Source organism: Puntigrus tetrazona, chromosome 9 (assembly GCF_018831695.1).
Source record: "Puntigrus tetrazona isolate hp1 chromosome 9, ASM1883169v1, whole genome shotgun sequence".
In the NCBI taxonomy this organism is placed as follows: Eukaryota; Metazoa; Chordata; class Actinopteri; order Cypriniformes; family Cyprinidae; genus Puntigrus; species Puntigrus tetrazona.
In genome coordinates, this window is record NC_056707.1 from 10,880,169 (window position 1) to 11,017,885 (window position 137,717).

Consider the following 137,717-nt stretch of genomic DNA (forward strand, 5'->3'; position numbering starts at 1 on the left):
TCATTCATATTCAGTTGGCAGGTAAATTGACAGGTTTAGCACACCTCCCTCGGTCAATGTCTATTAGCATGCTCTTGAAACCACACTATAGCTCACGTTTGTCTTGTCTGATCCATTCTTGACCTGATTCAAGTCCTTCTCTACTGCCTCATCAGTTCCATCCTATCCTAATGTCTGTGCTGCATCCTGGACCAGATGTGCCTTAATGTGGTTATTGCCATAACAACGCCTAGAGCGTACCAGCTCTGCCCAATGTCAACAGTCGATATACTCTTCTCCGTATCCTCGTTATTGCCTCTCAGAGGCCCATCTTCCTGACCCAGCCCGTAACACAATTAAAAAACCCACATTAGGCTGAACGAAGAGAAGTCTGATTCGATTAGAAGGGAGCTGATGAAGGCCAAAGCCTTTCAGCAAGAATATGCTCCTCCTTTTGTCACCTTTATAAGGTTTGGGGTCGGAATGGATTTGGAATTTAGAAAAAAGCCATGCTGTTTTTGAATAGAAAATATTTTTATTTGAGATTGACTTTGAATCTAGTGGTAAATAGATGACAAGAGGCATGAAGAAGATGGTTGGGAAAATTTTGTACTGACTTCCTTTCAATTCTTAAGTGTAATTTGAGCTGAACTGGCTACACCAGTAGAATTGCATTGGAATGAAAATTTGAAAGAAATTCAACATAGGTAATGCATTCTGGGATGAGTTGTTTTTCTATAGGGCTATTTAAAACCTCAAACCTCATGGGATTTTTTGTACATTATTTTTAAAACCTTCAAACAATGAAATCTCAATTTAAATTCATTTCAAACTGAGGCGTTAAATTGGACTTTACAGCACATTTTCAATTCAGTTCACGATGCGCAAGGACAAAGTGGGAAGTTGCAGAATAGCCAGCTGCTGGTCAAAGGTCAAGGGCAGAGGGATTATGTGGCACCTCTTGGGAAGTTGTAAAGGAGGGATTTATTGGCAGGGGCACTCTCAGACTAATCCTTAAGGCTGAAAAGTTACCTTTGATCAATAAATTTCTGCAGAGCATCAGAACAATGGAGCTCATGAGAGTAGGTCTTCGTTCACCCCCTCTCGACCGCCATTTTCCCCTAGTTCACCTGTGAAGGGGGAATAAAATAAGATTCTGGATATTGGTAAATGGAAAAAGAAAATCCATTTATTTGCAGTAGCCTGAAGGCTAGTAGCACAACTACACTGTCTCTCTCCGGCTGGACAGAAAAAAAAACTCACATCCCCCCAGCGTGATCACGCTACCAACTGTGGACCTCGGCGCCATCACCAGACTCATGAGAACACACACATACACCTTAACCCTTCGCTTTCCATCTCTCTCATCCCTGAAAGCAGCTTTCTAAATCCATCTCTCCGCACCATGACTAAATCCAGGGGCCAGGGATCAGGGTTTTCACCCACCGTGAACGAATTCACCTGTCAAGGTGCCTTTATACCAGCTCATTCTAAGCCTCGGGGCACCAGCACATTTACGGCACTGTCACAGTTTCATCTTTTATTATAGTAGCATGACCCAGTGGTACGCCTGTCCGTACCCCTCACCTCCTGGGAGACGTCGGGCACTCTGATCCCTATACGAACCACGTGGAGGATCGGGAACAGTGACGATTTGTGCCTCTCTATTATCTGTCCCTGCCAAAGAGGTGCAGGAGCTTTTCTCAACCTCAGTCCACCCGAGGGGAATGACTGTCTTGTCGGAGAGTTGACTTCCATTTCCCTTTCTTTATCGCACCAGTGCTCAGCTGATTGAGATGATCTCTCTTGCTCGCTCGCTCTCTATTTCTCCCTTAAATCCCCCTCCAGAGGGAGCCACCACAGAGTTAGGGCTTAACAGCTCCCCCAACTCGCATGCCCTTCTCTCCCTCCTCCTCCATCTCTCTCCTGGGGACAGGAGCTTGGAGGTACGAAGTATAATTCTGGCATCCTGACCAAATAAGATAAGGGAGTCAGCACACATGCTCATCAACAGCAAGGCTCCATCAAATATTCATAGGCCTTGACGGACCCTACAGTAAAATGGCCAATTTGCCAGACTACGAATGGCACACTGAAACCGGCGGATATGCTCCAGCCTACTGGATGTCCACAAGGGAAAGGGCAGTCGACCTCAGGACAAAATTTACAGTTTTGGGTGCTTTTGTATGATGTTGCTGGCACGGACATGATTAGAGGACAGAGGAAGAGATGCAGAGATGATTTGGCGATAGTGAAAGGGGAAAAAAGAGAGAGAGATAGAGAAAGCAAAGGGGAATAAATGCTGGCGAGAGTGCTGTGGCAGCCGATACAGAAGGATTAGAGGAAGGAATGGTCAGCGGCAGCAGGCTTAAGCAATAGGCTGATACTTCCAGGCAGGACTTATAGCCCCCAGTCTGTACCAGTACACAAACACCAATTCAGATTCTATCCATTCAAAAGAATGTTATTTTAGTCATAGTAAGTTATTTTAGTTTAGTGCATTCAGAATCATATGTTGGTAATATACTCTACAAGATATGCTGGGTAAACTGTTTAAGGCTTATGAACTGTTTATAATGGAATTAGAAGTAGTTTTTTTTTTTTTTTTTTGTTTCAACTGAAGTAGAACTACTATCTTAGAAATACTGATTTTTAACAAGAAAGTTTTTAAAAGGCTTTAACAATCTAGAAGTTTCAAGTCATAGGCTGATGATACAGTGGGCAACTTTTTGAGCAATTTTACCAGGAATTGTTTTATGAGCAATGCTGCTTGAGCACTTTTCAATTGAGAAAGGGTAACTAATTTCTATCTGTAAAATGTAGCTAAGTTTTGGGACTTGTGTCCCAAACAACATTGCTCAAAAAGCTGCCGAGTGCATCATCAGCCTTAAAGGCAGAATTATGGATGAGAGTAGAAGAACACAATTTCCAAGAATACAACTCCCACAAATTGTCTTTTTGTCATTGCAATCCAAATTCCATTACAGGTTCCTGTATGGTGTGGCCAACTCAAATTAAAAGGTTAAATCTAAATGTATGTTCATTAAAAAAAGAAAGAAAAAAAAAGAACTTCTAGAGAATTTTAGTTGTGTATCCATATTGCTCAAAATCCCTTTGTGAAGAGAAGGTTTTGTGATGACAGTTATTCAATTTTTTCAGAGAGATAGCAAGAAATTGCAATGCCAAAATGATCAAGTTTGGGGTTTAAAAAATGTACCCTGTAGTAAAATAACTTTAGCTAAAAAAATTGTACAAGAGAGGCCTGTAGTGTCATTTTGTCTTACTACATACACAGGAATATGTACTTTCACATTATTAATAAATTGCATACGTTTAGTGTGTAGCAGAAATATATGTGACTTCCTGGTCTCAAAACTTACTCCTTAGTAGAAGCACACAGCCAAAAACGTCTACCTCTACCCTTTTATACAGGTTTATATCTAATTCAAAAGATGAAGCAAAACACAAATCATCCATCATCTCTCTTTTTATCACATGGTTGTCCGGTTCAGTGCCAATATAATCTGTGAGGTATAGAAGTCCATTTGTGACACAGTAAGGATGATTGAGACATAAACAGTCCTTGCTCTTAAACCACAACCATCTATACGTAGAGCTGGAGAATTATCTGCATAGAAGCACAGCAGGCCCATCGGTATAACTCAGTCTGGTGCTCTGGAGTCACTGCAGCAGAGCCTTCAGCAGTTTCATTCCCCAAACACAGGTGCACATCATGGCCAAAACAGCCTCAGTGGTGCCGGCTAAAATTGATAAATTGTCGCTGGGTTTTTTTTTTTCTTACTTTATTGATGCAATATATATTCCAGGAGCTACATTGTAGTCTTTAAGATTCTTTGCCTTGCCTGGGGAGAAAATAGGATAGAAAGAGAGAGAGGCTTGTGTTAATACATTACAAGACTGAAGTAATTCACCAGAGTGTTCATAAAATAAGTGCTCGTAAACCACACCTCTGTCAGGCTGGAGCAACCCCTTACAGAGGCGCCAAGAACTAAAGGCAGTACAGCCAGGGCAACGGGTGCAACAATCTCAAACACACACACACAAACCACACACAATACTCTTTCAAAAACCATCTCATTCACACACATTGTTTAAAATCAATGGCTGATGAAATAAGAAAACCTAATACAATTTTTTTTTTCTATAAAATACATTTTAAAAGATTATATATACACACAAGTTTGGGGTCAATAAAACCTTTTTTTATTTTTAAACAATGCTCTCCAAAAGGAGAATTTAATATAGATGCATGGAGCAACCAGCCAGGTAACAATTTAGTCTCTTATTTTTCTACCTGAATTAATTGATTACTTGAAAGTGTAAGAATTTGACATGAAAGATGACACATACATTTAATAAGGTTAGGAAAAAATACCCCATACTATAGAAAATGTGATTTGTTTTGTTATTCTGTATCTTTTCTACTTCTATCTCTAGCTCCAACTTTATTTTGAGAGTTGTTTTAGTTGTTTAACATTCTGTAACTTTCTTCTATAAGGAAAATAAAATTAGCATTATAAGTAGAATTTTTGTTTATGCTGTCAATTAGTTCTTAGAAAGAAAATCATAATCACCAGGTCACACAATCTGAATGAGATTGATGATTCTTTTCTGAGACTTTTCATAAAACTGAAAAAAAGTGATTAACATTCAGCTTTTCAGACACAGGAAAAAATGATAATATACATATATTAAAATAGATTTCTACTCAATTAGTTTAAACAATTTTACCAAATAAATAAAGCCTTGGTAAGAATAAAAAAATGTTAATAAATAAATAAAAGAAATACTTAATATATTTAATATTAGTACTTTAAATTATAAGTTTTAGGTTTGAAACCAAGTGTTATATTATGGTTTGTAAATAAAGTTACCAGGAGCTTAGAGCTTAGCAACAGTTAATTCTGGACCCTGTGCACATATCACATTTACTCAAGTCATACTAGCTTAAACACACACACCTCACACATGGCTACAACATCAGTGACCAGACTGGGAAAATTAGGTCACCTCGATAGAGAATAATTGGCAATACCAGAGGAGACAACAAGCCGTCAGACAAACTGCAGCGCAGCGGGAGATCGGCAGAGGGGGAACTTTAGAGTAAATCTCTCCCTTGCGCACACACGCACACACACACACACACACACACACACACACACACACACAGTGAGGTGCTGAATTCTCCCCTGGGTCAGGAAGCCACACAGAAAAAGAGGAGAGAGAAAGATAGGAATGAGAAAAGAATATAAATTATGACACTGGAAAAATGAAATGACTTGGTACAAAAGAATAGACAGTCAGATCAGAGAAACAAGAGAAGAACTGATAAAGACAGAGACAATTGTGGACAGAGAGAAGAAATTATGATATCAGCTTGGTAAAAGTAGAAGTGTGTGTGTGTGTGTGTGTGTGTGTGTGAGAGAGAGAGAGAGAGATTGGCTATAGAAACGTAAAGTACAATTTAATCACTTTCACTGCATACAAGACAAAAAGTGATGTGCCCTGAACCATGTGGCCTTTAATAGATCTATATGACATATTACAGCTTTATTTCTGTTAAAGACTGAACACACCAAATGAGCAGAAGTGTATGATTTATGAATATGGCCCCTTGGCATGTGTGTGTGTACATGAGAATATATGCTTCATGCAGTGAGACAAGATTTAGATGATACTAGCCACAGCTGTGAACTGCATTTTAATTAGCTCAAATAACATTAGCAAATCTAAACAGAAGCTTCCATCCACACAATGCAAACAAAATTCTTTCTTTAATGGTCCTGCAAAAAATGCTGGTTTTATTCACTATAAAAGGTGAAGGGAATATTATTTTGGTTATTGTAAAAAAGCGCATAATTAACACAGTGTTATTTTAATATTATCCATATTTATAATATTTTGACCTTGCTTTTTATACTTTTACGTTTTATTTTTAACTTTGGTTTAAGTTGTAGTAAATCTTATTACTTTTTTGTCATTTTATTTTGATATTATTATTTTTTTTTATACAGTATAGTTAGAATTTATCTATCTGTCTGTTCGTCCTGTGCAGGAATGCATTTTAGTGAAGAAAAAGATCTCACAGGTTGGACGGCCAATCGATCTTATAGTCCATACAGTCAGAGATTCGGGAACCATTTTTGGCTATGAGTCACTGGCGGACAATCCATTACCCATAAATGTTTGCGTGGGCAATTGTGCACACATCACACCTACAGCCGCTTTACAGCAGACCAGCCGGCATTAATTGAGGTATTGAGAGAGCGTCATTACTATGGTAATAACTCAAAGGCGTAAATGATTGCGGCAAAAATGGCCACGCCTCATTAGACCCATATCTCATTGCTTAACAAACATATAATTGAGTGCAAATGTATTTGCCTATTGATGGGTCCATTTCCAGCTCAGAGAGATCTCGTCAGCTTGATAAAGAAAAAACTAAATGACACTAAGGAAAAATGGTGACAGTATATTTTTCAAACTTAAAATGTGTCACTTGATTTCCTCTACAGTCTTACGTCTTTATCACATTTATCAGTAATGAATTTATAATCATCTTATTAGGCAACATATCAGTCTGCATGTAAATGCATGGTAATAACTATTACATTTTAAGGGTGTCTGCTCCAATTAGCTTCAAATAGAGCCATGAATCCAGCAGAACTGCTGCCAAATGGCCCAACAGCCCTGGCAGATGCAGCCCATTTAAAAGCACATTTCTGTCTGTCTGTAAGGGCACAGCGACTACCGGGTTGGACCCGGCTCACCGTCTTCAGTGTTTATTTGGTCTCCATTATCTTTTATTTGCAGGCTGATGCTTTCACTTGGCAAGAGATCAGCTGTAATTCAGCCTCACGGAGGCAGTGAGGGAATGTAGGACCGGTAGAAGAGCCTGTTGTGGCCCAAAGAGAGACACGGTGGAATGGATGAAACATAAACAGGTCTGTCAGGCTAAATAAACTCTGTGGTTTTGTTTCTGATGATCCTCTTATTCAATCCAGATTGACCCGCTAACACCACACTGTAATTCATAAACACTTCATGCTGCTCTTTTTTCATTCCTCTTTTAGCCCACTCAACTGAAGTTTTTCCAGAGAGGAACAATGACGACATAAAGTAGATTCTAAAATTTCATGCTCTAACGTTTATAAATATTGGTTTGCATTTTACCATTAGTAATGATTAAAATAAGATATTTATTTGTGTTTAAGAACTGCAGGTGAAAAAAGCTTTCAAGAGAGCTAACATACATTACTATCAGTCAACATACTAATGCTTTATTTCCACCATCTAGTCAAACCGATAACATTTACTTTTTGACATCATAGAGATCTGCAAAAAATTATTTTCTAGAAAAATATGAATTATTCATAATGTAAAAACATCTGCACAAACATAAATTAGAAGCATTATATCCAAACAACACAGAACTACTGCAGCAATGTGACATGAGAACCTTAAAGAACCTTGTTTCTTCAAAAACCAACCACAGAGAACTTCACAAAGCCAATATCCATAAAAGAACTTTAATCAGAGATGCCAATGCTAAAATGCAAAAAAGATGGTGTGATGATCATAAAGAGCTGGACAGTTGCAGCACTAAGATGAAATTCGACATCTGCCCTGGCTATTTCAGTCTGACTTCAAACCACTTTGGGCAGTTTTGGAAGAGAAGAATGAGAAGCATATTCCCTCCTCAAAATATCTCTGAATATATATATATATATATATATATATATATATATATATATACAACATTTAACCGGAGACTAAAAATGTTGAAAGCTGTATAAAAAGTAAATGGTGGTGCAACCTGTTTTCAGGCCTTCACATTATTTTGTCCAACCCCTGTAACACATACTGTTTATACATATACATACATATAGCAAAAGTCATGTACATTAACATAACAGCGTAGGAGATTGTGTTTCAAAACACACAACATACAGGCATGTAAGACGTACATGATTTAGTTTGCTTTCCAGACATCCCACACATCCAGATATGACATTTAACACACATTCAGTGAGGATAAAATGCAAATGGGATGACCAGAGAGGAGGGATGAACGATAAAGAGTGAGCAAAAGAGAAACATTAATGGATAGCAGTCAGTATCTCAGCAGCTCCCCAAAAACATATTTAAGATATGCAAATGACTGTCATAGCGAGGCACTTGACAACATGTTATTATGTCTCAATATACAAACAGAACAAGACACAGAGAAAAGAGGGCGAAGAAAATGAAGGGGAGAGACAGAGAAAAGAACAAACAGAGACAGAAAAAGTAGCTGTTTGCTCTCAGCATTACAGATACTGACCGAGCCACATGGTCCAGATACTATGAAAGCTTGTTTTCAACACAGAATGAAAAAATAAATAAAGGAAATTGTGTTTTTTATCTTACAGTTCAGATGTGTTTTTTTTTCTGGGATTTGTGCGATATAAACTCAGGACTCGAACTTTTCTTTGTGGAATTGTCCCTTTGTAAAGACCCTCCCCTTTTCATTACTGTTGCTATGTCTGATAGCACTAATGCCACACATCATGTTCTCACACAGTGAAAAATACATTGTGGAGAGGAGACTGACAACGTGCTGATGGACAAGACAGAACAGTTAGCTTAGGTATAAAACAAAGTCTCTTTGTGGCTCTTTTATATGTTGCAACAGATCAGTTCAAGCAGCATGTGAACCGTTCATATCTTATAGATATAGCAAGAAATAAACATGGATGAACATCAAAAGGTAGGCCTAACCAGCGTTAATCTATTTTTCTGTCTTGTTTGTTTGACAAGAGAGGCAGATTCAGCATTGTGATTGGTCAGATCGCCTGTCAATCAAACTTCCTGCAAAGGGTCAATTCACAATTCTGAGTTTACATTTTGCAATTTTTTGCAGTCCTCTAAATTTTAGTAATACATCTCACATGTTAAACTGATTTCTTTTTGCTTATTATTTGGCACTATTATGAAAAATAATAACAAATCTCCACTCAATATTAATATACTTTGAGGTGTAATTCATGTCTATATCATACACAGCATAGAACCTTTTACAGTACATGCCAGTTTGCATGAACAATAATAAATATGAAGTACAAGTATGCCAGTACAGCACAGCATGAGTTGATCAGAATGGAGTGCACTGAGACACAGAAATAGAAATAGATCAAGAGGGAAGGGGACAATTGTGTTAAATTATGGGTATAATGCATGCAGATTCCATGATAGAGAAAGACATGAAAAAAATACAATAACCAAAAAACATGGCACTCCTATGCTGGGCAGCTCAATGCCTAGTGGGTCGACCAGTTGCCTGGGAGACAAGCATCCAAGGGGGACAGTAGGGGGGACGGAGCAGCACCAATAATGAAGCTCCAGCACCTGCCAAAAGCTTAAATTAGAAGGAAACGCTGCAGCCAAATCCAGCCATGGGGAAAGGTCACAGGGAAAACGTTCCAAAGCGAATGCAGAAAATGCTGCAACCCAGGAGTGCCTTAGATCTCCCTAACCTGATAATGTTGAAATGGATGGGACAGCACAGACAAAAGGACAATCTGCTGTACCATACCGCTTTCTTTAAGCCCTGTGTTTAACCCCTCTCAGTAAAGCAGACGCTAGGCGGAGCTGCTCAAAATGTCAAATGGTAATAGATGGAAGAAATTTGCTCCAGAAAGGAAATGAATGTGCCTCAGATTTGCTGGTCATTCTCAAAAGGTCACTAGAAAATATTAAATACAGAGTGATCAAAAAGCTACCGGTAAAGACTGGAGATGGTGTAATTAGTACTGTGGAACATCTTCGTCTTAAATGAACGTTTGACGTTTATTAGGCGCTAAATGAATCAGATAATTAATTGATGCATCTTAATGGCTATTGGAATTACAAATAAGATTTTACGGCAGAATAAATGCCATGCTGCTGTTTGTTGGATTCTGACTAATGCTGGTGAGAGAGCTGAATTTAATTTCCATGCATGCAAGCATTAGAAAGCTACTGCATTCCCCTGTTGTTTTGCATCATAATACATACAAAAGCATGTCAACAAACAATCTTATGTTTATCTGTACATACATGCATTGAAATTTAAGGGCTTATTGTAATGTTAAAACATAGTGTGTCCTCAAAATCCTAGACCTAAAAGATAAAAACAACTAATTTCTAAACTATATCAAGGAAATCAAGGTCTTTATTTTCAGTAGTCAGATCAGTTTCAGTATAAAGATATTCTGTATAAAGATAAATTACATTACATTATAATAGGGGAACATGCACATTAATACAGTTAAGCCCTGCACGGCAAGGTAAACTGGAGAAAGTAGCAGAGATACTGTGATTATTAAAAGCCAGTAGAACTAATATAATGTGGAAAATCCATCAAATATTGTGCTTTCCTGGCTATACATTACACCTGCCCTCTGCACATCTTTCCAAACATTCAAAAAACAGAGCTAAAGTTCATTTTCACAAGGTCCCTGACCATTTCAAGCTAATCTTAACAGTTTTGTGCAGCTCATGTTAATGTTTTGTGAACCTGTCACAATGTGATGCAGGCATAGCAAAGAGCCTGCTGCTAAAAAGATTGTCCAGATATGTCCATATATCATACCTAGACCTGCTTTGACCCAAACACAAAACAAAGTGGATCAAAGTCAGTTTGTCGAAACTGTTCAACAAATCATTTCACATACAATATATATATAAGTCTTAAAGGCACAGTACCAAAAAATGTCTGCATTATTTCTAAAGGTCAGAGAAGGGGTGGAAGATAAGACAAAAGTATGATATGATTCTTTTAATTTATTGTGATGCCAAATAAAAATAATTTCACACTAAAGATTTCCTGCAATATAATTTGGTTTAAGACCTTAAATGTGGCTGGGACATTTAGCCAGGGCAGGGGTGGTCCGGCAGCACTGTTTGTTTTGGTTCCTTGAGGAAGCGTGTTGTGCTGATTAAACTCATTATTGTAGTTGTAAACTGCCAGACCTGAATGTTCTCAGTATTGATCGTCTGCTGAGTGAAAGTTTGCTCTAACACCCTCAGGGCTTTAGTCCAAGATTACTATTGTCCACAAACACTCTCTGTCTCAGTTTCTCTCTTATCCTCTTGTGAGTGTTTAACTGACCATCACACCAGCAAAAAAAAATTAGCCACTGACCTTCATTGCCATCTCTCTCACATCAGAGTTTGTTAAAGATGACCGGCTCTACATCACTCAGGGTTACAGGGCTGTCCTCGAGCAACTCCGCATGAGCGTGACATGGGTGATCTGGGTCTTCGCGGACAATTAGCAACAGGCTGTTTGATGAGCTGTCTCCGGCGAATGTCAGGGCCTCCTTTAACAGGGCGGCAGAAGATCTGGCTGCGGCTTCGCGGTGTGCTCAAAACTGCAAAGGAGGTGTGAAGACAGAATAAGACAACGTGCTGAGGTGAGCACAGCAGGAAAACTAAAAACAAGTCACTTGCATCACCATGGGTCTGGGCCTAATATTAGTCCTTGAGTCACGCCTGTACTGCAAAGCAATCCTGATTTAAAAGCAATTCTAAACCTATGCTACTCATTAAGAAGGAATCAGTGATGCTGATCATCTTTCTTGAGCATTCAAAATTACGTTCACCTGGCATCCAGCTGAGAGCAGCTCTATCAGGGCAAGACTCTGGCAATGCTCCGGCTCTCATGGGCTGTGTTGCCGCATGGTTCTGCCAAAAATAGCAACCTGAAGATTTTTCATTAATTTTAACTTAGTTGTATTGCGCGTGACCTGAATTAACACACCTAGCATTAAAGCACACTCGCTATGATGAGTTATCACATAAAAAAAAAAAAAAAAAAAACACCTTAAAGGCATAGTTCCCCCTCAAAATGAATAGTCTTTCATCATTTACTCTATAACTTGAATCATGTTCTCCTTTTATAAGTCCAGTGATTTTCTACAACCTTTTGAAAGCAGTGTAAGTCAATTCTCAAACTAAGCATCAACATTATCTCCGTTGTTTGTCTTAAAATGCATTAGAAACAAAAAGGCAGACTCGAATGAGACAATTCTTGACACATTAAAGAGATATTTCAGCCAAAAGTGAAAATTCTGTCATCTTTTATTTACCCTCATGTTGTTCCAAACCTGTATAAACACAAAAGACAATATTTTTGCGAAATGTCATTGTTTTTAGCTATAAAATAAAAATTATTCAGATCCAGCCACACTGCATAAGTTCTGCATAAGAAAGAAAGTCAAGCAAGTTGGAATAGCATAAAAATGAGCAAATGATCACAGATTTTTTCATTTTTGGTGAACTATACCTTTAAAGATCTTGTCTGCTCCAATTTGGGTTGTCTGACGGCCATCAAAAGTAACATTTCACCTTCTAGGTTCAGAGATATGTCCCCTTACCATGCTTTTATGATAGAACCAATGTTGATGTCAGAGGAAATAAACGTTATATGTTTGAGGTGAGTTTTGTGAGCTTCTACACCTCCAGCTCCCAGAGGACCCCAATCTTCTCAAAATGCCCCTTATGGGACTGCACCTTGAGTCTACGCTTGGGCAGCTTCGGTGACTTTCGCTGCAGTCTAGCCCACATGGCGCCACCAGTCTCAAGCCTAACAAGGTCCCACAGGTCATAAAACATACGGGCCGTGAAAATGATGGGGGTGGTTGAGGGAGTAAGAACAATTCTAGTTGTAAATCTGAACTACAGCATAAAACAGATCAAAGAGAATGGTTGTTTAATTATTAGTTAACACTGAATTTTGCTGTTTGTAGGGTGCCTTGAGCTGCGCATCACACAAAAGGAACAGAGTAAGACCTTCATTTGCAATTTGCACTTAAGCAATAAAAAGACTGTATCGCAAAATAATGCATGCCTTTCTTTCCAGTCGTCCTCAAGGGCTGCACACAATAACATAAAGCCTGACAAGTGTAGTCTGATTCAACAACAAATGGCTCTTTAAACCCTTTCTTTTCAGTAAATCTGAAAGATCCAACATAACCAGTGTAGCTACATGATATTCACAAACAAAATACTCTTATAAGCCAATTCAAAAGGATTCACAAACACAGGAACATACAATATTTTTTTGAAGTTGCATTTAAACTCCACTTGACCCTGAGTTTGAAATGACATGAAGCTTCTGTCTGTTATTCCAGCCATCAACCATTCAAACTATCGCTCACCTCTTCAACTAAATGACCACTGCCACAGTAAAATGGATAAGCCAAGAGCTCTCCTGTCTGCTCTTGTCTTGGATGATTACTGCATCCAGTGTGGTTAAAAAACAGCCATCTGTTTTGTGTAGAACAAAAAGATGAAGCAAACCAGTGACCTTCTTACTGCTAATGTGCAATAATGTTTATCCTGACTATTACAAAAAACCAGGCCATTTACAGGGCAAGATTTAAAAAAATAAATAAATCTTTTTCATAAATGATCCCTAGCTTTACATTTTACGTAGATTCACCTTGGCACCCGGATAGACGTATGAAAGCAATGAACAAATGTCACATGCTCATAAAAAGATGGTAAAATACCTGTCACAATAAAAAAGGCAATGAACTGAGCCCCCATTTTCTGGTCACTGTCTGGAAAAGGTCAAGAGCCATTTAAAATACCCAGAAAACTACAGAACCCTAGCACATGTAATAAACATTATTGACCATCGCAGTTTTGGTATGGCTGGATGCGCAAGTGTCATTACAGCTGTCAAACACTATAAAGTCTGGTGTAATATGGTGTCTATATAAAAATATATTGCCCTCAGGCCTTCGGCGGTATTGGCATTAAAAGGCCATTTTCTCAAAGATACTATTAAGGATTAAATATTTTCTCAACTTAGCTCTGATACTTATTAACATATTCATTAGGCAAATGCCATAAAGACAGTAAAATTGAAAGATGTGGTTCAGAAGGTAATATGACTTGTACCTGCTAGTATCTAAAAGGGCCTTTTGAGTCTTTAGATTTAAAGTTATCCTCCACATCCTCATGTGACAGTAATGTGATTTATGACAACTCTCAAGGGTTGTGCACCATTTATAATTCATCAGCAAATGCTAATTCACATTCAATTAACACACAGAGTGTAGAATTTAAATTGTAAAAAGAATAGAATTAAATGATAGAACAATAGATGATCTGATATACCAAGTCATGTAATTGTGCTGAATTGTGACTGTGTAAAATTACAATACAGTAAATAGTTTTTCTTGTCTTTCCCATTAAATGTGGAAGTAAACTTCTTATGGGCCAAACAAATAAAAAAATAAAATAAAATGAAAACCAATTCTTAATTAAAAAAAAACTTCACTAAAAGAAGGTATAAACAGGAAGTTAGAACAATATATTTTTGAAAATTGTAAAGATTCTTATCACTCAAATAGCATTTTAACATCTTTTTATATATATATATATATATATATATATATATATATATATATATATATATATATATATATATATATATATATATATATATATAAAGCCACACATACTACACACACACACACACACACACACACACACACACAAATCCAACAGCATTTATCTAAAAAAAGATATCCTGGTATCAATTCTCATAGTCCATTTGCTCACCTGCACTTAGCCAGATCAGAAAGTTCAGCTCCATTAGAAACTGAATGTTGCTTGTTAATGTGAAACTCAGTTAGTGGAAACAGACTGCGGGTCTCAGCAGAGTTGCCACTTCCACAAACACTAAATCACCTCATTGAAACCTTGCCAGTTGTTCAGCGGTGAGAGACATCAGGGAGAGCAGCAAAAGAAAGAGGAGTAAAACAAGTTGCCATGTTTTCTGATTTACGTGTTGATGTGATTGCCCATTGCTGTCTCTGGTCGTGAGCAGAAAACAGAGAGTAACAGTATACTAATAGTGTGTGTGTGTGAGAGAGAGAGAGAGAGAAAGAGAGGGAGAATGCAGGTGGGTGGATAAATAGAGTCTATACAGCATAACCTGCAAGGGCGATTGATGGTCATAGCAATTAAGATGCTATAACACTCAACAATTATGTCCCTTTAATGCATAAAAGCATAAATAAAGAAACAGAGATAGGTGTGCAAACATATAATCCTCTGTAATTTCCATTCAAGAGAATCAAAGTGATATCAAATAGGGAAGAATACAGCTGAGGGAAAACAAAGACAGAGGAAAAAGAAAAGTGATATGAATAGACACAGCATGAAATGGAGTGATTCGGCATGACAAATTCACCTCTTGGATCCCATCACCTCTTGTCTCTGTTTTAAATTTAAAAACACATCATTTTTATACAGATTTAGTTAACTCTGCCATAACCCTTGCAGTAGTTACCAAATGAGAAGGAAAAGCACTTCTCAAATGAAGAACATTGACTCTAAACGTTTAGCAGGTACGTAAATAATCAGATGTCCATTTTCCATACTTTTCAGTACTGAATGAAACACATTATTTATCAATATATTTGTAATGTATTAACTAACATGAAAAATGAACATTACATTTATCGCAAAATTTTACTTTATTATTAATGTTAATTAAAATACAGCTGTTCATTGTTAGGTCATGTTAATTCACGGTGCATTAACTAATGTTAGCAAACACAATTTTTGATTTTAATAATGCGGTAGTAAATGCTGAAAATGACATTAATTATCCTTTTTTTTGGTGATCAACAGGTTTGAAAAAGGTTTTGTGTGAACTATCCCTTTAAGAGTAGGCTTCTGAGGACCATGAAACACACCCACAAACACATATTCAGCACCAAGGACAGCGAAAACGTGCGACTGAAAAGTAGAAACTAGTCAGGCACAAGTCTTGACAAACAACTCAATCCGCATGGAGTTCATCAGCTACAGCTAAATAAGACATTCAGGCAGCCTTGCATAGTATACTGGCTCAAGGTAGAAAGGCTAATGTTGTTTTTCTGTTTGCTGTCATACAGACTTAGATTAGCCTGGGCCGCTGACATACTGTGGCTGCTCGCAAACTAATTCTTTTCTCATGCTGTAGCTCAACACGACCCGGAGTGACCCCACACGCACACCTGCACCTACATATATGGAGTTCTTTTTTATGACACAGCTCCCACGCACTGCCGTCGCCCCAGCAATTGCATCTTGCTTCACTTTAATGCAATTAAAACAGCAAAAAGCATATTAACCATTATGCACACCAAACACTTTGGTTCAATTTAATTTTCAAGGACATTATAAGCAAATCGTTTGCTAGTAAAAAAATACTAGAGGTTAATACACACACAAACACGTGCCAAACTGAATATTACATGCACAAACAGAAGCGCAAATATGCATATTAATGTTTTCTCACCCCTGCATGCGCACACACACACACACACACAAAACACAAACAATACGAAAGCCATAATTATTCAGAAATACACTCTCCTCTCTAATTATGGGATTTTTCCCCAGTCAAAATTCCTCACAATTTGAAAAGCCAGAGTTGTGAATTGAATCTCCAACTGCTGTCAGGAGCTGAGGAAGGAGCTGTTCACAAGAACAAGCTGCAGTTGGCATCCATCATTCATCTCTCCACAGGTGCACATTTATGATGGTGTATCCACAAGCTGAAAATCTGATCTGATATGATTGCATTACAACCATCTCCTCAAACGAGGGTATAGCCACAGAGGTCAAGCACAGAATGTCGTAGTCTATCAGTGTTTACGTGGTGACAGCACACAGAAATGGTTATAAGACAAACTGTACTATTGATCCTCTGTTGCCAACAAACACTGGACTGGTAGACCATGACTAATGACTCACTCAAATATAATGTAATGATTGCATGCTCAATAATTAGATGTTTATAAATCACTACCACAGCTGGTCGGTAAATACGGGCATTTACAAACCAGTAAAGGAAACCGAAAAACAAAGAGGCCTCATATATCACAGTGTAATTGAATATTTGCTGTCCACGTGACATTTGGAGCCGAGCAACATATAATCAATTGTGAATTGTGGTAAATGATGTAAAATAACAATAAAAAACTTTACACTTATGTTTATGGCAACCTAATATTGTGGTACAGTAATCTGATAGGCCATAGGTTAAATCGGTAGAATCGAATGGGTGAGTTACAGATAAATGTCTTCCTCTGAAGGTCTCTCGTCATGAAATATTACAGCACTGCTGATTTGATTCTAGAATTTGTATTCAATAAGGAGAAATAATAATGAGTTTTAGATGCCTTTAAAACTAAGGTGAAATAATGAAATAAGCCATTTTACAGTGATTTTACTCAGATGTAAAGATGCATTTAGACACAATACGAGCAAGAATGTTTAAGGCTGCCTTAACTATATTAAAATCACTGTCACGCACAGCCAAATGTCTCATAAACACCAGCTAGAGCAATATGACTAAACTATAGAAGCCACATGAAAAATAACTAAAGAGTAATTGTAAATGTAAAATAAGGTTTGTAGTTTAATGTCTGATTTTGAGATATAGAACAGCATAAAATGTCAATAATGATAATAATAATGTTGTTAGTGCAGTAATTTAACTGATGAGCTGTCAGAGTATGTGAACATTCATTTTATACATATCAGATAAAGGGAATAACTTTATTTAATTATTGCCGTGCACAGAAACTGCTCTGCATGTTGAAATTGTGGTGGCAAATGCTGTGGCCATATTTCTTAATCAAGTTTCAGTCTAACTCCCATAGGCTATGAGCTCCCAGTTTCCTCTGTACTGGTGCATTGAGAGAGAGAGAGAAAGAGCAGGGGAGGAACACTACATGATGAATGGAGAGAAGATGACTGATCGGATGACACAAGGCTTTAGGGTATATCTCCCCCCTCACTCTGGTGGACAACTGAGCTCTTATTATCCATCCAGCTCCCAATCTACACACACACACACACACACACCACCGCAAGCGGTCCAGATTACAGACACAAGTATGCAGAAGTGTCACGCACCTATTTATTTTGAGGTGGCACCAGAGGCAGTTCCAACTCACTTGGCAACATGGTTGAGATTAGACCTGACCTAAAGGGGAAAACACTTTTTAACAACTTAGTAGTTTGTTATGTAATATAAGATAGTAAAGTCTACTGGATTTGTTTAAGGCGAATGGAAACTCAGGTGCAGATCTAATCATAGCGTATCTATTTTTTGTTTTTAATTAACCAAGCAAGCTAACCAAATCTGACAGCCAGTGATCATCACTTTTTTTCTTTGTATGGAAAAGATTGGTTTTGACATTATGTTGAACTTGAGTTTTTGAAGGTGTGACTTGACTGGACAGATCACATTTTTGCATGCTGAATGTGTGATGTCTAACACACAAACACCTAACAGAAACATAATTACATTTGAAGACGAACTGAACCACGGTTTTATGTCTCTGGTTTCTCATTTCAGCGTGTGTCCAGCTCTGCCTAAATCTTCAATGCTCTTGTCTGTTCCCGAACACATTTTTCCCTCTTTCCCCCCCGTGTCTCCACATCTGTCTTTGTCAAAATTGAAAGTTGATTCATCTCCTCCAGATCATTCATTCCCCTCGCTCTTCAACCCCTAGGCTGCTCTGCAAAGACGAGAGAGCTGGAGAAGCAGAGAACGGGAGAAGTGACAGCTTCAGAGGAGAGATCAGAGGCCGGGGCGTCTTCACATTCAGACGGGCAGCAATGCAATATCTTACCCATACAACCTCTCTGTCACCGTCCGCCCCAAATAGCACATAAAACCACTCAGCTGAGGAGAAATAAACTAACAACGGATGCAGCAAAAACAAGGTGTCAAGGGAAATGGTTTCATCAAGTCTAGCTCATAAAAATGGAATTTATGGACGCAAGGGCTTTTTTTGCACCGCAAGCGGTCTCGCCCTGATCATATGGACCCCCTGTACTGACCAGTCGGCCTGTTTGTGATATCACTGGGGTTGTAATCAAGGCCAGGGTCATAACTCACAGGGCAGCACAAAGAGAAAATAAAGCTGAATCCAGTAAAATATATATATATAGAGAGAGAGAGAGAGTATTGTATAGTTCACTGGCAAATCATTTTTACAATGTGAGGTTTGAGTCTTATTAAAAATTAATGTCTACTTTTCTTTTTCGGTAGTCTTTGGTGTTGTCTAAATAACAATTTTTAGCCTTTAAAAGTTTATTCATTCAAAAAAAGTAAAAATATCATATAATTGCTTTGTTCTGGCAAAAATTCTGCCAGTCTGTTTTTTTTTAAGCACAATAATGTGATTGCAGTTCAGCCTTGTTCCCTTAACATTAATCAGACTGAAATTGTCGTTGTGCACGTATTCTAAAAAACTTTAACCTGGAACGGTGGGAATGTGTCTGTCACTTTCTCTGCTAACATTCTTCCATCAAATATTTAATTATGCATTGTGTCATATATATTTTACGGAGCTCACACATTCTGTGGGAAATGAATTGGATAACTTGGTCACAATGTGCTTATTTTTTTTACCTCATTTTATTTAAATTGTAAAATTAAATAAGAAAATTATGGAATAAATTTATACAAAAGGACTAAGGCTTTCCTAAAATAAGGAAATTAATTAATCGTACAAAATTAAAAATTGTGGACACAAATAAAGAATTCGCTCATATATTTTTAAAGTAGTATTTACATTTTTCCATGTCACATCAAGAACTCCTTAATACAGTATTATGTAATAAAGTAGCTGTACAATCTATAGATTAAACTATAAAATCCTGCTGTGGTTTGACTAGAACTATGAATGTAAATGTAAGGTTTGGAATAGTTTACAGCATACTGGACAGTATATACTGAAAAAAAAGTAAACTCCTGTATACAGCCATTAAAAAAATATGCATACTAAATGTCCTTATTATTAGCAAATCCAATATTTTCTATTTATTTATTTACCACATTTTACCTTTAAACTAAATAGAAAGCCAAATTCGAGCACATTGCATTATGTTCCACACTATAATGTGGCCGTAAAGCACACATTTCAGAAAACACAGAAGAAATGTGCATACTGTACAAATACATACATACTGCAAAAAAAGTACAAATACTAGTAGTAACACTGGTAGTATGCTATTCTGAACACAGCCCAGGTTTCTGAGCCCACATTTTGATAAGCCTCAAAGTGAGAGCTGCCAGTACACAGGAAATCCCACCTCTGTCGTCTTCACACCTCTAGTGAGGAACACACACATGCTCCAAAACGCCTGCGACTTTTGCGTGCAGGGTCACATCCAATCAAATCAGAGGGTATTTGAATCTCAACTCCACACACCCTCCAGTCCTAATATGTTGCTTCTTATTGATTGGACATCTCACCCAGTCAGACGGCCACAACATGGAGAAAACACATCACTCTCTGCTGGTTATCAGTTGGTCAGGAGCAGCTGGGTCTGCTTGGGATTATTTGACACCCCTGTTGTTAAAAAAATATATATATACATACACTAATATGATAAAATGCACTGCACAAGGAAATCTGCCTTTTTATAAAACCCTCGCTCTCACGGGCATTGTATCACTTGGAAAGCCAGCCTTCCCAGCATGTCAGTTAGTTATTAATACCTCATTGCTGGCTTTTTCTTGAAAGAACCAAAGGAAGGAGATAAGAGGCATGCATTCGCTCAACACTCCCGAGCGAGAGGGGGGTGCATTAGCTCGTACTTCTGTCAAACCCCCAACCCCGCATGCCCCGATTTGACATGCAAATAAGAGCCACATTTGCATCTACCTGACTAAACAAACAGGAATTAGGAGAGACAATCAGCACACATAAGGAGTGAGAAATTAGATCTGAAAACACCTCTCCCCAGGCTTATAAATAATGCAGCATTGTGTGTTTTAAGAACTAGTGTGCTCATTTTAAGAAGCGCTCAGATTTGTGCTGACACGATGAGATCCCTACCGTAGTTTGCCTGCGGCATTATGGTAGTTGAGATTAACTCTGAAGGAAATCACTACCTGCTAAGGTCAAGGTTGGTGACCCCTCGCGATGATTTGAGATCTTTCCATTCAATGAATTTGCTGCAGTCTGGTCGTATGTATACATAATATGAGTCTGATCAGATGTTTTGTGCATGGAGAAAGACGTTGACCTGAAAACTGAGGTCCTGGACTGACACAGCTGGCTGACAGCCCTCTTGCTCTTAATTAGAAATCAGCATCCGTACGCCCGGTCTACCTTGGCCATGCCACAGTGGACTTTATGCAAATGCATCTCAGCTTTAATGGAGCCGCTAACCCTCTCTTTGACAGAAAGCACATCCTGAAATGAAAAATCAGCAACAAGCAAAAGAAACTCACCTCTGTGAAACTTCAAATAGGGCAACTATTTTCAAACGAATGACACCACTGGGTTGGAGTGAAAGGTCAAAGACAGCTCCAGCGCATAAGAAACAAGGAGTGCAGACCAAATGTCTTGTTGATGACTACACAGGGGACTCGAAAAAGAAAGTAGTGACAACATTTTTAAAGGAGAGTTTTTGTATGCTCACTTTCCTTGCCAAAAGTCTTTGTGCTGTATAAATGCAATTCTACATGGTTGACAGCAAATGTCTAATAGATTTTCAGAGAGAAACAGAGGGCATAACTGACTGTGCCATTTGCAAAGCTCAAAAATCTACCACTTTTTTGCATTGCGGAAGATAAAAGACCGGCTGTGTATTAAGGATCAATCAAAAGCCAATCAAATGCCATTTAGCTTTAATATGGTAAAAAAAAAAAACAACATGAAAGATGATCAATTGCTGAACTCTATCACACATTTTATGGAGAAATAAACACCTTTCTGTTTAGTTAATATTTTAGCTGTATTCGCTATCATTTGCAAGCAACATACAACATAATATTTACAGTAATCACTTCATTTAGAGACGCAGCATGCTTTTGCTTGCTATCATTAAGCTGAAGCAGTAGCAGGCATTATTGTGTTTACTGGTGTGTTATGCATCGCCTGTACACAAAGGCGGCAAGATCACACACACACAAGAAAGCTTACTGCATAAAATGCCCTTAAGACCTTGTGCATAAACGATGGACATGGTTTGCCAGGTGTAACGTAAGATATTAAATAAGCATACACGGGGACAGCATACACTGCTCACTCATACTGAGAGTCTTTTAAAAACGTTACATTCAATCGTAACCTATCAAGCTAACATATAATGGATATGTATTAAACCACCTAACCTTTACCAGTAAACCTGCTCTAAGGTTTACATTATTTTCAAATCTCTTAATTTGAACTGAGAAGCCTAAGCACAGTCACTTCACCGTCATTTCGTCTCTTTCTATTACAGCAGGCGCCTTCACTTCATGACAGCAAATCAATAGATTAGTTACCACAATGTAGGAACAGGAAAGAGAAAGAGATAAGTTAAAGAGTTTACAGAAAAAGAGTGTTCATTCCCCAATGAAGATGTTTTCCCTTCCGTCTCACCACCTCATATTTGATGCTCCAGGCAGCGCTCGGAAACAAAACAGTCATTAAGAAGAGGAACTAGTCTCACGAAACTATGAGAATCCATCATATGGTGCATCTCAGTTGTACGCCAGTCTGCTGTCTCACACTTTCTTTCTCTTTTTTTAGTGTGAACTTCATAAACATAATTTGCTACATCAGTGCATTTTTGCATAGGTCCAAACGACTGAAAGGAAAATCTGGTTAGAAATATATATAGAAAATTATGATTTTTCAAGCATTTACTTAATCATTTACATACTCCCTCTAAACCTGAACGGCTTTCTTTCTGTGGAACATGAAGATTTTCAAGACACACAGGCAGAGAGAAAGACAGATGGATGGACAGACAGACCAACGGACAGAGACAGACGGACCGACAGAAAGGCTGATCGACCGACATACATACATACATACTGTACATACAGACAGACAGACAGAAAGAAATACCGACAGATGAACGGAGAGAAAAAGACCAAAAGAGAAACAGACAGAATGGCAGATGAACAGAACAACAGACCAACGGACAGAGAGACAGAACGGCAGAAAGAGAAAGTGACAAAAAGACCCCAGAAACAGACAGACAGACCAACGGACATAGAGCCAGACTGACTGACTGACAGACAGATAGATACACAGACAGAAAGATTGACAGACCGACCGAAAGAAAGACTAACTGACAGGCTGACATACAGTACAGACAGACAGACTGGCAGACAGAAATACTGACTGACAGACAGACAGATCGAATGAAGGGAATGACCGACAGACATACAGACAAAGACCCACAGAAATACAAACACACAGAAAGAACAACAGACAGAGACAGAGAGAGAAAGATGGACAGACAGATGTACATACATACAGACAGATATACTAGGGAAAATATTATATAGAACTACAGTTATATATATTATTCATATATGGCCATTCTGAAGAGATTTCTTTAAATCCTGCTGTTCCTTGAAAGAGATTATCTGTCAGCATCTCGGAGCATTTGCCATTCCTCTCAGAGGAAAAAGTTCAGCCACCTTTAGATTGCTAAATCACGTCCTGACTGCCTAAAATCTCCTGTTCGCTTTTCTTTCCACTTGGTGGCTTTAAAGCCTCCTCCGCCTGCCAGAAACGGCAGATGGGAACGTGGAGCTGCAAATTCTTGCCATCCCATCTTTCCCCATCTTGTGGAACAGTTGCACAGTCCAACCTCATGAAATTTTTCCTTGGCTCATTTTGTCTTCTGCACTTGAGGATGTTCCAGCCTGCAGTGTGTGAGGACACGGGCCAGATGTTGTGTGATGTTTGAACACAACCTCGTCGCTCCAACAGTGGAGCAGACAGTGTGCTACCCATCCTCTTCAACAGGGCATTTTTTTCTCTCACAGAAACAACTGACCTCCATTCACACACCATCTGTCCTCAACTACGACAGCATGCGCTATAATTCACTAAAGGCTGTTTTCCTCTTCAAATATGTACTCAGTGATTGGAGGCATTATGAATTCAATTTAGGAGACGATGTTTGCTCAGGCATACACAATGCAATTCAAAGCTGTGACTTGTTTTCCCCCTGAGGTTTCACAGTGGGTTACATCAGGTTGGGAAATTCCTAAAATACCATTGGTCAGCTGGTATTCAGATATTGTGAAACGACAGTTGCATGTGCTTCTCAACAAGTTTTTACCTGGTTCCCAGGACAACTTTTTTGTATTCCTTGGAAGAAAAAAAGTCATGCACGCAAGATGTCATAATAAGAGTTTTTGAGGAAATAAAAACTGCTGGATCTGCCTGGCAAGAACCACAAATGGCCAGTCTTTCTGAAATAGTCACAAATGGACATAAATAGATGTGGAAATTCTAACCACGAGGTTTCTGCTTATTTCTTCAGCATAGAACCGACAAATCAGCAAATGACTTAAGCTTCCACTCCGTTGCAAATTATCCTAAAATATGCTCCATATGTTGTGGCAACAGTCAAAATTTATTAGCCTGCTAAGATTATATGTGAAATATGAAATGGGCCATGTTGCAAAACACAACTGATGATAACTAGAACTACTGCATGAGTTTTAACAGATAATTGTATGAAAAAAGGGAAGTTGATACCACAACTATAATAATAACAACACAGAGAATGAAACTTCCACTGATGAAAGATAAAAACATGAACACCTAATTAACATCTACCTGACTTTAAAGAGTTTGAGTATATAAAGCGGTAAATGACAACTGCAGATTTTTGAATTAAGTGTGGATTATTAAACAGTTATAGCTATCGATGACAATTTATGTAATTATCAGTTATCTGTCTTAAATGGGCCTTAACTCTAGAATCCTATCTTATCTACTTAGTAACTATGATAGTTTTTTTATGTTGTATGTGATGAAATGAAGGTGAGTAAATAATAACAAAATTTCCATTTTTGTGTGAACTATCCCTTTAAGACTTTACAATAGCAAATTTCTGTAATATGACCGCATTGTAGCACTGCATAATGTTACCTGACATATAGTTTAAGGATACACCTCAGCACTATTCACCCAGAAAGCAGACAGCCACACTGAAAGCAAAAAGAAACAGATACGCTGGCACACATAACCAACTGCAGTCATTTTGTGCCCCCCTCCCCACACTAGTCAAAACAAAACTAAGAAACAGCTTGAAAGCCACAGAGGACTTTTTAAATTTTTTCCCCCTTTGCTGCACTCCTTTCAACTGTAAGAAACCAGCCATCCCGGCATATTTGCTACTTGACAGTGACAGAGTATTTCTTCAGTTTACAAACACACACTACTGGGAGAGTTTCAAAGCGCACGCCGCCGTCGACAGCATTGTTAGTGCCGAGCTCACATTATTCTGTGCATCTCCAGCTCTCTGCAACACTGCTGTCAATCTATCTCCTCTGCCTATGCTTTATTTATGACACCGGTTGGGGATGCTACGCGTGGGGCTCAAGGGGACACCGTTATCCCAACAATACACTGCATTATTTGCCTGATCAAACATTTGGGAGGCGCCTTCATGCAATATGTAGCATAACTCATGTGCAACTTTGAAAACAAATGTGGCACTTGTTTCATCTGTTGCAACGCATGTGTATGTCAGGACACGGTGTGTGTCAATGTCATCGACAGAGCTCTAAATGGAGGTGTTAAAGTCGCTTCAGATGCGAAACTGACAGAGACACCCACACCCCTCCTCTTTAATTTCCAAACAAGAGGCATCACAGCTGAGGGCGATGTCTAACCTTTTAAGTGACCACTTAAAGTTATAATTACAACATCCAAACTTCATACTTAGCTCACATCATTGCAACATGTTTTTGCATGTCCTCAGCATTTTTAACTGAGACTGTAATCGCAGCTCGTTGTTGCTATATATAAAGTGCATTAGCGCCCGCACATTTTTACAGCACCGTTGATCCAGGATACAGTTTTTTTTTTTTTTATAGGGATTGTTTAAAAAGTCTTTATTAAAGCATTATAGGCCATTGACCAAACCAAACAGCTACAAAGTCAATCACAACTAGTGCTCATGATTAAAAATAAAGGTTTTTGTTAATGCGTGTAGAGTATATTTGTATTTATATTTACACGCAGCATATATTTTAGAAATGTTTACAGGTATTTATATTATACATAAATATATTTAATATAAATACATGTACAATGGTACTGTATTGTTAAAGACAAAGAAAAGTTTAAATAATGTAAAAAAATAGCTTCAGCTAAACCTTTATGGACTTTATGTCACATTATCACATCATGTTTTTTGATTGGATCAGCAAAATGCTTAACATTGCATTGGACGTACTTAAGCAATGCTTTACTTCACGTACGCCATCCCTCCCTAACAGAAGACATATCTACATGTTGTTGCACAAGTCTGTCTTAACTTGAGTAACGTTCAGGTAAGTTACACCTGGATGACGGTGTTTGCTGAAGGTGGCTGTGTCACGCAAGACTTTGCTCAAGAGCACAGGCAGATGGGTAATAATATATAAGTCTTTGTTTACGCAACGTGTGTCAGCCGTGTTTTCAGTTTGCTCCCTTTAATTAAAGGGGCTTTCTGATGGACTGTGCAATATTGCTCAGACGTGGGAGGGTTTGAGTGTGAAAACATGAGTCACTGAGGTGGGTGTTGAGGATTTATAAGTGGAGGTATAAAGTATGTATACATACTGTATATGTAAAGCCTTGCATGCAAGCAAGCGTAATGTGTGTTTAGGTTTACTCAAAAGCATGATTATCATTGCAGAATAACTGGTTTACAACAACAGAGTAAATCCAGTTAGAATACTTATAAATAGATAGTTCTGGTCCTGGTGCTCATGGCTTTCAGGAATTATTAATGATATGGATCACCATAAAAAAGTACAAATTCCATGATTGCCTGTATGAATCTTCACAAAAGATGTTCAATGTTGTGCTGTCAATGCAGTTATAGTAAAAGTGGTTCAAAATATTTCTTTTTTGTTTGTTTGTTTGCCACAACATGAGAATGATCAAATTCTGACAATTTGCATTTTTGGGTGAATTACTCTTTTAAATATAAGTAGAGCATATATGTCTATTATAAAGTCTATGGGCCAATCATACAATACTGCAGTACATGTTTAAAATACTTACAAATAACATACACGTTACCATTCAAAAACGTGGGGTCAGTAAGATTTGGAAAGAAGTGTTTTAAGCTCAGCCAAGCTTTATTTATTGGACCAAACTAAATTAAAAAAGTAATACTGTGAAAGATGTTTTACAAATTTTTGTTTTATTTTTCATGTGGACGTTTCTATTTAAATATACTTGTAGCACTTTCAGCATCCTTACGAGCTTGTACACAAACTATTCTGCTTATGGATCCCTGCCAAGCAGTTGCATAAAATCAATGAGAACTTAGTCAATAGCCCTTTAGACTGATGGTAACAGAATGCGTTCCTTATTTTCTGATTATTCTTGATTAATCTATCCACTCTATTTCTCCAGCTTGTTCATCACAGAGAATAGCAATGCAGTATAAGTGGAAAGATTTGGAAGAATGTTTGAAAATGACATTCTTAGTAATTCAAGACTCGTGTCGTGGTCTCATAAAATTCAGCCCTGAGGCCCAGTTATCTTCTCATAATGGTAAAGCCTGAAGACTACAGCATTCAGTTTTGTTCTTGCTGGAGCTTCATTATTGAATATGCGCCTGACATCAAACAGCTCTGATCTAGGCGGTTGGTATTGCCATCTGGAGTTCTGAATCCATGTAGCGCTGCTCTGAAATCTTGCTGAAGAGGCAAGTAAGCCCAAAGACCAGCCTTACCATCTAGCTAAATCCAGCTACTACCAGCTATCTTCTCAGTTCCCTGACATCAAATGGTCTAATCAATTTAAATTGGCAGTAATGAGAGTATCTTGTACAGCCAGTACAGTGTGAAGTATAGTGTATCTAGTAGGTACATGGTGCAACCGGTTGACTTCTAAAGCCACTATGAAACGCAGAGCCATGAAAGAGTGTCAACAGCTTGTTTCAACATCATGTGCAATAGAGCAGGAAGTCTGACAGTGTCTTTAGAGGGGCAGAATGATGGAATTCTAGGAAGGTTTATGGCTTCACCTCACCCTAGGCTGACACTTACACGCCTCACCCGCATTTCTGATTCAGCCCTCAGGGTGTGTGTGTGTGTGTGTGTGTGTGTGTGTTTGAGTGAGTGTTTGCATGCTTGACTGTATTTGTGTGTATGTGTGTGTATGTGTGTGAAAGCGGGTACAGATTTGTCACAGAACAAACTTTGCCCTACCCTAAACTTGTACCCTCTGCGCCAGATGTCAAGAGAGGATGCATTCAGAGCACAAACCCACATGCCCGTACACTACTACTCCTACTCACTAAACAGAGAAAGGACATGTCCGTACTCACCAATATGACGGTATGAGGAAAGTTCCCAGAAAAGCCATGGACGTTATATGTTAGTCAGCATATTGAATTTTTCACAAATGAGAACAAGGCTGCAAGAGATAAATGTATCATTAAAAACTATACATAATATGATAAATGTTTCATTAAGAAAAAATGTAATTTCAATACTAATCACCAAATAAATAATGTTAATAATTTTTAATAACATGACTATTTTATACAAGATTTCCCACAGTGTACTTACATAAGAAAGTACTGTAGCACAATGTAACTATATGAGATTAAGGTTAGGTTTAGGGGCAGGCTCAGGGTTAGTACCTAGTTATAGTTATTCTGTTTACTAAAATAAATACATAGCTTGTACATAAGAAACAGGACTTTAAACTTTTGAACTTTGTATTCACCACTGCTTTCAATATTGATAATAAACATTTCCTGAGCAGCAAATCGCCCCATTAGAATGATTTTGTACAGATCATATGACACTTAAGACCGGTGTAATGGATAATAAAATTCAGGAATAAACTGCATTCAAAATATGCTAAAATAGAAGCTGGTTCATTTAAATTTTAATAGTATTTCATAATATTACTGTTTTACTGTACAGATCTTTGTAAGAAAAGTGAAAAAGAAAACACAGACTTTACAAAACGCAAACTCTTGAAAGAGAAATAAAATATAAAGGAGACAATTTAAAAAAAGGTTCAAAGTAATATCATGAGGACATTCTTCTAAAACTCTGAATAAGAAATCTGACAATAAACTGATGGGACGTCACTTTAATCTCATAATTCTGTCACTTTATTCTAGTAATTTTCACATTATTCACAAAATATTTTTAATGTTAAAAATCCCTCCTTGAGGTCTCTATCAGGCCTCTATTAAATCCTCATAAATAGAAAAAGCATAAAAAGGCATTTTAATCAGGATCATCATGTGAATATTTTATAAGTGTTAGTCTAAATTTTCTGGTTCCAAGCCTTCACGGTTCAATAGTTATTCTGTTGCCAGAAGAGCACTGGCATGGTGTATCATCACCAACACATACCAGCCTCCTCAGCTGGCATCCCGCCCAGCACTGAAGTGTTTCGAGGAATGGATGGTGGGGGTGTGATGAAATGGGATGGGTACACATTTTCCCCTTCACTTGCCAAAGTGGGGTTAATGCCCACGAAGGACAGAGTTGTGTTTTTTGTGTATAAATGCATGCGTGTGTGTGTGTGTGTGTGTGTGTGTGTGTGTGTGTGTGTGTGGATGTGAGCAATGCTAGTGCATTGTAGGGAAACTAGGTCAGCAGTGAGGGCTCTCTGGATGAGGATGTGAACTTGTCACCTCTGATTCCATTAGAGGGGCTGAACTTGGTGGAAGAAGATGGGAGAGGGAGAGGATATAAGGTCAAGAGATTGTTTGGTCACCCTACCATTTCACAAACAGGAAAACAAACACTGGACTCAAACAGAATGCACAACCTCAGGCAAACCTTAATGGGCAAGAGACAGCAAAGATCATTTAGCGATGATTCATGACCATAAATTTCAAAACAGATGTTGACACAGGTTAAAACGTTAAAAGGTTGGGTCTTTTCTTAGTGCACAACCTTTGTAGCAAATACTGAGTATTTTGAAGAGTTTAAAGTAGCCTATATGGGTGCTACTTCAACTTTGTGCACTTACTGTACACCTAAAAGGATTAGATTTTTTTTTTATTAAAACAGATACTTTGATATTTTTGTATTTATATATTGAATCATTTAATTAAAAAAATGCCATTTAGGAATAAATTTATAAACCGGTTATGATGTCCTAAGCATAAAAATTTCTGTTACATATTTCAATATTTTTTTAGATATTATATATTATTATTATTATTTACTCAGAAAGTCCACCTAGTTGAAGAAACACTCACATTTTTAATTGGCATCTATAGGATTTCTTCTAAGTTTTGTGGCCTCATAAACCAACCGTACGCCAGCAAGTGAAGCATCACTGACTGGTTATCTATTAGCTATAATACTGACAAAGATTAAAGGGGGCTTTGGAACATGACAAATCCATTTCCATAAAGGTCACTGGACGCCCAAGATAATGGATTTGTTATGTATGTAACCCAACCCGGCCCTTCATCTCACTGCATCGACAGGATACCGTGGAGACACAGCGAACCACAACACACAGCGTTCCCGCTAAGCGGCTAACACTTCATCAGCTGCCATAATTTCATACGACAAGCCCTGCTGACAGCTTATGGAAGTGCAGGAATGGTGTGGTAAAAGTACACTTTTTAAAGCTTTCCGATCGGTTTGTGGCTACTGTCGCCACACACACACCTTTCGACTAATGGAAGGCTAGCACAGACGCTGCGATGGCTCTCAGCCCATTGACGCAACCGTCCGCGCTGTGAGCCCCTTGCTGGGCCAAGGACAAGCTCTGACTCCACTTCTGCCAATAGCGATGAGTCTGAGAGTATACCTTCTGTGAGAAGGAGACTAGAGCTGGGGATTAGACAGCATCAGAACTTTCCGGAGCGATATCTAAAATTTGGAGTTGTGAGCTCAGACTTTGAGGGAAGCACAAATCCACGGCTGCTCGCTAGAGGATTAGCCCCCTTGCGCTCAAACTTAATGAGGACGAGTAAGCCCATTCCAGCAGCTCCACGCAAGAGAAACGATCATGAAGTGCGCTGAGGAATGACAGAGACAAAGAGAGAGAGACTGGAAGAAAGGACAAGACAGAGAGCGCAAAAGTAAGAGCGGTTGTCTGCCAAAGGGGGACTCTTTAATTCGGTCTCCGTTGAGGAGCGGGTCGAGTGGAACGCTGGCCTGTCTGTCACCGCGAGGCTCCAGTGACCGCCTGACAGATCACAGCACAGCGCCGCATCAGGGGGGCCAGTAAATTGGCCCGGGGGGCCTCCCTCGCCTGTTTTCTCCAGCTGAATCTGCAGCGCTTTATGGCAAGGCTGATGGGTAGTGTGGTACACAGGAGGCTATTTATGAGACGTATTTGTCCACGGCAGCATTTTCAGCAAAAGCGGTTTACATGTGTTTGGGGGTTGTCAGGGGAGCGAGTCGCCCTGGGAGGAATACAGGTAGAGTGCTTTATTCAAAAACAACGTAACGTTATAGCCGCAGCAAACCGTCCGATACAGGACACGTGATGAAGCGAGCTATTTTCAGCCGGACTGAACTCTGCGATCTGCAATAGCGCCGCTTCAAAGGAAGCTATTTGCCAAAGCCCTGGTCCTGGAATTGATTCCTGTTCATGGATGAAGAAACTAATTAGACACTGGCCGGTTTACTGTCCACTGACACAATGAATAAAGCCCCCCAGGACCCTCCTGCGCCAGACTCGGAGAACTGAGCTTTAAAATGCAATCATATTATCAAAACTAGATTTTTACATTTTATGAAGAAAGCGCTAGGGTGGTGTGGGTGGATTCTTACTGGGCCAAGTCAAACAAAAACCCCCACCCACATGTATCTATCATATTCTTGCCCCTAGACATGGCAATAAGTATTATGTTACTTCTCTTCAACAAGCCAACATTCACATGCTGAAGTTTGAAGCCACCATCAAATAATAATTCATTTAGTTCATAAATGCGTGCTATAGATAAAAAATTCTCACCAAAATGTCCACAGGCCACTTTTACTTGAAATGGGGTGGGCATTTTGATAACAGCAAATCTCTCAAGTTGTACTTAATATCAAGAAGTGAAAACATAAAATCAAAACATGTTACAGAAAATTGACCCTACAAGAGCTCATTTGCTGGAAAAGCAAAGCCTAATGGTGTTCATTTAAAGTTCTCCCACACAGATTATTAGACTGATGCCTGCTTTTATCACTAGTGCGCTGGATGTAAAAATCTGATTTATTTATTTGCCTATATGACTCAAATCTTTTTTTTTTTGATAGTCTGAACAGGAAAGAAACACATGAAAATCAATCACAAGTGGTTTGAAATCTGATTAAACACGGCTTTTAATGCATTTCAGCCTAAATGGTCAGATCGGATTTCATGTGGTTTCTCCCTCATTCGCTGTGCAGAAGGATGTTTCGTCAGGTGTTGCAACAAGAAGACTTAAAGACATTACAACATCGCATGAATCATCCTTGCCTTGTTTTCTTAAATGAATGCAATCCATTTCTAAAGTGTCCCACATGCTGAATCTACGCAGGTTTGAATACCCACAAACTATTTAAATAAAGTGACTGCAGTCCAAACAGGGGGGAAAAAATCTGATCTGGCCGCATATAACTTGTTGCAGTTGGGCCGAAAAAGATTTCCCAGCAATATGAACAAAACCTTTTCAAGGGCTTCACACTCCTGTAAAGTCCTGAATAAAAATTTGACACATGACATTGAAATTCAAAAGGTGATATTCCACAAATTCTCAGGCTGTAAAAGGAAGGTAACAAAGTGAGACATTAGTCATCAGTCATTAGGTTAAAACTCTAGAAGAGCACTACATCGCAATGCTTAACAAACTAGGATAAAAGTCCTCATAAGTGCTCTTTATATGTAGTGAAGAACTCACTTCTGCCGTGTCATTTCCACAGAATGAGGCAGACGTCCTGCTGAACGCTGCATGTGTGCACAATCAAGCCAAGAGCGATGGGGATTCAATTCCAAGCAAAGCAACCTTTCCTGGAGTGTAACCATTCATTACAGACATCCCGAGGCAGGGCATGGAAGTGCATCTCTACCCGCTAAGACTCAATTTAAACAGTGGGGGATCTGAAACAGAGCCGGGACATATGGCTGAGTCACCGCTCTCCTGAGCTCCGTAACCTACAGCCGTGCAGTCTATCATAGCAGGTAGAGTGGCAGGCCGCTTCCACACGATTAAGTTGCGCCTTTCTATGCGCAAGGCTATAAAAAAGACACAGAATAACTGTAATCCACGTGATAGAGCTCAAAATAGCAGTTATAACGTTTATCACCTCAAGTGGTCCCTGCCTGCATACAGGAGACGCTGAGATGAAGAAAGGCGGAGTATTGGGCGAGCTGCAAAACAAGACAGAGAGAAAGAAAATCTGTGACAAACGGGATGAGAAATCCTGACTGACAGGCAGTTTACTGTAGAAGAGAGGGGAAAAAAATTCACACACTCTGCCACTGCTAAACTGGAAAAAACAGGTGACTGAAGTGTTTGAATCTGTCCAAACGGTAAACAGAGAAACTCTCAAATCCCACACATAGAGTTGATCTGAAACGACTGGCTAAGTTTTGTGATTTTGAGTCGGTGTGAAAGTGGGTGAGAACGCGACAGCGTCTTTGAGGATATATGCTCTTCAAATTCTGCCTTCCGTCAAGGACAGTGACTATTATATTCCACTGGGATGACAGAGTCAGCAGGGGTAGCACCTTTGCGAAGGGGAGAAGTGTCAGAGGGATTGGCCGGTGCCGGTGAAGGGGACGGGTGCCGTGGTGACAAGCTGTCAGTGTGTCTCACAGTAAGGTGAGCAAAGGGAGAGATGGGTAACCACAGGTAGCCAAATTTCTCTTGAGTGACGGACAGGAGATAGGCACAAAGTTCAAAGAATCTGAATCTAGAGGGATTTAGTTCCATAAAATGTGTGGACTAGGGATCTACTGATATTAAAATGTCATTTTTAGTTTCATATTATACAAAATAACCAATAAATGTCAGATATTAACATTATAAATAAATAATTGTTCTTAAGTAAATTTAGAATTTTGAACATAATCATAAATGGATATTAATATATAGAATATTCAACAATTTTAATTAATCAGTGTTTTTATAGAATCAAAGTTAGAATTAGATGATGGCTAATCTAGACATTAAAAAAACATTGAAAACTTTCAGTAAATGGAGAAATACATCCAATATCAGTTAATACAACATTCTTACAATGGCTGCTGTTCAAAAGTAAAGAAATTTAAGAAATACTTTTCAGCAAAGATGCACTAAATTGAATATATTGCCAATACATAATCAATATATTGTAGATTCCACAGATATACAAATAATTTACATTTAAAATATACTAAACCAGAAAACTCGATTTTAATCTATAGCAATATTGCTGTTATTTTACCGTATTTTTTGATTACATAAATGCAACTTTGGTGAGAAAAAACCCCCACAAATCTTAGCCAAAACAAATAACAACTTACCAATCCCAAGCTTCTGCACAGTAGTGTAAACTGATTATTTTAACACTTGTAAAACACTCTACACTAAATGGAAATTGAGTAAGATGATTACCCTGAATAGGAGGAATAAAAAGTCATGCACCAAAGCATCGCAGACAAAAAGTGCATCCATTATGCAATCACTGTGCACTTTAGTTTTATCACCCCACCATTAAGGGGACGGCAAACACCACCTGAAATGAAAGAGTTGGCTCGTGCCAGCCATATGCGTTTGTTATTAACAAAGCAACACTGTAACCGTCCACCGTTTGATCCTGACCCCACAACAGATTTCAAGCACTTCACAGTCCACGGCCTTAACTCCCACAGACACTAAACACACACTCACACACTATTCAAATTACTGTCCAAACAGTCAGACTAGTGGTAATTGTGTTCAGCACACAGGGAGCTGAAAAGTAGGTAGCTAAATGCAGACATGTGCAATACAATAATGCAAACTATTTACACAGTAATGGCTGAGAAGAAAGCAGTGCAAAAAGCTGAATAATAATAGAGGATAATGTGACACTACAATCAGTGTAGCCCACTAAAGCAGGAAAACATCATATGGCACAGAAAAGAGTTACTCAGTACAAGACTATTATCATATTATGTGCCACAACACCAATAAAAACCATACTGAATTATAGAGAAAAAGGATTTTAGTTTTCATACTTGCAGTTAATAGTGGAAGGGGTCATTTTGGTATCATGAGCCACCACTGGCTATGTTTTTGTTCTTTAATATGATGTAAAAATAACCTAAATTACAATCTTAAATGGTCAATCAACTGTGGTGGTTAGCTAGGGAAATAAAAAACAAGTGCGTAACAAAACGGGAATCCATTAAATAGTGACACAATAGCAAAAACTAAATTAGTATCACATACAGTAAAGCAGTTGCTACATACTGCCTCAAACAAAACATCTGTGAATGACTAAACCTGAGTGCTTCAGTCAACACTGCTGCTGAGTCATAAATGCCCAGGAGATGCCAGAGTGATCTTACAATTTACTGGTAAATGTAGCAGCTATGGCACATTTACCGTATTGCACATTTTGTTGTATTGCAGTATGCTGTGATCGTAATTTGGTATTCTAATGCATAATGCATTTTCTGATAATGTATTGGGTGTCATCACAGGCTAATGAAACAATCTGTGGTATAAGAAATGACAAGTAAAACTAATAGTGAATAAAAACAAAACATAAAACCATGGGAGAAATCTATTTATGTTCAGTTTGGATGCACCACCAATGATAAAATAGTCTTAGTTTTCCCTGTACACCTGTATGTAAATGGTGAATGGCAATAACCTTAAACCTTCTTTTAAACAAACCAAAATTACAATAAACCTGAGATATACTGAAAAAACAATATAACAAACACACACACACACACAAAGACACAAAGACATAATATATGTGTGTTGTGTATTTAGAAGACTATAGAAGACTAGACATTCAAAGCCAAAGACATGAGAAAGCTGCCATAAAGTTGCATATAAATAAGTCTTTTACTTATTTATTTACCTCTGTTTTTGCATTACAACTAATTTCTGTTTTTTATGTCACTATTAAAGTTGATAACTTGAACTTTGTTGAGCTTTGCAATAATGTAATTGCGCTTCAATAGTTCATTTTAACTGCACTCTGACAGAAAAGTGCTTTTTAAATGCCTGAGTTCTTATGTGGTCAGGAAACAAAATCATAATAAATTTATAAATGCCGGCTATGCTTTTCTAATGACAAAACAGATAGCACTTTCCAATATGCATTTCCGGCACTATAGATAGAAAAATGGGAAAAAAGAAAGCAAAATAATTTACAATACAGTTTGTGTTAACAGTAAAGCACAGTCCTGACAAAACCTGAGAATCTAGCTTCAAGGACGTAAAGCTCCACAAAATGTTTGAGAAAAAACTGCTACCTATAAAAATATAATGGTTAGGGTCTAGGCTATAATCTCACATAGCAAATAATCGTTTAAAATTGCTAATAATTATTATCATTTATAATAATGAATTGGTTTAATAGGGTACTCTTGTAAGAATGTATCAACTATTGCCAAGGCAGACGTCTGATTTCACCTTAACTTATGAAGACACAATATATGGTAAATAAACCTGCTCTTGAACAGGTTGGAGCATATGGACCTGTTGCTATGGCGACAGCTCAAAAACAAACCTCAAAAATGAAATCATAAACAAACTGAGCAAGTCCAGGTGCGAAATCCACGCACGTTCATCTAATTGCATTTTAATAAGCTGCAAATGTTTACATGAGGGACATCCACAGATCGCGCCCCCAGCTCTCTCCACTTGGCTGGCAGGCAAAGACTGGTGTGATGGAGAAGCGTGCTTCATTGTACCACTCATTAGTGTATAATTACCCTCACTTACGGGGAAGAAAAAAAACATAAAAATGTGAGTCGAATGCATTATGGGTTTCCTCTGTCTATATATGGAAGAAAGTAAGAATATTCAAAAACAGAAGAGAGAGAAACGGCAAGAAAGTAGCTTTCTCTTCTATTTCTCAGACTGCTCTGTCGGACTAGACCGGGGCAAATGTGGAAATCCATCGCTCTGACAGGAGCCTGTCACATTCCATCGCTCCAGGCCGACAGATCCCTCTGTCTGATTCTGAAGGGTTGTTATGTATGAAAGCGCCGGCTGACTCCTCAGCCCCAGTGCCAACACTCTGATAAGCAGGATGACATCTGCGCTACATTATTCCACAGCGCTTCTTTGTGCATGCTAGAGATTGGGAGATCGACTCAGAATAAAGGGGAAGGAGGAAGGTGCAGGATGTGTTGGGGAGGAAAGCAATTACCCACATTTGAGGGGAAGCCTTCGTCGGGGACCCGGTGGAAGGGTTTGATGTGATGGTCTCGCTCTCACTTCCTTTGCTCTCATCAACTTCACTAGCTGCATCTTCCACAGCAAGAGGCTCCAGAGTGGCTCAAAGCCTCCCAGTCCTCCCACAAGACCTTCACTGTCGCCTCCAGCTCACAGCACACATATAGGTGCAACCTTGTAAAGCTGAAGAAATTGAGTTCCCTCCAAGTGCCTCTCATTATTCATGTTGCCATATATGAAGCCTTGCAAACATCTGGGAGCTGGGTAGTTGCTTCCTATTTCATGGCACTGAAATTTATGGTGCCTGGTAAAAGCTACCACTCCATCTTCTCCTTGCACCACCATACGGTCTAGGTACTCCTGAATCTCCTTAGCTGTAATGCTGAGAAGAAACCAGTGCAGCCGGAGGCAGCAATAGTGGTGTTTGGATGCAGAATAGCCCTGATGACGATCTCAGCCAGAGGAAAAAAAAGCTTTAGAGTTGTTAAGCATGAGACAGGCAGGAGAAGATTGCAAGTATAATAATACATTTAAGATGTAAGGTTTCTATTTCAAATAAGTATTGCTGCTTTTAAGCTAGCTTTTCATCAGAGATGACGTGATTCCACAAAAATATTGGCAACACAATGTTTTCAACACTGCACCTGACTGGAAATTTTTCTTGAGCACAAAATCAGCTTTCTCTGTATTAAAAAAAAAGAGTATAGAAGTATGTCGTACAAAGTAATTGCAAAATTACTCACTGTTTATGTGTAATGAAATGTATATATAAAAATATTAGTGTGAATGCATACATAAATTCATTGCCCAGAACTAAAAACATATGTATAATTATATTATTATATTAGAATAAAATTACTAATATATACAATACTTTTTTTAATATACGCAAAAAATCATCTAAACATGTTATTTGTATGGGGTTCAGTTTTTCTGCACTCTTTATTATGTGCATCACAGTTTTACATAGAGAAAGTGTTACAAAAGCCACATTAGCTGATTTCTGAATTAATGTGTGTTTGCACGTGTGTGCACCACCGGTCAATTTCCGTCAGAGAGCTTTTTAAACATGCACAGACACCAACAAATTAAACATACAGCTGTGCTTATCAGGGATTTTAAGGCCGCTGGGTTCATGAGCTCAGCTCCTGTTTAACTGTCAATTTTTATGCATTTCTGGCATTTCAGGCATTAATTTACAGCACAGTCATCAGAGGTAATCAGGCCTTATTACGGCCGGAAAGAGGTTTATCTCCTCAGCCCTTAATCCTGATTCACTTCAGCTGCCTCCACAATTCTTAGTTTTTTTACAACAAAGGCATTAACTTTACCCCATTTAAATAACTTCCCCATATTGCTTTACACGCATATGACTATCTGAGTGCTTTTAAGCTGCATTTCACGCCATCACAGTCTTCAAAAGGGCCAGCACCGAGGCCATTGCGATGAGATGAGATGCGAGGGTGGGTTGCTGAGCCGCTTGATTTGATTTGGGGAGATGATACTACACCCAGGAAGTGCAGGGGAAGGGTTGAATCAATATGCATGTAGTAATTAGGCCCCATTAAAAAAAAGAACTTCAGAGGGAGGAAGGTTATAAAATGTTAATGAGACTTCAACCCCGGCTCTCTCTGAGCATGTGCATCTCTGTATGTGCGTAGCATCCGGGTCAGTGCAAATGGAGCCAGCCGTGCACGTCACACAAGACTCTAAAAAACTAAAAAACTCATCCTCATTCATTTCTGAAGCATTTCACACAACGTAAACCTGAAGGGGCTTTTGAGATGAAACCGCTGCAGGTAAAGTTGTTCAGTATGTGCTTTGATACACTGTTCCTGTATGGTAATTTATTGGCAGTGATAGCTCCCTACAGACAGTCTGCCTCCTTCAGGGGGCAGGCAGGGGCACTAATGGAGGCGGGTGCAGGCCCGATCAATACGAGGATGGCAAACGGCCCAGCCTCACAGCTGTTGCCAGGCGAAAAGGCTCCAGTAATGGAGCACTGTTAGACAACGCTAACGGAAGGTGCGGGATCGTCTTTATATCCTGATGCTCTCCACTGTCCCGCTTCGTGACCTGAAACGGAGGAATATAAAAACCGTTGGAGCAGAATGCCACTGTGTCTCCACGCTTCTACCATCAGCGTCCGATTACGTCCAACTAGGCTACACCAACCTCCTACATCCAAACCTCTGACCCTAATCATGCTCCTCTCTAAAGGTTCTGGAGAAACAGTGTCCCTTCACGGTAAAAAAAAAATTGCACAAAGATTGTACCTTTATAGTTTGTCAATGGCAGTACTCTCAAAGGCAGCTGCTCTTGAAGAATTCAAAGTGGTCCACGACTAGATTTGAAAAAACAAAACCACCAAGCTCATGAACAGAACAGACTTCCACCAAAAAAGTTAAAAGTCATGGTATTTTTTCTTTAAAATATTTTTTTATAGACATTCTAGTGTAATCATTTTTAATTTAAGTATTGATTTTGTTTTTACCTTTTCCATCGACCTGCCCAGGGACTAGTTATAATTAGCTATAAGGACTAAATCTGGCTCATCTCACACTAATTCTATGTAATATTAATGTGTGTTATTTCTGATTAAATAAATAAATTAAAAAGAATTGACAAATGGCACATTTTGAATTAACATTAAATGAGCAACATTAAATTAATTATCTAAAGATCAATTCCAGTCATTTAGTGAATCGACTAATAGTGTTTTCCATTGCTACCAAACAGCAGGATCAATTAGGTTCATTTAAGTCTAGTTAATTTCAAAGAAATAATCATTAAATAAAGTCTGGAAAATGTATGAATTGGTAGCTCAAGACAGGAATGATAAAGCATGCTAAATAAGACCCTTGAAAATACAAACAAGCTGGAAAGTAAAGCGATTTGCCTCCAGGGCATGGAAACTGAACAAACAGAGAAACTCAAGATGCTAGTGTGCGAACAACAAACAACCTATTTGGGAACTGAATAGATGTTTCAAGATATGAAAGATTTATACACAGCATTCTAAAATGTTTACAATTATTTTAATTTTGTTTCACGGCTACATTGACCAAAATAGTTTGAGAACCATTGATCAAAGGTACTCTCTAAAATTAAATGATGCATATTAGCATGTTATATACTAGTGACAGTTGTTCCACTTTTTTTCTGACAGGGTTTAGATACCTAGAGTTATCAGACAAGAATCAGACAGAACAAAGAGAGGTTTTTGTATGTGCATTGTCTGTACAGAAGTAATCAGTGAAACAGGATGGGTAGTGGACTCTGGCAGGACGGTCGTACGATACACCCTCCCCACCCTCCAACTCTGTGTAGATGAATGGCCGCCACACTCCGCCAGCAATTGGATTATATGGAGAGCTTTCTCCTCAATGAGTGCTTTGGTAATGCAATCTGCTCACACTGCCCACTGCGAAGATGAGCAGAGCGAGCAAAATGCCATGGCACCGAGCATACGTCCCTCTCGGAGGTGACGGATGACTTTGATAGCATAGTGCCTTTGGAGACAGGCACTCCCTCGCGTGACAGCAGGGTAAGTGATATAGAATGGCATGTATATTTTCTCAAGCACTAACATGTCTCCTTGCCACATTAAGGCTGGAGTTTTATAAACCCTTGAGATCCATCTCTCGCCTGAAAGCAGACCATTTATTAAGATGCCATATAGTTTTGTTATACTAGTGATTTATGGTTCCAATTCGTCATTTATCTACATGTGGAAATAGGTAGCCAAAATGTTCTCAGGTATTTAACAGCTCGAAGGGATCCATAGACACAGACAGGCCATTTGAGGCTCTTGGAATTTTCTTTTTTTTTTATTATTCTATTTTTTTTCTCTTCTATTATGTATAATGAAAGGTTCATATTTGGTTTTGGGAGTCCGCTACAACAGGTTGACATGCATGCAAGATCAAAACACTTTCAAGATGCGAGACACTTTCATTTTCTTGAAATATATACTTTCTCAACAAACTACATCTGTAGTGATTGTACCCATTGGTCTCATTTTCATTTCATCAAGTCTGCAATGTCTGACAAAGCAGTGTTTGTAAGAGCAGTGCTGTTTTGGGTGGTGTTACCAGGGACTATTTTGCTATTTTACCGCTCCACCTAGTGGCAAAGAATAAATTTGCAGTTTCATTCAGACCAACAAGTGGACGGGCAATACAGTAAGGATTCATGTTGATGTCAACATGAAACAGCTTGGGATTTTTCAATGATTCAGTATCAATTCTTTTTTTGACAAACAATAAAAACTTTGCAGGATGACAAAAAACTCTGCAGGATGTTTTTATTCATTTAATGCAGTGTTACAGAATGCATGAAAAGTAATTTTGAAAAACCCATAATAGGGGCAATTTAATCATTGTGGTCATACTGAGTGAAATGCATAACCTTTTTACATTTTCTCGTATTCAAATTCTTTATTAGAATTTTTTACCTTCCACCTTTCCCGAAGAACCTACTCATCTAAAATCTTCATCATATGTTGATAGTGACCTCTTAGATGCTTTTATGAGCCCAAGCCATTCTTGTTTAACACCTCAACAAATTTTGTAAAGGTAATGCAGACAGAAAGTAGCACTGCATAGTCCCAATGCTTTTAGGTATGGAATGTAAACCTGATATAATTTCATCACTATTATGAAATTAAGTACATCAGCAGTTTAGGAACACCACCACCAACTTCTAAGGTAATTTTTTATTTCTCTTTTTGGCCTACAAAGTTTATGGGATATTTATTAAATTAGGCTCAGGCCACACTGGCCAAATGTAAGAGTGTTGTGACTGAGCCAGCTATTGGTCAAAGGAGGAAAAATAATAACTTTGCAACAAATGGGATGACTGAAAGATTCATGCATAGTCCCTTAATTGTTGCTTGCAGCTATATTTACTTTTAAATCAAGGAATACTGAAAGATTTGTTGATTTATAAAATGACGACTAGCTGATGTAACCTTTTTGTAAATGAATTTTACAGCATTAAATGCATCAAAGTGGTCCCAGACACAAATTATGAAAATGTGTTATATCTAAATAAACCTCTAGTTTAAATAAAATATTAATAATAAATCATGGATATGAATCTGCGATAGACTCGCCATCCATCCAGTGTTTTTCCATGTCTATGGACAACAGATGGACAGATAAATGGAATATAAAAACATATTTTCCTACAGTGAAAAGTTCACGTTGCATTCTCCTCACAAACCCCCGTTTGTGAAACCTTGGGTTATATTAACAAAAAGATCTGTTTCTTTTAGGTTAGAAATAGCTCTGGAAGATACACATTCTCACAAATATTGACACATTCTAGAACCACCTCTGTCTTTCCATGCAATCTTCTGAAGGGCAATAATGACTGTTCAGTCAGATTTATCACACCACAAGAACATCTCACAGAGGAGACAGCAAACAAGTCTGCAGTCGTGACTTCCCCATCAACTCCTGTCCACGCTTCTTTCAGTCGCACTGGGACCAGCCTGCCCTCGCATGGTCATTTTCCCATTAATGTAACAGACATCCTGACATCCTACGTAGAATACTGAGAGACTTAGGGCTTTAGAGAATGAGAGCTTATTCATTCTCCTAAGAAACTCTGGCACATCTCCCTCTTGGGCAGCAGCAGATAATACGCCATATCTCATTCTGCATCAAATCCCTTCATGTGTCAAAACTACACTCATTAATGTATTCTCCTATCAAATAATCATCTCTCTGAGCTTTTTTTTCTTTCTCCCTAAATGAATATAATTTGAATATACAGCTGTCTGACAGCGTGGCTACAAATCTTCCTCAGAGAACAGGAGTAGAAGGACGTGGCCTGATTACTATCTGCGTCTGGCATCCAGCTGTGTGGTGGGCAGGTAGAGACCTTTTATCACCCGGCGGGAGGTCCAAGTTGACCTTGATTTCTCTGCAGAGTGACAGGAGGGAACTGCGCAGTATCAAGAGTTGAAATAAAAGCCTCAGTCTACAAATAACGCAACTGCTCCAGAACTGTTTAAATGCTCTATATATAGTCAATGCTTAGAAAAATACATGCACCTTCAACTTTACTGTAAGGCAAAAATGTAATAAGTCTGAGTCTGGAGGTTTCTCCACAGTGGAGTCTCTATTAATGACAAAACAGTAAGTTGATCTGCTTCAAGAACAGTGATGTTATTACCTACATACTGAGAAATATCTTCTAGCGTTTCACATATATATATACACAAACCAATTTCTTAAAATAACATAATTAACATGAATGTTTTTAGATTTTTGTCACTCAGGTTTGGATGTCCAAACCTTTTAAAAATAACTGTTATATAACAAATTCATGGGGACATAAGAAAATGTGGTGTGAGAAAATGTATATATGTACACAGATATGATTAAATACTATAGTAGTTATTAAGACAGATGTGGTTTGAAATTGGTAAAATGTGCTTGGAAAAAAATATCACCGGAATATTAACTTGCATAATAATTATGCACACACTTCCTGTGTTTTTTCATCTAGTGGGCCATTCTGTAAGTCAGAGCTGGTACTGTCCTGACTCTGTTGTCCTCTTTCTGCCTGGCTACACACTAGCAGTCATGCACAGAAGTGGAATAAATTATTCACAAAGAGTCCATCCCTCCCTCTCTTTCTTCTTCCGTCTACAGGATGGGCTGAGTGGGTGGGGAAGGTGGGCACAAGGGGTGGGAATACACCAGTCCCAGAGCCCACTCCTCAGCGGGAGCCCAGTCCAGGCGTCAGCAAAGTAAAGTCCTCCAGACATCAGTGTTTTGGTTATACGGCGTCCTCTGTTTCACTGGCACTCATGACAATTCCAGACTGTTTTAACATACACCTGTGCATGCATGTCAGTAGAACAAGTGGGATAAGAATGTTTACAACATTTCATTCTTTCCTCATCTCTCTCTCACCCCCTCATTTTTAACTCTACGGTCCCCAGTGGGGCCTCTGTCACTAAAGCCCTGTTATTTTGGTGTACGATGTCCCCTTAAGCGAGATTTCACAGACTGTCCCTGAGTATCGACAGCAGACTTCTGTCTAGCCTGGACACCATCCCGCAGGTAATCCCATATTGTTTTTTTTTTCTCAGCTTGATGCACACAGATGCTAAAAACCCCCTCGAAGACTGTGCGTAATTAAAAGTGCATGTGATCATGTGGTTCTGCTCACTGCATTTTTTTTTCACTTGCCTCTGGCCGCACTTCATCCCTCCAGATTTTCAGCTGCCGGTTGGTCACAGCCAATTCAGCATGTAGCTGCTTGGGGCCACAACAGGATTCCAGTAACACCACATCTCAGATCAATAGAGACATCCAGAAGACACAAGCTGACAATAACATGACTGGTAGCAGCACTGTTCAGCATGGTGGGGAAAAAAAAAAACAACAACTGGATGAGCATAAATAAAACAGAGGCTCCCTTCTGCACAGGCTGATTTGTAATTATGTTGAAAACAAAGCATTTTTTGTGCTTCATTCGCTTTCTTTGTGTATTCATCAATATCAAATGGGACTGTGCTAATCACACCATTTTCCTCTCTATTTGAATTCTGTTTAGTGTAGAAAATTAACAAAGGCAAATATGAGTGTTCTTTCTAATCACACAGCGCTTTATTGAGCATGTTTGCACGCACAATCTTTTGGCAATTATTCTTAATAGCATGTCAATGTGTAAAATCATGTAAACCCCTTTAACTGTTATTTTTACAATTTGAAACCTGATCACACAAACGTATTTTCATTTTGTTTTGCTTTCAAAACAAATCTACTGATTCAATTCTCATTCACAAGATCGCAATTTGATTCAGTTCTTGATTCAATGTAGATCATTTTTAATTATAAAATGTCAAAACCTGATCACATGAACAAAATCCTCTGTATGTTAATCATATGAAAAGTCACTGTTTACCAAGTAGAGTTTGACTGTTCACAAAAGTCAAATGTACACTGGAAATATTCAAGTTCTCATTCACATGATCGCCTAAATTTGATTCAAAGTTCTTGTTATCAAATTCAGCTGATTGTTAGCATTTCATTTTAATCACTTAACTCAAAGCTAAATTCATGTGATGCTCAAAAATCATTTGGTACCAGAACTTGTACCAGAATGATGGGAAGCAAAAAAGCATAGAGAATACTTGGAAAGCTCTCGATTCTACTGACATTATCAGTGCTATGGAATTGATATGGCAGTCAGCTTCCACTTACACTTTCAGAGCTAGAAGATGAAAATAAACATATTCATTCAAATGGAGCAATGTTAATTAGCCTTCAAATGCTTTACAAATAGATGATGACCCAAAACACAAGAAAAAGCAACCTAATAAAAGCAACCTCAGTTTCTGAAGGTAAAAAAGTGAAATATTCAGCAAAAAATAATATCCTGATTCTAACCTGATTGAGTATTAATTCCATTAATAAGCCCTTGAAAATAGTTGTAATTCCTAGGCTTTTTATGTTATGTATGTTATTTATGCCTGTACTTCAATTTCATGCTATTTAATTTTAATTGTATGTATATATATATGGCCATATATATACATATATATATACATATGGACCTACTCAATTTAATGCATCTATGCTGAAATATATATATTATCACAACCTTTAAACAGTAGTTTATATTTTTGTCATACTTCAAACTCTAATGCTACAAGAGACTTAAAACAATCAGAGAGCAACAGATAAAAATCGAACATATAAACATTTCTAATCACACCATATGCCCTTCACAATCTCTTGTGCCTCACAATAACTGTCTAAGGTACAAATGGTTGCTAATGGTTAAATGCTCCTATAATACAAGTCAGAGTGTTTGATGGCAGAGTGATAGGAGAAGTGTGAGGGGCTGTTCTTCTGCTTTAAGGGTCTTATCATGTTGTCACCTGGCAGGTAAACACTGACGGACTGGTGGATTGGGCCCTCCAACTCGGAGATAACATTTCTCATTCTCTGGTCTAGCACTGGATCTCATTTTCTTCCACAGGGTAAGGTTCAGTCATTCGCTCAAACAAGGCACACAGGACACGATAGAATCAGAGAGGCTGCAGCTTCCTGCCTGGATGTATATCACGCAGAGGAGATAAGAGGAAATCCAGGAGAGTGAGGAAGATGTAGAGACTCGGCTACATGTGGGGAATTTGTCAGACAGAAGACGGTCATGGTGGATGTGAATAGAGGGTTGAGGGTGAAATATATTACTGGAGCAATTTGTGAGGATTTGTGAGTGTATGAATTCTACAATGAAACAATCCCACAGTTACAAAATACTCACAAGCACACAGAGCTCAAATAAGATGATCTAGTACAAATACACAAAGTAAAAGAGTATTTGTCAAGTCCAAACTACAGAGAACTGAAAGAAATTCCCATTTTTCCCATTTTATATTAGGTGGCTTTGACTACTTTGTACTTACATTTAAATTAATAATTTGGCACAATGCACTTATTGTGTATTTACATTGTACTTATATTTTAAATACCTATATGTAATTACATCTGTAATTAATTTCTGTACATTTATAATTACACTGCTGACCTATCCATTACACCTTAACCCACCTTTAAATCTACCCATACCACCAAACCTATCTCTAACCATATATTCCACCTCAGCAGCAAATGTGTTTTACAATACAAAATGAACAAAATAAGTACATTGCACTTATTTCTTGATGTAAGTACATAGCAGTTAAGGTCACATTATATAAAGTGTGACCCCAAAAATAATTCAAGCAACTAACAGCACTCATTATAACACAAACAAAATAAAAGCTTGTTATCAACATTTTCAAATGCTTATTCTGTACTGGCTATTTTCTAAAGCTGTGGGGACAAAACACATCTCGCAGCAATTTTGGCAAATTGGTGATTAATTCATATTCGTATAATCTTCTTACGCCTCACTGACTGTTAGGTTTGATGTGGAGATTTGTGCTTTTTTTGGAAATTTTAGTATAGCTTTCACAGTACAAATTCATACAAAATCACCAACTTGTAAAATACTTTTCTCAAAAAAAACAAGCTGGGAGAATTTGCCTATGGCAAAAAGTGGTGTAAACATCCTTACCATAAATGACAGCTATGATCTTAAAGATACCTCATTATTAATTTAGCATGGATCCTTACTACACACAAAATTACTAAAGCCAGTGTTTCTGTTTCTAACACAGTCCTGCTCTAGACTCACGCATTTGCTGATTGAATTTGATGGAGCTGTCTGCATAATAGCATTAGCATTACAGAGGAAAATGTTCATCATCATAATGCAATTTGTAACATATTTTCTCAAACGCGGCTGGATTTCCGGCGGGATCGATAGATAAGCTGCTCACAGCAGTCAACCTCGGCCTCAGCATGAGTTAAGGGCACAGAAACGGACAAGGTGACACGGCCCAGGGGAAGCAGAGGCTAAGAGGGCTGTGTAATACACTGAGAAACAATGAGTTTGCAATAGCAGCACAGACCCGGGGCTCTTTTTCTCGAGAAAATAAGAAACTGTACGGTCGAGGCTTAACCCGAAGCCCAATCTATAAGTATAAGAAATGCTCCAGCTGGTACTATTCGCTTCAAACAGCTTGCAGAGAGAAGTCAGCATTCTCCCGCTTAGCTCAGACAGGGTTTTAGTCATAGTTTGAGCTCTCTTTACTTGGCGCGTGGCGGAGCCATTCCCTCTGGAGGCCGACTAACAAGAGCGTGAGAGGGGACGACACAAATTCATCCCGGCCTTGGATGGAGAACGTGGCTACGACAGAGTTCTGTCAATTTGCACTGCCAGTCACCGAGGGCAAAGCTATGCTTCTCTTCCTTTCTTTTCTTCTCTCACTCGCTCCTCACAACCCAGATCTCTCCTCCCTTGCCCGAAAACCCTCTGCCAGCCCTCCAGGGAGCAGCTGAGCCCCTGCTCCACAGCTTCCTCAATCTCTGCCATCTCTTTCGCTCTCTCTCTCTTTCCTCTCAACAGGCTTCAAACAACTCTCAGCTCCCCTTTTGTTTGTCTCTTCCTTCTGCAAGGCCAATCGGGAGGTTTTCACAACTTCCATCTCCCAGAAGCCATGCTGGAAACATCAGCGCTGTGCTGAAGAGGATGGGGGTGTTGGGGAGGAGTGAGGGATCATGGGAAGACAGGCAGCGCGAGGAGACATGAGGTGTGGAGGCGGAATGCAGTTTGGAAACGTTCTGCCGATGAACAGTAAAGAAAGTTGCAGTAGCTGTGGGTAGTTTGCCGCGTTTTTTCTCACGGATTGCCTCTCATTACTGTCTGCTCGTGTGTGTGTGTGTGTGTGTGTGTGTGTGTGTGTGGGTGGATTCTTCAGAACAGGCAGGGGCCTCCAAGGTTCACTAAACTGAAAAGACAGAAGAAGCAACTGAGACACACAAGCAGATGTGAAGCCCAGAATAATTAGGCTACACAGCGTCTTCAATGGAATCTGACTTAAATTTGGCCACTCGCCCTTGAGGCTGAGCAACTGCGCCGATCTCTTGCTGTCTCAATTAATTTGCCCTACCTCATTCACTTTCTGTGTAGAGGATGATCCATCGATGTCTAAAATTCTGCTGTAAGGGTATAAATACCCACATTGCATGTATGCAGCTCACAGCTATGTTAACTAACCAAACTACATCAGGGATCATTTCTTGAATCTATCTGACACATCATCAGGGTTGGGGTACAGCATTACAAGCAGGGCTGTCAATTAAATTCATTAATTTAAAAAAAACATTATTAAAAATAATGTGTGCAATTAATCATGCGTAATATGTTCTTGTGTCAAAGACAGATACAGTAGATGATACGCAACAAAATGAGGTTTTTTTACTGGACAAAAATGTGACACGGTACAAGATGCTATACAACAGTCAAAGGTGTCAATCTGCATGCGTACACACCCTAGCAATGAAAAAAATGTTATGCAAGACTGCAATTTTCTATGAAAAAATGACAGACATGTGAAAACACATGCAAAAAGCAAAAACTAATAATTTACCAACTTCTACAGACACTTTATGTAATGTATACATTTATATATATATATATATATATATATATATATATATATATATATATATATATATATATATTTATTTTTATTTTTTTACCAAACTTTGTATAGAGATGATTGTCAACTACATTATAACAAAATTAGCCGATGTACCATTTTTCATTTGGCAAAATGAGTGAAAAGTGGTCATAAAGGGGTTTTCTCATTATATACAATGCACTGTAAATATAAACAAAATTAATTTGCGCATTAATGTGTTTTTGGGGCAACATATCATGAAAAAAGTAGTATAATAACAAGAGCAATAATTGACATAAATTTCCTAATAATATACACGTTTTTTAATGGAATACTGAAATATAATTTGTTATGTGAAATGATGGCCTAAGACATGAAAAGAGTGGTTTGTGTGAGAAAGCGAACAGTATTTATATAGTTTTTTTAACTCTTGTACACATGTGCAAATGATCTGAGGGCGCGCGCGCTTCCGGTGTGTGACGTGTGTGCGCGCTCTGGCCTTCCCTATACCGACCATTATATGACTGACAGACTACAACGGCTTGATTTCATAAACTCAAAATTTGATTTAATGAAGAAAAAAAGACACCCACACCTTAGATGCTCTCGGAGTAAGCTGATAAACTCCATACTCCATATTATGCTGCTTTAAATAAATACTTGATAAACTCCCATTATAATCAAAGCTGTTTGCACTGCTAAAAATGCAAAAATTAAAAAAAAAAAAACAATATCAACAATGCAAAAGTAACAGACACCAACCCTGTTGCACATCATATGGTAAACGATTTGTTCTCCCTTCTCTCATCCTCTGCCAAACATGCCTTGTCAAACTTTATATGAAACAAAGACTTAACGTATAACATGAGCGTGTGAGATCATTACATATACAAGAGACTTCTGCGTGATAAACCTGCATTTACCAGTCTTGTGATCTCAGAAAACAGATGACACCATTGCAATAGAAATGGAGCCATGATGGCCATTATGTATCTAGCCAAATAACATGCTCCAGCAATCTGAGATCAATATGCCGTTAATATGAAAACACAGTCAGGCAATTGGAACGCATAGATGAAAATCTCATCTCCATAATTGTTGTGTCGAAGAAAGTAATGTACACTGTAAAATATAGCAGTATTACTCGCCTCTTCTACTGTAGATCACACTGACCAGGCTGAAGCACTGCACTGCAACATAAAAAAATTGCAATTAGATATTTACATGACAATTTTACACTGACTATAACAATGCAGCAATTAGTTCAATCTACACACATGATATACATCCTACTGATGAAGAAAATAGATTCAACACTAGTAAACATATGACCCTCGAGACATTCCTTTGTGGCCTATGGGCATAGCTTCTTATTTTATTAGAATTATTATTTTTTAAATGTATAACTTTTATGTTTTTAATGTTTTTAATGTTTTATGTTGGACACAGGATTTTAAACATGAAGTTTAACTGACGTCAAGAAGAAATATTTGCTTGTCAAAATTGCAAAAAAAAGAAAAAAAAAAGAAAGAAACCAAATGAAATAGAACCAAAATAAATAGAAAAGTAGTACTATAAAGGCTAAAAGAATCTTGCTTCGTGGCCCATGTGCTTTCCAAAGTAGTCCTGGTTAACAATATCATTATGTCAAAAACTCTGTGCTCTCATATCCCAGCATGCTGTGTGTCTGCATACTAGCTGCTGGATGTCCCTGCTTCAATGTCCAAAGCATGTATGAGTGGTTTAAGTACTCATTAGCTAACAGAGGCAGGATATTCCATGCAGACAGATCTTTCAGAGAAACGGCCGATCGCTTCATGAGTAGCCTTTGAGCACCAGACAGGGGTAAGATAAAACCAGCGAACAACCCTTGATTCCATTCACCCTGGGATGCTTTTCTAAATCCTCAGCATGCATTGATATGACACAGACATTTCTAATATGGGTTTGAGGCCAAAAGAAACCTGACTGTGGCAAAGCTTGTGACCACCCTGCTGAGGATATTATCTGATCACTTGGAAGTGTATTCCTTCTACCCATCTTTACAGGCCATTAAATGCATTTTTTTCCCAGAAAGCCTCAAAGCAAAAGACAGCGCTTAAGCACAGGAACATTCTTCTCACTATGGCCTGAAACCTTCCACTCTGCAGTGTTGGGATGGACATTCAGAGTAAGATAAAAATCTGACATTTTGAGGACACAGAGCAAAGAGTTTCTACTGTCGCAAGGGTAGTGCTTTAAATGTTGCCATGGCTTTGATTTTATACAAGAATTAGGCTCAGTTTTATTAGGCTGAACCACTGACTGGTCTTGTAACAATGTGCTCTATGACAGACCTTTGCAGATAGCTACAACTTAACCTGTGCACATACATGCACGCACGTTCTCATTCTTTGGCGCTGACACAAAGGGCAGGTTTGAGAGATCTGACATTTAAAAACTAACAGCGCAATGCTAAGCCTGGATCGTTAACCTCAGAATCAATTAAACATATCACTGTTCAGTTTGTAGCCAGTTCACTTGTGTGTTCATCAGGAGATAGATATGGAATAGGAGTTTAACGACAGGTTAATTTCATTTAAAATAAATAAAAAAGTGAAGTTCTATTAGAAGTAAAAATATTTGTCATGTTTGCTTTCAGCTAAAGGGATAGTTCAAGGAGAGTAGTTAAAAATTCATCATTAATTACTCACACTCATGTCATTCTTAAAACCTTCTTTCATCTTCAGAACAAAAATTATTAAGATATTTCTGAAAAAAAACAAAGAGCTTTCTGACCCACCATAGACTGCAACGCAACTACCACATACAAGGGCCAGAGAGATAGGTTCAACCGTAATGTTAAAGCTGCACTACATAACTTTCATTGCTCTATCAGTTAATAATCAGAACTGCGTGCATCTTGAGGAAGAACATTGTAGGCAGAGCTACTTCTCTCTGTTTTTGTCTATGACGAATCAAGCAGGTACTACCTGAACCCGTCTAATATAGGCTAAATATAAACACTTACTATAGGAGTACTGTAGTGATTCAGGACAAGTCAAAAACATGGTTTGGAAAATTGTTTATTGTGTACTTGCTTATTATATTAGTTTTGTGCATTTTGAACATAAAAAGTTATGGACTGCAGCTTTAAGAAGCTATACAAGAATAATTTTGTGCAACAATGTCAGTCTTCAATGCATGTTCCCGACAGTACTACGACACATTTGTCTGGCTAATGCAGGAGCCGGCTTTTAGTCACAGAACCTGGATGCACTGAGGCTTGTTGATTAGCAGAAGAATGCACATATGCACAATAATGTCATATAGGTTTGAAATGACATGATGGTAAAAGTAAATTATGGCAATTTTCCTTTTTGCCTGAACTATCTCTTTAAAACTGTGTTTGCATTCACCTCATATCTGGATATGGGCTATCACTCATCTCTGTAATAACTTAAAGGTCCAACGTATGGAGGCTTTGCCCTCTGGAGACGATGCTTATTCTTATTCTCATGCCATCCCCGAAGTACGCCTAGAGCAGGAAGTCACTGGATCCATCAGCCCAGCGTTAATTACAGCTGCCCCGCCACCCAACTCCCTACAGAATGGGAGCAAAATAATTACCACAGGCACCACGAGTCCATCGCATTAAAGCGATACCTGAGACTCCATTGGTCTTCAAGTCATCCAATCACTCCTCTTCAAAACCTTCCCTTTGGATAGGGGAAGGGGAATGGGACTTGGCAGCGCCTCAAGTGATGTTACCATTGCTTGCGCCAAATGGTCGTGTAATTAAATTTCCCATTTTACTCAAATAGCAAGGACAGCCTCCTCCCAGCTCCATTTGAGGCACTAATGTATGTTTTATACTGAATATGCATCCCCAGCCCATTATTGTTGATGGACACACATTCCTTTTGTTTTCTAAGTGGCTGTAGGCACATTCAGGCCCCTCTTATCAGCAGTGATTGCCATTTAATATCCACATGATGGATGAGAAACATTAGCATAGATCCACACCCTCCCTTTTAGCATGAGGTATGAATGCAATCAGAGACACATATCACAGATCTAGGACAAGCAGTATCCATCGCAAAAACGTCAGTGGTGTCATGCGGAGGCTCTTGACGCAAGTACCTCCATGAAGTCCATCTGTGAAAGGAGCGCAGTGGAACACTTGCAGCTGTACTAATCCAGCTTTGGCTGAGCGGCATTTTACAGTCATTGTTTTCCGTCTGCCCCCGTTCACAGAGGTTGTCAAGTGTATTGGGTTTCATCATATGAATCGGGCAGATTACAGGGAACACCAATTCTGTGGCACACTTGAAAAGGATTACGGGTTGAGGAGCGTGTGGTAGGGGGCTCTAGCGGCTCCTTGGATTCGGTGGGACTTGCTAATCCCTTTAAATCAGTTCTGTTAATCCCTCTTTCGCTCTCCTAGCCACTGCCTCCGCACCAACACACACATGCACGCAGTCTTCCTTTGTACCCCCAGTGGTTGTCTAAGTGCAGCATTATTTGGTTCCCTAATTATCTCATTTTAGCATCCTCCATTAGCACAACACTAGGGGAAGCTTCGCCAAACCTCAATGACAAGTGTTGACAGCACAGGCATAGCATCAGATTGCATTTGAGCTCATCAATATATACACATGGTGGGACCCTCATGGACATTAAACAGGGGAAAACACATTATAAATTAGTTAGACTCACTTGCTAATTTGCTAACAGCTTTTTCCATATTGCAACCTCACTATATTCATTCTCTGCTCTATCAATTGTCTTACAGTCTTAGTCTTGGTGCAAAAAAACCCCTGTGCTATAAATAAATAGTTTAAAAAGACAGGTTTCAGATTAAATCAGTCTGAAACACAGATTTCTATATTTTATAGCATTAGAACAGTTTTTGAGCACGCAAGTTAAATGGACATCGTAAATAAACTACAAAATAAAAATAAAATAAAATATAAAATAAAACTCAACCATTAGCTTGTGAATTGGAATCAAGTCTGTAAATCTGCATCAGCAACCATGGATTCATCGCACACATAAATTCTGACATTTTGACAAACAGCATCTATTGTTTTTTCTTCATCAACAATTTTTTTTTTCATTGTCTAAAATGTAAACATTTACAGCAATCCCAATATATAGACTCGCAATCTGCATGCTTCTTGGTTTTGAAAGGTGTTCTTGCTGATGACCCGAAATCTACTACCCACAGGCATGTATTTCAACATTAACTCATATCTAGAAGCATCATCCGCTTCATGCGCCTGGACAAGTTGATGAATACGCAAGAAAACATCTGTTTGCCGAGCTGTGAACAAAGAAGTTAAAATGGCCACACCATTTTCGTGCTAATGGAATCCCTTGGCCCAGCGGGCCCACTCAGTGGAGCTCTTCCCACTCATTACACTGCAGGACTGAAGATAAACTGTGTACATGGCCGCAGATCATTAAGCCTCAGATGGCTTCTTGCGATAGCAAGGGAGATCCAGAGCACCAATTGGAGAAAAATCAAGCACAACATGAAGGTAAAGTGGAGAGGTGTAGCTACTGTAAGGTTCTTATTACCGACGGTAAAAATACAGCAAGGTGTAGTCATTATGAATACCCAGATGGTTTATTAAAATCAAAAAAGCATGGAATGCTGGTCATCATGCACTTAGTAACATCATTCCCTATTTAACAGAAGGGGAGGATCTAAACCTACTAAAGCTCACATCAGAAACATCATGAACGTTTAAAATAATTTACCTTCTGAAATGTATACACTTTCAGTTGCCTGTCTGTAGATAAAATATTCAACAGTCCATAGTCATTATGTTAATGTATACATGCATCAATAAATAACCTAAACTAAGTCTCCCTTGCCAAATTTCAGCCTGTAAGGCTAAAATAAGCAACCACATATTTATTTATGGAGTCTAGTATAAATCTAAAACTGAGAACTTTAAATTTAAAAATTGTACATTTTGTACACCAATTGAAAAATATAGTAGAATACTATATTCTAAACAAACTGTTGAATGTACAACGATAATTATATAATGGATTATTAAGACACTGATTAATATCAGTTTTTAAATAAAATGTCTTGTGAAAGTAATGAATACATTGTTTAGGCCAGATTAACTTCAATATATGGTAGAACTTAATACTACTAACTGCATATTGCAAAATGAAAAAAACAGCATGAAGGTATTTCACATGACTGTAGGTCATGTAGGATTTTATGCATCAATATCATGTAAAAGCAGCAGTGTTGAGTGTTAGGCACTCAACATAAATGTTAGGCACAGTGCAAACAAAATTACCCACTGAGTTCAGTGCAGGTTACCAGCTGCATAGGCAGCACTTACTATTCGCCTTTTCATCTGCTCATGTCAGTTGTGATTAACCTCCGCTAAATAGGTCTAATTACCACACATTTCCATGGCTACACAGAAATGCTTTTAATTTAAGACCGGGTCAGATGGGACATTGAAATTGCTCAAAGGATGATTCCTGCTCTCAACACTGGGCAGTAAAATTCACAGTATAAGTCTAAATAAAATTTGCTGTAGTCACTGATTTGTGCAACCCCAACGTTGTACTGACAAATTCCTTTTTTCAATCTCTGATGACATACCTTTGTCTTTGGTAGCAAAATGACATACAGAGGAGAGGAAATTCAGAGATTAGGCTAATAAATAATTCACATTATATAATCAAAACATAGAAATCCCTCCAAATTGAAGAATAAATAACAGAGGGGCTAATCACATATTAGATTGCAATCTCATAGATCCCATAAACAGTGAGGAGAGGAGCAACCCGTCCTCCTCCATGTCCCTCTTGCGCACAGTTATTCATTATAAGCCTGTCACCTAATCATCTCTCATCAAACCCTAAATCACTGCAAACCCTGTGTATGGAAATCAGGGAGGCCACTTTATTATAGGCCACTACAATACTAAGAAATTAGAGCCACAGCTCATGTCCTCACAGAAACACATACATTAGCAATATTCGGACCCTAATTCTCAGGGTGACATCTGAAAAAAGAAATTTGCATGGCTCTGCTGCGATAAAACTTATTAGATTGGATGACAATTTAATTCACAGAGTACAAGAAAGTTCTGCCATTCTACAACCTTAAAATTTGTTTCTGATGTAGTCAGTTATATGTGGCAAATATGATCAGTCCTTTAAAGGTGCTGCATTTTGCTGTACGTTTTTAAGGTGCTGTACTCTACTAAAGCATAAAAAACATAATAATTAACATACTTGTTTATCTGAAAAGCTATGCTACAGTCAGTTATTCTCCTTTAAAAATGTGCCTTCCAGGCTGTAATGTTATGGTTTGTGAAAACCTGCCCACTGCCAGTTTACCCAACTGAATTTCAGCACCTTGGGTTGCCAGTTGGTTGAAAACACCACTTATTTCACTTCATTCATCTTCATATGTGCTCTTTTCTGTTGGTGCCGTCAATCTAGCAACCCGCATGTGCATCAAATCTGAGAAGGAGACGCCGAGTGAAAAAAACCCTCTCTATTATTTTAAATTGGGACTGCAATATCTAGTTCAGCAATTAGGTGTACAAGTCTACATACAGCACCTTTAAGTAAAATATACACGATAATATTTGTATATGCAAGTGCAAAATGGAAAATGCAAAGCATTCAAAATTATATTTGAGGGAGTGTCCAATGTGATCTCCTGCTCCACCCCAGGACCTCCAAGTTCAATATAAATACTTAAACAAATTAAAACTATGTAGTGTTCAGAACTATTTACAAACTGTTTTTAAATAGGAATTACATTACCTCAAAACTCTGGTGTTTATCAGTAGGTCATTTGTTAATATTCAGGCATTTCCAATTTGGGGAGCAATAAAACCACTAAACTCGTCTCAATGTTAAAATTACCTTACATTCACATGTACAACAATTCCCATGGCTAAAATGGGGCTCAAAACACATTCTCTGATTCTCTCAAAAACATATATTCCAAGTCTTAAATATAAATATGATCTGATGTTTTCATTTATCTCTATGGGTTTAGCACAATTTAAACAACATGGAACCAGATTGGGACTCCTAATAGAAAACCAAGGCCCAGATGTACCAAAGTCAGTGGGACACTTAATCTAAATGAATAAACTCTCTGCTGGGGGGAGAGTGTGAAAAGGGTGAACACCGAGCAAGGAGCCACTAAATGATCAGAACGCATGGCAACCTTCCACGCAAGAACTACGATGATCTTTTTCTTTCTTCCCCCTCTCTCTCTCTTTTTCCAGGGGATCTGTTTATCCAGGCAGGGTGGCTTTGAACCCTGGAGCCTTTGTAGTTCTGAGGCTTGCGGTGGCATCTGCTAATGTCAATGCTAATGAAATGAGCGCTGTTCCCCTGCCTGTCGACACACTTAAAAAGAACAGTGCAAAAAAATGGGGGTGGGGGTTGTGCACGTGGGGAGCATGGGGGGTTATTTTTGGGCATTATCTCTGCATTTATTTATGAATGCATCCATGCACAAGAGAAAACAAGGACCCGAAAAAAACAGGCAAAAGAACCACAAGAGTTGCCAAGTCTGCGACTGGTGCAGAAACCACTTCAATTGACAGTGCCACATTAGCACAGAAGCTAGGAGATGAGTGTCCCATGGGAGCGTACTGGAAAGCCTTTTTTCCTGAACACGGCTGCAAGCAACAAAATGATGAAATAAAGAATTAAAGAAATAAGCCTGGGTCTCGCTTTCATCCAAGAGCTGCTTAGAAGAGGGCCCAATGTGACGCACACTTGCTGGGGGCTCTGAGGTGAAGTCCACTAAACGATTTTGCGGACCGGTGAGAACAAAGGTACAAGAGAATCAAGCAGTGTCAGCAAAGCTCTTCAGATGATCTCCTGGAGAATGGAGAGACAATAGTTCCCACTTGAGAATCATTATTTTTGTCATGCATTTGAAGCACTTTTCTTTGGATTGGAAAGAAGCAAGTGCCAGCTGAGGGCAATGTATACCCCCTTCGCTTGCCCAGGAGAAAGAAGCCTTTTGATTAAGCTTCTTTCCTCCAAATCACACCTTAGTTTCAGTTCTTGAGCGCATCCCTCATGTTCACCACTACATTCTATCTGCTCTGTGTTGCTCTAAATTAGCAGCTGGCGCTAACTGGCTCTCATTTAGCAATTAGCACCGGTTTGCACAATGAAACTAACGGCAGGTCTCCCTTCCTAAAAATATAAACACATCAAAAGCGATTCAATTAGCTTGCCCACAAAACACAAATGGGAGATCATAGCATTAGGCAAATTAGAACGCGATGAAGGAGCAAAACAACACGCTGGAACATGTTAATTAGAAACTTTCAGGCATTACAGATATGGAAGGAAGATGGAATTGACCTGAAAGGAAAGGATAATACCAAGCGATTAGATGGTATCTCTGACGCAAACAATAATAACAATAATTTTACAAATTGACAACTCGGGTATGGGCGCTATACCGGTATTAATATGACTACCGGTATTATGTTGTGCCATGCTATGGATTTTGCTGTACCTTGGATACCATTACATATTCAGGGCTTTCCTTGGATGGACAGACAAAGATTTTTCCCCCCATGGTCATTACTTTGTCATCAGAGAGAGAGCGGACATAAATCAGAACTGGATGATTTTTGTTCCAAAGGCATGATCAGCTTTTAAATTTATTTTGGCTAATATCTACTCTGGAACTACACACATACAGTATTTTAATAATTTCCAAAAATGTAATTTGTGTCTGTAAATGGCTGTTAACATTACTGTAATGTAGCATATATATATATATATATATATATATATATATATATATATATATATATATATATATATATTCAATGGAGCTGTTATTATTAGCCACTTTTCCTCTTTTGGGGCAAATAGTTCTAAGAACTGTCAGGTACAGTTACAGTTGTGTTTCCACGTGAGGCAGGTATGGCTCAGCATGATTACTAATCGTTCTCGGCTTGGAACTCTTAGCACGGTTAGAGGCCATTCATGTGGTGTCTTTTGCGTGCTCAAGTCATTAATACAAATGTAGCCAGTTTGTTTGCTCAAAAAAGTGACGCAGTAACGTCATACTCTTTTTGCTTAGCGATAGCGCACCTAGCGTTTTCTATGTGTTTTAGGCACAACATGTGAACAGCCCCTTAGACAACCGTGTTCGTGTTCATACATTTTAGAGCTGTTCTGGCGCAAAATACATTTGTTGAATGTATGAATTAGATTAGAACAAAAACGCAATACATGGCAATGTAACAGAAATTTGTGTATTAACATTATAGCATGTGACTACATGTGCACAACTGCGGGTGACAACTAATAGACAACCGCGGTGGAAACCTACCACTGTAGTGACATGGTTGTCATGGCTACCGTCACAGCCCTAAGGCTTACCTCTTGAAATCATATGGGTTTTCTTGGTTATGTAAGGTTAAAATACATATTTTGCCTGCAATTTAACTAAAATGTGATTCCAATTTTTTTCTATCATATCGCGATATAATATAGCGATAGCGTTTGGACAGTGGAAAATACTGTGATATTAATTCTAGCTCATATCACCCACTAATTAAAACCGCAAGGCATCTGACATGGTCTGGTTTTGAAATGGTAACTTTCTTAACCTTTTCAATTCTACCTAACAATTTTAAAGTAGCATGGCATGTTGATTGAACAACATTCATGACAATTAATTAGTTTTTATGGTTACGCTATACACCAGTAATGTCGCTGCACCTGGAGGGCACCAGTCTACAACAACACACCAGTCTGGGAATTTCTAAAAATCTTTAAAACCTTGATTGCTAGATCTTTAACTGGGTTAGAGCTAAAAAAATTGCCTTCCAGGGGCAGCAATAAGCACCCCTGGTTTAAGCGTAGGGGTTTGGGTTATGGGTAAATATATTGGGTTAAAACATTTTACAGGATTTTATTCCAGTATCAGCAAAACATGTTGACCTTAGAACATGCCTTATTTTGCTAAATCAGGGTGTGCTGAAGTATTTATTTACAGGTTTGCATCAGCCTGTCTTGCAGCAATGTAACGAGTCAGCCTAACTTAATATGGTTTGAAAAAAACAGCTCAACTTCGTAACAGACACCTTAGAAATATCAATTTTTCACCTTAAACCATAATGCAAGAACTTTGTTCCAGAGAAGCAGTAGTAATGCATGGGAAATGCTGTGTGTCGAAGGAAACAAGCTTAGATGAGCAAAGCGGTTCTTTATCTGCCTCGTTTGTGCAGCTCCAGAGACACTCGGCTGGACTGCAGTGGTTATCGATGTGAACAGCAGCATTTGGTCGATACCTGAAGCAGTGGTCCGCCTGAGATCTTTACCGATTCGTGTAACACCTATGTTCTGGGTGGGTTGCAGGTCATGCTAGTGATTAAACAACAAGAGCTTTAAATCCAGTCTTGACTGTTTTGTTTGAACTGACCTTTATGATTTACCCAAAAATAACTTGAAATTGGATAACTTGGATTAAGAAAAAAACTAATGCAATGTCTTTCACTATTATGTAAAAACAGCATTCTTTGATCCGTTTCCCATTTGTCACTCATTCTTTCTTCATTTCTTTAGTCCACCTGAGTATATCGGTGCTCTGGGGTAAAAAACAAGGGTGCAATGACAAATTAAAGTTGAATCAAATCCAAACTGACAGTGGTTTTGTCTCTGATCAGCGGGTGAGATTGAGTGTGATGGTGAAGAGTTACCTGTGGGCTGACAGTCAAGATGATATTGATGGACTGCTCCTTTGATCTAAGCCGCTCCTGGGCCAGGGCTCCAGCAGCTTTTAAAGGTGCACCACCAGTTATTGAGGTCGATACCTGGCAGCTAACATGCTGTGTGTTGTTGCCATGGCTCCCTTATTGAAAGACCAATCCCTGCACTGTTGACCCCAGTAACCTCCATACAGACCCAAACTTGCCCAAACTTGAATGGGAAAGTGCTATCTCCTGTTTTGGAGAAAAGGAAAGAAAAATCACAAATGAGACCTTTTCAATATCTTAATTGTTTCTTCAAATAAGAAATAATGAGCAGAGTAAATCAGACATAAATCAAGAAAAAAGCCACAGCAATCAAACATTCCTCCATTAGAATTTCACAAAAATTCTCTGCAATTCGGCGCATTGTAGTCAGATTTGCCAAGACACCAAAGTCCGTAAGCAAAAGTCAAACTTCATTACCTCAAACAATTCTTATCATTTATTTTAAGAACAAATTATCTGAGCCATCCACATTCTTTTCATAGTTCTGCACAAGCCGTAGTCAATCAAATTTCAATAGTATCTAAATTGGCTTCACAACAAGGTCCAAACAGTCATAATCAGGAGCCAATATTTAGTGTGATTATGGAATTAAAGAAACAAAATGCAATTCAGGAAAATTAATTACAGAAGTAATTACAGGCCTTTTTTTAAACCTTTTTTCTTGGAAGTGGAGATATATATTCATATATTTTGCCAGCCACAATACTAATCATAAATCTTAAAAAAAAACAAAAAAAACTCAATACTGCTACTGCTACAATACTGCTACTATGGTACTATACGTAAAACACATAAACACAAAACACATAATTATCTAATTCTATGTAAACAAATGCTGCATCAAACCTTTGTCATAAAAAAAACAATCACAACAATCGTCACTCTTCTTACAGTCATTAATCTTTTTCTAATTTTTTTTACCTTACTGCAGATTCCTGAGTATTAATTTATTACATATATTTTAATGACATTATAAATACCAGTTTATGTGCCAGTGTACATGCATATGCTGCCTTTGCATCTTTCAGAATTTGTATTTTGGAGGCAACCAATTCAGATTTAATACACTCTGCCTGCAACGTTATGGGAGTTACAATTTTATGGCAATTTTGGGAGAACTGTCTGAGACAGTGTTAAAACCTAAAATAAACATAACCGAGCTCTCGGATAAGAAAGAGCAACTACCAAGTAATAAAATCTCCATCTGAGGATAAAATGTCAGCATACATGTTAGAATTATGCCAGATTCATTCTTTATATCCTTTAAAGTCAAATTAACTCACTCATGATGGCACAGGTGTTTGTTCTCTTTCTTCATGATCACTCTTACAAGGTCACATTAGCAATAAATGAAAAATTCAAAAGACAAGCTGAAGTTAGAGAAAAGATGTTCAAGCTCTTGTCTTTCTCTATCTGTCCTTTCCTTCCATCCATTCCTGTTAATGCACTGTAAATGCGTGCCCTTCTTGGCCCCCTGTGTGTACTCTATTGCCGTTTTTTCCACATTCTTTCCTCTCTTTTTCTGCTGTTTATTCTTTTTCTTGGCACAAGAAACACCAACACAGCACTAATACTGACCCCGCTGAGAACGCACTTTCTGACTGTCTCTCTCTCACACTTTCTCTCCCCTCTCTTTCTTTCTCTCGCCATTTCTCTCTTCTCTTCTCAACTTCACCCTAAACCAGGCTGCGTTTTGCGATCTCATCTAGGCTGTAGCCTGTGACCTTCGCTCTTACCCCTGGGGAGCAGTGAAAATGACTGGCCCCCAAATCCCTCCAGCTGAGAATCAGTGAGTGTATCTATAATGCTCTGATGAACTCCTATGAATGATTTGTAGCCCTCTCTCCGTCAGTAAATATAGGTCTTATCGACCCACGCACACCCCGTCTGCACTGCTATTTGCTCAAAGACTCCCCCCGCTCTACTCACATTAGAAATACATTTGACTTTCAGGTTTCTGATGAAGAACAAGAGTGATCAGACTGGCCACTCCCACACAGCCTGATTAGTATTCATAGATAATGTTTACATTCAAGTTTTGTACATTTAAATATATGCTGAAATACATACTAACTACATCTAAACCATGAATATTTTTAAGCACTTCTTAAGAAATATTGTGATAAAATTCCAAAATTATATTAAATACAATAAAAATCAACCTATTAATTCCATACATAATAAGTACATCTGTAAAACAGTCCATGCGACTGTTTAATATAAAACAATTTAGTTACGAGAATACTTTTTCTGGCAAAGAAAACAAAAATAACTAAATTTATTCAACCATTATTCTCACCTGAGTTACGTATTCTGTCATTTCACAGAGTGCTTGAACGTATTTCACGTAAACAGCATTGCTTACGTTCGGGGGGGAACGTGCACATATGCGTTGTGATACTCTCTAAAATTGCGGAAGACGTAACTCAGGGGGGAAGAATGGTAAATTGAGTAAATTATGCTATTTTTGTTTTATTTGCACAAAAAATTTATTCTCCTAGAACTGCAAAACTGAACTTGAACCACTGTTCTACCGATGTATTTACTACATTTCTGGACCTGGGAACATTACAGTTGTGTGTCTATGAAGGGGTCAGATAGCTCTGCGATTTCATCCGAAATATCTTAATTTGCGTTCCGAAGATGAACAAAGGTCTTACGGGTTTGGAATGACATGAGGGTGAATAATTATTGACGGCATTTTCATTTTGGGGTAAACTAACCCTTTAAGCACGCCTGTCCCTAAAGTTGTTAATAAGATGCTTGCTTGATAGAAGTTGTAAGTAAACGACATATGTGTGCTAGAACTTTACAATGACTTATGGTTATAGTGACCAAACAATAGTTTCTTACAGAAAACTTGTATTGTATTGTTACACTTTAATATAAACACCATTTACTATTTTTATGCAGGCCAGTCCCCACAATGTCAAACATGTCAAGTTTTATTACCCCTGTTGGGGCACAATGTAGCATAAACAAGTACACACACACACACACCATACAAACATGGCACATTGAAGAAAGGCCTTAAATGTGGCCTGATAAGGTAAATGCAGTGAATGTATTAAATTCCATTCCAAGTTATATGTGGGTTATTCCTAACATCTGCCTTCTAACCATCCAGTATTTTGTTGTTTAGTGCTTATAAAATGACATTTGAAGACAGAAAATGGCAATGCAGCCATTTGTTTTGCAGGTGTACTGTCAACATAGAGAGTAGAGATTAATGGAATAAGGGTATGATTGTTTAGGTTTGTCAGCTTCTTTCAGGCAATATAAACCTTTCTCCAGTGGACGACAGTGAAAAATTATGTGCTGATGGTTTCACTGGTCACCAGTAATCAGTATTTAGAGGTTGAGCACATCACTGTATCCTCTCTCTAGCAGTGAAGCTTAAGAAAAGTCACTGCTGAAACCCTGTGAGCAAGCCCTCCCGCAGCCCCGGACATACCAGACATCACCCCTGCTGTTTTAGACCAAAAACACACACACAAAAAAAATGCTAGAGCCAAGTATACAGCCTAGCAGCTAGAGCAAACCACGCGGACTCAGTTGCTAATGAGAGAAGAGTGTGCTAGAGCTACATGCTAAGTTTTCCCAAGGCAATTGGGACTTCCTACCGCAACACTTCAGCATCCCCCTCCATCAAAAAAATAAAACACAGGCACAGTACAGCATCGCCACCACCAAGCGACAAACCCACAAAACTAAATTTAATCATCAGCACAGCGCTTGTTTCCCAGCGTGAGCCCTGCGTCCAATTATGAATTCATTTATTTGCGATTTATTTTATGACAAACACGCGCAGAGCTCCGAACGTAATGGTGCACGAGCCTGTCGTGTGGCGAACGTCTTGCTGAGTGACTGAAAAGAAGCAAAGCGTGATGGGATTGCTCCAACCTCTAATGGGAGTGTGAGGATGCTGGGTGAGTTAATGCTGCGGGCTAATCCTGGAAAAATCACTAAAAAAAGTCAAAAGAAACAAAAATGGCTTTACTGCAATGAGATTTCAAGGCTGAAAATAGACTGAATAACCATGACTAATAAGGGCCTGGTTAATGCTTCGTATAATCTCGCCAAATTAATACGTTAGACACAATTGGCACGTAATTAATTCCTGTGAGTACACCCAACAAGAAGATTTATTTTCAAATGTCAATCATGCTGTAAAACCCACCCCACCAAAGGGATTATGCTACACGGCAGCATAATTCTAATTATATGGTTATGTGGAATTACATGGTTATATTGACCATGTACACCGTGTATGTATAAACAGCCATTACCTGGGCAGTAAAAATCACCGCTGACAAGGGCCGATCATCAAAAAGAAGGTCATTCTAATAGATGAACAGTCTGCCCGTAGCGTTCGTTTTTATGACTTCATAAAGAACGTGTCTCAACGGGACCATCAGCATCCCGTCTATCTCGCAGTACGATCTTTCGCCCTCTTTCTCCAAAGTGCCAGGCCGCATGTCCGTGGTGGCGCGGTGGCCCAGCGTCTGGCTTGGAGTCAAGAGTCAAGGTTGGGAAGAGGAGAGAGGCGAAGGGAGGTGGGGGGTGGGCGATGACCAGCTCTGAGGGGGGAGGGCTTTGATCAGGGAGCAGATTTAAGCTGGAGTGACAGTCCACCAGTGCACAGCTTTGTCCTGGCCCCAGCTCAAACGCCATCCGACTGCAAGCACAGGGCGCCAACACAGGGCATGTGTGTGCGTGTGTCTGTGTATCAGTGTACCCAGATGACATGCTCCCACACGCTAACACTGACACACACACACACACACACATGCACAAACATCTGTTGGTAAACAAGCACAAACACATACACAGGCAAACAGTCAAAGCAAACAGCAACAGACTGAAATTTCTATGCATACAAATATGATCGTTCAATTTTTCTACATACACTAGTGTTTGAGTGCCTACTTAGAAACTAAACCATGAGTCCATAGTAGCTATGCAAGATACAAAGCAATTAAGTACAGTCAAGCCATTTTTAAAAAAAAAAAGCAGTTAAATGTGACTAAAAAGGAGCTACACTGAACTATTTAAAGTGATAGTTCAACCTATAAAAATGATGAATTATGAAATGAAAATTATGCTATCACCTCTATGACGTATTTCTATTGAAGAACACAAATTATATTTCAAAGCTTGTTTACACGCTTTTATTCATATAAGAAAAGTCAGTGTTGTTTTGGATCCCATAATTTTTCATTTCTCAAAGTATCAGTCATAAGATATCTGGCACAAAAATCCCTCAGCTCTAAAAATATATAAATTAAAGCTGTCAAATGATTAATCGTATCCAAAATAAAAATAAATAAATAAAATGTTTACATAATATATGTGTGTGAACAGTGTATATTTAATATGTATATACAGTATTAATACATCAATCTATATTTAAGATTTTAAAAATGTAGTATACATATAACTATAATAAATATGCACAGTAAGCACACATATACTATGTTAAAAAAATGAACAAATTTGGTCTATAAAGTAATATACAGACTTTTTGAGAAAGAGCATGTTTTTGCATGTGTACAATACTAGGTCACATAAAAAAAATAAAAAAAATAAAAAAAAACAGTAAACCTACCATTTCGGTTTCACTACAACAATAATTCACATCAAAATAATGTAGCTGCTCCATTAACAAGCTATTTATGCTGCTGAGCTACTGTCACCACATATCTACCTTCCATACTGACACCATATTACATAAGAAAATTGGAAATGTTTAAGCACAAATGCATCTCTGAGGAGTGTTTTAAGAGGTTCACTAACACAAAGTGGTGAGCATAGATTTAATGCTTGCACGTTCCCAGGACGTTAGCCATTCATTTTAATTCTATGTAAATGCCAGTCGTAACAGCCACCATTATAATCAGTATTCAGCCAAACATGCCTCCCTGTGTGCACTGCAGTGCCGCTATGACACTGGCTTATGCATCTTTTCTTTATTAAAATCTCAACGTAGAATTAGCAAGAGAATATGCTTAACCTCATATACCTTCCACGGCAGAAGGATATATTGCCTCTTCTCTATTATTAATAAAATCACAAGCACAGGGGGGCTGGGGTGTAATATCAGCGGCTGTAGGCTGGATGAGCACTATATTGCTTTAAAGAATGTTTATGTGTGTATTTGAGGCAAGTGTCAGGTTTCATATCTTGAGGCTCAGCGCGGTCCTCATTGGTAACAGCACAGAAGTGAAGGGGGATGTGGTTATGACTGCAATGAACAACCCCCTGCCCATAACACATGATGATGATGATGATGATGATGGCAAGACTAAGGTTCTCCATGAGCGCAAATTATTATGTCTGACCCTGCTAATTAAAGCATGGACCCCCAAAGGCAGTAAAAACAAAAGGGTGGGAGGAGGATTTAAATACATGCTTAAACATGGTTTTCTGACTTTTCAACAAACACAAAAGTTGAAGATTGTGTGTTCGCCTGAGGTAACCATAGCAACAGCAGGCTGCTTGAGCACCTTCTAGTTAGAATTATTATCAGACTAAACTGTGATAAAACTATAAATACTGACATTAGAAAGAAAAACAAATTTAGGTTTCTCCTTCATCTAAAAGAATACATTTTAAACAATGATTCAGTTTTTTTGTCTACACAGTGAAAGCTGATGGGGTGCAATATTGTTTTTAAGCCCACTGACTGGACAGGCATGAAGGTTTGTGCCATTTTTTTTTATTTATTTTGAGCAGTTATCCTTTTAAGATTGTTAACAAATGTGTTATTAAAGCCAATGACAATTTAAGCAAACATAAACGGAAAAAAAGATTTCCTTTAAAAAGAGATTTCCTTTAAAAAGTCGACCACCCTCAAAGTGATTCTATAATTTGCACACTGGGCTCTCCATCACACCGCCTATGGATAGTGTGGGCAGTTGGGATGTGCGGTCTGCAGAGATGCTACCAGCACTGCTCCTGGAGCCTTCTTTAAATATTTACACTCAGCAGAGCAGAGATAAGGCACAGAGATGATGCGATGGAGAAGGCGGCCACCTCCACATGGTAAAGCGAACATGTATCGGGAAGCAATTCGCCATCAGTGTGTTACTGTGTGTTTTTATCTTGGTTCTCACACACTAACGTTGAGGCAGAGAGACTGATCGGGATAAAAGGTGTGAGATAGAAAGCGCGAGAAAGAAGAGAGGTGATAGACAGAGAGAAAGACAACAAGCTTTCATAGACGCGCTTTCAGTGACAAAGATGGAGGAAGTATAGTGATACAGGGGGATAAAAGAGGGAGAGATAAAAGTGAGATTAGATGCAAAAAAAGAACAAATACCAAAAAAGAGCTACTAGATGAGCAGTCTAACCATCTGAACATGTGATTAAGGGCCTGATATAAAAGGAAAAAGGAGGAGAGTGTTTGAGGGGACAGTGTAAGGGAGTTCTAAATGTGTCAAATGGATGGATGTGATGCCGGGTTGTGTGGCCCACTCTCCTCTCCCCCATAATGCCGTGAGCATGGCGAGCACTGCCGGGTCAGCCTTATAGCATACTAATGAGATTACAGCCCAGTGTGCCACATCAATAGAGCTGCACTGAATCCCCCTCACTCCATACATGCTAAACCAGAGATGCTCCAGCGCACTCTCACGGTTTTGGATCCATTTGGAAGAATTCCAGACTGAATTTGTACGGTTCAATTTCCCTAGTAAAAGAAAAGACGGGGGATGTTCAGCAGGAATGTTTGGCTAACAATTCAGGTAATGAAAAACAAGCTTCTGGAATACATGCACTCCGTTTTTTGTTTTTCTTTAATTGCAACTGAATTTGCGCAATACCTCAAGGTTTCCTGGGCTCTACCGCACACAGTCAGAGACGACTGGATGAAAGCGAAAAGATAAATGTATTCCCTTTTTCATCCAAAGTATTATTCCTTGTGCTAAATTAATCATTCTGTTCTCAAGGGGTCCGAATCTGAAAACCTTCTTTTCAAAGAGGACCTTTTTTGTGCCGTAGCAGAGCCCCCTCCAAAAACTCGATAATAATGGTGAAGGACGTCGCCATGCTCTTCATTTCTCATCTCCTCCTCTTGCTTCTTCCATCCAAAGCCACAAAAAGGTGTTCTCTCATGCAAGAGCAAAGGTGTTAGAGGTCAGGGTCACTTCAGTGCACGTGCCTAGACGAGAAAGAGAAGTGAGGTTGAATGAAGCAGAACAACACAGGCCAAGGGAAGGGGAATCTCGGCAAGTCTACAAGAGGGCCAGTCTAATGCAAGTGGACGTTTTCATCTCAGTGGCAGAGCTCCAGTCCAACCTAATTGGGACAATTCCCACTAGTGATATAATTTCATTCCTACCTCAGTGTGACTCCTATGATCTCATGCTGCAACCTTTTACTTCTCCTCTGATTCCCCTTCTCTGCCACGTCGGCGAACGCTGCACAGTCATCCCGGGTTTGATCTACAACCAAAAGAAAGTCCGGCGTCTCATCTGAAATCGGTGATGACAAATTAATACACTCGTAAAACATCGCGCGGTGCATGAAATACAACTTCTGCTATCGTCTTATCGTGGTAAGCTTGTGTTGTCACAACTGAGCAAGCAGGATTCATCACAACTAAAAATGAGTCTGTGTTTGCCTTCCTGTTTCATCTCACTAACATTTATGTTATGCTGCGAGCGACTCCACCGCGTTGTGAGCTTGCAGCCATAAGCGCCCGCTGTGCAAGAACACTTAAAAGGATGTCAGAAAGTCGAGTGTGATCACAGGTCACAGATGAGAGGGTGGAGGGCTGTGATGTAAGTGCTGGAGGCTGGGGGGATGTCGCTGACGAGGGGTGTCGGGTGAAGAGCGCCCCAGGGTCGGCTGGTAGGGGTCGCTATGGGAGTTGGACCGGCTGAACAGACAGGAGTGGCGCCAGGCTCTCCCCTGCGAGTGTGTGAAGCAGCAGGGTGCAGTAATGGTACAACCCTGTAGCTGCTAGGATCTGTGAGAATCCCAGTGACACGAGGGACCGCAGGGGAGGAGAGTCAGCCCCATGTGTTTATGCAAACAGATCAGTTGCCATGACTATCCAAGCAGAGGCAGATTCACATGATGTCACCTTGGCGGCGAGGGAAAAACAATAACAGTGAAACGCGGCTAATTCAGGACCATGCAAAGCAGGATTATCAACATAACACCCACAAATCAGAGACGCTGGTGATGTCTTGATTAAACACACTGTTTAAAAGAGCAGTTTACCTTAAAAACATAATTGTGGCATAGTTTCCGTTTGTGTTCCAAGAAAGTCGATGCTGCTCTTTTCCATTCAACAAAAACGTACAGCGGTAAGAGGCTGTTTAGCTACAAAAGAGCAGCATAAAAGTAATCCATACGACTAGTGGGTTACATTCAAAGTCTTCTGAAGCCATAAGATAGCTTTTAAATTATTTAAGACTGAGCCATAACATTGTTTATTGATCATTCAGATCCATAATCAGATCCGTCTCGCAACCTAAACATTTGGTTTTATGTAATGTTTTTAACACTGTTGTTGCAGATGCTGCTTGCCAATTTGCCACAAAGATAATGCAATCGAGCTAGCCAGCATAAATCAGGTTTTGCCAAAACTACTAAAATTACTTCCTTGTAGGCATCAGTACAAACGTGATGATAAATATAAACAAGTCTGTGATGCTTTCCATCATACAACATTATCCAGGAAAAGTGGTTTTGTAAAATGATTAAGCTAGCCGTATAATTTCAGCTTGTATGCAAGAAAAATATTTGTGAAGAAAAAAATGCAAAGAAAACCAAATAAATCTAATACAGCATATACCACAATTCACTGCTAAAATGAACATTATTATTATATTACTATTCATTCATTCATTCATAATGGGGGCCAGTGAAAATGTCAGCATAGCAAGTCAGAATTGGAAAAATGTAATTCTCTCATACAAGAGCATTTTCAGTGAAGAGTTAAAAAGAGTGTGAACATTCTTCATTTTTGTTTCTCATAAAGCAAGATAAAAACTAATAAAAAGAGAATCTAAAATAAAAAAAAGGTCAAAATTCTCATTTTGTGGGGAACTATCCCTTTTAATATCAGTGTATGAAGTCAAGAAGAAAAAAATCTTATGCTTAGACACAACTGCATGTAATATCATGCATCTTACATGTAGTTGTGTCTAGGCATAACAAATTATTCCCCTGCTGACGTCATACAGCCTTTAAAATTTAACGCTTAAGCCTCCAAGGAAAATGTGGGAGGTAGAAACTGCAGGGCACCCTGAGTGTGTTATATTAAGTCTGTGGCCCAGTTTGGAAGGTGCAGGGTTTGCCCCGGTCAGGGCTAGGCTCAGTTGGAACCAGCTGTTTCAGACTTGGTGAGACAGAGGGTTAGCCATGGGAGGCAGCGATGAGCCAGTCATCAGGGCTTACACTGCCCAGCTGTGCCACCGAGCCTGGCAGACTCGCACCTGCCCTTAACCCGCTGCGCAATAACACCAAAGCACACACCTGCTTCTTCTTTCCAGCATCCCCTGTCCCTCGGTAGAGCTCTTTGGCCAATGAGGAAGAGGCAGGACTCGGTCTTGTCCCCCGGCGTCTGACCCGCTGCATGGTTCTGTAGCATAGGAAATCGCATGCACTTTGACATTCAGCTGCAAATTGTTCAGTGTATATTTTTGATATAGACAGGCTAGTGTGTGTCTTACGAAACAGCCTCCACCCCTCCATCCAACCCCCACTCTGGCTAATTCTCTCTGGCAGGGAGACCTGTAAAAATCAATAGGGAAAATGTCCTGAAACAGCCAATCTAGCAACCATCTGCCCTGGTACTCCACTGAGACAAAGACCAACGTCCCATGGGAAAGTGACGGAAGAGACAGACAGCACAACGCACATACAAACTCAATTATTCACTACAACTAAAACACTCTTTCACGTCGCAAAGTCAGGCTTTTTGACTGCCTGACAGTCATTTTTTTTACTGAAGCAGTATTTACATTTATATAAACATTCTGTGCATGACTACAAGGTCAGGGGGTGTTTGCTGTTTTTATATTTCAAAGAACCTTTCTTAAGATTAGTTAGCAAGAGCAGATTATGCATACATACTGATTTTAAGAGTGAACAATAAACCTCTGTAGGCCACCGCTGTGCTATCAGAACGTAAATAATTACACATAGAATTTGTTTTGTTAATCAAACATGTAATTAAATGATTCTTTATCATGGCATTTTCTCTCACTGTGTCCACAGATTATAGTAATTTCATTTCCATATGTCACTAATTAACTGAAATGGAAACTATTCGATTTCCAGAGTAATGATGACAGCTTCTAGTTATACGGAGCAAAAAAATAAAAAAAATAAATAAATAGGAAACTGTTACCCTCAAAACAGACCAAAAATACCAGAACCAAAACATACTAAAAATATCTGGTTTATAGATGACGAATGAAAAAAATAGGTTAGTTCTCAGTATGGCACATATATTTAGATATAGAACGTATAGTTGTGTATACTGTTTATAGAGCTAAAGAAAAGTGTCTATTTCTGTTCTGACAGAATTCAGAGACACATGTTTGTTCATGACAGTTATTGTATTTTTAAGAAAATAATAATTTGGTATTGGTATTTGGTATATTTGGTTTTATAATCGCTGATTTAGGAGTAGGACTTGTCTTTTAACAATAACGGTGTGAATGAGTCTTCAGTGGGGAATTTTTTTTTTTTTTTTTTTTTTAAAGGATAGATCATGTCCGTGCTCTCAACTTAAGATGTATAGAGATGTATCCATATTTCACAATAAAGTAATATACAGTCTTTACAGACATTTTTGTAAAACCGGTTGACTTGAACATTATCTAACCCATTGCATGACTTCATCAAATTCACGATTATTAAACACTGAAATTTCTTTATTAGCCTGTAGATAATATAATATTGTAAAATAAATGTAATACAAGCACAGCTATGAAGGAAACGTTGTTTTGCAAGACGAGTGGTCAGTCATACAGCACTGCCACGGGCGAAAGTCTTTATTCAAAAATATGCTGCTTTTTATTTATTTATTTTTTTGGTTTTGGTTTCGCTTATATGGATTTCAGGAATTAACTGCTTTTAAAAGTGTTTCTGGCTTGCCCACAGGGATGAAAAACATCCTGATGACTCAATTACCCTTTACACAACAATAACCAGATCAGTACTGCAAATCAATGCCATCAGTTGCAGAAAGAGTTGCAATTACAGATGTTCGTTGAGGTAATTTGCGCCATCAGAAGAGCTAAAACTCATTAAGCCTCTTATTTCAGAATGAAAATATTTAAAGTCGCCCTGATCTTGTCTGTAAAGCATCTAATCCTAGTGCATGTGGAACATCTGAGAGGGTCTCCGTACTTTTTTTCGGTATTTGCATGTGCCAAACTATTACATCACAACGTGATTCTGATTTTTCTGAACTACTGTTTCCAACTTTATCGGCAGCTCTGTGGTGTATGTTACCGTAAATTGTGATTTCCAGCTGATATGACTTCATACAGGCGTAGAATTGCTTCACGTTACAAACAGCAACTTCTACTTCTGTTTGTTGCGTTCTCTCCGACCGTATGAGAGACGCCAGCTCGCTGCCGCTGCTATTATAGCTCTCTAAAAATAGCTCACCTTTCACTGCCTTCTACGGCCCGATTGACAAGCGTCATGAGCCAATCGCGCTAGAATATTCAAATTTTACCCCGCCTCTTTGGCCATTTAAGCACCGCCTCACTGGACGCCAGTGAGATCATCAACCCTATTTACCGTATATGGTCACGCACGGAATTGATTGACAACAAACCACGCCCCCTCAGTTCCCTTGGCTTCCTCTCGCTCGCGAGACAGCGAGCCCAGCAACTTGCCTTGGTGATCCACGGCATTCAAGAGAAAGGCTACCTGGAATTTATAGCGCAAAAGAGACAGAGGCAATGCGGAAATAGGTGGACAGTTCATGTCACCGAGTTTGCATCCCACTCCCAGGCTGAGGATCTGAGAGTTCGCGGGGATTGCAATTAAGTGACAAGAATTATTTTTATTTTCCTTCCTTTTCTCAGCGCGTAAAATTACCAGCTTTAAACTACACTTCGCGGAGGATTTGAAGCATTCTTTTGCATTTGACATTGGGCTGAGAAGAAAACAAATTATACCTGAGGATCAAAGCAACACTTTTTTTTTCTTGTGAGCATCAACATGGACGTGTTGGCGAATTACAGTATTTTTCAGGAACTTCAGCTGGTGCACGACACGGGCTACTTCTCGGCGATGCCGTCGCTGGAGGAGAACTGGCAGCAGGTGAGAGAGTTTGCGCGTAACTACTTGCACGGATAGCTCGCATAAATAAGCCGTGCGTAAATGCACATGCATCTAATGGAAACATTCACAACTTCACAGTGCGCGCTTATGCCCAAGCGCGCTGTTTTCCATGTCCAAATTATTCCGCGTAGTGGTTATTAGTGATGCTAGTGCTGTTTTGCTTCTCTCGCGCTAAAGCGTGGCTAGAACTCCGCTCTTTTTATGTAATCGAGCGAAAGTGATTATTAGTTTGAAGAATAATCTGCAATATGCTTTGAGGAGAGAAATGCATTTTAGCGCACTTTTATTTGCAGTACACTCAAAGGCAAAATAGATGTCAATGACAGAAAGAGACATGAGACTATTCGTGTGCATTATAGGCTAATTCTAACTGGAATTGACTGAATGGCGTTTTGTTAAGGCGAACCTAATGTGGCCAGAAAAAAAATAAAGGCTTGGCTAACAATAAGCGACTTGTTATTCAATAATGCATTCGCATCTGTCAGATTACTTCGTGTTTTCCTGCCCGACGATATCAAGAGCAGTTCCCGATCGTCATGTATTATGTATTACCTCCGCCGCGAGGGTGCGCGCGTGAGTGGATGTGAGGAGAATGCATCCCTCTGCTTTTAAAAGCTGGTGGGCATCTGTATGACAATTTTCCCTGACTTTTTAAGGGTAGAGATAATCAGTGATAATAGTGTTTCACATTTTTATGACATCCCTCTTCAGCCTTCTAGACCATTTTATAAGTCATGCATGTATGTGCAAATTGGAAAATATCTGTCAGGGTCATGTTTTTAAGTGATGTCGTCCTTATATGATCGATGCAAAACAACTGCTTGGTGTTCTTAAGCAAAAATAGTAGCCAAAACAGCAATAATAGCAACATGGTTTGGAAGTTCTGCAAATTAAACAGCAGCAATTTAATGCCAAGATTTATGGTTGGAGGTAAGAGGGATGTCTGGTAATCGATGTGACGACGGACGCCTCTGCACGCATGCACCGGCTGTCTACAGCTCATTGCAATTCCATGTGCTCAACTGCAGGGAAATGCAGCGAGTGGTTATTTATCGCTGGTGTGTGAACTTGAAACAGATCTACCCCCACTGGCAATTCAACTGGCACTTCTACACCAACACAAATATTATCTGGTAACAAATGCAAATATAGACATATTGGCATAGGTATAGAAGGAAAATGCAGATCTGGCGATCTCATCTCAATGATTAGCACGGTAATATGTCATGCAGGAAGGCAGACAGGTCTGCTTCATCTGCTAATTCTAGCATTAATTAACTTAAAGCATCATGGTCATATCAGACAATGGCTGTTATGTGTACATGAGGCATTAATTCCCAGTGGTGTCATGAACCGGCTGTCCAAGAACACATGGATCACAATTTTTACACTTTACACTTCTTTGCTTCTTAAATATGTTTATATGCCATTATGTCTCATATATATATTTTACACCTACTATAAAAATTTAAACAATGACTTAAAAGAAAACAAGCTGTTGTGAGCTACAACCTGCAGATGTGTTCATATGTCACTGGCAAAGTCAGTTTCGAGACAGCAGAAAGGGTATCTCATTAGAAGAGGAGGAGAACAGTCACATTGAAACAGAAAAAAACTTAAAAAAAATTTATCACAGAAAGTGAGCATGAAAAGAAAAAGGTCCATCTCTGGAGGCAGGTAAATATACAGGTTTTTTTTTTTCTTTGAGTGACATCACAGTTAAAGTTTGATGCTTTTACAGGTTGGGATGGTTTTAAAGTGTAGCCCTAGATCTGCCAGTGCTAGGTAAACAGCAACCTTTGAGCGGGAGACAAGATGGATAGCTGTGCTCGGCCCCTTGCGAGCGGAGCATGAATCAGACCTTAATGGATGCGATATGGGTGAATTGAGTTTCAGAGCTCAGGCTGAGATCAGGGATGGGGCTCAGGGGCCATTGAGGGGAGGGTGACGGAGGTGATCTGCTCAGGGATGACGAGGGGTTGTCCGTCGAACGTGATGAAGTCCTCCCGGGCCTGACGTGCACTGCATCCATTCCCCACAAGGGACACCGGCTGCTGGCACCGTCTCCCCCAACTTAAACAAAGACGCTATCTTTCACTGTCAAGACGAAACGCAGAAGAGAGAGAAAAGCACACAGAGGAAAAAGACAGAGCGGGCTGCTCGCTGTAATCACAGCTCGCCAACCTTTCTTGGGGCAGAGAAGGGAGGGATTATTTCGGCGGTGACCCGCAAGTGAGGTTAATTCAAAGAGCGGCTGTTTGTGCAACAAGAGAGCCCCTGTTGGCTCTCACCCCCCTTCCTAAGCAGTGCCACCCAGTACGACTCTCGGAGCTCCTCACTGGAGGCTGGAAGAGCAGGTGGAGTGGCCTGGGGAATGAGGCAGAGACAGTAAACAACACCATTAGAAGCAGTCAAGGCAGCCTGGCCAATTAGTAAGGATCACCTAAGAGACGGGTTGGGGGGCTGAGTCTGTTTGTCTGCATCCATCCATCTGTCCTCCATCAGCTAGTACACCACGTGGGCGCCTTTGTTGGTGTGTTGTCCTCTGACAAGCAGGCCTTTTTGTGGGTCACAGCGAAAATGGGTCACTCTCTGTCTCTTTGTCTGCAAAGTCTGGCAGACCTGTCCTTACAGAACTCTTCTCCTCATCGTCAAGTGTTTTGTTTGGAAAGTTTCCATCAGCATCAGTAATTTTAAATTGACTTTGTTTTAATTTCAGAAACAGGGTTTGATTGCACCTATCTCAAAGCTTTTCTAGGACTACTACTGTAAGCATTGTGGTCCTAACCCATGAGACCTGGTTGTTCTTATAATCTCAGCAAAACTTTAATTTTAACCCCCATGTTCTATCAATAGCTTTAATGCTAAAAGGTTGCAAAATAGAATCTGAGATGTGTTGAACTTCTCAATGCTCACTGGCAGCTGGAGGGCAGACGACTAACCCACAGAAACACATCACAGTCAGTAGAACTGGAGCACGTCTGAGAAGGGTCACTTAAGCCCCAGAGACTAGCTGAAAGCAACAGCTATCTGAGGCGAAGGCAGTGCAAACGTTGAGCTCGGTCTGTCCCAGAGAAGCCCAGTTTGACAAGATAATGAATCGCACTGCTTGCATATTCTGTGCTGTGAGTTTTTGCATTTCACAGCCCAGTAACTTTTTGAAACAAAGGGCTGGAAAGTTGGGTCAGTGGATGGGGGTTGGGAGAGAGGTGGTGTATCTACATAATACCATTAAAAATGCATTTCCATTGAGCTGGGCTACATCAATGCTCATGAGGAGGTTCCACACTAGGCCTACAGGAGCCCACCATCTTCACTAGCCTGCCCCGACACTTTCTTGCTAATTTTTCCCTGCAGCCTATGGTGCAGGCAGTTGGCCATGCTACCCTTTATCGCATTCCTTCGCTGTCCACATTGAGCTCGCTCCAGCTGAAGGCATTCAAGCTTTCTCTGGGCAGTGAATACTGAAATGTGCATTATGTAATACCCTGAGGAACACAGCTGCTTTCTCACAGTATATCTTCTGACAGCGCAGAGCATTCTCAAGCCCCTTTTCAGGTCTCTTTCTGCAATTGGTAAAGCTCCAGGACACCAAAGTAATGGGCAAACACATTACCTTGTTGACGACACCAAAGAAATTTCCCCTGAAGTTGTAGAGCAAGTGGTATTATTGGTATGTCTTCAGAGACCAAGATACTCTGCTAAGCTCCTCCTTGTCTCCTGGGAGACTTGCAGGTCCATGCAAAGAAGGTTCATGTACTCCCTCAAAGCTTTGTGCTTTCTGCAACAACCTAAATTTTGTCAGTGGTGATGTTCTCACTTGCTGACCTTACTCTGAGGAATTCAATCTCAAACCTGTTCGACCGGCTCCAATTTGAAGTGTTAACAGGTCTATCAGTACATGCTGATGCTCAGGCATTTGTTGAAATGTAACGACTCCCACGTTGAGATAAATAAGCCATCAAAAAGTTATCTTGAGCAGATGTACAGTGCATCTGTGAACTTTGGGCTACACCTCCCTTCTACAGCGTTGACCTCAGTGGACCCTGCTGAACCAGTCAACAGGCTCCATTACATAATTTTGACCCACAATGGAAAGTACCTGTGACTCTTTATGAACCTATTCCCTATTTGAACTTTTTAGAACTTAATTGATCTCGTCAGCTGTTTGGTTTCCACTGGATTATCGACTGTCCCATATAATGGCAAGGATCAGCAAGCAGACAGACACTCATAAGTCACCACTCTGTTGTTATCAGTGTGACATCATAAACCAACCCATTGTTCTAGGGCATTTCCTCTACACTGCCCCTGCCAGTGACTAGACAGGTCAAAATCAAGTTTTGTCTGGCTTTATCATACACTTTGAATCACTGTCAAGTCATCGTCTGAGATTACAAAAGAGCTGTGTATTTTTCTTCTTCCCACCTACCTGTATCTTTCTTGTGATTTGGGTTTTGTGATGTGCAGTTGGTGGGAATGGGTGTGCGTTTTAATACTTACATTTTTGCAAAGCTGGACTAACAGACCTGGCTAATGTAATTATATGTCAGTTTTGTTCCAGCGTGTATATCCATTAATCTACTACAATTTATCTTTACTTTTAGCAGTTGCTCACATATTAAATCCAACATTTGGTTACACGTTGTGTCATGTTTACTTGGACATACAGATAAAGCCAGATACACGACTACTACTTGAAAAAAACCCCACTGTAGCTCAATTACAACTGCGCATATAAATTTTCTTAGTGACTACAGAAAAAGCCCCAGACACAGCAGATCACTCAGCCCCCAGACAGCTGACAGTAATTAGGCAGTCGTGAGGGTGCAGCAGGGTCTTTCATGTATAGGGCTGAACCAGGTCTCACTTTGATGTGGGGACCTTTCAGTCACATTCTCCTGTTACGTTTGAGTAAAGTTCATACTAAGGCTTTAACACAAGCTGTTTCTGAAGCAACACAACAATTGTTGAATTCCATCTCTTTGTTAAAATAAAGCTGTAACCGCAAACATGCATGACAGGTCTGGGTAACCTAATAAACAACTAGCTGTGGAAATGCTACAGAATAAAAGCAGTACCTGAACTAACTATTATTCTGTGATGCTGAGTTACTACATTAAAGTGAAATGCCTTTACAAGATCATTAGCATTTGAAGCGCAGCTCTAGCTCACCCTCATATACACTGTGCTGTTTACCAAATATCGTACACCATGAAATTTGGCAATTGCTCTATAATTTATTCTCAGCGCTAGAGGTAGATCAAAGACGGCATCAAACTGGCAGTTGGTAGGTTTTTGAACAGTCAAACATAGGTTTGGTGGAATGAGAAACTGGGGGATAATTGGCATCTCCAGAGAACACAACCTACAACAAAGTCAAAGGCTGAAAAAAAATTACAAATATATAATAATGTCATAAGTTTAAAAAAAATGCCCCCTCCCAAAAAAATAAAATAAAAAATAAATAAATAAATAAATAATATATATATATATATATATATATATATATATATATATATATATATATATATATATATATATATATATATATATATATATATGATTTCCATTAAAATGTCAAGAGAAGAAAAAACTGCGGAATACTTTGCAAACACAACATGGTATAAAACATAAAAAAAGGAGTGTATAGAAGATGTGTAACATACAAACACAGTCAGGAACATTAAACAGGTGAGGAAATGTGTGGAAAAAAGGATTCAAAAGTGATAAAAAGGAAACAGACTACTATTATAAGCTATGCTGAATACTAAGTTTGTGACTACACTTCAAAGAACTGTAGTTTGAGCCAAATATATCACCTCAACAGCCAAAAACAGTGCATTAATTACAAGATAATAAAAGTAAATGTTATGAGAAACACTGATTTGCTGAGCAATGTACTGATTATGTTAAAGCCTATCCATTTCCAGTAAGCACTGGAAGTGATCTTACTCTCGATCTGGCCACGCAAGCTTTGAGGCACTAATGGGCCATGCTTATCTCCACTGAGGGTGTCTGTTGTTTGTCTAACAGTGTCTCACCTACAATACGTAGCTGTGGGCACAAGAAATGCGTGGTTGCATATGTTGCCTAAGGAACTGCAGAAGATTCACAGCATGCACTTGATTCACAAAATTCCACAGATGCATTCTAGGTATTTCTACAGGAAACAGTTGCATGTAACCAATTCTTTCTGTGGTGAAAGGTTGTGATTATTTGACCCAGAGGTAGCACATGCTAAACTGAACATACCTACCCTCATCCACACATTCAGTTTGCGTACAGTGGCCGATGTGCTAATTATCCCCACGCCTGTGAGTGATTGCTGATGGAGGTGGTCTTTTTATGTAAGGATCAAGAGCTTTTCAGGGGCAATGATTGAGGATCTGCTGGATGGTAAGGATGGTGAGGGTCATTTGTCTGCCGTCTTCTCGAGAGTCTATCAGCCCATAGAGATGAGAAGCAGTGCTAGGATGGACAGAGAGAGAAAAAGACGTAGAAAGATGAGTGTTCGGAATGCATCTTTATGCATGAGGCCTGTCGTCCCCCTTGGTCTCGATGGAGAGGCAGTTTAGCCACTCAAGGATTTGATTAACAGGCTGAGAGGAACCAGCCATTTTTCTCTAAGTGCAAGTGCACATACACGCATACAAACTCAGACTAACAGCCTGATGATATCTCTCACACCACCCTGAAAAAAACACGGCAGATTGGAAATCAATACTTCCTCATTGCAAATGGTACCTCAACGCTATTTGAGACTGCAGCACTCAGTATTCTGCAAATGTTAGACTTACATAAACCAGGAGGGCATTTTATATGAATAATAAATATGGTATTTTGTGTATTCCTAACCAGCTATAAGTAGCCCTGCAGAATGTCAAGGTAAAAATAAAGAAATTGAGAGAGGAAAGAGCCAGAGAGGAAGGCAGAGGAGGGAAATGAAGGATGTCTCTCATGTTTATTCAAGTGTTCTTGACATGAGATGCGGTGCTGATGGTCCTGCACTCTTTCTATCCTCTTTTGGCCTTCTGGAAATTCCCTGGCCTGCACCGACACTGTCCAGATGGAAATGTGCATACAGCAAATCTAAGACTGCTGTTAGCCTGTCTAATGTTCATATTTTGAATCTGGCCAAAAACAAATTCAAGCCACATCATCTTGTTTGACGTCACAGCACTAAAATATACACAGCCCACTCCCATCACAGTTCTTTGTATCTAGATATCTTTTCATCGATAGGAAAGTGCCGTGTTTTGCATGCAGATGTTGTAGCAACACTATTGGCAAATCTGATTCGATGCGTTTCCTCTAGAGGAATTTTCAGTCTTTTGTCTAGTGGAGATTGTGATTTCAGATTGGGTTTCAGAGTGGCAGGAAGCTCAGGTCTGAATCACACAACACCTGCTGTCAAGCTGCCAAACAAGAGTAGTGAGCTCATTGTTTGTTTTGGTGTTGGTGACATACAATGAATAAGGACAGGTCACAAGGACTATTCAAACACAAAGACCAACAACAGGTACTTTTCCACCAGGTATAAAATCCCTTTAGGTTATGTTTTGTGATCTTGAAACAACTTGAATTTGTAAATGAATGAACATTGGCAGAGATTTTTGATTATGAGCTGTTTGAATTAAAACTAAAGTAGATGTGACAAGATTGTGTTTTTATTAATATTATTTTGGTTAATATTCTGTATTTAGATTAATCATAATGTTACCAGCTGAAGCGTACTTGCTTCATACTTGTGGAATCAACATCTAAAGCAACATGTACACAATAGCAGCATAGACTTTTTTGCAATACTGATATCTATTAATTAAATAGTAAAATATTTGGAACAATGTACTCCATGCCAAAACGTCTCATCTGTGTAGAAGATTTAATTATTGATATGGTTCTCCACTAAATCCAAACAGAATGATAGCACTCTTTTAATGTCTGCTTTCTTTCATATATAATATTCCATTAGCAAAATATAAAAAACAGTACCAGTCAATAGAAAGTTCCCACCATGATAAAAAAAAAACAAAAAAAACATCTGTGTGCATGTGCTTATGTGCATATCATCTCTCTCTAATGGCCACATGACCTTGCGTCACTCCAGCATTTAGTTTGACTGTACTTGCTCATTTCCAGTAACTCATTCTTTTCCTTCTCTCGCTTGTTCTTTTTTGCTCTCTTACCCAGTTTGACCCTGTTCGCGTTGACCTTTAGAGCACAGCCAATGATTATTGTACAATTTGCATGATGTGGGCTGTTCCAATGCAAAAAAATGAAACAAGTTCCTACGCATATCTAGACACATTGTATGCCACAAATTAAAAGCCATATAGTTACATCAATGGAGCAATCATTATATTATGTATTTGATATATTTTATACAAACTAATAAATATAGTAAATATAGTGATGCTATATTCATGTAGAGGTCAAAGCAGGTGTATGGCGCTTATGTTGAGAGGTGTGCAGGCAAGGTTGGTGTACATCACCCTCGCAGAGCCCTCCACCTAACTAACAGCTCTGCACAGTAATTACATGGGGAGAAAATAAAAAGGGCAGATGCCCCCCTGGCACCGGGCACAGGACCGGTGTGTGTCCAACCTGGTGGTGTGGAAGAGCATACAAGCCCGACTTTTTGCTCCAGCGAGCAGAGAAGCTTGACGCAAATACTCTAGAGAGCTGACTTTGAGCACAGTTCAGAAAGCAGGACCGCCCCATCGAGCACAAACAGAGAATGTTTGCGGGTGTTCTCCTAGAAAGCCGAGTTTCTAAGTGCGTGTTACCACTTCCTCCCCATCCACTGCTAGTTCAGTGGAGGAAACCAAGCCCTTGTTTACCGACAGGATTCTCCACTATCACCCCCCCAACCCGCAGACCCCCTTTCCTTCCCCATGCCCCAAAAGTCACTCCCTCCACATGGACAACTGCCAACATCCTCTCCATTCATCAAACCAACAGCCGTACTGTTACAGTTATGCTAGTTACAGCTCCTGGTGATGGTTGCTAAGCTGGTGCAGGCGCCATATTGTGTAAGCTTTATTTTAAGCCTTTTATTTTAGGCAGGCCAGACCCTCTGTAAATTGTGCCAGGTGCCATACTGTATACCTGATATAGCTCTGGCTAAGGATCTGCAGGCTCTGCTGCTTCTCCTTGAGGCTGCTCTGAGCTGCTCTGCTGTGAGACCCACCTGTTCACTATTGCTGGCACACTCCATTTTTCATCAAACCCAGACAAAGCTGAATCCTACAGAACAAAAAAGTCAAATTGTAAGACATAAACTCATACTTGTGAGACAAAATGACTGTAAGAAATAGTAGTATTGTGACATATAAAGACAATTCAGAGAATGCTGAATTAGGAAACACTGTTTAAAATGTCCAAATCATTTCCTCTTTTTAATTAACGCTTTAATTCAGCCAGGCTGCATTAAATACTTAAAAACTCAATAGTCAAAACCATTAAGCAACTGTTTTCAACCTAGACGATGATGTTTCTTGATCAACAATCAGCATACTAGAAAGATTTGTAAAGGATAATGCGAAACTGAAGACTGCAGTAATTCAGCTTTTCCATCACTGAAATAATTGAAAAAAATATTTGAATACATATAATTTTTTAATGCATTCAAATTAATGCAGCCTTGGTGAACATAAAGAAAAAAAACTTTTTAGTTTTTGACAGGCAAATGTGTTTCTATAGAATCCATATATTCTGTATTCATTAAATACTAGTTTACTACAATGTCTTGCAAAATAATTAGCTAATTAGCATGCATAATACAATAATGACAATAATGTCAGATAAATCAAAGTGTGTTAATCTTTTTTTTTTTTACAAAGCTACTCAACTGCTCTTAAAATTCCTCTCTTGTATTAAAGTCTTCCTAATTTTGAAAAGTGTGGCATATTTTAAAGCAGGAGAAACTTTGTATCTCTTATTTTGGAGCTGCCCTACAAACACAATAACCTCCCCACTACGGCCATGCTACACTCCGCTTTCGTCCTGAAGGTTGTACAATGCGAGTCCTGCTGAGTGCTTTTGGGAAGGAGACAGAACAAACGTGCTGCTCTTGGTCCTTCCAGTTTGTTATGGCTCAGTTAAATGGGTCATGCGCTGAGAACCAACGACCTTGGAGCATTTGTCCTGCTCATTGAGACATTCAGCCTTCTTTGTTTTGCACGGAGACAGTGAGACCCACTTTCCACCGTTTGCACCTGAGTCTTAATCATCTCATTATAATTTATACAAAAATGGCTGTAATATCCATTTCTGTTAGTGTTTTCATTGGTGTTACCGAGTTCTTTTAGCACCGTTTTCTCAAAGCACCTGGATGCTATGACAGCGCTCTCACCATCTGGTGCGAAAGCAGTGAAACAGGAGTGCAAAAAATGACAGAGATTGTGAGGTGTTTGCAGTCAAGAACGTAAAAAGTCTGCCTCCTCGGGAATGGAAGGCTGAGCAAGTGTACAGCTATGTGGGTCGGCTGCTATTTTAATCTGTAATGTTGCCGGGAATACCTGGGGGAACAGCCCGGCTCTGTTGGAATGGGGGCTTGTCTGTGTGCAAGTGCCGGTTTGCGTGTATATACGCATAGGTATGGTGAGTTAGAGCATGCAGATTGGAAAGGTTGTTTAAAGATTGGCTTTCACATGAGAGATGCCTACTGGGCACCTCTCGTACCCTCTTAGGTTCAGTGGAGCAGGCGGCGTATATGTGTGCTTTTAGGCATGGGCCACTGCACCAGGGCAAACCCAGCAAAGGGTACCCAGCATCGTACTGGCACTCTCACTCTTACGGTACCCTCCCCCCTCAGGCGATCCTTAGACAGGCCAGCAGCTCAATTCTACATTTTGAGTGCCTGTGACTCATCTCGTGCGCTACGATATTCAGGATGAGATCACCCACTTTGTCAAATGCAAAGTGCTAAATGCGCTCAACTGCTTTGTAGATTCCAGTAAAATGATGAGGTAATGCCTGAGATCCATCTCAGAGTTTCTACCTCGTCCTAGCAAACATGCTGTCATTGCGTTCATGACCTTGTGATAATCAGCAGAGGGTTGGGGAATTTTGGCAAGGTGCTGCTGGAGCTCCCGTACGGGGCTCCCCGTGGTGAAGACAGGTGTGACGGCAGCAGGGGCACCTGCCATTCAGCCGTCCCACCCCGTCTGTGAGCCCGGTGGCTTCAAAAACCCCAACTCGTGGGCGAGCGTGCCAGTCCCAGAGAGGTGCAACTCCGAATGCCCACGTACTCCATGAGCATTGGCAAAGGTCTCCCTCTCTGAGGTTTTCATTGTAGTCAGGAATTAATAGACTGCAAAGGCATTCATCAAGTCCCAGTTAGGTTTTCTTTTATGTCACTGTAGCAGTCTTGTCAGATGTTGGTAATTGGGTTCAAAGTGCCATCACAGTAAAAAGCTCTGTGGGAGTGAGTCAGAAGGGGCGGAACCTCGCCGTCTCAGGTGACCTCACTCTCGGCCCAGCTGCTCCAGAGTGCAGGGAGAAGGGAGGGAGGGAGGGAGGAGGTGGGGGATGAGGTCATTCTTTCGCCGGGAGTGTGTGGGCTGGATTTGCGTAGGTGTCTTTGTGTGCGTGTCTGCATGCATGAACGATAGACGCTGGAAGTGATAAGGCTGAAGATTTCGGAGCTTAATTTTTGTGACACTAATAACGAAAAAAATGAAACACTGAAAGAAAAGCTTAGGATTTGAAATCGGTCAATAACATGTCCACAATAAAAAAAAAAACTAAAAGGAAAAATCTAGTTCCAAACACATTGACCTGTGCTCTTTGTATTTATGCTGGTTTCATGTTTTTGGAAAACCTTTGGTTTGACACAATTTTAAAGAGAGTTTAAAATGTCATGTGGTGTCGCCATCAAGTAAAAAGTAGAAAAAATATTATTAATAAATTCCACTAAACTTATCACCTCAAATAATCTGACATTTTACTTAATGTTTGTATTTGTTTATATTTAGCTTTTTAAATGAAAAATAAGTGTGATACCATTAAACCAATAAGTCAACAAAATCCATCCTAAAGAAATAAATGCATGTAAAAACAGGAACACTAGTTTCATCCACAAAAAAATTCTTGCCATCCTGTGCTTGCAGTTCGTGGTTTCGTTCTTCACAAAAAAGCTTTTATGCATCAGTTCACGATCAAATGCTCCCTCCCACCTCACTCCATTTATGGCTGACTGGCAGAGTGGCAGGGCTTTGTGTCTGTTGTTAGAGAGATGAGCTGGGCTGATAGCCACGTGGAGAAAACAGGACAGTCTGCGAGGATTGAGACGTCACAACGCAGTGGCGGCTTGCCATTGCACATTCAGAGCACGTGCTGGAGCGGTATCAGATCATAGGAGGTATCGGTGAAGCAGACATCTGATTCGTGGTGTCTATGATCGATGCCAGCGTTTTAAAAGCTACACGAGGCCATTGTTTCATTGTAAATTCTCCCGTACGTGTCAGTAATGAGACATCTAGATGGAAAGGACAATTTCGCTGCTAGCATGAAACAAAGTCGTAGCAGGCTCTCTGAGAGATTGCTTTTGCGATTTTTACTGCAGTCGTCAAAGCTCTAACTCTCCGCTCATGACAGACAACATCCTCATCACTCCGGCTTACATACTTCGGAAGCATCCAGCAAATAGCAATACTGTGATTTTCGTAAACATACCCGGAGATGGGCTTTCAAAGACAGGATTTATGTTTACCTTCCTGGTGCATGAAAGCGAGTGGAATAGAGACTAGAAAAGAGCAAAGGAGTTTGTTGTCCCATAAAATACCAGTTGTGCGAAGTCTGTGTAATTACCACACTGCAGGATAATTATAAAGAGGACAGATGCAGGGATGAAAAAGCCATTTACGTGCACTTAAGTGAGCGATGGCAATTAACTCGGATGCCTATCCCGGCACTGAGAAATTGGGCTGGAAATCCTCACAGTCAGTTATCACACAAACCAGAAACGACCGGCCTTCTCCTATCTCTTGGAGGTGAGCCTCACGAACAGGCTCGAGCAAGTTGTTTAATTTTTTAAGCGGCTTTGCTAATCTGCATTCTTCATTTTGTTTTGGAGCCTTTCGTGCGTGAAAAATCCCCGCAGCACAAAGCCTGGTGGGGGCAGCTGCCGGGTTGGGAGGGGTCTTGAATTCCTGTTATCATAACTGCCTTTGTCCGTCACTGTGGCCTGATCCAGGGCCTAAGTTGGAGATTGGACAGGTTACCATATCCATTCCCCTCAGGGTAGCGTGCCCGCACTAGTCCGCACCGACTCCAGCCAGAAAATTTGTTCGTGCCGATCTTTTTATGTGTGCTTATCGGCAGGATTGCAGCCAGAGGATGGAGGCCCAGCGGGGTTATGTAACTTCTCTCTGCTCCAGTCATAGCATCTGCAGAAAGGCATGGACCCCTGCATCCCATCTATGCAATTTCCTTTTCCATTTCCTTTCAGCTGGCTGGCCGGGCCATCGTGTGTGCTATTCGCATGGGACGGGAAGCTCAGATAGATGTAGTGTTTCCTCTCCACGAGGGCTCCTTGTCAGTGCTGTGGCACTCTCCCTGCAGCTCACATCCTGTGGCTTATTACAAAGAATCACCCAAGGTTATATATAGCATTCGGATACACTGACAATGGTGAAGCATGTGGTTTTAACGTAGTGATGCACCTAAACAAAAATTCTTGAACGTAAATTTCAATTCTGGACACATTGTTGAAAGTTGGATTTGGCTAAAAACTGAAAGCAGAAAATGGCTTAAATATATATATATATATATATATATATATATAAAATAGCTGAATGAGAAATAGCAGTTGAAAATTAAGGTGTCACATCACAGGAAACCAGTGACATTTATGTAAAATGATGTTATATTTTAAACTGTTTTACTGTGTTTTTGATCAAATCAATGCAACCTTGATGAGAATAAGTGACTTTATTACGTTATTTGTGTAACATTATTGTTATGATAGAAGCATATCAATATCCTATAATAATTATACACAAATATTTTAGACTATAACATTCCTTATATATCTTTTCTGTCATGTAAAAAATTGCTTTTAAAGTCACAGTTTCTGATACCATTTCTGTCAGAAAATTAATTTTATATCTATACAATGGTTTTCAAACGCAGCCTGTTTTTTGGCAGCACTGCTATATTTCTTTTCTAACTTACCAAAGACATTTATCAGTCCATTTATCAGTCGCCACCACTGACTCTGTTGTCAATGAATAAGACTGGCCTCTTCACTTCTCCCCTGCTGTTCTTTGTCAAGATGTGAATTTCCCATGGTTTTATGCCACACTGCAGAGCTTAGAAAGCAAGGAAGCCTGACTGATAGTGCCCACAGTGGGATAGGCGTAATGAGAGCACCTGCTGGGTTCCTGGCTGATGCGTCGTCCTGCAGAGAGAGACAGACAACGTGACACAGTGAACCCAAGGTCCTTGCAATCTGAAGTCATGTGGACTATTGCTTTGCGATGACATAACTGAGAATGAGAGAACACAACCCTTTCACACCAGTGCCAGAGTCATCACACCAGGGAAATTTTAATCTTCTCTCCATGTGGCTTCCGTCTCATAATGCACAGCGCAGAAGTGCTGATGTGAGAGGTGGATCCGAAAGACAGATCTATAACATGAATCATTATTCCACTCGAGTATGCTTAATGATTATAACAAACACATAGATCAAGACAAGCATGAATGTAACAAGAGCCTTAAATCCAAACAGCTTCCCTCAAGAAGTTTTGTGTTTAATATGAGGTCAGTAAGAGCTCATTTGCAGGGATTTGTGTGAAATATCATCAATTTAATGGGCAAGATCATTCATAGTGCTTGAAATGCGTTACTGTGTTTGTCGCCACAACCAAGATGAGAGACTCTCTTGGTGAAATAAAGAGCCCTCTTTATGTCTCCTAGGGGTATAGACCTTTACCGGTGCCTGATAATGGGACTGCAGCTGAAATTGACTCCCTCAGAGAACTTGGCCTATTAGTCATGTCTGTTGCCTGTTACAGTATGGTATGTAACCGGAGATCTCTATACAATACCCAGAGGGCCATGCATCTTATGAAACAAAACGCCCTCCAACTCAGCCCCCTCTTCCAACTCGCTCCTTGACGGCCAGCTCTCTTTTGTTTCCTCTTGTTCTCTTTTGTCTCCATGTGTTGTATCCCCCCACCCATGTGGCATTCTCTTTGCATTGAGTAATGAAGATTAGCCTGGCGTCCGTCACAATAGAGCCCCCCCATCACTAGTATCCCTTACTTAGACTCCCCAATCTTATAACAAGCTGTTAACCCCATTTAAAAATGTCCCCTTTCAATCGGCTTGTGACGGGGAATAATCCAGCCCGAGCGATTTAATGAAAATCGCTGTATCCTGATTAGATTACCCCAGTGCCGCCAGCCAATGGCCATTAGCCGACCCCGTACACAGATAAACAGCAGCCCCGCTCCGCAAATCCAGTTAAAGGAAGACGAAGAGAGGTTTTCTGAGGCTCAGCTCGCCTCTTACCAGCCTGCAGTCTTACTGCCTTTGTCAGTGGGATTATCCCCCATTTGGCACATCTATGGTGAGGACTCATTCACATCCTCCTGTACCCACTCTATACCCATTATTGCGCCTGTCTCATTGCTCTGTCATTCTGCTTAGCTTGATCATCTACAGAATATCTGTAAGCAAGATTTAAGATTTATGTGATTTGTAAAGAGCACGCATTCATCATTATGGTAAATTTTAGATGCACTAATATTGAAACTGTGACGAAAATTAGATGTGATGTGTTTATTATTGTTTATATGTTCTGTTATTGTTATTCCCAATAATTTCCAAATATTTAAATCTATACTAGAGATACTTTTGTGGATGATTATATCTCCCAACAGATTGTATCTTAATATTTTTATATGGATAGAAAATAATTTTCAATATGTATTATTTGTATAATTTGAATTAGAAATAGCTCATATGTTCAGTACAAAGTGAAAGCTCCATTTACTCACCCTCATGTTGTTCCAAAGCTATACAAGTTTCTTTTTTTATGTTGGACATAAAATCAAGTTTAATAGTAAAATAAAGTCAAAAGGCACCAACAATGTATCAGTGTATCTTCTTGTGTTAAATATTTGTCATATTGCTAAAATTTTAAATACGCAAAAAGCTATTTTCAAAAAACCAAAGAATATCCAAAATTGGAAATAGTACATATTACTTTTAAGGTCAAAGACAGTATTTAAATTTTACTAATATTTCCAACAACCATTGCAATGCATTTTTGTTCTTAATAAACATTTGTATACATTATTATTACAAATGTATTTAAAATAATAACAAAAAGCAAGGACAAATAGCCAGATCACAACATACATTCAGGTTCTAGTTAAACATAAATCCATAATCTTTAAAATACCAAGTTTAATCAAATCATACTTCGTCGTCTCACAGACTTCACATTGTGACACAAAGCACAGCAGCAGCTTCATCTGTGCTCCTCCCCCTCTACAAATTCATCAGGTGTTCTTCACAGAGTTCACAAGGAGTTAATAGTGACTTTGTCCATTTGGGAACACGATCAAGGTCACATTATGTCCTCTACAATCCTGTGCTGATGAAGTTATTGAGAGATGCCATAGTGCCTTTTCTGTTCCTTCACAGCTTCTTTGTCCCTTTTGTGACCTCTGTTACTGAAGTCTCACAATACTTTAAAAGCAGGAACAGTGTTTGTGTACACAGAAATAGCTCTCAGCAGCCCCATACAAGCACACCCAAAGGCTGATTGGCACCCAAGCCGCCTCTTCCATCTTTAAATGGAGGTATTCATTAGCTGCAGCTGCACCATGTCAGACTTAAAGTCTCCTTGTGCGGCTGGATGCAGATGGAAAAGTCGGCAGACACTGTCTTTCACTGTCAATCCTAAATTATTGAAAGTGTCCTATCAAGAAAACGCTTTGATGGGACGAGGAACTAAAGTCTGGAATGCGTGGATCTAGGCAAAAGGACTGCAAAATAACTAACAGAAGAACAAGTAGACAACAAATGTCAAATTGTTGGCCTACAATGCAGCGTCATATGTAATATTTAGTGGTGTTCAATGAGAGTTTTCACTGGACAAAACTTGAATATATAACGGAAGTCAAAGCTAGCTCGCTGATCCTTGGTGCCAAGTGTGTCATAATTCTCACTTCTTTGCTTGTAGTAGCATCCATCTGTGAAGTAATCCTGCCTCTAAGGGTACAGTGCACAGATAATGTTTGGTTGTTATCTTGCATGATTAGCATTGCTCTTTGTTTCGCATTACATGCATGCTCACTCAACGAATTGTGGAGAAATGGGCCATGTGTCTGTAGAGAATAGGCTCAGTGATATTGCCAGTTGTTTTGATGGAGTGGACAGCAACGGGTGCGTATTTCCTGTTCCTGACCTCACAAGTGTTCTTGTCATAATAAAGCTGTCTCAGTTATGTCATGAACCTGATCAGGGCCCTAATGTTCCGCCAGGAGCTGTCAACGGGGATAAATTCATCCACAACTAAGGCTAATGAATGCTTTTTATCCCTTCACTCCCCCTCCGGACCACGAATCTGCCAAATATTTTTATTAGCTTGTATTTTCTCACCAAAGATGGTTAGGTGACTGCAGCAACAATTCGTGATGACTAAAACCTGGCTATTCAGTGCAAAGAAATGTAACTAAATATTTGGCCAGCAGATATGTTCACAAGTCTCTGACGCAGAGGCCGTTTCAAGTGTTTTGTCTCAAGTCCAAGTTGATTCTCAACTCCAAGCATTACCTTGGGATTTTGGAGGTGAAGAAAATGATGAAATAAGATTTTTTTTTTCCTGATTGATCTAAAGATAAAAAAGGATTGAAAAAAATCTATTTAAATAAAATCAGAAGTTTTGAACTTTCTGTTCATCCCTCTGTAAGATGATGTGATACTGAAGAATGGAGTAAAGGCTGCTGAAAATTCAGCTTTGCCACAAGGACAAAAAAATATATTGTGTAAATATAGTAAATATAGTGTAAATATTGAACAATATCACTGTTCAATATCACTGCAAGTAAACCTAAAATAAACCTTAATCCTAACCCAAATTATATAGCAAGTACATGTGGCTAATTAATTATTCTGTACTTTAATGCATAATCGCACTGTAACCAGGACACCTTAGAGTAATTACCGTGTATCAAAATAATATTACAATCTTTTATATATATATATATATATACATTTTTGGCAACTTGAGCCTGAGTTGCAATTTCTGGTGCCCGGTTACTTGAAAGTTCTACACTTCAATGCTTCACCAGACTCTGGTCTCGCTTTTCTGGCCCTCACTTGATAATGGAAACAGGAAAATGTGTCTTTCTGATACAGGCAGCACTCACAATAACGTCCCAAACCAGCGTCCTGCTGTCTTTTCAAATTTTAAAACCCAACAATGTGGCTGCTATGGAAACAGCTGCCAAGCCTGTTGTGCTCATCTCTGGCCGAGTTCCTGTCTGTCTGTTTCCTCTCATTTCCCAGAGGAGCTGGTCTGTGTTTACCAGCCAAAGAGAGACACAGGAGCAGGAACAGCACTGGAGAGGCCCTCTCTCACACAAGGTGCAGCTGCAAAAGCAAGAAGGAAGACTAGGAAGGAAAATGGAGGGCATGGAAAGGATGAGGATTTCAAAACAAATTTGCAAATCGCATTACACGGTCAACATGTAATTAGCTTTGTGTGCGAGTGTAAATATTGACACACAGTAATGAGTACATGGAGTTTACACTAATCTGAAACCCAAAGCCAAGCTTAGCCTTTCTAGAGAGCGCTCTGTATGACCATTGTGCTCAGCGGCATTATCCTTACATTGTATTTGCATGGTGTTTTTATGGTTTTCGAGAAGAGGGACAGTGCAAGCACTTAGAAGAAATCTTGTGACAAGTATCTGATTTGTCAGTGGAGTCACGTAATATTGTTTCTGAACAGATGTGAACATGCTGAGACAAGGGGGGAAAAAAATGACTCAACAGGAGCGACGAACAGAAGCCACATCAGGAAAACGACTCCAGACATTACCTTCATCAATATATAATAATCCAAGATTGGAAACATGATAGATATGAGTCAGACAGATGAACAGAGCATTAAGTAGCACAGATACCACATGTTTTGTTCTGGGTCAAAGAAGTGTAATGAGGTAAAACGATACACACGGTTCCAGATGACAGTATTAGTACAAGCATGTTTGACTTCCTAAAATATTACTTTGTCCTGGTTGCTCCTGTCAAAATTGTTGTGTGTAAAGTAATGGCGGATGCTAAATATTCTGGGCACTGGGACCGGGCCAGTGATTCAATTACTCTAAGTACACATTTGAGCAAGGTCAAGTCCGGTACACAGATATTCAAGACATAATGATTTAAACTGCAGCCAACGTCTTCGTATTAGGCGATAGCAGTCATTACATAACCAAGCACTCAGACACGCACTCGTTCACAGGTTTGGCAGGCAGACAGGCCACTAGACATAAAGAAAAAAAAAACTTGTGCATCTGTCTACAGCAGAGAACCCAGCAGCTAATGCATATACACTCTTTAAATGACTGTTAGGTGTATTTAAAGGTCAGTCAAAGTGTATGGATAGGGCAAGTGAGCATGTACAGTATTGACAGATGAAAATAAATTAATAAAAAAAATCATATGACATGATATAGTGATAAATCATGCATCCCTATGTTATGACAGTGTTTGCTAGTAATCGGTGACAGATGCCTTGTGTCTGGAAGCAACAGAATCCCAGACAGTTCTGGGAGGTAATAGTCAATCATCTGGGTTTTTTAAGCATTTGTTCAATAAATATGTACATAGCACTGTTTATGTGCATGTCCTCTAACAAAATACACAAGATATCAACCTCAAGTGAGTGTATATGAGTATTTTTATATTTATCTTGGTGGTTCCATCCAAAAAATTTTTAAAACTTCCGAAGCCTTGGTTTTACTCGACATAACTACAGCATTGAAATGTTGTCTGTAAGATGTAATTTCCAATTAGGATGTATAATTTGAGATGCCGTAATGAAGAACTACACTGCTGTTATATAAAAAGCACTTGTTTGTAATCAAGTTGTGTTGTTTCTAAAAGCACGACCCTGTGTAGTGCAGAGGTGGTTTCGAACAACTTGATGACAAGCCTGTGAAGATGCATTTGCAGCGTAAGCCTACCGAATCTGGCTTTTTGTTTGTGTAGAAAGGCTCCCTGACAAGCCATGCAAGTTACATTTGCAGATGTACACGAGGGATTTAAATATCATCTGGTTCCCAGGCAACCACAACAATAATGAAACCTATATGTAAATGCAGGACACAAAACCAAGTCATTTTCTCCAGAGAAATCTGGGGCAGAGGTTCTTCCGCTAAAGAGCTGCTCAGTAAATCTGGCCCTAAAAATGTTCAGGCAGTCGGGTTGCCAGAGCCTCGGGCTTATTTGCTGTGGCCCATTCGTCACCGAGCGTCCAGTTTTGCCAACTCGCTAATAGGACACCATCCTCAGTGAGTAATTGGCCCTTTTTATCAGAAATTTAGTGTAGCTCTGAAGACGCACATTTTAATTTTGCCATGGCAAGAGCTACATTATTTTCTCTTGGGGATTTGGTGTCTCTTTTGGCAGAGGCAGGATATTAGAGATCTCTAAAATGGATAATTTTTAACATGTTACCATCGTTCCCCTGATAACAGATAGTCAGCTTCAATCTATATAACCCATCTCAGCCTACTCTTCAGCTATGAAGCAAAAGCAGCAGTGGAGAAATCGGTGGCAGGTGGTCATTAGCGCATCAATGAAGAATGACAAATGGTTTAGCCATAGCATTCAAGCATCATACTTTTCACTAAAATTACACAATTTTCAAGATCGTTCTCTGCTGCTCAAACACACAGATAAACTGAAAGCATCTGATCTGAAATGCGTAAATACATTCTCAAACTACACACCACCTGGCAAGATATTCTCAGCCTTCTAGAAGTAAGCTAAAACATTTCTCTTGCATCCTCCATCTTACATCTTTCTCCTCAGCAAACAAATGCTGCACATCGGAAGACAAGGATCCTGACTTGACAAACGACCTGCGACAAGCCTCCATCCACTGCAACAGTGGCTAAGGGCCAAGGGAACCAGGATTAAATTATCCACCCAAATTAAAAGAGCATATCTGTCTTGTCCCCGCTAACAGCTGTTAGCATTTATCTCCCACATGTGTCCATGCCATTCATTCATTTTATAATCTGTGTTTATCAGACTGACTAGGCCGAAGTGGGGCAGAGGGAACCAAGGAGTGGCGCCCAGGCGCTAATTGCCTCTCCGTGCTTGAAAACGTCTGTGTGTGCGTATGTGTGTGTTCAGAGGAGCCTACCGTTTTGGCAAAAAAGAGGGAGGTGGAAGTGTAAGAGGGGGTAGGGAGGGATGACACAGGTGCAGAAACAGGGAAAAAGGAGGGCTATTACACAGCGGGAGAGTCTGCAAAAAGTCACTCCATCACAGACCGCTGATTAAAATTTCATAGGAGGGGGCCAAGAGGCGAGTCTGCTGTAGGTAGCAGTTAAACAGTAGAAGTGAATGGAGGCCAGTGGAAATAGTTGGATTTCCTTTATTTGTGTAGGGTTATGGGTCAAATGACGTATAAGTGTCCACAATAAAACACTAGGGGAAAAAAACTGGTTTCTTAGAAATTCACTGTTTGTGTTCATATGGTTGCATTTTCAAGAAAAGTTTTGGTTTAATTTTTCAAAGAAATCCATGTTGGCAAAGTAAAAATGTAAAAGTGAAAACAAATTTTGCTTATACCTGGAATACATGTATGTACAAATCATAATTATTTTAGTAAGTTAGGGTTTTTATTTTATGTTTATGTCATCACACCATTTTACAAACTGAGTAACAATGCCTAATAAAAAAGTCACATTTAAAATAAAAATAATAGAGGTGGTCTATTCATAATTCAATACATGAATGAATTTTGTTTTAATAGATATGACACAAAAAATGTCGCTTCATCACCCCATATCCCAATGTCGACTCTCCTTGTACTTAATGGTGAGTAGCACACGAATGCATTTCCGCAGGCGTCAGGTGATATTGCTAGCCAAACGGATTGTTTGTTGTCCAAATGTTGCAGTTTAGTGAGAGTGACGGGTTGTGGGAAGGCTAGGGCTACAATTTCAGATGCAATCGTGTCTCTGTAGACTCCTAACAAGTTGCTGACATCTCTTTTGTGAGAGTGAGGTTGCAATGGAAGCGGCCGTTTATTGACTGCGCTGGCTTTGATGAGGAGAGTCATGAGCGAGATCAAAAGGAAGTGCGGTAGCCGCTCAGGATCGTACCACACTGATGTTTACTTTTCACATAAGAGCTCTTCTATTGGTTATTAACTGCTTTACTGAGGCTCTTTTTCATGCTTTTGTTGGGCCTTTTGTTAGGAGGTCTGCTTGTAAGAGATTGTAGTTCATTGGTTTTATGGCCACTTATCAACTGGCCATCCTCAACACACACACGCACATCGAGGTCCGCAGTAAATCACAAACTGTGCACAGCCCCATGCTGTAACTGTATTGTCTAAATGTCAGGAGTCCCAGAACGGAGGTGCAGGGGGATGGGACGATGACAGTAGATGAAGTGAAGAGATTCAAGCTTCACTCCGGTGTGTGTGTTTGACAGCTGTTTTCTTCCACACTCACTTCCCCCTCCCTGGACCCCTGTCAGCCTCCCCACCATTACTCACCCCAACACTCCAACACCAGGACAGCAGTGACAGCTCCCCTCCCTGAGCTCAACCAGCGAGGTGCAGGAACCAAACAGAGAGAGCGGTTGAAAAGGCGAGCGAGATCCGTGAAATCCTATCCATGACGGTGAGGGCCTCAGATGACTCTGATGTCCACCCTGCTGTGATGATGGTTTATATGTCATTGGGACAGATAGGATGTGCCTCCGACTGCAAATTTGCAGGCAGCTCGGTATCTCTTTCGTTGCATGGATAGACAGATCCTGGAGGGAGGTCCTTATGGGCTATAGAGTTTCGAAACACTTCTTGAGGTTGATAGCGACTTTGCCTGTCGCTTGGCACAAGTTGTCTCCAAGGGGTAATTGTTGTGTCATTATGGAGGTAATCGTGCAGGAGTCATGACGGATCCCTAAAAAGAACTTAAAATAATATAGATAAATTAACTTGGTGTGCAAACAGGCCAAAAGCCCTTCGATACATGAAGGACGCATATTCAGTCTTACAAGAGAATGTTATGATCATAAAAGAGCTTATGGCCATGGTGGAATCACAGCACCCTGGGAAATTGTTATGAACACTGCAGGGTATGGAATAATGGCATATTATAGACAGATTTCATCGCCAGATCATTGAGGATGCCTGTGTTGTACTGATCAAAACATTTCCAAAGCAGAAACTGGGCTGTTTATATATTTAACATACATCAAATAGCCATTTTCTTGGATTCCTTTTGAGTATGGGTTTTGTGCTGACTATGGTTATAAAAAAAGTTGCTGATATTACATTATATGTTGTTCTGACCACCATATTGGTGGAAAAAGAAGGAAAGTGAGTTTGGGTTCTCTGAAGCATCTGTGTGTGGACGGAACGTACTACAGTTCAACTATCCTATGTTTGCTGGTGTTAGCTTGTCCAGCATATTTGCTGGTTGTTAAAGGGACACTTCTCAGTTGGTCAGCCTGGATGATGAGCTTGGTAACTAGTGCAGGCTGGGAACATGCTTGCTTGTTTAAAATGCCTTTTCCAGCAGGGATGAAAAATTAAAAAAGTTCTTCCATTGCATTAGACTCTGAAAAAACATTTTTGGAATGTTTAACAGGAGCGCTTCCTACAGTTCTAAAAAGTATTAAATAAATATATAAATACAGCACTTTTAACTCAAGTGTTGTTTTTAGTCACTACATCTTACACACATACAAGCACACAGACGCACACATACACACTTAGGCTTCCCATCAGCAAATTAACTGAATAAAGAGCCTCTCTTTGCTGGGTCGTTTGAGTGGCTAATTAGTCATCAGTGCATGCTGTGTAGGGAAAGAGAGAGAGAGAGAGAGATACAGTGAAAGAGAGAGAGAGAGGAGCGCAGGAGAGATCGGTTTTGCATCAAGAGGTAGAACTTCAAACGACATCTGATGAAAGCCAAAATGCTTAATTAAAATCTATTTGTATGAGCGAAAAATCATCATAATTTCAACCCCAAAAATAGAGAGGGTGTGAAAAAAAAGCTGTTTTGTTAGATGCGGGTGAAGATATAAACACATTAGTTTAGATAATGTGCCGACTTTATTATCCAAGCAGGGAGCGGAGACAGCGAGAGGAACTGACTCTGAGATTGGCGATAATTTCCCCTTTGTGTCTAACTTGGACTGCATCCACATTTGCTAATAACAGTTTTGCGATTCTCCCCCTCGCCTCTCTTTGCCCGCTCTTTGTCTGACATTGCCTCTTAGCGCTGCCTGTGAACCCCCTGGCACTGCATTTATAATAGATGGAGCTCAGTGCGTACAATATAAGCAGGGTATGAAGGGGCCTTCTACACTAGCAGCCAGTAAGAAGAGTTGATTCACTTCATCTACATTTTCTTTTCTGTTTTTTTTTTTTTTTTTTATGTTTTTGCACAGATCCGTGTAAAAATATAGTGTGCTTATGCCAAGTTCTTTCAACTCTCTGTCATCTCTCAACGGCATGTTGCTTTAAGCTGCATGACATAGAGAATTTATGCTTTGTGCTTATCAATGCAGGTTGGGTACGTCCTCAGAGCATCTATTAAAGTAATAAGGCCTACAAAATGCACAAGAATGGAATAATTCCAGAGGTGCATGATCTCTCTCGGTTGCTAAAATTCCTGCTCGCTAAAACATGGCTAAAAAAGCTTCAGTGTATGGATAATTCATGCACTTTCCAGGTAGTGCTCAGAATCATAAATGAACGCAGAGCTCACAGGGAGAGCTTGCAGTGGTAAATTGTAGCTGCTGCAGTGGACTGCATTTCAGTTATTTTAGTCTTTGTTGAAGGCTCTGCTGTATTGCATAACATGAGTCAAATTGTAGCTATAGTATTAGTGCTGTTCTTTTGATGTCACCAATGAGGTCAGAGAAAGTGCACAGGAACCATTTGGCTGCAGGTTAATTGAATGGTCAATATTTCATTGCAGCAGTAGCTGGGATTGCATTAGAATATATCTGGCACCGTTTTTAATATGTACTAAGCGTACTAAGAAAGCCATATATGCAAAGGGTTTTCAAGGGCCTCAAATATGATCCTATTGAGAGGCATTCCCTATAATATACATACATACATACATACATGCATACAAACATACACACAGAGTAAAAAAAAATATGTGTAATATAAGTATATGTAAGAGAGATTTGTTGTTCCTGCTGTTAAAAAGCAATAATATCTAGTATCAAGTATTATCAAGTATTAATAAGCAATTTTGCTAAAATGTTAAACATTTCATTACATTTCAAATGCACATACCATGTTTCTTTTTTTTTTTTTTTTTAGACCCTCTAGTGGCCCTCAAACCCCAGTTTGAAAACTCCATGCGTATGCATATTTCAATTCAGTAAAATAGAATAAAAAGTGCAGCTTATCAGCAGACAACAGATGCTGAGCAAAATCTTTTTTTTGGACGATTTATTTAGGTCTGAGGTAAAGGAGATGACAGAATAAGTTAAGATAGGGCATGTACAGCGACTGTAATTTACAGCTGACATGAAGTAAAGAGTTGGAAGGTTTACTCTACTGCTGTTTGACTGCTAAAGTGCTTTTACCGCAACACAGTGAACAGAAGTCTCTAATATCCAAACTGGCCACTGTGACTGGGAAACAATAATGTTAAACCACTAAAAAAGAAACTGCTGAGTGAGCAGTCAGTGAGGCATGATAGCGCTGTCTTTTTCTTCCGTCCTCCCTCTGTCTGCCAAAGTATTCATCAGAGAAAAAAATAGGGTGAGGGGAAAGGTATCTTAAGTAATAAGACGGTCATTTCTCGCTCAATAAGCACCATACGAAATGCTCTATGCTACATAGATAAATACTGTTCTCTCAACCGCAGCAAGTGAAATAATTCCACGGATGTTCAGTTTCTCTCCCAGAAAATCTTGCCTCCCAGCTGCACTCCAAAATGTTTCTGTCCAAAAGTCTCTGTGTAGCAGATTTAGTCGTTTACACCTTCCATAGTGCAACCAACTGAACCAATCCCAACTGGAAATGTGTTGACATGCCTTGTGTTTCATTGTAGCACGTTCAGCTGTAAATCAACAGTGTTTTTTTTTTTTTTTTCCGATGGTTAGCATTCCCTCTATAAACAGCACTGAATTTAAAGAGTATTCTGAGGCTTACCATCTCATGTTTATGCATTTCTGTTTCTCCTGCAGACATGTCTGGAACTGGAGAGGTACCTACAGACGGAGCCCAAAAGGCTTTCGGAACTCTTCGACGAGGAGCTTGACTGCCTTCTAACGCCAGCCTTCATGAAGGGAGACAGCGACGAGGACCTGATGGACCCCCTCCTGCCCGGTTTATCTGATGAGCCCAGCCCACCACCTCTGCTCGTATCCCTACCCAAAAACCTTCATGCCCCAGCCAACACCAAGAATACCGAGGCAGGGCTGAAAGAAGCCAGTGGAGGGGTTAATCCCGCCCAGCTAAACGCAGTCACATCCCTCACGCCGCCTTCCTCACCGGAGTTGGGACGCCATCTTGTCAAGCCTACACAGACTCTTACCGCCACAGCTGATGGCACGCTCACGCTGAAATTGGTGGCCAAGAAAGTCGGTCTTGGGGCAGCAAAGCTGGTGGCGACACATTCGCTACCTTCGCCACCAAATCGTGGTGCACAGAGCGATGGAGAGGGAGGACTGGGAACGGTAGGCGGAGGGGACATTCCGGAGAACAAAAAGAGGGTCCATCGTTGCCAGTTTAATGGCTGTAGGAAGGTTTACACAAAAAGCTCCCACCTAAAGGCACACCAGAGGACACATACAGGTGATTAACTGCACCAATGACATGTGTTTTTTTTTAGCCTTTAGAATCACATGTAGCATTTTTAGCTTTCCTAGAGAAAGATTTCCGTTGTACCAGGTCTAACTCTGCGTGTAATGAGATGAAGTTTTAGAGTTTGGAAAATCTTCTTTGCCAAGCCCCTGATACTACAGAAGGGTCACAAGAGATCTTGTGAAGCTAACTCGATTTTTGCAGCACAACCCCACAGCAAGATAGCTGGTTTTCTCTCTCCTGCACCTTAATCTCAGACTAAAATGAACCCAGCCACACCGTTCAAAACCTGCCAGTGCAGTCAGTAATTGCAAGATGATTGATAGACCGGCTGAGCTAAATCTCGTTTCCCAGCTAATTCGGGCTTGCACGCTCCGGTGCCGTCGTTTCTGCCCTCTCGCTGAACCTGGGAGCGTGTTGCACTCTGCCGTGGCCCCGAAACCTACTGTGACAGTGGCCTCAATGCAGCGTATCTGGCCCCTGTGGCCAGCTGTTGACTCGGCAGGTTCCTGCGAATGCTGGTGATGCTAATCGCTTTTGGACTGTTTCTAGCGTATAGGCGGCACTTTAGCTTTTGAAAATGAGGGAAAATAGGCAATAGCGAGAAAAAAGGGGAAAATATAACCCTGAAGAGACATCTTGGCTTGCTCGCTCATCACATGATGCGTTTATCAGAAGACAGATTTATTCTTTTAATTGGCTTAATCCTGTTTTTTCGGTTATCATTTCTGTAGATTAATAAAGCAATGAGAATAAAATTAGGAGCACTCTTGACCCTGAAAAGTGAAATAGAATTTCTCTAAATTCTGTAGAAATCAAAATATTTTAAGATATCTTGAGAGGTGGTAATAAATAAAAGCAGACCCGACTCATACCCTTAACATCTGAACATCTATAGGTCACATAAATCAGTTCACGAATTGACAAATGTGAATATTTGTGATTAGCACACCTCTTCTAATATTGGAGATATTTATACGCTGCAGGTAACAAATGTGAAAGGTGAAAGCTTTTCTCATGAATATTAATTGCGTTATGTAATGTCACATTATGTTAGAGACAGATGTTGTTAAGCATGCATTAATTAGCCGAGAAAATAACAAAGGCTACAAAGCTAATCACTAGTTTTGACTGGACGCTCCCAAAAAGTTTACTTATGAACCCACTGCATGTCTAAAATGTTTAAACTTTCACATGAAAATGGATTGTGTACAAAAACATCTAGACAGTGAGAAGCAGATGGAGCAGAATGCTGAAATCTTGACATGCATGAAATCGTTTTAGAACTATTTTTAACTTGACGCTGTCTTTAAAAAAAAAAAGAATCCACAACACTCATGCCAAAGAATGCTGGAAAAAAAATACCACGCTTTCTCAGATAGAAAACAAAAGCATACTAAAGCATACAAAGTTAGCTGCATCAGTGAGTTTTATTCTGATTGTTTTAATATACAGATACATTTGATCAGGTGTCAGAAGTCGTTCAAGTTATTTTTCCCATTTTCACTCGATCATTTATGCTCGTAAATGTGTAGAGCAACCGTGGAGCTTAATGACATGGTTCTCCTTCGCTTCGTCAACAATGTTTGCTGAAGTTAATAGCACATCCCTGAGTGGGATTTAGAGGGTAAAAGTGGGTTAGAATTAGATAGCTCATTTTCAAATGCAACATGAGCCACTGGAGAAGAAGAAATAAATGGATGATAATTGGGCACTACCTTCGAAATCTAAACTTCTGAGACAATAATAGCTTACCACCATCATGTCCAGAGGAAATGTAATTAACTGCACCTTACATACCTAGGACACTGGTGCGAGGGAAGGAGCTTGCTGTTTTGGAAGGGGTTTGTTGCTAGGAGACTATATCAAAAGACTGTAATGGTTTGATTATTTGCAGCTGTAGATACCAATTGAAGCGCCAATATGCCAAATCAATCCCACCTTTTCCCTACCCTTCTCTGGATACAGTTGGGGTTGCCAGGCAACTACATCATGCATATCTAAAGCGAGCAATAATTGGTTGGTATTGCGGAGTGTCCATAGGTTGCATACCGACTGGATGGCTCTTTCTCTCTCTCTCTTCTCTCCTTTAACACTCTCTACCTCTCTCAGCTGGTTGCTAGGCGACTCCATCATGCATCCATGACTCTCCAAGTTATAATTGGCCTGTGTTATGGTTGCCTTGGTTGCAGGTCCAAGCCTGCCTCGCTGCTGTCAGACGGCAAGAGAGGGAAGGAAATAAAAAGGGGGAGGAAGAGGGGCTACGGCATAAGGAGGGAGCCAGCGTGAGGGGGTCTTTGGCCAATTATTGTGAGTGTAGTGCGAAACGTTTGCTGTCCCACACCTGCGGCCCCCGCCACTCTTCAAATGACACAGAGATGTTCTTCCTGCGCACTTGTAGCAGTCACAAACATGAGAGCAGACGTGGTGATATTTTCTCCAACTGATTTTATAAATTGAAGAAGCTCAAGGACAGGCAAACATAATAAAATAAACCTCAAGGCACTTTGACCCGCTGTTTGTCTGTGTGCGTCTCGCCTGGCAGAGAAAAATGAGAGATGTCAAAGAAGGCCCGTTGCTTGTTTGCAGTATTCCCAGAGGTGAACCAGTGGAAAAAAGGCCAAGTACATTGTATTATATTTAAAAATCCTCTTTCTTTGTCATCGAAAGTCTAGAAATGTCTGTGGGGGATGGAAACCAGTCAGACATCTTACTTGGAATCATTTTCCTCGTCACAACTGCCATGTCATTCTTTACTTTGTGTTGCATCATAAGAGACTTCCAGGACCGACCGAGCGATGTAGTGGTAAACCCGACGTTATGTCATCCTTTACCTCATCTTGCATCATAAAGCTAAAAAACGAGACAGGATAAATAGATGAACAGCCTTTGATTTCATTACAGCAATATGTATGCTCATATCAACTGCATACATTTTTGGGATATGAAATATTGCAAAGCAAATACCTTCCACTTTCTCCACATCTTATTGGATAATTTTTTTCTAACAAAAAAAGGAAAAAGAGGAACGGAAAATAACAGCCTGTAATCATTTCCATTCCTCTCTATGATTTTGTCCTTCAGTATACAGAGTCAGTCGTGGAGGTCCAAGCATATCCTTACTGAAAGACTAGCACAGAACAGCATGATTTTCTGTGCTGGTCCAGACTGGTTATAGGGGTCATATGATGTTGCTAAAATGAACATTATTTTGTGTAATGCAGTGTGTTTATGTGGTTTAAGTTCTGTCAGATCATCTATCCATCTGTTTCTATCTATCTGTTTAACCTTACATCAATCTACTCAAACACAAACTCATTCTAAGCAACTACCTAGTAATGCTCGAACAACTGCTCATAATGCCATAGCAACCTACTGTATTAACTTTTGTCTGACTGACTGAATGTGAATCTAACATTCTAAAATTTTATCAAATATATCATTTTATTTTTAAGACAAGGCTTTGACAAGCCAACAACATGTCTTGAAAATCTTAACCTAAACCTAAATTAAAGTAATTAAAATGAGCCTACAACATCATGTGTTTTTATTGAAGAAATAAATTAACCACTTGGTGGTCATCCTGGTTTAGAAGCATGGTCAGCATCAATTTAGTGAACAACTATTTCCAATTGGGCAACTTCAAATTTAATAGTGCCTTACTCTAGTTAGGAAGATTGGTGCACACATTGTTTGCTGGAGAAGCTGGCAGCTCTTGCACTGTGAATATGGCATTGTTTCCCATTAAGCGTCATTAAGACCCCAATTATCATTACCACCTCCGGATCTGAATCAGTGCCATCGACACCCTCCCCATTCCCACCCAAGCCCCAGGCTGAAGCCCATTCTGTTCCCCAGGAACACTGCAACTGTGCCGGGACCCTGTCTTCGGGTGCTGAAACCCCCCCTTCCTCCCTCACTCAAGGCCATATTTTAAATCTGAGACATAAAAGTACAGCATGTGGAACAATTGGTATCTCCTTTACCATCTGTTTAACTTCATTTGAATTTCAGAGCTCACTGGGAGGGTGGAGAACATTTAGCACAAATGGCTTCATTTTGGATACTTGACTTTGGGTTATGAATTCGTTCTGTTACGGTGACTGAGCACATTTAGGCAGCTCCTCTTCAATTTAAGAAAAGATGGAAAATGACCCTTGATCGAATCAATTTCGGTGTCTGAAAATGATCGTCTCCGTATATTACCTGAAAAGACAGCATTTTTTACGTTTCAACGACTGAAAATCCAGGTGATTTGGGCTACAGAGATGCGATTGGTCGACTGGGAGAGAAACGAGCAATGTGATTGGCTGGCTTGGATGTGTGATTTGAGAGAAACAGTAATGAATGATGTAGATAATGGAACTGCTGACGGTGCTCACAGTGGCACAGCGGCTGCCTTGCTCCAGAGGTGCACCATCTGTGTACAGGTGTGTGTGAATGGCGAAGCAGGGATTAAATGATGTGTGTTTGTGCATGCAGGTGAGAAGCCTTACAAATGCTCCTGGGAAGGCTGTGAATGGCGTTTCGCACGAAGCGACGAACTGACGAGGCACTACCGCAAACACACCGGTGCCAAACCTTTCAAGTGCAACCACTGCGACAGGTAAGAGACACACCGCATAAGCTAGCTCACAATAAATGTATGCACATATTTAACATATTTGCCCCCCCAACCTCAACACACACACGTACACACACACACTCTCAATAACACAAGTCCACAGTCCTCAAGTGCCCATAAACAAATTCCTCAAGTTATGAGACCACAAGACTAAACTCTCTCCCTTATAACTCTCTCCCTCCCTTCGCTCTTGTTTTCTCGAATTCTCTCTGATGGCACGCACATAGCTGTACTGCATTGGGCTCATTGGAAGTTAGTGCAGGCCCAGTTCCCTGCTGAATAACTCATTCACAGTCTGGTCCTGTGATACCCATTACCGAATTACTGCGAATATCTCATTCTCACATTCTGTTCCACTTTCCTCCGTCCTCCCATCGGTACTGCTTATGCCCACACTGTGGCTTGAGTGCAGGGGGAAGGAGAAGTTACAGGCATGGGTGTGCATTCCAAGGTAAGATAGTTATGTAACAGTAATATAAAAGAGCTGGGGAGAAGCACAGGATGAAATGGATGCACGTAGGGCTCTAGAGGAAAGACACAGCATATTTGATTGGGTTTTTTGACTGAATACTGAAACATCAGCACACAGTAAGCATTTTTTGTAGGACGTTATGTAGAGTAACTAATCGCAATTTGCATACTAAATGCACTGATATTTAAATTCTGGTCAATACAACAAGCCAACAATTACTCTGATGTTATTGCTGACAAATGCTAAATTAAATGCACTTTGTTTAAAGAAACTAAATGAAATGAAACGGTAAAGGCCCATTCACACTAAGAATAATAACTATAAAGATAATGATATTAGCATCCACTTCAGCAAACGATATCATCTGTTTATTCTAAGCTTTAAATTCTCAAGCGTGTTATAGCAGGATGGATTCTGATTGGGTGTCAATGTTTCTATCATTCATCAGCTGGAAAAAATAGTTCTGACCAACGATATCGCTTCCCAGGGGCCTTTATCATTATAGCTTTGACAATTAACAGACATGCAGTTGAAAATTAATGAGAAAAAGCTGACATGTAGTTGACACGTTACAGCTGAACATACAGTAAATGCATTTATACATTCTAAGACAGGAGATCACTAGCTCAAAATTCCCTTTTATTTCATATTTATATGTTTTCCATGACCGTGGGATCCCCATCTAAATTTTAAGTGCTATTTTAGGGCAGACACACGATGCAGAGGCAACGGGGTGAACATGTGTTTGTGTGTGTGTTGGTGATAAAGAGGTGAAGAGACACAGGAACAGTGGAGAAAAAGAGAGATTTGCATTAGCATGGGGAGAAAGAGTGATAGCCTGTCAGGTGACAGTATTAGGAAGCTGTCACTCGGGCCTGGCATGCGGGCAGCAATTACACAGTGGAGGCCGCGTGCCCACTGAGCCAGCTCCAGGTGGAAGCACAATTAGACACGGCTCCCTGTCTCGCCGTCGGCATCAAACCAACCTCTCTGCAGCCTTTTGAAAGTTGTCCATTGAACATTTCTCTGCTGCTCCATCACAATGAAGCTCCGCCGATCCCAGCGGACAAGACGCGGCTGGGACAGCCTCTGTTCTGCAGACTGCTGCTGACACCTGAACAGCGTTGTTTTCCCTCGGGCGCAGCCAAGCACGTGAACTCTCTGGGGGAAGGCATGGGGAAATCTGTGTCCCTACACTCATTACTCAGTGTTTGGCAGCTATTGCATGACAAAAGGAGGAGGAGCCGGCTTGGATAAGCAAATCTACTTTGGCAATTCTTTCTCCCTCATGTCAGGTATAAACAAGGGCATCTTCTGAATTTGGAGTCTTGCCTAAGCAATTTAGCTCCGCTGCAGAATCCGCACCGATAGACCTCCATCATTCCCTGGGAAGCGTTTATAAATTGAGCCCCCCTGTTACTCGCTTTTAATACTAAACCTTGAAGAATCTCTTTGGGGACCACATCCATTTTTAGTTGTGCATTGCATTATGGGTGTTGTATATAGAGTGGAAAAAGTATTACAAGTGTGAACAGCGATGCTGCTGGGATGTGAAAGTGACCTTGTGCAGCATTATCACTCTTCACTGGGACAAAAATCAAGAGTAATGTGTAGGAAAGATAGGAGGCAGTACAGTACAGTCTAATGGCAGGTAGGATGCCCAGTCGAATCTGGATGGAATAAGCCAGCGGCTAAAGGTGATTCAGAGTGCACTCTGTTGAAAAAATGTGCAAAAATTGTCCATTATGGTCTTCAGTTTTGCAACTGTCCTCTTTGACACTTCCAGTTGGTTCAGGGTGAGTCCTGTAACAGAGCTGAACTTCCTGATCAGATCATGAAATAGAATAGAATAGCACCAAACGTGACATTGACATTTCTTCTACAATTTATGAAACGGTGCCAGACATTTGCAACTGTCTTAAGTTACATAGACGGTCCCTCTGGGGCAACCTGAGGTTAAAAGTCTTAATCAACAGTAATTGTCGAACCCACAAGTATTTAGTTCAACTTAAATAACCTATGCTCTTTAAATGGAAGGTTTACCTAAAATTATGTTTTGTCATTTCAAATTGTTCCAAAACTGAAAAAAAGGTTGAAAAGGAAAGTTACAAATATATACAAATATAGAAATAAAAGCTTGAGTGACTGATTAATAAATACTATAATAGCATATAAATACTAAAATGATACTGGCACCAAAATGCATCTCAACTACATCACTATGCAAAATCAAAGCTTTGAATAAGGAAAAATGTTCTTAATGTAATTATTCTCAGATTTTTCTTTTCTTCTAAATGTCATTATTACATTTTGAAAAGTAGTATGGTAATACTAGTATTACTAATTCAAAATAATGCAAAAACTGAAACAAAAAAAATAACTACAAATAGGCAGCCTACATCAATGTTTAAACATGAAAAAAGGCATATAAGTTTGGAACAGCATGAGTTGCATTGCTTTTCTCTTCTAAATGTAATTACTGACTGCACGTGTGTTTGTGTTATCATCACAATGGGTTATGAGGAGCAACAGTCATGGGCAGTCTAACAGTAAATACAGTCAGCCAACACATACACAGTCATACTGTCTCACAGTCACACACACCAGTGTATTGGGCATCATTAATCCTGCCTAATCAAGCACAGCCCCCTGTCGGGTGTTGAGAGGGGTTGAGTGAGAGGTGGGGGGAGGGGTTATGAGATCTAAGGGTGTGCCAGCTGGTGTAGCAGCCACTTACAGTGAGTCACAGGACCATCTGTCCAGTCGCTCTGCCCTGCCTCCATGCGTGCGCACACACACACCTAAAAGCCACACCAAGATTGATGCAAATCACAAACAAAAATTTAACTGAGTGTAATATACAGTGTCATCAGGCTCTGCCAAAAATTCACATACCTGAACAATAGAACAATGTGCAGCTGTCATTCACATAAAATGAAACCACTGGCAAATGCTGATTGGTCAGTACAGCAGTCCAGCTGTGTTAAAAATAAAAAATATAAGAAATGGTTGGCGATATGGGCTTAATTGTCCTGAAAATAATGCAAATAATAATACTGTAACCATCCACTTTTGGTTGTGAAAATATTTTTTACATTAGAACTTAGAAAACAATAGAACTTTAACATTGGAAACATTAGAAAATAAGAAAACCAAAAAAAGCCCTGTTATGGATATGAGGGAAAAACTGAATGTCAAAACAATGGTTCAATATAAAAATATTGATTTCAGGATTCATGGGTAGTGAACTGCTCTTTTTCAGTTGGACAATGTCAATGCTTAACCAATTCTTAAACTGTAGTTTTGAAAGGTTTCTATGGAATTGTAAAAATTAATGAGATTGTAACTTCTAAAAACTGGCTTCTGCACTCCATAGACCTTAAACCATAATTGAACTGACTGATCATTCCAAATATGATCAAAGGAATTTTCTTGAAGGGACATACAGAGAAAATACTGAGAAAATGGTTATACATTTTTTCAACGTTTTGAACAGAATTTTGCAAAGCAACGGGGGAAAACCAGAAACCACCTGACTTATATATAATATAGAAGATCTTCGAGAAGACTCATTTGAAAACCAACTGTGTTTACCTGTACATCCTCCTTCCACCCCATTTTCTATCTTGGCTGCTTCCCATCCAAAAAGCAACAGAGGAGTTAACACTGTGGCTCTTGACTAATTAATAATGGATACAGCCAGAGGCAAATTGAAATTATAATTCTCCACTCCTTTCCAACTCTCTACACTCTGAGTTTTTATTCATTCCAGTTAAGATTCACTTTTAAAACTATAGCTGTAATATCGAAATCCACATAGCTGCATAAATGTAACAGACATGGCATTGCAACACCATATTCTTCAAGCACATTTATTTATTGCTCCTATCGGCAGTGGCTACATGTGAGGTTAATTGATGATGACACAAAAAAGCCCACGGCCTACGACGAGAAACCAACCGCCATGACTCAAGTGCTACATAACTAATGCGGCCGCACAGTTTAAACAATACCATTTCACCTCCAGCCTCGAAATAATTTCTTAATTCAAACAGGCTCGGTGTGATTTGTGGTCGCACTCCGAAAAAATTATTTCTTTCGCAAGGCTCGGCACAGACTTCCCTACTAACTGCATTGGCAAGAAATGCGTTCGAAACGATCTGTCACCAGTTTTAGAGCAAAAAGCTGGCTATGCTTAAAAATTCATTTTTTTTCCCCAAACGCCAAATGTTGTTTTCTCTGTTCCATCTGCAAAGCAGCCACACGTCTTCCAAGAAACTCAGACTGCGTCCCTCTTTAGTGCGATGATAACTGTGTTTCCTTAAGTGAATCCAAGCTAACTGTCTCTCCTTCTCTCTTTACAGATGTTTTTCCAGGTCTGATCACTTGGCTTTGCACATGAAGCGACATATCTAAGGCCGAGGGAGACGGGAGAGAGAGAGTGAGAGAAAACGAGTGAGAACGAAGAGGAGAACAGGTGTGCACCGCCCAGACGGGAACATTCACAACAGACTTTGGGTGCACATGAGGGGTCTGGCCGCAAACGTCACCAGAGGGAACATGTGAGGCAGCGTGGGCAAACGTTGTTGGATTTTGAAAGTCTAAAAGCCTTTTCATCAGCGATTAGCCATGCCTTACCGAGTTAGCTTGGAGGTCAGACACTGCCAAACGCCACCGTTTTTTTTCCGTCATTCTCTTTGTGTACAGTAAATCAACCATTAGCATGGAACGGATACTCAACTCTACATGTATAAAACCGAAACGCACATGCCATTCATCACGTAACATAACGGTTCTACTAGAGAATCATGTTCAATGTACATTCTGGAACTTCCTTTTTCTTTTTCCAAGGACACATCACAATAACCAACCTGCAGCTATGTCGTAATACAGCAAACAACCAAACACGGAAAACAACATTGCCAATACGTTTTGAGTAGTGACCAATGAACAAGCGGCCAAACGCAACGTCCGGCCCCCGAAGTAGGTTCTGCGTGGGGAAAAAAATTAAAAAGAAAAAAAATACGGCAACGCTCAGGATGTGTGCTGACTTCTCGTACTCTTCGCTCAGGAGCGAACTCTTCTCTGCTCTTCACGCCCGTCACTTCACGGGCGACCGAAATGATGCGCAGCGACACTTTCTTGCCTTTGTTTTTTTTTTTAAAGACAGTGTTAAAAAAGATGGTTTGTTTTCCTTCTGAGGTGAAATGTCTTAAACTTCTGAAAAGTAAAAACTTTGCTTTGTGAACAAGCATAAATGTGCACATTCGGGCAACGGGAGGGAACTGTGAGCCCTTCTCAGTATGCACAAGGTTCAGTGACTGCTATCTGGCACTGAAAGGAAACGTTTGAAGCGTAAGACGGGAACAGAAACCCCCCAAAAAAAGATTGGGATTGCTGGCTTGGTATGAAAGGACAGAAGTCTTCTGTTTTTCATTTTGCTTTGCTCTGACTTGATCCGGGAAAAGCGAACCAGAGCACGTCGGCACGGACCTTGTGTGTCGCTCTTGACACTGGAAGAAGTTCTTTTGCTTTGTGTTGATACTGGCACCCGTGTAAGAACGTAGTAGTCCGGTGCCGCTGAGGAAACCAACGGAGGAGAAACTATGGGGGGGGGGACATCTGGCAGGACGTTTGACTCTCAGTTTGGAGCACCTGCTGGGATCAGGATCCAAAAGAACTTGGTGGCATCAGCCCAGACAAACTTTGCCTGTTTCGTATCCATTGTCTGCACTGATTTTTTCAATGTTCTCTGTGCCTTTTTTCATACAGTCAAAAAAAAGCTCAAAAACAAAACAAAAAAAAGCATAAAAACAAAAAAGTACTTGGAGGGAAAAAAGCAGAAAACAAAAAATGCATTAAAAAAAAACTTCACACACACACACCGCAATACAGACAGAACGGTTTCTTTGCTCTTGGCTTTTTCCTGAGAAAAACTAAAGAAGAAAAAAAAAGTAGAACAATAATTACCAAGTTAATGAACAGCGTTAAAACGAAACACTGCATGGCAGCCTCTTTCAGACAGATACACACACTCGCACACATACATGCACAGCTTGCCTCTCAGCATTATTTGTTTTGCACCGAAATCTTCACAGCAGGGTTTTAGCAATTGTTGTTTTGTAGGATTGCATTCCATCCAGACGTCAGACGTTAAATCGAGAGCTTGTTGATACATTCGAGTAAATTATGCTAAACCGGGCCTAGGTCTAGCTCCGTTAACAATCAGCTTCTAAATCGTGGGGACAAAATATATATCATCATTCCCAAGGTTGTGAAGCCTGTCGTGGCGTCGCAATCAGGGCGTTTCCCTGCCGACCCTCCTCTTCTGCATTGATTTAATGGCTGCAAGGGAGATTGAAAGCCATTACGATTCAGCGGTAACAAGTTTCGGAGTCATCGCAGACTCTACTAAACGATCCTGGAGTATCCCTCGGGGGACCTCCAGCTTAACAATCGATGCTGAAACTCTCAGTGCAGCACTGCCTAAGAGTGAAGGGTTGGTGCCTTCCTCTTGGTTTGAGGCCTGCTGAAGGCAGCTCTTCTATGACACGTACACACACTCACATACACAGACTCACACACGCCGTCACTATTGTTTGACCACAACTACGCGTTCGATTTCAGTTGCCAGTTGATTTTATAGTTGACTTTTTATTATCCCATGTCATTTTCTCCATTGAAATGCAAAGTCATGCCAAAATTGACAAACAGGAGGTGAATTGATTCATCTCCACTAATGTACAATCAGTTGTGGTTTGTGGCACTTTTTTCCGCAAGAAGCGGCCTGTGTATGTGACGACTGTATGTATGAGTTTCTGTAAAGCAAGCAAGCAGGATGTATTCCTACAGTGTCATAATACGTTCTCTAAAATCCCACAATTCCATAAATGGGGCAATTATTGACAGTGTACAGCATTCTACATGTGTCACATCAACGTTAAAGCTTTGAAAGGGTTGCATTTTCATCTTACTTGCAAGTAGCAGTGATGAGAAGCTACATTTGTTTCACACTGCTCTACTTTACTCTACAAAATGAAGATTCTGCTTATTCCTTCAGTCACCATATGGGATAGAACAGCAGGAAAGCAGGAACTTAAAAAAATGCTTCATATCATTTTCTTTGACAACGACAAACAATGAAGCCAGTCATCAAATAAGATTATACATATAAATATTGTCTGTTTAAATACAGTGCAAGGCAACGTTAAATGCAAAACTACAAACAATAATCTTTTTTGCCAACATGCTCCAGACGTTACCAAATAAATACGGAATAGGCCAATCAGATTCATTAGCAGGCAACTTGTCGTACATATCCCCCTTACATATCAAGTGCCATTTGAAAGCCCTAATATCTCACTCTCAGAACGACAGCAGCGGTCCAGGCAATCGCATAGGTGTCTGATGCATACTTTGCCCAAAGATTTACGCATTTGCAAATAAACAGCTGGGTGATGAAAGAGAGACATTTGTGTTTAACTTTATTCTCACAGTATCTCTTCTGCCCTACACCAGCTTCCTATGATTCGTTCTTGAACGTCTAGGTGACCATTGACTTTGGTCTCGAGTATGTGAGCTTGTAAAATACAGTTTGAATGCAAAGTTGAGGATGAGTTTAGAGCCTAACGTGAAGTTCAAACAGCGAATTAGTCGCATTGGTTATAGCGTTTCTATAGTCAATGCAGGTCAGGCATGTCTTTAGAAATCAACATCCAGGCGATCGGTTTTAAAGCGATTGTTCACTTCAAATCCTAACACGATTCTGATTTAGCTGTACAGAAGACCACTTTATCTACCGCGAGTTATCCGTATGACTTTGACATGGAAATAATTCTGTGGCGGAGCATTTTACATGACAGTAAGAATGTTTGAAAACATTCTAAGGGAACAATTTTAGGTGTACTAGATCTGGGCACTCTTCCAGTGAAGCTCCCTTCCCAAGCCGTTTGCTTTTTAGCTTCAAAGAGGCTTTTGGCAGCTTAAATTTTATACAAAAAGATGCTTGAAACATCACAAGGGAATTTTATGACAAAAGGTCAGAGGTGACAATTTTTTCCTTTTTTTATTGTCCGTATTGGAACAACATTTCACTGCATAACACTCTTCATTGTTACAGCTAGCTTAGTCTGTTTAAATGACACTGCTGTCGATTGTCTACATAACATTTAGTGGCATTTCAAGATGCACTTATCACAAGAACTTGGGAACAATTCATTCTTCTGCTTAATAGATAAAGCTTGTAGGTTCACGGCATAACATAAATGGTCTTTTTAGCCAAAAGCGCATCAAAATAAAGTCTGCTATTCTGCATATATATTAAAATACTCATTCATTAAGTTCCCAGTCACTCAGAAACAGAGCTGAGAACCAGGAGATGTCTTGAGATATACTGCATCTTGAAGTGCATCTGTATCCGTGTTTGTCCAAACTTGATATGTCAGTACACAAGGTTTTCACCAGGTCTTTCCTTTTGGCTTTTTGCGTTCCTTTCCCCCCACCCCCATTTGTCCCACCCTGCACCTGAAGAACCACGGTCACTTCCTGAAAACGCTATCACTTCAGCTTCATCCCGCAGTTATGTGTTACCAGCTGTCAGCGATCTCTTACCTATGAATGTCCCTAGACATCATTAACCAGGGAGCAACCGGCCAACAACAGACCTCAATGCTTTCACAGGTGCTCTCTCTATCTCTATCCAAACATGGATCTCGCAGACAGCCGCCAGTTGGTCGAACAGGTACAGATCTGAAAAAAGAAAGAAAGGGGAAAAAATAGAACAGTTATGTGCCATCTTGATTTATCTGTATGGAAGTAGGACGACATTTTGCCATATGTAGGCTGAAGCATGTAGTTTCTCGCTAGAGCAGGGACCCTCATATTCACTGTCCTCTCTTTCCCTCGCCACATCACTAACACTCCACCCCCTCACTTCCTGTAATCTTCACACTCTTCCTCTGCGTTTCTTTTTTCTATTCTGTTCTTTCCTTGTGTGTTTTTCTTTATTGGTTCTTTTGCTGTACAAAGTGTTTAAAATATTATTATTTGTATGATATAATGTTAGTATGGTAATGTTCTTTATTAAGGAAGAAGATGAAATTTATTTTTGTTACTGGTCTGTTTCATAATTCTTTTTTAAATTGGTATTGTAAGATATCTATGCAAGAACTGTTCAGTGGAGCATTTTTATTTAAGAATGTAATAAGTGTAATAAATGGTAGAATCTGAATGCCTCAGTCTGACATTTTCTTTGACAGCGAGTGAGAGAAACGCAGTCTTGTCATAACCTTTTATAACCTTTGGTGGAGCTCTTTCAAATAGCCGAGACTCATTACTAGACCGTTTTTGTCACAGAAATCACCACATTGTGACAATGGCTATGTGTATATTGGCTCAAAATGACTTTTTTTGTGTGGCCACGGTTCATTGGAATTGGAAAGCCAAACACAATCACCAACAACAGCACTGTGAAGGTCAAAGACTATCAAATCTTGTTTGCAGATAGATATTGTTGTGTTTGAATCAATTTTACCAATGTTCACAGTAACAAATAAATGATTCATAAAGGGAAAAAAAAGAATAGTAATATTAATAATAAAAATAAACATAAAAAATACATAATTCCTCTACGCTTACACAGTTTGTTTTAGTTTATATTATCACTGTGCTTTGATATACCATAGTACTGAATAACTGAATATTAGTTTCCCATTGTATTTATATTAAAAAATAAATTAACATTTTTAGTCAACAAGGAGGCATTCAACTGATCAAAAGTGACAGCAAAGACAATCATATCCTCTGCAGTACAGCTTACTCGTCCATAAAAATCAGTCCTGGTATACTAGAATCAGCTCTGCAGGTGTGTGAATGTCGGCCATTTTACAACTACTCGTCCAATCAGATTTTCGAGCCAGAACTGTCCATTCTATAATTTAATTTTTATTACAAATTAATGACCCTCCCCCTCCCCAAACTTCTCTCTGCGGGCCATTTTGTGCATCACATCCTTTAATTAGTCGTCACAGGGCTGCCAATGACTAAGCCACCATTTAGAAACTCGTACCCATGACTCGAGGATTAAAAGGGCTAATCGAATAACTAATGGTTAATTAGAGAGTAATTATGTGAAAGAAAAGGTACTTCTAGCGCACATTCTCGCAGCCTTGTAAATGTCTTCCAGTGAGATTTCCTCCATCAGCTTTGCTCTATTATAGCTGATGCTGGTAATTGAAATTCACATTGTCATCGCCTCAAACCAAAAGCAAATGTGAGATTTATGCGTCATCCACCTCCTGATGCAAGCCTTACTCCTGACAGACAGTCGAACGCCAGGATGTTTTTTATCTCAACAGCGGCAACCTGATACACAGCACATCTGGTGTCAAATGTGTAGAGTAAATCCAATTAATTGCATTGTTAATTTGTAGGAATAGACGTGTCAGTGACTGCTGAATAATCTCACCTAGGCTAATCAGGGGAAAAAGGGAATTCTGCAGGCTGCAAATTTCCAGCTCGGTCTCTTGGGATGCGTGTCAGTAGCTTAATGTGCATATCCAGCCCCCTCCATTCACCAGCCCACTCACCCCCTCTGCTCTTGGCACAGGGGTCGAATCGTCTGGGTGGCGGAGAAGACATTCATCCATGCCAAGTTTATTAATGTAATACGTCCCCGTGCCCTTGTGCGCCGAGACAATGGTACTAAAATTAGTGTGTTGATTAAATGGAAATTATGCCACTGATGTGATTATTGCTTTAATAGGGCTAAACCCCTGTAACTGATGCTAACTAACAAAAGGTCACTTAATTAAGGAAGTGATAGCAGAAGATAATCAAGAATTTACAGGACTCTGGAGGTGGCTGGGGACAGCAAAACAATGTTTTGTTGCACACAACATGTTCTCATGAACCCCTTGATTGTGCGGGAGTAAACAATCTCGGATTTTCCCTCAAGACTGCATTCTGGGATGTAAGCAAACATAGCAGAAGGCATGAGCACAAGGAATTTCCCATGATCCCTCTCTCTACGCTTACACAAATTGTATCAGATTATATTATCGCTGTGCTTTGATATATCATGGTATTGAATAATTGAATATTAGTTTCCCCGTGATATTCATAGGAGCCATATGAAAAAGAAATGAATACTTTTATTCAACAAGGAGACATTAAATTGATCAAAAGTGACAGTAAAGACATTTATATGTTAGAAAAATTCTATTTCAAATAAATGCTGTTCTTTTGAACTTTGTATGCATGAAAGAATTCTGGGGGGAAAAAAGTATCAGTTTTCACAAAAATATTAAGCAGCTTTTGGACTGCTCAAAATTCAGCTTCGCCATTACAGAAATAAAAGATACTTTAAAACGTAATAAAATAGAAAACAGTTGTGTGTTACACTGTAAAATTAATTCAAAATAGTGCTGTATTTTTGATTTACACACACAAATACAAAATAGATGGGCCATGTTAAAATGTGCATAGAAGCAGACAGGAAGGCTGAACGGAAAGGATATAAAATGGGAGTCTTGTTTCAAATTTATAAACATTGAAGAGGTCAAAATATGATTCCTTTCATTAATAGCCTTGAATTTTTGCTTTATCACTCACCAGCAATTTCACAAAAAAAAATTACTGCCACCTCGATGAAATATCAAATTTGAGTGAAAATGGTGAAAATGTCAAAGGACTCATAAAAAACTTCTTAAAAGCCCTTTAAAAAAAATTCATTGTATTAGGCTATAATTTAATGTCTGCTTTGCTGTCTGAAGAGGGATGATCACATTTTGTTAAACCTTTAATCTTAAGATGGCAATAAATATGCTTTTGTTTCATTAGCTCACATATAAAATATCTGCTGTTAGGGCACAATGAGCGCTTTCCCATAAAAGCCAGCAATTTATTCCTAACCATGGAGGAGGGGAATTATATTAACTGCCAGAGGAGATGGTATTTGGAGTGGGATATGGCATAAATTGGAGGGTTTCATGGTTGTCCCAGCACAGGAAATACTTCTATCCTGACAGGCTGCAAGCAGGAAATGATGGCAAACATGGTAGTTTAACTAACATGTGCTTGGAACAATATCGCCTCCGTGTAGACGGATACCACTTCATTCAGCGCGAGCTTGTTTCTGGGTATATACGCACTTGGAGTGTTCGAAAAATAGGTTTTACGGATTGCATTTGATGGTAAATTGTTGAAACATCGTCAGCTTAATATTTTGAATGAACTAAACACCTGACAAAGAAACAGAAAAGCAGCATTCTTGGTGGCTCAGACAAAGAGAGCGAGAGAAATCCCTATAAAATGACTTCCGCCTTCCAAGAATAGAGGGAAGGAAAACTATGATCTCACAAGCAGCCGTGCAAACAAAACACAATAAACACTTCCCCACCGGATTGTCAAGCGCACACACACACATTTCTAGTACCCTCTACAAATATCTGTTGTGATTGTTTCTGAAGTGACTGTGCTAGATCTGTCTGTCCTTTGCCACTGTTTTGCTGTAAATAGTATTCATCACCCTTATGCCAACCACGTGTCTACGACTCAAGGAAGGAAAATGTAAATCTCAAGGTGGACTGTCTGAGGATTAAAACACAATTAGCGGTGCTTGATAGAGCAATGATTACTATTATTATTAGAATTAAACTTTGACTCATGCTAGTATGAATGAATACCACAAACCATAAAACCAAGCCATGTCTAAAGACACTCGGGCTAATAGAAACCACCTAGCAACCACTTAAAACACCCTAGCAACCACAAATCAATAGAGTGCATTAGTGCCTGCCCACTTTTTAGATGTATTCGGAAGTTTTTTTTTTTTTTTAAATCTTAATTAAAGCATGATAGGTCAGGAAAAATACAACTAGAGACCAGAGACAAAAGTATAAAAAAATATATATATATATATATATATATATATATATATATATATATATATATATATATATATATATACAATTTGAGAATAAAGCTAACTATATTTAGATTTAAATGATTTTAATATATAGTCATAATATATTTTAATGTATATAGTACATTTTCTTATTTTAAATATATATTATATTATTAATGTATTGTTTATTTCTTTGCTGTGAGTCTGAAAGCATTATTTAACAACTGTGGAACTTACAGTAAAACTGTCTTTAAAGGTTATTGTTAAAATCAGTTTCCCTACAGAGACAATAAATGGAGTTTTTACCTTTAGAAACCACTGCTATACATTTTGAACAACTAGTCACAACACTAGGGCTGTGCTTCCATAAAGATTTTAAAGTTTGATTCTGATGCAATTTAGATTCAATTCCAATTAATTTACCAATTACTTAAATTTCGTGTATTTTTCGTTATAATGTCCATTTGATGCATAAATAATGCTATTTCCTAATGCTGTAAATTATATATTTTATTCATGTTTTTGATTCATTAAAAGAAGCACCTTATAAGAGCCATTTGTTGGTGAACTGAGCTACCCTGGTTGCTTTTCGTGTTTGTTTTTGATTGCAGGCTTTATGGAAACCTCAACAGAAAGATCATTTATTACACGCAACACATTCTGTGAATTCCCGTTCACAACACACCATTTAACAGAACGAAGTGACACCTGCAGGACAGGATGCATTGTACAAACATTTATTTCATTTATTATTTTTAATCTTGGGATTTTAAACATGATGTTCAAAAGAAGGGCAAGCCATGAAACCTATATTTTCAAAATCTATATTTTTAAGTAGTCCTGCTGACAGCTAAACATCTAAATACCAAAAATGTAAAAATCTAGTTCACAAAATATACTAAATTGGCGTGAATAACAACATGCGAGTCTGTCAGTTTTCCTCTGGGAAATAGCACCGGTATCTTCACAGTGCAGGCACCTTGGACTGCCCTCCAGAAATGCCACTGTTTACTTCAACATCAAAGGTCAAGGTTCAGCAGGGTCAGAAGTCAGAGGGGGTTTACATATGCACAGAATTTTTGCCAGATCTTTTCCAATAATCCAGATAAAGTGCTCAGGTTAAGATAAGTAATTACAAAAGCTGTATAACGATTTAAGACAATACAAACCTATCTCAGGATGACAGTAACTCAAGAGCAGATTTAGATTGTGCTCTTTTAGCCTGGTTTTCAAACTCATTCAGCAACTCACTCACTGACTCACACACACATAGTATTTCCTGCCCGTTTCCTGCACATGCTTTCTCTCTGTTTCCTCAAGGAAAATCTTAAAAGCAGCTGAGTCCAGTCCAATGACTCACGCTCAGGGTCACACCAGGTCAGAACCACTCAGCCCATTCAAAATTCCCCCATAGTTCAAACCAAACATCTGCAGATTGCATTGAGCATCGGTTGTGAGCAGTAAACTTCCTGGATAGAGTTTGTGTGTGTTTTTTTTCTTCTTTTTATTTTTTATGTTTAGCAGTGTTTCCTGCACCACTGCGAAATATGTTGTACAAATATAGAAATATATCTTTTATAAAAAAAAATTTATAAAGAAAAACAGCTTTTTAAAATATGTGGCGAAATCAAACCAAATTTATTGATTGATTAAATTAAATGGGTCTGATCAATTAAATTCATTGCTTTTATTCTTTACATTTTTTTAAACATTTGGAAAGATCATTTAAAATTAATTTTAAATAATTGTAATTTTTCAAATGGCTGCCCAGCCTAGGGAAAGAAACAGAAGAAAATACTACAAACACTACAAATTGACCTCATCATGTCTCTGTTTTCTCTGCTCGATTTCAGATATGTATCAGGGTCTTTCAGTAAATCTGCTGAGATCCACCATTATGGCCTATTTCTTGCTCTGCTGAGTATAGCCAATACCAGCACTTCAGCTGCTATCTACTGACTGCTCAGACTCATTAATGTCATACGCAGTCTTTATCAGACAGTTGCTGGAGTGTACTGCTTAAATTATTCAGGGTAAACACATGCACATCTGAAGAGGACCGAAGAGGCTTATCTCAGAGAGCAGCCTGTTGTTCTTCCACGTTCCTTTCTCAGCGCATATCAATTCGGTCCGTGTCGGGAGGAATCATCCTGATCATCCTGTGTCTCTGAACAAACTGTGGACCACTATATCTGCAGCTTGCTCTCTGTCGCAGCAAATCCACATTGATTTTAATGCTATCTTTATGGCTGTCTTGTCTATCAGGGGATTACATTAGTTGCCTTTCTGCACATTCAGTCCTTAACTTTCAAAAGGCATCAATTTCAGTTTGAAAGGAGCGATCTTTGCACTATATCTCAAACTTTTGTTGGCTTAGCTTCGGTAATTGCCACAACGTAAAAATCCAAAATGCATTTGAAATGTCCAATAAAGCATTCGCATTTAAAATCTGCCTGCCACTTTTCATCTCTAATTTGCATAACGGTAAAAAATGTCTCCCCTTTCAGTTCTCACTATTTTGATGCATTATATTTATGTGACAGATTATTATCTATCCTTAATATACAAATGGTATAGCAAAATGAGTTTCAGACTGACGCTCAGAACACAGCTCAGATTTTCTACAGGAAATGTCAAATCTTTTGCAGAATTTGCCAATGAAATGGACACCCCCATCTTCTTAGGCTTCAAAAAAGAGAGTGGGGCCATTAATTTCGCTTGAATCAGGTTTCAACTATTAGATGAGCCTTTGAACATGAACTTAAAAGGAGCTTGTCCCGCTCGCAAGTATGCCTAAAAAAAAGAAAAGGGTAATACCCCAGACCTGGTTCCTCTAGCGGGAAAAACAGCACTGCACATACAGCCTCATTGAGCATGAGGTGAACAATGTTCCTTTGTCACCAACCTTACCTCAGAACTAATCCCCTTGGCAGAAAAAGTGTAAAAAGAAAAAGCCCCACTGCAGTTTGTCTTGTCTTTCATCCTGTTTTCCCCTTCTCTCTTATCAAGCCTAAGGAAAAGGAAGTACACGCACAGAGAAAAAGGTCTACTGACAGTCACACGTGTTTCCTTCTTCTCAAGGCCTGTGTGTATTGTTGTAGCCACAGGTGCGGGGCAGAGGGCAAAAACCGCAATTTCTTTCCCCTACTAGCTAGGTCAAATACCATTGACAGTGCTGAACCTGGTGAAACACTGCATCTGAGTCTCGGTCTCACACAATCTGTGCTGTCACAATTTTGGTGGATGAAATGCACAATGTCTCTGGACTCTGGTTCCATCAAAAAAGTGATGGAAACTGCATTTTTAAAAACAAATCCCTTAATTTCCTAAAACGTTTTTTAAGCTCGCTTGAGGTGGTTTTGTCAGGTATGAAAAACATCTAACGCGAACAATGGGAGATGGAAACGCATTTGCCAAACAGATTCCTCCATGTGCATGGAAATAGTCATGTGACTCTTCGAGATGGAATGGATTAATCTGTTTAAACAGTGCACCATTCTTGCTGCACAGCATCTGAAGTGTTTTTATGGTCATTCTGAAATGCTCCAGCAAAGTTTTTGCATTCATTGTGTTTAGTCTGCTTGCTCTCAGGAACAAGTAATTTATTATATATTCAAATTATTACGTTCAGTGGCTTTTCCCACTTTTTTGTGATATTTAGTGCAAATTTATCAGAAATTAATGATTCTTTTTTCCTTGACTCTTCTGATGGAAATGGTGCTTATTTATCTAAGCTAAATTCACATATTTGGATGGAAACCCAGATGGTGTGTCATCCAAAAAGGAGTTAAAAAAGAAGTAATGTAAATAAATTATTTAGTGAATTAGTCAATAATTAGGAACCAACACACAAAATAAGCACAAATGCACACTCACCATAACTGAGAGATATAGGGCAAATCCTTATAAATATTTAATATATAGACATTTACAAATCATAATTTGTATCTATATCACTTAAAAATTAAAACATATAAAATGCATTTTCATAAAATGTGTATATTAAACGTATTAAAAATAAAATATTTTTTTATTTATATATAAAGTAACATACAATTTTATACAAATAATATAATTCAGTTTTCAAATGTTTATAAAAGCCTGCATTGCAACTGAAAACTCAATTAGACAAACCAATAACAAATGGCACCCTAAAAGCTACTGGCTTACATTCTGCACTGGAGGAATCTACAATGACAAGACCAGAGCAATATGAAGAGAGAAAGGAAAACGTCCTTTGAAGAAGCATAATGAAGGCTCTGGCCAAAAATGTCTTTTTATGACTTAAAGGGGTCATCATGGGAAATAAAACTTTTCCTTGATCTCTGGAGATAAAAGAGTTCATTGTACTATGAAAACATACTATAACTTTTAGAATTGAAAAATTTTGTTCAGTGGGAAAAAAGACCATTTATCAACCACCAACATCTATTCACCATTCAGAAACTTTGCATGCCCCGTGGAGATGAAGAAATGCTTAGAAAGCTCTATAGATACTAGGGGGTGTAACAGTATACCAGTACTGACAATAACAGTAAAATTCAAACGTCAATATTATGTTAAATAAATAATCTATAAGCATCTTTAATGGTTGAATCTTTATGATAGTAGGTGGCAGTATTGCACTTCATTTACTCTCAAAATCCGAGCCACTGAAGACGCAATGGATTAAGTTTTTTTTTTTACGGAATGTGCCACATGGCCTACATAAATGCATCTATGTTCATGCAAATTATTTGTGGTCAAGCTTCACTTCCAGAAGTAGTGAGTATTTTGTAAATCGCCTTTCTTAATAATGTGCTAGTTATCTAGTTCCGCGGCTAAAGTAAACAGAAAGACAGAACAGTAAAACTCATTAGTATTTAAAGGGACATGAAACAAAACAAAACTGTCTTAACTAATGTACACTGTAGACTTTTCATTAAGACCCTAATGAATCATATCAAGTTGGGGTGTAACACTATGTCTACAATGGATGCAAGGGGGCAACATCTCTAATCATTGATGCTCTCTACATCGAATGTCACAAGCAACAAGCCACAGACAGTAAACCGATGCCTTGTTCTATTTTAGACATTCTCCACTTGATATGCTCTTCTTCCAACAACAGGACAAATGGATTTGGAACATTCACTTAGACGAGCTGTGTTAGACACCACCGTCTCCAGGAAGTGCCAATCAGCAGTACATAACGGGACAATACCACCAGTCATTATGATGAAAAATAATTTTGTTTAATCAACATTTATAAAATATTGCAAAGGTTTGTGAGAAAACATTTAGCAAATATCTATATCTGATTTCATATATGAAGAGCACGGTAAACACAGAGATGCTCATATATATAAAAAAAAAAACAATTAGAGCTTTTTTTATAAGCTATTTTAGGATATCAGCAAAACAATAGGGCGTAAAAAAACAGTTCATTAAGCAAATATTCCAAGCTGCCAATGGCTAGGGCAGAGGAGAGTCAGTCTGAGGATGTAATTATTCCATTATCTAATTGTCAGAGCACTATAACTATCTAATTTCATCTTCCAGCACAAAATGACACCAGAGAAGTGGTGGCAATATGTGATACAAAATTCAATGCACATTTTCACCCACTTGGGTAGGTCCAAAAAGCCGCCAGAAATGACTAGCTTTCCAAGAAGTTAAAAACCTATTTATGTTGTTTTTGTCAGTGAACTAATCACATTTTAATTCCTTTTTTTTCCTCTAGTATTTTGTGTTTCTGCAGTGACAATGATCCAATTAAGCTCAGGCTTATAGCTTATCTCTGTGCCCGTAGCCTGCAGAAGTGAATGGGCTCTAATTGTCTCTCTTAATTGCCACGCTGATTCACCTGCAGCTGGGAACGGTTAGATGGCAGTCTCACACCACCCTGACAGACCTGGAATGGAAATGATGCTCCTAATGAAGATAGTGGGCGGAACTATTCCTCACACTGACAGGAAGGAAATACACATCCAGGAAGACTTACAGGTTCCAATAGGGATTAGAGGGCTCCGGGGTTTCTCTCTACTGGGCCCATGTTCTCATGGGCTTTGGCTGCACCTCACCACCATTATCGCAAACTCAAAGCATGAACTATTCGCAGATTAGTGCTGGAGGGCAGCTGAATCCCAAATCACACACACATGCTGGTCTGAATATCACCTTCCAAGCTGAGTATTGATTTGAGTTGATATGTGCATTGTATCAAAATGAGTCAAGATCAATATGAAAGTGCACACCACTTCAAGGCTTCATTAATATCAGTTTAGATGAAAATATCTGTGAAAGATTTGTTTTTGATCATGATGTATATGTTGAAAAAACTTGACCCCAAATAAGTGTAGCCAATAGTATTGCATTTTGTATTGGTATTGTATTTATGGTAATAAATACCACCCTTCCACAAAAATCCACAAAAATAAAAACCAGTTTCCACAAAAATCTGAAGCAACCCAACGTTGTCAATAGTGATAAGCTCCTTAAACACCAAATCAGAATGTTAGAATGATTTCTGAAGGAGTATGTGATGCTGAAAGCTCATCTTTACCATGACAGACGTAAAACTTAAAAATGTATTAATATAGCGAAAAGTTATTTGACAATATTATTCTGACAGTATTTTCAATCAAATAAATGCTACTGTTATTAGTATATAGACTCTTAGACCAAAAAAAAATCTTACAATCTTAAGTTACATGACCAGTGGCCCGCTTCTTAAAACAAGTTTACCAAATAAACAAGGCCTATTTCAGTTAGTCTGACTTATTTTGAACCATATCAACTGACAATAAATCAAACTAACTGAATCAAACCTGGCTCATTTGCTAAACTTGTTTTATGAAACAGGCCCGTGGTACAGAAGGTAACTTTCCGATTTTTTCTGTGTCCTTTTCACCCTTGAACTGATGCATGGGACACAATACGCCACTAATACTCCATGATGCACCATAGCAAGCAGAGGGATATAAGACACTTCAGTGCCAAAAAGACTAGATAGAATTTCTCAAAGGGCTTCTGCACTCGGGCCGGCCTCCAAAACCAGTCCCTAGCAAAGGTGGCTTTCGTTCCAGCCCAGCAGGAGTAACAGAAGCCCAGGTGTGGATCAAAGCAACATTTAAAGACCCTGCAATCGTAACTGGGAAGCCCACGGGATGGACTAACCGATCCACACCTGTGCTGGGTTTGATCAAGGATCACAAAGGTGCCTGGACCGTGACCTCCAGAAGCGTGCGTCGACGAGTTACTATTACGCTTCCAGGCTTGTGCAGGCGATTAACATGTCTAATGCCTCAGTGACAGTACGGCTGAGAAGGGGGAGATGGGGGTGTTTGCTGGCAGAGGAGTGTGAAATCCGCTAATTAACGTGACCTGCCTTTGATCCAAAGAGAATACACAAATGACATCTGAATCAGGAGGAGCGCTAGGCAAACTGGGGGATGTGCCCCACCCAGACATGCTGGGGCTTGGCGTGCGACTTCAACTCTCTGTCAAATTACATATCCTGCCCGAAACAAAGATGTCACGGGGATCAGCTCTTCTTTTAAGAGCATCACTCCTTCAAAGTTTTCTCCAACCGCCAGCATCCATCTCGGCCTCCCGCCGTTCTCAGAGAACATGTGTGGACCAGGCGGCATTTTTTGCGCCAGGTCTGGAGCAAACGGTCCCCTCCCCGTCCCCGTCCCCACAGATGGCCCTAGAGGCCCCAGCCTGACGACGTGTTGTTGTGCTGTGCACTCAAGCACACTTGATTGAGGGAGGAGGACACGTCTCTTCCTCTCTCCGTCCACCACATGGGGCTCACCGAAACATTCCACCTGCTACTCAAGCATCAGCAGTCACACGCTCCGGACAGATTGTGGAGTGATAGGTAGCAGGAGGGTGGAACGGCGAGATTTTGTCGCACACAATTATATTCCATTTTTTCTCTTTTCAAGAGACTGCTCACTGCAAGCCATGCCAGGAGATGATTCTGTGTGTTTTTTTTTATCGTGGCCCCATGTGCGACTCACATTGCATATGTAGTAACAGAGAGCCAATTTCCCAAGCTATGTCACTGGAACACACATGGGGGCGTCTCACAGACATGTCACGATAATGACTGTTTACCTGCCCTCTTCCTGTCTCTATTTTCCACCGGCTGTATCCCATCATACAGAGAAAGACAGAAATGGACAGCATAACATTTGTTTGAAATGACATACTACTGGTATAATGTGCACTGTATGAATTGTTCCTCTTTGGAATAGAAATCCAAAATGTATATATTTATGGTGTTTGTGGAAAAAAAAACTATTAAACAATATATATATATATATATATATATATATATATATATATATATATATATATATATATATATATATATAAAATGCAACTGAATTGTATTCATTAATTCATAAAGTTTCTGGTAATTTGGATTTCATTTGGATTAAATCTTAAAAGTCAGATCACAAAAATAAACAGACTACACAATTTCTTAGAAAAGCTGCAACAAGAATCTGTTTTAATTTTTATTCTTTTTTTTTTTTTTTTTTTTTAAATATTACAATTTCATTAAATAATTAATATGCAATTCAGAAAAAAAGAAAAACAGAGTTTAGAGGGAGGGGGGATGCCCAGTTTATGAGAGCTGGATGTCATATGCTAAATTAAAAACCCAATGTACTAGTAAGGTCATATGACAATGTAACATACTACAGTGAAACATTTCTACATGCAGGACACATAAGAGCAAGCATTTGTCCTAAATTTCTGTCTGGATTTTGCAATCGACATTAGTTGCTGAACATCAGAGCCTGTCTGCAGATTTTAGGCAGTTGTAGTTGACAGATTTCACAGAAAACTGTATGGTGTATGATGGGCACACACTGCAACTTTTTTTAGTTTCAGATGATGATTTTTTACCAGCTGAAGCATAACAAACATGTTACTTATTTAAAACCAATTTTATAACACATTGTTTTCATTCGTCACATATCTCTCAGTTTCAACACTGAAGAATGTGTTTCTGCAACTTTTTGGTTCAGAACCGCATGAAAGTCTGGAAGTGTGTTATACTTAGTCAATCAGATTATGATGGAAAGTTTGGCACCATTAACAAAGTCAGCAAGTGTCTTTCAAAAGTCGTTTGTTCAGATTTTGAAAGTAGTATAATATATTCAGCTTTAAGATGAAATACACACACAACCAAACAATCCACTAAAATTGAATCTATGCTGGGAAACAATAGCCTCACCTTGCAATCAATTTTGTATTCTGATCTTTAGGCACTTTGTGCATAGTACTTTTGCAGATGAATTAGTCAGTATGTTTATTCAGGTTTTGTAGTCAGTATCTGCTATATCTACATTGCTTTTTAAAGTAATGGCCCAAGCACCCTCATGATGTCAGCTCCGAGAGGCAACTTCTGCTGAGATGCTTTCTTTAATGACAATTGTGGACAGAGATGATGAAACTAGTTATTTCAACACCTTGTTAATGGAGAGACAGCACTACAGTATTCATGTCCATTGCAAACAGTCAACTAGGTGGGGGGGAAGGGGGTTATTTTGGGCACGTTTGTAGATGCTGCTGTGATGTGTATGATATTACACACTGCATCCCAGAAGAAAACAACTCTCCAATCTGTCCTTACCATTCAGATTTTTTTTTTAAATCCCATTTTAACTGGATATTAAAGTACCTACAAATGTGGCCTGTGTTCAAGAAAAAAACAGATATTCTAGGATTGGGCAGTATGAACAAAATCTCCTCTCAAGGTGCACTCAAGCCATATCGTAATTACTGTAATTACGAGATTCCAACTTGTAAAAAGAGTTTGTGTCCTCGTAGAACTCGTAATTACAACTTGTGAACTGGGAGCTTTCTGAAAGCTACGCTTGTACCACATGACCGCTGCACCTCATGCAGAAAGAGAAAAATGCGGCCCAGTCCGAGGACGTGAACGGCAGAGTTGAACATCACATGTTGTCATCTCAGAATTACAGTAATTACGATATGACATGAATGCAGCATTTTTTAAACTGCAAATCACAATTTTTTTGTTGATGACTGATTCAAAGAAAAGGGGAATGCTGTATGCTTGCTAAACATGAGGTAATGTCTTTTTCAAATAATTAAATTTGAAGTTTAATCAACAGAACTTTCTATTCGAATACAAACCTAAAAATTTGTATTGCAAGAACAATGTTATATTGTATTTTATTAGAGTTTAAAGTCAAGACAGTAGCATTATAAAACTGATGTTTAAATAAATCTTGATGTGTAAATGAATGTGCCTAACAATTTTACAACATCCCCAGCTTTGTATTTTCTAACCTGATCTCATGAGAAAGCTATTTATATAGATTTTATATTATTTAAAAAATACTATTTTTAGGAGGGAAAAAAGGTTTATCCCTAACCCCAAACCTATACCTAACTCTGATGGGGCAGAAGCTGTAAACAAAGTTGTACAAATATGATTTTGAAACAAGATACCATTAAAGTACCATGCAGTTTTGTATTAGTATGTGGCAAGTAAGGTTTTGGACTGTAAACATTGCATTATACCAAATGCACCAAATAATGTTATTTTTAGCATACTCATATCACCCCTGTATAAACAGCAACAAGTATAGGTACACAGTACCTAGGATACATATATTCCAAAAAATTGCTCCTTTTTTGAACAAACTCTATTATTTTTGAATAGGAGACAGGTTTAAACCAGGTTTGTTAGACTGTCCTATCTGTAACATTTCAAACTGTATTACTATCATTCCAGTCCAAACCAAATGTGAACACAAACCTTGTCAGTACCACTCCACAGCAAACAGAGAAAGTGTTGCAGTAGCGTTTTGGGGGGAGCTTCATAAATTGAGCAAGCGAGGAGGAGCGCTGGACAAAACAGCACACTGTAATTCACTGCATCCTCCTATCAGACACGTTCTGTCTATCTGCTTTTAAGAATCAGTAGGGACTGTCAGATCTCTGGCAGGCTGTCAGGAGCAGATTAAGGACACTATCTTGGCATCGAGCCGGGTCTACAAGCACAGCTTCTGGAAATAGATAGCACATGCAAGCCTATAGCCAGAGAACACGCTGCAGGTGCCCAGGATGGGGCTGTGTCCAATAGCATGAGCCTATTATAGAAAACACAAGTATGTTTGTAGGGGATGTGCTGTAACATTAATGATTATTAATTAATGCCACAGATTAAAGTCTTGGACAAAAGAGGATTTTTATATTGAAGAATCTTCCTTGCTGTGATCTCTGCTTTGTAAATACAACACTCACCCACAGAGGATCATCGTCTTCAAATGCTAAGACTTCATTTAAATGTTAAGTGTGTCGCTGAAGTGCCACCAGTGGCCCAAAACATAATTGCAAAAGTTTCCAAGCAGGCTCCCAAACACTTTTATCAAACCTTATCAGACATTATGGGAACATAATTATCAGCATTGATTAGAATTTTAATATTGGTGTAATTTTATTCAGAGGCCAAAACTGAGCAAAAAAAAAAGAGTACATTTTAAGACAAATAAAAAATGCTTGTAATGTAAAAGCTTGTAATCCAAATTTTTATAGCGGACTATATTTGAAATGCTTACAAATGTATCAATCTCCCAATACTATGTGACCCTAGACCAAAAACCGGTCTTTAAGCAAAAAAAATCTCATGAAATCAGACTAAAAACCGCTAAAATGAAAGAGCTAAGTCTTAAACAGTTGCGTGCTTGAGCTTTGACTTTTGACTGCAATTTTAACGGGTTTCATGTGTGAAAGTGGCTAACGATACAGCGCACGAGTCACCTTACATATTCTTGCCAAAGGGACTGTAAGAGTTTTGTTCAGTCAGAGCAGATAATGCAAACCACTCTGTTCCTCTACAGGGGGGTTTCTGGAGGAATGCTCCTCACCCGCGATAGCATCACAACAGCATGTTGAAGCCACATGGCGCACTGTGAATTAAAGGATCTAAGAACATCTGAGTGCCAATACATGATGATGTACTGCTTGATTTACATGTTTCATTCTAGCTCACTTTAATTAGGAATGAGCAATCAGCTTTTGTCTCATGAATGAAGCACACATGGCTATGAAAATCACATAAATGCTTCAAATCCCAATGCAGCAGTAACACCGGACACACTGTGCTGTAATGCACCATATGTTTAACTATACAGACATTAAAACGTAAAGGCCTCTAATATAAAGCCTGGTGATTAACTGCCTTAGGAAGCAGATTTCAAACTGTTCTTTTAGTGACACTGGATATGGTAGGCAATAAAGCAAGCATCTGTTTGGTGCAAGTGTCTTTTCCTAATGAAATGTTGAATCTCACACCTGCTACCTGTCTCCTTCGGACCAGAGGGGATATCTTAAACATATTAGACGACACAGGATATAAACCTAACATTGCATGGCAGTTAAAATGCAGCCGATCTCCTCTTTGTAGGTCACATTGGCTGTGTATTGTTTCCTTGCTGACTGTAATGTATTCATTCATGAAGTGCCCAAAGCAGAGAAAGGTCTAAATATTTCCAATTATCGAACAAAGTGTCAGGCAGACCTGTGGTAATTAAAACCCAGTTGACATGGAAGATAGTCAGCGCTCTCATAGGTCACCACTGCACACGCTGCAGGCTGCTCAGTAATTGCCACCAGATTTAATTGTTTTTTTTATCTTGATATGAAGCTGCGATAAACACCTGTTAGAGGCAGTGTAAATCATGTATTTCTCCTTTCCATTTACGCATTTTTTGTTGCAGGGCTCCAGACTGTGACTAAAGTAAAAATATGCAGCTATAATTTAAAATCTAGTCAGCTAGGGAAACTTTGCGTTCGTCTCATGCGACTTCATTCAGATGTTACTTCGTTAATGTGTGCAGCAAAGTAACTTTTTTCCATGCAACAGAATGCAGTTTAAAGGAATAGTTCACCCAAAAATGAAAATTACCCCATATATTAGTCACCCCGAATATGACTTTCTTCTTTCAGACGAACACAGATTGATTTTTTATTTTTTTAGTTATCCTGGCTCTCCCAAGCTTGGTAATGCTCATGGATAGTGACCATTATTTTGTATCTCTGTAAATCGGATATATCTGCAAGCACTGCGTCGGAAAACTAACCTATACACCTCCAGGGGGTTATCATATGTACTATGAAAAATATTTTTAGTTATTAAAATGATAAAATTATAACATAGATAACTGACTGACTGAGCACCAAGCAACAGCCTCGAGGGGTATAGGTTAGTTGTACAACGCAGTACTTGCGGATATCCAATTTATGGAGCTTCAAAATAATGGCCACTATCCACGAGCATTACAAAGCTTGGAAGAGGGATACATCGCAGTGAATCTTAAACAAATTACTCTTACAAAAAATTTTATGAAGATTTTGTGAATCATTTTGCACTGACACAAGCTCCTATTTAAGTTTACAGTTCGAATCAGACTCACTCAGTAAATGATACAGAGCAATAACTGGTTTAACAAGCCACTACTTTAATGAACAACAATTCATCTCATGTTTAATGTCCAATTCAATACACAGTTGCTGTGGTGTCTACAATAAACTGAAGCACCTCTGAACAGTTTATTGAAGGATTAATCTGTCAACTAATAGACTAAATAACTTGGAATAAGTCTAATACTCCATTGCTATTTTTTGTCCGGAGCCCTATTTTGCTGTTGAGACCTGTGCATATTTTTTACCTTTTTTTAACGGCACATGGAAGGTATGATGTTTATAAATACATCAGGTTTTAATGAGCTCTTCCTGTGTGGTGCATTCAGAGGAATACGACATTTCTGTCAGCCTAGCTGAAGAATACGGCTGTAGTCAAAGGGATTTTCAGCATGTGCTGCTGAGAGAATAGCAAAATTTATAATTCAAATCCCTTTAGGTCTAAAGTGTTCATGACATGAATGACTGATCCGTTACAAGGTCACACTCTGAAATGAATTCATATACAGACAAATGATCAATGGTCAACAGTCATGTCCAAATAGGCAAGATTATACAGAGTACTGAGATGCACATGAATACAATTTTCAAAGAGTTGCTGCAGATTTTATCACATTCAGTAGCACAACGTAATACATTATTCATGTCAAGCTTATGATCCAGATGACCTCCTATCTAGATGACCTTAATATGCTGATCTAGGACCCTCTTTCACTAAGTCGTGACCTTAACTATTACTGGAACAAACAAAACCTTCAGACGAGCAATAAAATTGTATGGGCCTTCACTTAACATTAAATTCCCACATAGACTTACTATAAGTTGATTAATAAATGCCCACCTTTTTAACTAATACCAATATCAGCAATCAAATCACCAACACAAAATTTCCATATCCTAACAGAAACCAGTGTGCAAAGCAAAACTCAATCACAAAAGCCCTAAAATAGGTAATGAAGACCACAGCAGGTGCTACAAGCATAGAAATCAAAACACATCATATACAGGGGGTGTGGTTTATCTTGGAGAAAATATGGAGGTTGCCATAGTTACTAGTGTTTCCAGAACAAAAATGAGAACTAGGCAGTTTGGCTATTGTTAGAAAGAAAACCATGCTTTCAAGTTCTGATTTTACAGACACGTCTTGTTACTGAACTGCCAGTCTTATTTTTTCAATTAATTGGTGGAAAATACGTTGTACATATATAAATGCACGATGGTCATTTCTCTGCATTTTCTCACAGAAATCCACTAGCTCTTACAACAGACAAAAGTAAAATGAATGCTGGCTGTCTAAACCACGTGGAGGTAACCCAGATCAATTCTCTGCATGCTCATGTAACCACAGCAGCTTTCCGTGCATTTTCACCTTTATGCATTTGGCAGAAGCTTTTATCCAAAGTGACTTACACAGCATTTACGTTTTATCACTTCTCGCTTTCCCTGGAATTCAAACCCATGAACTTGCTGTTGCTAGCGCCACGCTTCGTTATGCTATTTTAGTAACATTAAGAAAAACGTAAATGAATGCAAACGTGTTTTCTGTCATCCGCTCATTGCTCATTTTTTCTACTATTTTTATGACTTAACAGACCAAACGCACGTTTATGTCATAAATAAAGTAGTGTCACCTAAACATAGAACACCGTCAGCTGTCAAATAATGCACCTGCAGGGAAACACTTTTGCTGCAGAGTACAGCAGTCACTGTCTTTTAAAACCTGAAAGGTTTATTAATTTCATTTAACAGGAATAACAGGAATAATTTCACAACTGTGTCAAACAAGGCCTGCGAAACCTACATTGTAATCAATCAACACTGAATTAATTCTGCATCAGAACAAAATGATCAAAACAAACTATAAAACAACACAGCAAAAGATTAATAATAAACCCAAACTAGTGGCTCACCATAGAGTTTCCTCGCAACGGATGATGTAAATGTACTCCATTTCTTAAAGTTTCATCTCATTTATACCTTTTCAGAACTGCTTTCAAACAAGTCAATGCAACCGCGATATTTAAGGGCCCACGTTTAGAATTATGAGAAGTGACAACTATACTGAAAAGTCAATTGTTTTTTTCCCTCTAGCGTATTAATTGAGTAAACGTAATAACGTACAAACATAATTATTCAAGATCAATTTTATTCTTAATCAATTATCCAACATAACTGCAGCTGTCATAAATATCATAAGGTTTTTTCTATTAATTATGTTATCATATAAAGATTGTCTCACAGCTGTGGCATCATTCCCGGTTTTCCCACCATAACAAACAACCTTGTCTAAAAAAAGCTGTTCAGTGTATGTGTTTAATAAGGATACAACAGTGTCACAGAAAAGCTTGAGATGAAATACGAAATGTGACGTGGGGGCAAAAGAAAGAATTTTTAATGCATAATTTATAAAAGTAAAAAGTAGCTGTAGTCAAATTATGCAAAATGTGTGACAATATTATATAATCTTATGTATGTAGGATATGGAATTAGACTTAGTGAGGAGGTGGAAATTTGTAAAATGTTATTTCCGCTATTAATTGCTACTGAACAATACACTTTTTTAAATGAAAAAATCATGGCTTTCAGAAAAAACATGACAAAATCCCCCCTGTGATGCATATATACACTTCTGGACATTGTTAAAAGGCACATTAAATTGCGTACAGTGAAAGTGTTTTAGCCTACCAATGTGTTACACAATGATAGCACGCCTGTACTGTAGGGCTGGACAATAATTCAATATCAATATGTATCGCAATATAATTATTTTCAATAATGGTGATATGATTTTTAACCACATTTCCAGTGTTCTCATTATTCATCTAATAAACATGAGCACTGCATGTTTCAAAATCCAAATGCGGCGAGTGTTTATACGAATGAATCTCTGAAGGGAACCAACTGTTTTCAGAAAAGTTTTCATATTAATTTTTATCTGATAAAGTAGCAATTATGAGCGGAGCTGATTTGATTACAGCCATTACTGGACAAACCACTCGTTTTTACACTCAGATCCTCCTGCTGGTAAAGCATGAGTTTGCATTTTCATTTCATTTCCGTCTCTAGCAACATTTTTCAGTTTTTGTTTATTTTTTGGTTTTATGCGGCGACTTGAATCACTTTTATACCATTTCTTTCTGGATGAAGCACATTTATTTAAATCTGTGAGAATAATCAGCCTACGCTACTAGTCATATTTTTTTTACATTTTCTTCTGCTCACCAAGACTGCATTTATTTGATCCAAACTACAACAAAAAATATTTTTACTATTTAAAATTGCTTTCTATTTGAATAGATTTTAAACCATAATTTATTTTTCAGCATCGTTACTCCAGTCTTCAGGGTCCGACATTGTTAACCCTGATGAATTTGTACCGCCCTAAAAAATCTGGTGGCAGGCCAGGTCACTGTTTGCTGGAAGCCTATCCATAGACTGGCAAACACCTTGTTTCTGGGTTGATTTTCCAAACACAGGTCCTGATACAGAATGACTGTCATGAAGTGAACAGCTTAGGATAAGACCGAATGAAGCTAACAGAGCATTTCTGCTGCATTTCCCCTGCGAATATTAATGGAGCATGTGTCTGTATCTTCCTCGGTAGGTGCTGACTCCGAGTGCAGTGTGCAGTGCAGGACTTTTACAAACTTTTATTTCCCTTGAATTCTGACAACTTAGTGCATTTAAAGCAAACATCTTAGCGAGGTCTGTACTAACTTTGAATTAATATCCAGCGAGGCTTGCACTTCACACCTCCCTTTAGGTGTAAACTGGGTCTAAAGCAAGGGTTCGGTCAGCGCAGCATGATGCTCAGGTCTAGAGAGAGCACCTGGTTGTGTAACACCCCAGTGCCGCTCCACAGGGGCCATGCATTATGCAGCGATTGCATTTCCATGCTGCTTCCTCCTGCGCAGCAGTAAAAATAGAAACGCAGACCTCGGTGCTCATGCTTCGTTGTTTACGACTGCACCGTCCTCCTTCGCTCCCGAGCACAGACGGTTATTACTCAAACACCTACACACACACACACATCTTCCGAAAGATATTAAGATCAGAAGAGGTCAGGCTGCTCAAGGAAACATCGTCCTGAGATGTCAGAGATCCCAAGCCACTGAGCTTTTTATGGCTTACTTATTAATAAAAACACCTTTGTGTTCATATTACCCTTCTGAACGGTTCTCGGGGTGCAGTGAAAGGGGGGGTTGGGGATGCAGACAGCTCTGCATAAAGCCATCCAACGCTTCATCTAGTGCTTGATACATTTTGTTATACACATTTTTTTGTGGTAACTTGATATGGATCTACATATTACGTATTCAAGTTTATGTTTCTGTGGGGGCTGTGAGTGGTAACTTTGCTTGCGCTACCAACTTTGTGTTTTAAACAACAGAAAAGGCCAATGAAATTTCCTCCGGGTATACAAAATCTCTGTCTACTCTGTTTACTGTTGTCACCATTGCAGTTCTAGTGCCTATTATAAGGAACAGCACAATATAAAAAGCGAGTGCAACTTCACTGACAGCTACACTGAGGCAGCCTTTGAGCCCACGCATCAATAAAAACTGTGGCTCTTACTTTCTCTAAGTCTACCGATATCAACGCTGCAGACACAAACAAGAGAGAGAGAGAAAAAGACATGACTGAGAACTGGGGTGCATACCCACTGCGTAAGAGTAAAAGTCCATTGCTTATCCAGAAAAAC

At 39.3% G+C, this 137,717-nt stretch overlaps 1 protein-coding gene and 2 long non-coding RNA genes across 5 annotated transcripts in view; 1 reads left to right on the plus strand and 2 right to left on the minus strand.

Moving 5' to 3' along the window:
• The window catches only part of LOC122352018, a 58,772-nt gene extending 30,346 nt beyond the window's left edge, over positions 1 to 28,426 (minus strand). The window contains exons 1-3 of one of the 2 annotated variants that reach the window (XR_006251829.1): positions 28,345 to 28,426; positions 11,165 to 11,393; positions 3,487 to 3,842 (exon numbers count right to left, since the gene is read on the minus strand). This is a non-coding gene — a long non-coding RNA (uncharacterized LOC122352018). Of the gene's footprint in view, positions 1 to 3,486; positions 3,843 to 11,164; positions 11,394 to 28,344 lie in introns of those variants that run through there. The other variant, XR_006251830.1, reaches the window with a different exon arrangement.
• A 21,885-nt stretch (positions 28,427 to 50,311) lies between these two features.
• Positions 50,312 to 66,576, minus strand: LOC122351427. 2 transcript variants are annotated; one of them, XR_006251756.1, is made up of 3 exons: positions 65,478 to 66,576; positions 61,132 to 61,374; positions 50,312 to 50,595 (listed from the first exon to the last, which is right to left on the minus strand). It is a non-coding gene; the product is annotated as an uncharacterized LOC122351427 (long non-coding RNA). The 2 variants fall into 2 exon arrangements; XR_006251755.1 differs by lacking the exon at positions 50,312 to 50,595 and adding an exon at positions 59,811 to 61,019.
• A 7,447-nt stretch (positions 66,577 to 74,023) lies between these two features.
• Positions 74,024 to 115,888, plus strand: klf7b (Kruppel-like factor 7b). Its single transcript, XM_043248487.1, has 4 exons — positions 74,024 to 74,487; positions 100,945 to 101,554; positions 106,046 to 106,169; positions 111,024 to 115,888. Exons 1-4 carry the CDS (start codon positions 74,386 to 74,388, stop codon positions 111,073 to 111,075), a joined length of 888 nt encoding a protein of 295 aa, XP_043104422.1. The 5' UTR covers positions 74,024 to 74,385; the 3' UTR covers positions 111,076 to 115,888.
• The last annotated feature ends 21,829 nt before the right edge of the window (positions 115,889 to 137,717 follow it).

Bases quoted from the DNA above. Each gene is read 5' to 3' on its own strand.
- klf7b (XM_043248487.1), top strand. From the start codon at position 74,386: ATGGACGTGTTGGCGAATTACAGTATTTTTCAGGAACTTCAGCTGGTG. The intron at 74,488-100,944 runs GTGAGAGAGTTT...TTTCTCCTGCAG, and splicing joins TGGAGGAGAACTGGCAGCAG to ACATGTCTGGAACTGGAGAG. The intron at 106,170-111,023 runs GTAAGAGACACA...CTCTCTTTACAG, and splicing joins AAGTGCAACCACTGCGACAG to ATGTTTTTCCAGGTCTGATC.